The sequence below is a fragment of the Buteo buteo genome, chromosome 4, assembly GCF_964188355.1.
Source record: "Buteo buteo chromosome 4, bButBut1.hap1.1, whole genome shotgun sequence".
In the NCBI taxonomy this organism is placed as follows: Eukaryota; Metazoa; Chordata; class Aves; order Accipitriformes; family Accipitridae; genus Buteo; species Buteo buteo.
This window is the reverse complement of record NC_134174.1, coordinates 48713534-48856121: the sequence shown is the minus strand read 5'-3', so window position 1 is coordinate 48856121 and position 142588 is coordinate 48713534. Positions and strand designations below refer to the sequence as shown.

The 142588-nt window shown below is 43.6% G+C and overlaps 4 protein-coding genes across 7 annotated transcripts in view; 3 read left to right on the top strand and 1 right to left on the bottom strand.

The window, feature by feature from the left end:
* Positions 1–7500, top strand: part of RBP3 (retinol binding protein 3) — a 15993-nt gene extending 8493 nt beyond the window's left edge. Inside the window, exons 2-4 of the mRNA XM_075026923.1 lie at positions 2115–2305; positions 5167–5309; positions 7172–7500. Coding sequence (XP_074883024.1) covers positions 2115–2305; positions 5167–5309; positions 7172–7500 — 663 coding nt within the window. The remainder of the gene's footprint in view (positions 1–2114; positions 2306–5166; positions 5310–7171) is intronic.
* Positions 7501–14599: 7099 nt separating this feature from the next.
* On the bottom strand, positions 14600–22689 carry ZNF488 (zinc finger protein 488). Its single transcript, XM_075026922.1, has 3 exons — positions 22471–22689; positions 17847–18075; positions 14600–16001 (listed from the first exon to the last, which is right to left on the bottom strand). The coding sequence occupies exons 1-3, from the start codon at positions 22687–22689 to the stop codon at positions 14833–14835; spliced, it is 1617 nt and encodes a 538-aa protein (XP_074883023.1). The 3' UTR covers positions 14600–14832.
* An 18265-nt stretch (positions 22690–40954) lies between these two features.
* ANTXRL (ANTXR like) lies at positions 40955–106962 on the top strand. Of its 3 annotated transcripts, XR_012650117.1 has the most exons (19): positions 40957–41504; positions 53673–53744; positions 53880–53951; positions 56094–56175; positions 56283–56316; positions 58293–58372; positions 58483–58551; positions 58755–58835; positions 58938–58998; positions 65807–65905; positions 68192–68261; positions 69386–69464; positions 73746–73841; positions 74552–74590; positions 77781–77879; positions 79589–79756; positions 80941–81021; positions 99035–99823; positions 106899–106962. XR_012650117.1 is itself a non-coding variant. In XM_075025965.1 (18 exons), the coding sequence occupies exons 1-18, from the start codon at positions 41344–41346 to the stop codon at positions 99263–99265; spliced, it is 1674 nt and encodes a 557-aa protein (XP_074882066.1). In that variant the 5' UTR covers positions 40957–41343; the 3' UTR covers positions 99266–104301. The 3 variants fall into 3 exon arrangements, 2 of the variants coding, with proteins under 2 accessions (XP_074882067.1, XP_074882066.1); XM_075025965.1 differs by lacking the exon at positions 106899–106962 and having other exon boundaries at positions 99035–104301; XM_075025966.1 differs by lacking the exons at positions 53880–53951; positions 106899–106962 and having other exon boundaries at positions 40955–41504; positions 99035–104301.
* Positions 106963–112816: 5854 nt separating this feature from the next.
* On the top strand, positions 112817–131523 carry LOC142030195 (annexin A8-like). Of its 2 annotated transcripts, none has more exons than XM_075025963.1 (13): positions 112817–112966; positions 118026–118072; positions 122080–122170; positions 122434–122528; positions 123673–123786; positions 124627–124717; positions 125349–125428; positions 126050–126109; positions 126639–126732; positions 128490–128585; positions 128832–128890; positions 129713–129835; positions 131236–131523. In XM_075025963.1, the coding sequence occupies exons 2-13, from the start codon at positions 118052–118054 to the stop codon at positions 131290–131292; spliced, it is 981 nt and encodes a 326-aa protein (XP_074882064.1). In that variant the 5' UTR covers positions 112817–112966; positions 118026–118051; the 3' UTR covers positions 131293–131523. The 2 variants fall into 2 exon arrangements, with proteins under 2 accessions (XP_074882064.1, XP_074882063.1); XM_075025962.1 differs by lacking the exon at positions 112817–112966 and adding an exon at positions 117734–117923.
* The last annotated feature ends 11065 nt before the right edge of the window (positions 131524–142588 follow it).

Sequence of the window (142588 nt, the reverse complement as noted above, 5' to 3'; positions counted from 1 at the left end):
CTGTCCATCCCAGCCTCCTTCCCTCATTTGCTTAAAAAATAGGAGGCTTGCCCCACCCCCACCCCCAAATTACATTCTGAATGCTTTTCATCCAACTTCTGGTCTTAGAGCCTTTAGAATAGATATACTTTCATACCTTTTCCTGCAGCCATGAAGGTGAAGAAGAGTTGAAATCCTTGTACATACATTTTACCCCATGAGACCTGAGGTTTTAAGAGCAACCTGCCCACCTTCAAATCTGTAATGAATTTCCAAGAGTTAGCAACACTGCTAGCAAGTACTGAAGTCCTCAGTTAACAAAGATGTGATGCAGCACAGTAAAAGAACAAGTAGAAAAAAATTTACCAGACATAGACAGAGAGGTTGTACTTAATCAACATGCTTATAGGTATGCATCTAGCAATTATTGTTGGAGACAGAGCTAAGAAATCTGTGTGTTCAGTTAAAATATCATTAGTAAGTGGCTGTGAGTAACACATCAATTTTATTTGTAGATGTTACCAATGAATGATGACTTGTTTCTCCTGGGGGGACCAGTACCTCTGAACTAGATATAAGCTCTGTCAGAACAATGCAATGCATGCTGGATATATTCTTCAAAACTGTGATTTGTTAATCAAAGTACAGTGGGCAGATCAAGTAGCATTGCTGTCACTGGGAAGTGGATTGGAAATGACAAACTCAGTAGTGCTGGACTGATATTTTTACAGTCCAGAGACAATGGTTATTTACACAAGGTACAGTGAGAAAGAAGGGTACAGAAAAGGACTCAGTAGAGTTTGTTTTACCGTCAGATCAACAACTACTGGCCAACAGGGCTTTTTAATGGTTGAAATTTCGGCATACAGAAGGCACTGAATGATGAAGCAGTCCAGGGTAGCCAGAAGTGTGATTTGGTGGGTAATTTTCCCCCAGGTAAAGGTAAAGTGTTTGAGCTGTGTCAAATACAGCTGCTTTCACACACATTGGAAACTCTCTTTCTGCTGTGGCAGACCTGCTTTTGGCAGGAGCGCAACCCCAGGCCAGAGCACTACATGTAGGACAGAAGATTGCCTGACTCCTCTACAGTTGCAGAAAGCCCAAATACCTCCCAAATCCTGTGGCATATTGCAGGCTGGGAGAGCACCTTTTAGCAGAAGACTCATTGCTGACTCCTTGTACTTTTGAGTGTAAAAGTATGGATTGTCTGGGGCTGAGCTATGGCAGAGGGCAACTGGTTTAAAAGCAAGTATAAAATAATTTTCACAGCAACCCAGAGGAGAAAGGCCAAATGGCTGAAGGTCACATAAGCCTCATATATCCCAAAGCCTTATCTCCTTAAACTGAAGGAGAGTCTTCCATTTTCATATGCATGCATGGAAAACAGAAGTTTGGCAATAGGAGCAGGCTATGTCTCAATGCATGTAGGGGTTACTAGGATAACTTTATTAGTTGACTACACATTGCTATTAAAAAAATGTCTACCATTTAATAACATAAGCTAACCAAAATGAAATTAATCACAGCCTAACATGTGAGACTCCAGGCACATGGCCACCATATAAGAGATTTAACACGTCTGCCTCATGAGTATCCTAGCACATGCCCAACATCAGGTTCCTCACTGTCACAGGGGCTGGCTCATTAAGAGTAGCTGGGGCCAACCTCACCTGTAGCCAGCCACAGTTTGTCAGCTGAGGCCAATCAAGAGATTATAGAAGTCCCAAGTGCCTTATTTAGAAAGAACTGCTAAAGGAAACAAGGGGGCTTGGGTGGCATGCCTGGGATAGTGGCCTATGCTGCAGGCTGGTTCTTATAGCCTTCTCAGCCTCTTTGGTCCAAGGAAATTCCTGTATTTTTGGAAAATAAACTGAGCCTTGACAAATAGGTGCCTGATACAGATTCTGGGTATGCTATTGATGCACTCTATACTGGGCAAACAATGCAGCAGCCAATGCTAACCTATGTTTAATATGCAAAAATCTTAATATCATTCATTATGTTCTTCAAACTTGGTCATATTCCTCACATATGTCCCACCTGGACTAAAATTGACCCACGTAACTCTTTTTAAATCTTGTGCCAAGCTATCAGTGCCAGAAAATGATTTGTTTTGTTTTTCCAAACTCTTTCAGATCCCTCCCCCAGAAGTATTCGAAGATCTGATTAAATTTTCATTCCACACAAATGTATTTGAAAACAACATTGGCTATCTGAGATTCGATATGTTTGGAGACTGTGAACTTCTAACCCAGGTGTCCGACCTACTGGTAGAGCATGTTTGGAAGAAAATTGTTCACACAGATGCATTAATCATAGACATGAGGTAAACCTTTGAATGGCAAATAACCAAAGCTCTTTCAAAACAGCATTTTATTTGTAACAGCGAATTAGCTTTACATGGCTTACTGTCCTGTTTACAGGCTAACATTGCTGCAATTAAATGAGAAAAGGAAAACAGCCAAGGAAAACAATAACAGTCTGGAAGTATATCTCAAGATAAATTGTACCATCACTTGAGATGTTTAGAACTAAATGGGCAAATTTAAGGAATATGTTGCAGAACACGATCCTGGATGTCACATCTGTTTTCTTTCTCTGTTTTCTTTCTAATCTAACTCCGCATGTGCCTTGTATTAATTGTATATATATATGGCTTAATTAAATCTTTTACTGCGGGCAGTGGTCAAGTGATTGAACAGTCAAAAAAACAGCCCATGCATAAGGTTATGTTACAACATCTAGTTTGCCATATTTGCAGTGCTAAATTATCCTGGGCAACCAGCCCTGTACAGAATGACTCTTGTGCACAGAGCACAAAGGTGGCTTAAAGGTACTGTATCACTCCTAGACCCTGCTGCAGCAAGCTACAACATCATATGCATGCTTTCAGCTTAGAATTCTGTTGGACACGCCAGCGTGTCAACAATGCTCCAAATCTTATGAGCCAGAAAATGGATCTATTTGTTGCCATCTACCAAAGCAGATGAATATGACAAATATACATTTCCCATACAATATTTAGGTAAGCCATTCCCTTGTTTTGGTCAAGAGGTAATGTTTGTGAGCCCAGAACATTAAAAATATCAACTAAAGAAAAGAAGGCCTTTGTAAGAACTCATTTTTAATGCTAGAACCACTTATGTCCATTGTCAACATGGGCCTTTCAATATTTGGTAATCTTCTTAATATTATTCTGGGATCTGCAGCATGTGCAAGAAAAGATAAGCATGGCTATGAGAGCAGAGAGAGAGATCTCACTGTGTAAGCACAGAGGAGGCAGGGCAGCAACCAGAAAAACACACCCATGACTGAGTTCAAATTCAGTAAAGGCACCACTCTCTTCCAATAGACTTGAGATAGCACTGGAACTTTCATCTTTCTTGCCCCAGTTTTCTCCCAGGCTAAAACTCATATCAGGGCCAGGGTCAAAAAAAAAGCAAAGGTGAAATCATGTCCCAGGTACCAAATGGTCTTATTATAGTTTTTTTCTTGTGTTTCTTTGAGCTTTTTTATATTTAATATATTTTCAGCCCTTTGAGTGCACAGAAAAGACCCAGTCTCTGAAGGCATGTAAAAGAGAACCCCAAATATTATAACCTTTGAAATTGTCCCTAAACCAATCTTGTGATTTTAAGGCAAGGCTGATAATTTCAATTTTGCATGGGATTAACCATAATGAATAATGTTTCTCATCTTACAAGTTTCCCTCCCTGGAACAGCTGGGCCACTCATGAACTTCATATTTTCATCATTTCAGTTTTGCATGGGATTAACCATAATGCATGTCTCTCACCCTAATAGTTCCCCTTCATGGAACAGCTGTGCCACTCATGAACTTCATATTTTTAGCCTTCACAGTATTGAGAAGAGACACTGCTAAACTAAATGGCTTCCCTAATGTCACACAAGAAGTCTGTAATGAAGTACTTGGCTCCAAAAGTTAAGCTAAAACTCTTCAACTGCTCAGTCATTATTACTGACTAAAGTTTCTACAGTTTCACTGTCTGCAAGAGAGTCCCAGGAAGAGCTCTCCAGCATTGCCTCTAGCAACCTGCTTGCCACTGACTTCAGCCATGATGGCAGCTGTGGGAAACTGGGCTCTGCTGGGTCTAGCTGCCTCCTGGGTTGTGCAGCAGCATCAGGACCTCCTGGCAGCACAGCACTATCTGGGACACACTGAAGAGGCTTATTTCAGTTCTAGCCAGTCACAGTGTGAATCCAGCATACAGCTCCCAAATGCTGCAGAATAAAGAGGTAGCTTCACTCTTTGGGACAGAGGCCTTCTGGATTGTCTAATCCTTTTCTGGAGGTGAAAAAAATTTAGTTATGGACTGAACTGAACAAAACTCATTTTCTAGCAGGTTTTTGCTGGAATGTCTGTGCCAGGCACTCCTTACATCACCTACAGGAAAGCACTGTATCTATCTTGTATTAGTGGGCAAATTACAAACATTTCCAGTGCTGTATGTGCTCTAGTATTAGTGAAAAGTGACAGACAAAAAATAATTTGGTATTCCATTGTGTGTATTCATAGCAGGGGTTCTCCAATGACACTTAGGCTCTTCAGTGAATTTAATCTTCAGAGACTGGTATGACATTAAACTACAACCACAGTTTTCAAACATGACTGTCCTAAATGAAGCAGCTAACACAATCTTTAGGCACAAAAAGAAATGGCCTGATCTTATAAGGTGCCAAACACCAAGTATTCTCATTGTGTGCAGCAGGAAATAAGAAGACAACAGTTCTACAAACATATATTGCTTAAATTGGGTTCTACATTTATATTTTAGGGTTTAGGTATTTACTCATGCTGCCTATGTCAGGAACAGCATGTGTTACTCAGAGTAGAAGAATAACAAGAATCTGATGTTTCTCTGCAGATTAAGAGTCTTTGCTTACTTTCTGAATTTTTTCCAGGTTGAATCAAGAAAAAATAGATCATTCAGTTTTATGTTTGCCTTTTGAAGTCAGTTGTGGGCAATAACAGTCCGAGACTCTTAGACAAGATTTTGTTTCTCTGATAAATGTGCAAATGCCGATAGGGGAGAATGAATGTAAATGTGCCAAAATGTAGCCATAAGCCCTTTCAATACTGATGTTAAGGAACAATACTTGGAAGGGAGAGTTACTGTCTGCCACAAATTTTCAGCTGTTTCCTTAATATTTTTAATTTTTGAAAAGGTACAATATTGGAGGGTCCACCACTTCCATAGCAATCCTATGTTCATACTTCTTTGATGAAGGACACCAAATTCTCTTGGACAAAGTTTACGACAGACCCAGTGACTCAGTAAAGGAAATATGGACCCAGACACAGCTCAAAGGTAAAATGACTATTTCTTTTTAGAGTAGCTTTTCATTTCAGATGTCCCTCCTTGTGTATTTTCAAGTGAGCCATTAAGCACCATAACTCATTTGGTGAAAAAACCTGTCACGATTAGCTCCAGCTGTGCGGAGGATGTAAAAATAAAAATGTTCATTTCAGCCATGTCCCTCAATGCCATCTGTAAGTAACAGTTTATCACTCCTAGGAATGGGGTATGTTAGGCACAGAGGTTTGTAAACTGGTCCCCAGGAGTTTAGCTGAATACTGTGTACAGCACTTGTGACTTGTTGCTTTGAAAAGTTGCCAAAGTTAAAAATAACTCCTGTGTTGCCTAGACCTCTAGTAATATCTCTTCCAATACTCACACCTAGTTTTATATGTAGCTCTTGACTTTCTACCTGTGTAATCCACTATTTCAGTAGATGAAAACACCCACAATAGCCCAGTTTGTCCAGAGAATGCAAGAGAGCAAGAAAAGCTCTAAATTTTGCACATCTGAGTGAGTATGGAGCATATGGCAATGTATCACCCCTCCCCCCCACACACACCACTCCCTGCCTTGCTGTTCGTGGAAGTTGAAAGGATGCTGCAACATGCAGAAACAGAGCTCTTCAGTGCTCATAAAGTGCAGTTAGAGTGCTAAGAAGCCTGAAAGATTGGTTTTAATTATTTACCCCTTTAAAGCTAAGACAGTACCAAAAAAGGTGTCACAATGGTGTCTGCAATTATTGGCTTGGAGCATGCTAAAGTGGTTAAACTTTGTCACAGGCTGCAGGGCCCATCTATTTTCCCAGGCAGTCAGAGGTGGGCTGTGCTAAGGGATATGATTACTATGGACACATTCCAGTGCCCATCAAAGAGAACAGGCAGACTCACACTAACTTCAAAGGAGCTGGATCTGGTCCTGTATTATATATATCTTCTATGAAAAGGGTCTTCTAATGGTTATTACGTCTATAGTGAAATAAGAAGAGCAAAGATGGTGTGAAAATTAATTACCATGCTACTGGCCCCTCTCTTAGTTTAGTGTGAGAATTATATGTCATACTGTAACTTACTTAAAGAATTACATTTTTAGAGCACTTCAGAGTAGTTTTCAAGTTATCAGGTCCCAGTTATGACAGACTGGCCACTTTTTCAAAGGAACTAAGCTCTCAAAAAGTATCTAGTGTGTTCAGATATATTGAAAATAAGGTGCAAAAAACCTCCTACTCCTGTCAGCTGGTTTATGTAAGAAAATGAGATAACTTGGCTCAGATCCTAATAATAAAGGAGTATTTGTTGAAGGGTTTGGGACAAAGGCCATGCAACAGCTTCCATTTATAGACTATAAAAAGCCTGTGGGAAACCACTATAACTGTAATTTCATAAAACGCCACCTGCATAGTTTGCAGGCCAAGCTCTATGACAGGCATGTTCCTACAGCAGGAATGAGAGTGAAACTGAAGATGCTGCTGGCTGAGCTTTGAGTATTCCTGCTGGAGCAGTGGAAAATGTCACTTTCCTCACCTGCCTATCCCACTCCTCTGATGGGATCTAGAACTCCTGTAAAAGTCAAAGCCACAGAAGAGCCAGCAGTAGTAACCATGAGCTGGCCTCCCTGCTGCTGGAGCTCATAACCAGAAACTGATGGCACAAGAGCACCACATAGTATGACAGGTGTTTTTTACAGTATAGAGGCTGGGCTAGTGTAAAAAGTTCTTTAATACTATCATAGGTACAAAGCAAATTTCCAAGCTTCTTTGGTTTTTAATAGCAGGTAGGGAATGAAGTGTGTTTTATCTTGGCTTCTCTTGCTCCTTTATGCAAATAAATCTCAGAAAATTGATGCATTTCTGATGCTTTTTGTCCACCTGGCAGGGGAGAGGTATGGCTCTCAGAAGGGGCTAATAATCCTCACCAGTGCTGTGACATCTGGGGCTGCTGAAGAGTTTGTATACATAATGAAGAGACTGGGCAGAGCTCTTACCATTGGGGAACAGACCAGTGGTGGCTGCCATTCCCCACAGACATATCAAGTAGATGATACCAACTTCTACATCATCATCCCCACGTCCAGATCAGTCATCTCTGCAGAGAGCACTTCTTGGGAAGGGAAAGGAGTGCCTCCTCACATGGAAACACCAGCTGAAACAGCACTCATCAAAGCTAAGGAGATGCTCAGTGCTCACCTGCACAGCTCTAGATAGCCCAGTGGGGGAACATGCCCCTAGTGCTTAGGGAAAGAAAACTACCTCCCCAAATGTAAACCCTAGAAAGGAGTGGGAGCTTCATTTCAACCTCTATGGTCAGTGATTGGTTCCCTGTACATAGCTCAAAGTGACTCCTTTTTCAACATGCTGACTTTTTTACCCCGTTCTGTGGAACCCAACTCTTTCTGGCCATGGTGGAGATACTTGGATAATACACTGGGGTTTCTGGATTCCTCTCCTGTGGTAAATGTTAGTTGTTGCAGTGTCCGTTTTGTAAGATTTAGCTCCAAATCACAGATTTCCTTTGGTCCCTTAGAAAAATCCCAGCTGTTAGTATTGAAAGTATGTGAACCAGCTCAAAGCATTTATGCAAAGATAGAAAAGGCACCTCTGCTCCTTTGGAAATTGTGTATATTCTTATTTACACATCTTAAAGAATTAACAGTAGTTGGGAGAGTCTGTTTTCCAAACTGCAAGAGCTAAATTAATCCTCTTCTCTATTTCATCATTTAGATGTACCAAAAATAACCATTCCCAGTCTGTCAGGGTTGCCCAGGCTCCTGGTATTTCTTAGGTACATGCCTGCTTCTCCCCTAGTACTTGGCAGAGGGATGGGGAATGAGCAGGAGAAAGGCAGTACATTGACTCCGACTCTTTCACCCAGTGCTCAGATCAACAGGCTCAGGGAGAAGAGTCCCATGTTTTTCCTTAAGGCTAAAAACAGATGGCTGTGTGTCCTGCCCCAAAGACAAGAAGAAAGCAGAGAAATATCCTTTGCACCCTGCTACCAAGCTACTTATTAAGTAATGGTGTATTCCAGGGCAACTAACAGAATTTTTGACATGAGCTTAATCAATGCACAACATTCCTTGTCTTTCTTACAATTCTTGTCTAACCATCTGTCTTTGTAATTATTTAGAAATACATGTAGCTCTAATCTAGATCTCAAAATTTCTCATCTCTACAAAATGCCAGCTGTAAGGTAATTAATTTAGGAAAATGGTCCCCCGAAATTTAGTCAGTCTGTAGTAGTTACACATTGTTGTTTGCTTGCTCATTTTTAAGTTACTGCTGTTTTTTTTATAAACTGTGTTTAAACATCTGACTGCAGAGAATCTCTTTCAGTATTTACAGGAAAATAATTTTAACAACCAAATAGACTTTCCAAATTTTTTACTACTTGTTTGTCTTACCAACTATGCTCAGTGCAATTGCTAACATGGACACTTTTGAGTCATTTCTATGTTCTGATTTTTATGTACTAGCTAGTTGTTGAACTTCTCAGTGTTGTGGAAAATATTTAAATGAATTAAAACTCATACAGAATTTTGTGTAAAGTGATATATGTGTGAAGAATATTAAAGATTCTTAACACAGAAAAGACTGGAGTAGTCAATGAATGAGTAAACAACACTAATGTATTTCTTCTAATTCTTTTAAGCCTCTTTAATATTTAAATGATCCAGATATACTGCTTTGTTTTCCTAAACACAATCAGTTGTGCTGTCATGTACAAACAATGCTAGTTGTTAAACCCAACATTTAAAAACTTTAGCCATCCATTCAAGGACCAAAAGCTATACCATATGGGCACAAATAGCAAATAATTTCTTCCCGTAGTAATATGGTAAGTACTTATGAATAATAAATATGACTAGAAATTGGCATCCAGCTGGGAAAGCAAACAATGAAGATGCACTTGCTGGTGAGTCCATTTGAAATCAATAGTGCTGTTAGTTCACTGAAGTAATCTATTTAACTGGAAAATTAATGTGCAACCTTCACAAATTGTATTAATTCACAAAATATTTACTATTTCATAGGTCATCTACTGGCTAACTGGCATTGAAACTATCAGGCTTAATAAAGGCCAGTGTGTTAAAAAACAATTTTTTCCTGTCTTCACAAACTGCTATGTCATGTTTATTCCCATCTCAATAAGCTTAGAACCTGAACATGATGTAGTGCAAATTGTGTTAAGATTATACTTTTTGCTCAAGGTAGGATCACAGGAAACACCTTGTTTGAAGACACCAAGAAGACCAGCTTTCTTATCTCAGAGTAGAGAGATAACAAGCAGGATAGATGAACTATATCCTATCCTATCTCACTTTAATACAGTGAAGTTGAAAGGAGGTCAATTCAGAACTGACAAAAAGGAAATACATGTAAAGGCAGAGCCTGCAGGACTCACTGAGGCAAGTGGCACTGAACCTAGTGAGATTGTACTGTTTAGAGTACCAAGCACCTCTAGAACATCTGGAATTATGATAGGTAACAGAACTTTCCCTGAAACCTAAACCTGCACTTTGAGAACTAAAGCAGATGGCTATCATCTATGTGGTCAAGAAGGGGTTTTTTTTCCCCATAGTTGCTTTCTGTATCGACCTTCCACCTTCTTCTACAGTGTCAAGGAAGACATAAATCCTGAGCTGTTGGGCCCACTTCGTACATATGTCCCCCAGGTTTGCCTCCACCTGGCATTTTTGATGCTTCTAGTGACCACTAAAACTATGAGCTCAAACCAAACCATGACCACAGCACAGTGTTATCAACAGACCTCACAAAACTACAGACACTAGTTGTATAGAAAATTAGACTGCATTGAAAGGTTTGAACATCACAAAACTATGAATGAAAATTAGTTATGGAAAATCCATGGTTTGTGATTTAAATGAGAAAGAAGTTTTCTTAGGGAGGGACAAGAATTTCAGAAGTGCCCTTCCACAACACAACAGGAAACATGCTGAAACTGTCATCCTTCTCTCTTCTGGTTCCAGAGCTGACATGGACATTCAACATTTTATAGCACCATTTCCTTATCATCCCACCTAGAGTAACTTCCTGAAGTTTCCTCCTAATCATGTTCCTTTTAAAGGCAGGAAGAAAGGAGTTGGTATATCAGGCCTCCTAGCAGTATGATCTTTCTCCTTTTAGCATTCACAGAACCCTGACCAAGAAATGGCAGTGAGCTTATTCATTTTTTTGCTACAAAATGATGCATTCTTGCTCTCTGGAGAGTGCTTCTAATGTAGTCTTCCCTGATCATACCACAAAAGCTGCCTTAGTCCAGTGATTTTCAAACTGTGCTCTCTAGACCAATGGGAGCCCACAGACTGCATCAACTAATGAAAAATTACCCCCCAAAAAGCAAGTAAGCATATAGTCTCTAAAAACGTATTTAAGTGCTGTTTTGATGGAGAAACACTTCTTCATTGGAAAAAGTTCAGGGATCAATGAGTGAACAAATATCCTAATCCGGCATTCCCTACCAGTAAACTTACAACCCACTGCAGATACACAGCCTGAACAGCTAAGCTTGACAGCATTGTGTTATGTCCCTTTTCACTGACCCAGACACAGATGTTGTGAGAAACAGTGGTTTGATCAAAATGACACAGGCAGTTGCTAGCAAAGACAGGAAAAGAACCAGTCAGCTGACTTCAGATTGTCTCCTCCCGTTTCAGAAAACAAAATCCTTTTTTTTTTTTAATTCCAAGCATTTCTACTTGTAGAAAAGACACAGATCCCTGCTGTAAAATCACAGTATTGCACTGGGACAGAATGCAGTCCTTCATGAATTCCTGAAGTCCCTTCATTTCTTCATGACCCCCCTGCTCTAGTGGAGTGCCTTTCCTCCAGCAGGATTTCCTTTCATCTGCACCAATGTAAATGTTCAGACTTCTCGACATAAGGTAAAAAAAGCTTCCAGCATGACTCAATTATAGGAAGTTTGTTTTTCTTTGTCTCGTTAGGCTTCCTTCTGCCTGTGCAATATTTGGTTCACTCACGTTTAATAGAATACTTTCATTTAAAGAAATAAAATCTGCAAAAATTTTGGATAAGCCCCCTGGTTTATGTAACCCAGCTTAGATGAGACACTCAGTTAAACTTGAGACACATAAAAGATATTCCCTCTGCCTGCACAAGGGGCTTTACACAAGAGCTCGTTTTACACATAGGGAATCAAGTTCTGGTTCTGTTGGCATCTATGTTTTGCTCTGATGTCAGCACAGGTATAGCAGGCAACAAGATGTCATATTGGTCAGTTGGGTGTGTAAACAAGTCTTAGTTCACAAAACGTTTTAGTAGAGTATAAGAAGCAATTTGTTCACTCAATTTTTATGCCAGTGGCCACCTGCAAAGGAGCAAGGGCAGTATTGCACACATTTGCCTGCAGTTCCATGTTGCAAGAGGAAAATCCCCAATCTTTACATGCTAGGACCAAACTGCACTGCCCCTGCAGCTAGAGGACGTGAGGACAGTACCAGAAATAAAGCTGATTAAAAACCTCTCCTCTTCATTTTTACATTTTGAATCAGGTCTGCCACTTTTCATAACTGGTTCTCTTGCCGTTCTGTGCACAGAAGGCATTTATACATTGCTTGTCATCACAGTATGTAAGTTGCTGTGGCTGAGATATGCCCACAAAGAAACTGGGTAAGAGTTCTTACATTTTTTTTTCCCCAGAGAAAACAACTTCATGACATAAAGGAAATCTCTCTCTCCCTCTAGCCTTGCTGCTTGCTTAAGCCTCATACTATAAGCAGACTGAAGAAGTTTGATTACTGGTGAGATCTCTAAGGATGTAGATCTAACACACCATTGGAAGAGGTTTTGAGATTCAGCAGCTGTTTTCAGTGGCTGGTTTTCCACACTTTCTCAAGCTCACTTACACCAACACAAAATCAGAGAAAACACGTAACCGGTTAGATTTGGTACTGCTTCATTCTGATCTAAATGATATGCCAGGTGTAGCGTGCTTGAAAAACAGGCCTTTGGAGCAGGGTAATGTTGAAGCGATGTGCCAGCATAATACTGGGGAGCATTACACAGCTGGCCCTGTCTTTTTCCAGAAGAAATCTGAAGCTAGGTTTCTAACCATAAAACTGTTAAGAAAACATGGCATCTTTCAGTAAGTACAGGAGAGAACATTTTGCAGCAATGGTACCAAAAAATCTTTAGTCCTATTTATACTGGGCCAGGCTGATCTTAAAATAATTGATGTAAATCAGGAGTAGCAACAGGGAATTATTCTGGATTTGCACTGGAATAAATGAGATCACAATCTGGCCTAAGCTGCTGATGGGAACTATAACCCTAGCCACATATGAATGCAGTTACACCATGGAGTCCTTCATTACACTTTATGGACACTGACTTCACAGTAAACTGGCTGCCACCCAGATAAAACCAGATGGAGTGAAATTTGGCCCATTAAACCTTGCCATAAATATATTCCTTACACAGTAAATATTATTGGACACAAAATAGAGATGGAAAGATTAGAAGGAAACCACATCATCCCCTGCTCAATGCAAGGTTGTTCCCTGTGCTCCATATTTCAAAGTTTTTGTTCATTTTGGTATTTAATGACTCCAGTGGAAGAGCTTCCACCACTGACCTTGGAAAGCTGTGTTACAATCCAACCAGACCTCCAGTCTCAATTTATGTCTTCTGAACTCAAAGGCATAATGTAACAGTTTAATCACTTTATGTTGGGAAAATAAAGCTGGGGTGCACAGCCAGTGGTTGGCCTGCAGTAAGTCAAATGTTTATGTTAATAGGAAACAGCCACGTATTAATGTTCAACGGCAATATATTGGGAAGAATACAGTCTCCTGACTTACAGAAATCTCCCAAGAGATGACAATGAGTGTAATATGTTGATCTCAACTGACAGCCTAAGACCCTCAGGCTGTCTTTTATCACCAAGATGTGTTTACTTGCTCATACTTGCATTATCAGCCTAGGCATCACCATGGAACTCAAAGAAAACTTCTGTCCAGTGTGCAGCAGACAAACACTGGACTATATCATCAGTATGGTGGAAAATAATAAGGAGCATATTGCAATGTCCTTTACTCTTAGCTGGGAAATGAGTGGCTTCTGATAATTCCCTCTCTGAAAGGAAGAGATAGCAGATGAGGCTCAGAGGCAGGCCACAAAAAAACATCAGACAACCTGAAAAAGTACTATACAAGAGAGAGATAAATGCTCACTTGAAGAACACGTTGTCATAAGCTATGAAGAGCAAGCCTCTAAATGGATTTTAAAAGTAATGAAAGGCTAATTAAATGAGCTGCAGTAACAATAGACAGGATTGTTGCTTCCACACACTCACAGAGCAGCATGAACTCATCTGCTTTTCAGACTAAGCAGAGCTCAAACCAACGTAGGTAAGAGAAAAATGTCTCATATGGACAGGCTATAGAGAGAATTTGGCACTTTCTTTTAAAAAAAGCTGGAATTGGCCCATGTAGAAACCAGAGGATAGACAAGCTGGTCTAACACAATGCAATTCACGTATGCCTGTGTGATTTTGTGAAGGACGTTCTTCTTCTAGCTGTTAGCAGAACAGAGCCTATCATCCACAATTAAAGTGTGCAGATTCTATCTATCAGTAGCTAATAGTAACTCAAATCCTCTAGTTGCTTCCTTTAGGATACCCAAAACCTGAAAGCCACAGGCCAAACTCTAGCCCCACCGGATCTGTATGCCTACTAAAGTCACACCGATCTTGCAAGCACACATTAGAGCAGAATTTGTGCTCTCTGTCTACACAATAACATTGACAACAGGTCACATTCTGATACAGATACAGGTTGATTTGACTTTGTAAAAGGTATTTCAAAAGTGGCAGATCCTAGAACAGAACTCAGATATACTGATCTACAAGTCACATCCTCTTTAGAGGTATACTGGTCAGTTGTTGATGATCACAAATTTCAGACAGAGTCTTAACTTCAAATCCCTTTCAAAGCCAAGGAGACAGTGACATATAAGTTTTTTACTCAGATTCACAAATCTGATAAGAGAACTTATTCAGCTAACATAAAGGAGTAAGAGTCCACCAAAGCTGCTAGAAACAGTAACTGCTTTTTTTTTAGCATATAAGCTCTGATATTTTTTTTTTTTGCTTAAAGATTCCTTCTTCAATGAGGTGGTTGTTACTTCTGTATTTACATTGTACTGCACAGACACCAGCAAATCAAATACAAGCAAAGAAAACTCTGATTGCAAAACAATGATTTTGATCCCAACTCTTTCCAAATTAATACTGCATGTGCATTCATTTCACTATTTTATTTCCTCAAAAATAGATTGACAAGGGCTAGGTTGAGTTTTCAAAACTTACAACCCACTCAGACTCTTGTAAACATTTTATATTTTTTTGCAAAGCATCTATTATAAATTATTGTAAACATTGATTTCCTGTAAGAAATTAATGTAAACTCAAAAAGAAATGGATACAAGTGAACTACATTTCCCTTCTTTACCCCTTTACCCAACCTGCCCAGTCCCTTGGTGAGATCTGTCTGCACAGCTCTAATTATGAGAAGTCATGTGCCGGGATAAATGATGGCGTTCTCGGAAGTACTCGTGACAAATGGGACATGTTAGCTTCTCCTCTCGTCTCCTCTTGCACTGGGATTCAGTTGAGGAGTATTCTTTTTTGTGATGTGACCGCATGTGGAAGACTAAATCAGATGTCATGCGAAAGGACAGGTTGCATTTGGCACACCAGTTCTGGGCAGCCACTCCAAAGGACGTGAAAGTAGGGGGAAGAAGAGTCAAGGAAGAGGAGGAGGAGGAAGAAGAAGTGGTGGTTGTGTTTTGTAACTGCCCTCCTGCTTGTTTGGGCCACGGTTCTGAGGTATATGGGAAAACATTGCTCTGAGTGATGCTCGTCTGCAGCATCTGAGCATTACACAAATCACTGACAAAGAACTTGGAATTGAGAAGCGTGCTGCAGTACATGATGTCTGTGGTGGCAATGAAGCCAGACAGCTCCCCCAGGCTCTTTGGTGACTCACTCATGGGATGAGAAGAATTTATTGCAGCTCTTTCTGTTAGACATTTACTGGGTTTGCTGAAAGCACTCTTCTGTTCTCCTGGGGCTCTGGTGGGCCACACAAAGGAGAATGCACTACCGGAGGAGTTCAGCAACACTTCCTTTGATACCTGCTTTTTACCAAGTGGGTCCATGCCATCCTCCTCTTCTGACTCCTTCGGTCTCTCATTCCTCAGCTTCTCCTTCATCCTCCTGACCTCAGTGAAAGCACTCTGCTTCTGCTCTAAAGCATCCTTCCTAGCTGACTGCTTCCCTGAACTAAGTTTCCAGAAAGACCCAGCCAATGCATGCTCTCCCCCAACCTCTTCCTTGCCCCCATAGTTATGTTCCTCACTTAGATTATTGGTTTTCTCCAACAACACTGTTTTCCTGCTCCTGTTGTTCTCAGCCTCTTCAGATTTTGCTTTCCTTTCTCCTGTGAGACCATGGGCATCATCTTTACAAGCTGCCATTTTGACCTCTAGATCCCTTGCCAGGCTGTGGAAATTCGTGGTCTGCTCAGCTAAGTTGTTCTTTTCAGTCTTAGGGTTCTGGAAGTTTCTCCATAACAGGGCGCTCTTCTCTGGGACACATAGGAAGCGGACATGGGAGAGATAGGAATGCTCACATTTAAAGATTCGGTTGCATTCTTGGCATCTCAACTCTGCAGAAACAGACAACAGATGATGAGTTTTGCAAAGGTGGAATCCTGGATGGATGCAGATCCCGACCCTGCCATTGACACAAACAAAAAACCAGAAACATCTCTTGTGTCATACAAGATTACAAACAGTAAAGGTAATGCCAGTGCAGAATCAGGTCCCTTGCTGCTATGGAAAATGGTTCACTCATATTTGCCTCCATGCATTACTCGCAGAAATGCTTTCATTTAGACTTTCAAGCCAAGTTTGTATTATGTAAAATGGCCAGAACACAATGGTCTAGATAAAAGCATATGGACTTTATGACAATTTGAAATCTGAACCCAGATTTGTGTCTATATTTCCTAAGTCACTGGCTTTAATACAGGCTGAATGTTAAATTCTATATACCCAAGTAATAATGTGTTTTAGACCTGGACTCAAAAGATTTTGACACGAGCCTCTGTTTTCTGCATAGGACACTCTGGAAGTTTAACACCTTTCACAAATCATCTGACAATAATGCCTGAAGCCCTTACTCATGCTCATTTGGCAATCTGCTATGTGCCTTAAGGCACAGATGCCTGTGGCACAGAAAATAATGTTCAAAGTGAAACAATGCCAGTGATGGGCAAGAGGAATGGGGAACGCTGTTTTCTTCTGGCCTTCAGAGGGACCACATCTCTGGTTCATTGGGACTATTGATTGTCCATGAATTGACGGTATATAATTCAGTGACCAAGACACATATGGCACATCTTAACCTTTGTAAACAGTATCCATGCTACGTTATTTCACAACACACGGCAGGTTTTAAATGCAAATAATGCCACACAGCACCTGAGGCCCAGGATACATAGGAAAGTTCATACATTGGTTGTGTAGAACTACAAACCCCTAATTTGTAGGCTCAGCACAGCTTAGATCACTTCCCAAACTACAGAACTGAACTTTTTACAAGAAAACAAAGCTGCTCATTGGGGTGGAACAGTGTGTGTCTACACAGAAGCTAACAGAATACACTGAAATCAGTTAAAATGATTTAGTGGGTTCCTGCTATGAATGTGTCTATGTTAATTTAATATTAATTTACAGGCAAATACATTACCATATAAATTTACCAACTCATACCTTTACCAACCTACACCTTTACTAATCAACCTATATAAGCTGTGTTTAAATCAACCAAAGGGAATGTAGAAAGAGTTTTGTTCCAGTCTAACTAGATCAAAGTTTGGAGCAAATGACAGCTGGAGCCAACCTTGGCATGGACCTGACAGTGATTTGCTTGGTCTCTCTGTATTCTAGATTTTAATTTTTTCAACAATTGCCAAGTCAATTTATATTAGAGCAATAAATTTCTAGCAACATCTCAGAATTAAAATCATGCCCTTTTCCCACTGTGTCCCACGCTAAATAGGCAGACTGTGCTATATGCAGTACTGTTTGGACTGATACGGAATTTTATAGCCCTGCTCATTTACAAGATTATAGCTGAACACTAGCCTATACCTGATTCCTCAATGAGCTAAAAAAGGCATATTTCCAGGTGATATTTTAGGCTTCTAGGATTCCAAGGTGGTCAGGTGCATAGACTTCCATTACACAGCTCAAAAATTTCAGCATTAATCCCTAGCACACCATCCTCTGCTGGAAAGTAGCAATGAAAATGGCATTGAGAACTGCAAATCTCTTCTTGCTCTATGCCTCCAGCTCAACTGCCAAAGCAGAAGGTCTTTTTTCTTAGCTGACTGGCTAAGGATTTAGACAGGTTTTATTTCCTGTATTACAAGATCACCATGTACTAAAGAAGTTGCAGACTCACTTCAGTCCTCAGTGACCCTTGCAGTCAGCAGTTTGGTACTTACCATTCTGTAGACTCTGTGCTTTTATCTCATTGAAACCCAAGAGGCAGGAAAGCTCCTCATCATACCAGACAAGCAGCTCCTCATTTTTGTTGATCTTCCTGGTAGAGCGATAATATAACTGACTGTTTTCTAAGTAAGCTTCCAAGTTCTGCTCCTTGCTATTGGCAGCTGCTTGTACAAGTCTCATCCAAGGCAGTCCTGTGGGACTGTGCACAGACGTAACGTCTACCTGTGAGACAGGACACAAAAAAGGGAAGTTTCAGGTCTTGGGACCCAAAATAGGTTTCCATCAAATTCAAGAATAAAGCCTAATCAAGCCCAGTATGCCAAAGCTGTGAGCCCAATTTATATGCCAGTGTCACCAAATGCAAAGCCATCACAGCGGGAAGGCTTCCCTGGTGTGAGTGCTGAGAGCTCTGGGACTACAGCTGCATCAGAGGGAGAAGGAGACACCGATGTTCACGTGTAACCTCTCATGGTAATACCAGGGCTGGTACGTTGGTCAATCTCTAGCCCACTCATGGCAAGGATGATGTCCTCTGTCTGATGCAGGTTGTCCCATGGGACTGTGTCAGGTGTGGATCACAGAGGTACAGAAGGTGTGCTCCTCTGTAAGCTGGGGGTCTCAAACCCAAGGGAAAAAGGGATATGAGTCAGGAGAGGTGCGAGTGCTGTGGTCTGGGGGGTGTGAGATGTGCAGAGTCCTGGATCGGTGCAGTGTGAGCCCAGAAATGAACACAGTTGCATGTGGAGTTTTTCAATGATGTAAGAGGATATGGATCAGGAGCTGTAAGAATAATCTCGGTTATTTGATTCAACACCCCATGGAGACAACATCTGCATATATAACTGTTTGGCTAGATTACATAAAAATTAGATTTGAATAAATACAACTAAGAAGCACTTATATGCTTTCCTTTTCCACTTATATGCTTTTGCCACTTATATGCTCTTTCCTTTTTCAGAAGTAAAATTATATATTCCTATTCCTGCCTTTGATAAATCAATTAAATTCATTTCAAGGTATCTGAACAGATAAAAACTCATCAGATTAATATTTTTTATTAAATTATTTCTGACAGTTGCGAGGGGTTGATTTACTTTTAGTATGCGTGCATTCAGAAATACCAAACAGATTAAGTTAAAACATGTTGCTCAGGTTGCAAGGTCAGGCACTCAGAAGTTAAAAAAATAATATTAAGTCTACTGCCCAAATTAAATTTCCCTTCTGTGTATATATTACAGCATTGTCCACAGTCACATACACTCCTTTATCCATAGGACTCCCGAGTCATTTAGTCACAGGTTGACCATGCTCTGGGAATAACATAACTATAAAACATTTGGCTCTGTCTTCCTCATTCAGTGTGTGGCTCCCATCTTAGTTACTTTATTGCATTTGCTCTGAATAGGGAATGATTTATTTCTTTATAGGTTTTTCCTTGGTGTTTACCACAGCACATCTATGTCCTCTGCAGTATTTGAAACATGGGGAAGATTTTCATAGCTTGAAGGCTGAAACACAGGGCGTTCAAGGGCAACATTTACATGCATAAAAAGCCTCAACTAATTTTTGAAGGACTAAGTCATTGTTTAGAAAGGAAGTTTGGAAATGAAAAATGTCTAATGACAAGTATGATCTAAATTTCACCCCAAGCAATGTATAGCTCTTTGTTTCCCGCTAATTGCAGGGCAGCCATTCATTGGTGTTTGGTATCAGAAACAGTATTTGGGGTATTTCTTTCTCTGTTTTTAACTCTCCCTGACTATTACCTACCATGAAAAGCATGACCACATTAGTAGCTTGAAAACAAGAATGAACCATTAAGGGACCATTAGGATAAGAGTTAATTAGTATAAGGGAGAAAATATATTAGCATGCCCTGTAACTGGTTCTCTCTAAACGCCATGGTAATTAACAATGATTGAGAAATACAAAAGTCTGACAGCGACACAAGCACACCCACCCACACACAGTGGTTGTAACTAATAGCTATGACAGAGGCTGTCATTTATTAGTTTCTGTGTTTCAGAAACACTGAGCATCCACCCAGCTCTCTAAGCAAAGTCAAAGGGAACACAGCTCCTCCAGGAACCAGGACTCCAGGGAAAGAGCTGAGAGAGCTTAAAGAAGGTGGGGAGGAGTGAAGGACAGCACATAAGATCTGGGTGCCATCAACTAGAAGCATGCACCAGCTTTAGTTTTTCCATGTGTTTAGACACACTACAAACCCTACAAGTCCACCCTCTTCTGGTGATGGCAATCCCTCAGATGAATCCTTTGCACCCATGTAAGAGGTAAAGGCTTCACATCTGGGCTTCCTTGATGTGGCTTCCTTGATAGAGGCTGGAGGAGAAGGGAGAGAATAAGAGTCTTCCTTGGAACCCACAAGAAGCTGTAAGGGGCGGAGGAACTCAGTGGGACATACAGCTTTATAAGGGGTCGGTTTGCTTTGCTGGAGTAAATGGCTGGCTGGAAAGAACCACCAGTGCCAATGGTTGCCAAGGCATTTTCTTTGCCCAAGCATACAAATTGGCCCAAGGAGCTCAAGTTAGGGTCTCCAAGAGGATGACAGAAAAAACATAGAGCTCCCTTTTGGACTAAACATAAAAGCCCAAGACGAGGAAACCTGTAGGGGTCGGCGTTCGGAAGATCGCGCGATGTCACGGAAAGTTAGAGGGTTAGTCGCAGCCTTGTGATGTACCTGTAACCCCACCTCCCCTTGTTAGTATAAAAGGAATTAACTGCGCAATAAAAGGCGGAAGTTGGCGCTCACACTGCGTGTGTTATCTGTCTCTTTCCCTGGTCCAGGCCGACCAGTGATCGAAGCGTGGCACCTTGATATGTAGCGAACGCTACAGAAACCCTTGTTAGAAATAATATTCTCCAAAGTCTTGCAGGAGTGCTGCCGAGCTATGATGATCATGAACCTCAGCTGCGAAGAATCCACCTTGCCAAATTATTCCTGCCTGTAATTCTGTTTGTACCATAGCCAGCATAACAAAATCCATTTCTTCTTTTGCACCTCAGTGCCTTGATAACAATATAGTATCATGATTGAATTGTTAATTAATTGTCTACACACAGTGCTGGGAGCTTAACAATAGTTCCTGATTTCTGGAAGGCTTACTTTTAATTATGAGTAGCTAACAGGATATGGGACCACCAATTGCATCTGAAACAGCTACTTGCACAGAATTTGAGGTATTTACTGTCAAAAGACAGAGATCCGAGCCAACTCAGGCATCCAATTTCATGGCTGCATAACAATGACTTAGCTCAAACATAGCAAAACACTAAAGCCATCCCTTCGGAGGGCTCTTCCAATGTAGAAACCCCTTGAGGCTCTTTCTTGAGCCTACATTCATTCCAAAACTCCCAGGAGAAATACAGAAATATTCCATAAATAAAGCCTCGTTTCAGGAGAGGTCTTTCTCCAAAGAGCTTGTAGTTCTCCTGGAGTACTAATAACACTGTCCAAGCATGCAAACTTGTGCCAGAGACTCAAACAAATAGTCAGAAAAACCCTAAAGCCTCTTCTTCTCTTTCTTAATTTGTTTAAAGCAAAAGTGTCAAACAGGTATCTGCCAACAGCTGCATCTTGCATATTACACACACTCCCTGGGATTTGTCTCCTCCAGAGCACAGAAATCTTAGGAGAACCTGGATCTCTCCCAAATCCATCCATGCCATAGCATGTGGTAAATTCACTTGCCTCACATTGTAAAACACTACCTCGCTGTCTTCATCTAGACCAATGGTGATTAAAATGCACTCCAAGACCCAGAAAGCCAAAGTATGAGGCCAGCATGAGAAATATGCATTGTCCAAATGAAAATCTTATGATAAACAGTAGCTAGGGAACAAAAAAGTTCCAACTAGAGCTGAAGACTTAACAATCCATCACAGTCCTGGGGTTTCTGACTTGCCCTACATGACAGTTCCTTTTGTTTCACAGACATATCTCTGTGGCTTCTCTATAGTGACTGAAAAGTGCAGCTGTAACACAGACAGACATATCTAAGGTAACTTCAGGAGGTCCATGTACTAATAGCAATAAGTTGTGGTTGCCTGAAGATTGTGCAGACTAATTGCCTGACTGATATCTTCTACAGTTGATAGAGCCTGTGCTGAGACCACTGCTATTGTGATTTTACTTTTATGGATAACTGGGCAAACTGAGTTAACGCTTGCTCAGATCTGTCAATAAATGCTGTGAATGTACCACCTACATCAATCAGTGCAATGCCACAGTCTTCCCTCTCTGCTCTCACAGGGCTGTCACACCTCCTGATAAGCCTCCTTTGTAAGGATGAAACCTGAGCATGAAGATTCTAAACTATTTGTCCCTCCTTCCTCCTATCTCCAGTCAGTGCTGAAGCAGGTCATCCATCATCAGCCTAGAAGTGGGACTTTGTACTCCTCCTGCAAAGGAAACAGTTTTCACTGAGGTCCCTCCAGTCTACAGCTCGTAAATCAGAAATGCACTGGCTACTTCTCCCCTTTGAAGGAGCTGTTAGTTGTGCTGAACAAAACAAAAATCTACCCCTTGGCAAAGTTACCTTCTCAGCGATGGTGTAACCCTTTTTGATATGACTGACATTAAATGCTGCTTCCTCCTACCTTGAAGACATAGTGGATGTTCCGTCTATCAGAACACTTCAGAGCAATAAAAGCTACAGTGTCCAGCAGGGTGTTCTGGAGCATGCATGGTCCAAAAACAACTTCTTCGGGAATGTCTTGTGTGGTATGAACAGTCGCCAATATGTCCGGAAAATGGTGATGCAGAAGTTTGTTGTCAGTTGTCCAAAGGAATTTAGGCAAAGATGTAAGTTCCATCATAAACCTGGAAAATAAACAAACAAGAAATTGCATTTGGAATAGAGATGGAAATGGAAGGGGGCATTGCTACTTACAACATAAAGGCTTCCAGGAGCTGCAGGTGAATTGTAAGAGCATGTCAGCACATTGCTGGTTACAGAGTTTACAGCTTTATTAACCTCCAGTTCAGAAAGATAAAAATGATTTTGCGAAATCTTAGATTTGTAAAGAAGTGAGTTACTCTTTTCTGGAATAGGCAGACACTCTAAGAGTTCAACTCCTGCTACACTGCTACTCTCTACAGCCAGGAATAAGAAGCTCTGGGAACAGTAAGGAAAATTTTCAGTGAGCGGAACTCAGCATATTCTTGTTCAGCATATTCTCGTTCAGCATATTCTCAGATACCCTTCTTATTTATTAGTAGTAGTTTGTCCAAGTGTGAAGAAAGGTAGAGAAGGAGAACAACAACAAAAGCAAGCACTTTCTGAAATGCATTTTGAAAAAGCTGTGCTTTTTCATTTGGGAGTGCAACATCAGCCTAGTTTCTGGTTAAGCCGGTTCAAAACCAGAAATAACCTGAATCCCAAGTCTATCCAACTGGAATGCACAAATTCTGTGGAGATTGACAGAAGGACTATTTTCATCCCATCTCAAAATATATATGGTGTAGCGTTCGCTACATATCAAGGTGCCACGCTTAGATCACTGGTCGGCCCGGACCAGGGAAAGAGACAGGTAACACACACAGTGTGAGCGCCAACTTCCGCCTTTTATTGCGCAGTTAATTCCTTTTATACTAACAAGGGGAGGTGGGGTTACAGGTACATCACAAGGCTGTGACTAACCCTCTAACTTTCCCTGACATCGCGAGATCTTCCGAACGCCGACCCCTACAATATGGGATCTTACTTATCTGCTATTGTCGGGAAAATCGAATCAGATTATGAATCTTTGCATGGTGATAGTCTTAGCATAATGTTAGTAGAGATAGCTGTCTTTAGAGGATGAATTTTCCTACGCTGAATGTAGAATATTACATTTTTCAAAGCAGAGGTGATTTCTGCAATGTGAGCCACAATCTGAGAACTCTGTATGCAGTAAGGAGGCAGGTTTGAGTTATTTGTCATTTGAAGCTTCTCTAGGTTTTTAATAAAGATATTGCCACCCCCAGCTCCCAGCTGGAGGTCATAGAAAAACCCTCATTTATGCCATCAAGAGCTGGATCAGGTCCATTAGGCAGAGAAAATTAAAGAGAACAGCAACAAGCCCTGAAGAGGCCTTAGCCTAATAAATACTGAGATAGAAGGGCTGAAGATCCAGTCTAATCTTTCTCACTCTCTGCCAACAGAATTGATTTGTTACTCACTGACTCATGACTTAAACTGAAGTGATATAAAGTGCTCAGGAGAGTTGCACTGATTTAACTAAGTCAATTTCTAAATCAGTGTAGCTAATTCAGTATAATTTCCTCCTGGTTGGCAAGGTCTAAGGCCCTACCCTGAAAATATTAAAATACACGGTTACATATGCAGTAAGTAGTAAAAATCTAAAGGATGAAGGCCTAAACCAGACAACCAAGGCAAACAGTGGGACGTAAAAGGCAAAAAAAAAGGTCAGATGGCTAACCAGAAATTAGTTGCTAACAGAAGGATAGACTGGGTTTCTGCTTTCTGTTAATGATGAGTTTCATGGCCTGGTTTCCCAATAATCTCCTAAAGTTACTATTGGTGTGAGACCAGAATGATGGGATCTATGTGTACAGTTGTATAATATATAGAAACTACCAAAATAAATACAACATATTCACATGTCTGTGTGTGTTTCCACTTAAACTATAGCAATTTTTAATAAATGGAAACAGTCAAGGCATATTTATTTTAAATAATACCAAAAATAGAAGTTCCAAACCAATCAGAAAGTAAATTTGAGATCTAAAATGCTTAAAAGTCTCTCTAAATAAGAAAAAGTTTAGAAATCAATTGCAACTTTAGCCAGTTGTTTTCTAAAGAATTCACATTCAGGAAATTCCTAATCTCTTCTGACATTATTTTACTTATCCACTTATCCACTAGAAGACAACTCCTAAGATTTCCCTTTCTGTGAAATTCATCTGAATTTCTCCATGTAAACTGAGAATGCCGTGCCTTGGCACACTGCTGTCACTCCAGAGGAAAGAGAAATCCAGGGCCCTCAAACCTGAGTTTTCAGTCGGGAAGGATGCTGGATTTGAGCATACACACTTCTAAGAAGAGGGTGGGTGCTACCTGTGTGCAGTCAGTCTCTTCCTCCAGAAATCTGAGCCCAAGCACAGACACGAGGGTCTGAAGAAGCTACACTGCTCCCAGCTAGCTACTGCTGCCTGCTACTTTTCTCTGTTTCAGCGGCTTTTCAAAGAGGTACCGTAAACCCAACCCTAACAAGAACCACTTCTCCAGAGCCTGAAAGTGTACGAATACCAAGAAAAAGTGTGATATCGGCACCACCTAGTGATTGCTGCCCTAATATGCGTCCCAAAGAAAGACTCCCAGAGGAGCAGGACGCACTTCAGCACTGTTACCTGCAAGAGGGGTCTGCAAACCATCAGCTCCCAGAGCACACCCACAGCCCACACGTCCAACCCAGACAGCTCTTCTGAGCCCCCTGCTGAAGGTGTCAACAGTTCCAGGCAACGTCTGTGCTGCTTATTGTGCTGCCTACTCCTGTGCCCCAAATCCTGAACACAGAAGGGCTTCCATACACCCAAAGGGAAGGGCAGGAGCTAATCCCCTGGACATAGGAGTCTCTGCCTGTTATGCACTGTCCCACAAGCCTGCCTGCAGGCTAATCCTCCCTTCTGAGGAGAAGAAGGGAAGTCATCACTCCTCATTAGAATCGCTGCCCTATGGCAAAGGTATCTGGCTATGGGGCAAATAAATCAATATTTATTCTCCAGCATATAAATCAATATGTGCACATCTTCAGTTCCATTTAATTCACCTAGACTGATGGGATATGGGACATGCAGGTTAATAAGGAATACCAGATATTTTCTAACAGATCTTTCTTCTATCCAAACTCAAGCATCTCTCAAACTCAATATGCCATTACAGTTTGCTTGTTTTTAAGTGACTTGTGAATTAGCCAAAGATCTGTGATGGGCAAAAAAAATCCCCCAAACCTACAGGCATAAATGCCAAAGTCTCAAGTGCTGTCTTGGCAGCCGTGGTTGTATTCAACTCTTGCACAGAAGGGTCAACTTCGTGAAAAGTTATGAAAGGATGTACTGTGCGTACACAGCAAATGAGCTTGTTACGGTCAGCCTTGCGCCTCAAAAGGTTTTGGCATGGGAAGATCAGTCTCTTCAAATAATTTGTAGAATGCACCATCTAGTGCTACATCTCAGTATAACAGTGTCCCAAAACAAAGTGACAGCAAGACATCCCTGAGTCCCTGGTGCATCACCACAGCTTCTGAGCACCCTGTCAGGCATCAATTGCTTCTCTCATGAGTAGGTCATTCTCTCTTCCACCCTCTGCTCAAACAGGAGGTTAGGTGCCTCCAAAGGTACTGCGTTTTATAGGGTCTGATCAGGGTTATGTCAGGTATGGACCGTAATTTAAATTTACAGAGTTCTCTTTTTGAAACAGAGAAGGTAGGCTGAAGATGTGCTGCTAAGTACTCCGAGTGGAGAGTGGTGATACTCTGCAACATCTTTAGCAGAAAAAGGGTGAATCTTTTTTCTACAGTCTCCAAATAGCACGAGAAAGCTCTTCCCTCTGCTTTCAGCCTGTCTTACAGAGGCAACTTCATCAGCTGAGGGGTAACAGCAAGCAAGCATGACTGTACTGCTTTCAAAAATGAGCTGCAAAGGGATGTGCTGCACCCTGTGGGCTTTCCGACCTGGGCCAGCAGTCACTCAGAGGTCTCCTGGCAAAGCGCAGATTCATCCACAAGACAGTACTGGAACAAGTTCTCCCTCCTGCACAGGTGAGGGGTGATAAGGGGGTTCTCTGGTAGCTTCAGCCCTTATCTTGGATAACTGAAATACTGAGCTCCTCAAAAGTAAAGACTGAGTCTTGAAACATGACTTGAGAGAGAGAAATTTAATTTATTTACGTTTTGAACACTCTGGTGGAGCAAAGGAAACACAACAGATGAACTGAAGGGAGATAAAAGGACCATGGACAACAGGAGTAAGAGGAGAAGGGGAGCTAAGTATTTACAAAAGCTTTACAGGCATCACTGCAATATTATGGCTGGATTGTGCAACTCAGCAGCTGCAGCATAAAACAGGGTACACACACACGCAGACAACCTAGGCAATGTATTTCTGCATTGCAGACTTTTTAAAATGGCCTTTTAATGATTGTTGCTGTTAAAGAAACTTATCAGGCTGCATGGCACTTTTTCAGAAAGTTTACTAACAGAGACTTTACCTTCATCCCATGAATTTGAGGCTGGTAGTGTCTGGAAAATGCACACAGAGGTGCCTTTTCAGCAAAGCTCAGGAAAGTTTAGCAGTATCCCAAGCCTAAATCCGCCCACTGCTCTTCCCCTAGTAAGTCCAGTAAAATATTCATTGACACTTTACAGGAGTAAATCTCAACAGGGTTCGGACATGAGATTGCCCGGGGCCCTAATCAGCTCTGCTCTTTTCAGTCTTGCCACCACTCATTGCAAACCCAGAGACAGCCGAGGAATGACTGTGTGCAAGGTCAGGTTAAACTGCTGCCAGAAGGGCATCTGCTGGATTCTCCAAGGGGGTCAGCAGGTGTGTGACTACACTATGGCAGCATGCAGTGCAGAAGGCTTGCTGCATAATAGTCAATGCAACCTCATAGCTTGAAAGCACCAGCAGATAGCTTAGCATTGCTGGAATATAGCAGCACTGCCTGCAGTGCTTAAAACACATGACAGAAATGAGCTAGAACAAAGTAAGATCACATGTAAGTAGGCCAGAATATAAATCTGATATACCTCTCAATTTCAATGGAAGTTTGATTTGGATTGAGACTGACCTCTACATGTTTTTCATTTAGTTATAATCTAAAGCCAAAACTTCAGCCACAACCAAGAATGCTTTTTTTTTTTGCAAAACTTTCCTCAGTTTTCAGGAACCTCAGACTTGAACCTGAATGAAAATTCTACACCAATTCATGAACCCAGTACTTGAGCTCTTGTTTAATTCTAAATCCAGTCTTCATAGTCTAAGGAAAGTCATACTTATTAAGAATCTACAAATGGAGTCATAAGGAGAAATGGAGAAGGTATACTAGAGTGCCTGGCATTTTTCTTCAACAGGCTGAGGTAGGTGAATTGCTCACATTCTTCATAGTGAGCGAAGGACAGAGAAAATGATAATAACAGAGAATTCTCCACAACTTCAACTAACCAATTACCCTTGTCTTATGCTATTGATTTCCACATTTTGGCTACCTCCTTTAAGAAGTGATAATTCTGCTGTGCTCTCATTTCTTAAAGGTTCACTAGTTGTACATCTGACTACTTCACTCTTTTTCTACTATATACCAAAGTTTACAGAACTCTGTCATAAGCCTCTTTGTGAAGGTCATATCTTCAGCTCTGTATCATGCAGGCAATGATATGCTTGCCTCAAACTGCCAATGCTGGGAGTGCCATTGCCTCCCAGAGACATGATCCCTCTCACGCAACATAATCCTGCTGGTTTCGCTCATGTTCTGCATAAGAAATTCCTATCCCTCTGGGCTCACCCACACACATGACTCTGAAAGGGTGAAATAAAATTAATATTTATAGTGTTTTAGTAGCACATTAGAGTCAGATCACCTGTTAGACGATGGGTACTCTCCATATTCTATCTGTCACAGATGCAAATTCTTCATATGGATGAGTTTACGGACTTGCTGTTTAATGGACTCTTCATCCCCCAGAGAGTATCTGATACACATATACCATGTCCCTGAGTGATGGATTTTGCATCTTGATTTCTGAGAAGTGTGACAGATCTGTCAAACAACAAGTACCTATGGGCAGGCAACTCCCTATGGATTATGCAACTGCGGATGTTCCATCAAAAAGCACATGAAATAGATGGTGCTCACAGCAACTGCTCCCAGCTTGCTTGCTTCCAGAAACAGCACACAAATTGCTAGTCATCTTTCGGTTTCCTGAATGCTCTTCCAAGCTGGAACCCTGCAGATAGCCTTCTCCTCCTCTCTCACCACTTCCTAGCACCTGCATATCATCCCATTAACCAACTAGGGTTACAACTTCTCCCTTCCTGAAAAATTTTTACGTAGCTCCCTCACCTCATGAGAAAAATAGTTTCTAGAGAGGGGAAGTGAGAGAAGGGCATAGGGACAATTCTGAGCTAATTTTCAGATCCCTGATTTTCTACTCTATGGCCTTCAGATGTCACTGCAAGCTCTCCCAAGAAATGCCTGGAAATGCCCAAATGTAGAAAGACCAATTTGAGCAAGGACTCCCCTGCCTCCTATTTTCATAGGACTTGGCCCGATTCTCCTTACCACAGTGACAATGTTGAACTGTGGCATCACTTGGAGTTTCTTGGTGGTCATAAAAGCACTGATAGCCTTGCTTAATATTATGATCAACTCTGCAAGTGTGAAGGAAACAAATTAATCACCTTTGCAAGAGGGGAACCTTTTCAGCCAGAACTTAATTAGCGATATCACTTTCAAAGCAATTACCCTAGTTGGAAAAAAAAATACAGCACAGAAGTTACTCGTAAAAACTAATGCAAGTATTTGATCCTGGAAAGCATCATCCCACAGCCTCCCCAACCATTTTTACATCTACTCCAGACTTTCTCCAGAGCAGGGATTAACATAAACTGTATAGCTCTGCATTTGCCATGTCAACAAAACTGAAAGAAAAAAAAAAAAAAAGAAATATTAAATACCAGAACTATCATTTCCTTCACCTTTTAACTTACTCCTCTCTACTCAAAAGTGCAACGGCATTTTCCCTGAAGTGCATAACCTGTGACTTCATGCCAATGCACTCCTGTGGCCGCTGCCAAAACTGCCTTTGATTTCAATAGGAGGTCTGTGTGAGAGACTGAAAGAGTTAATGTCTCTAACATTGTGGTGGGGCAAGTTCTGCTTAAAGACAAACCCTGCACAGCAAGGAGCCAAGGTAAAAAGCCCATCAGCTCAGACATCAGCAACAGGAGGGGGAGGGCATGCTGGAGGGTGCGCAGCTCCCTGTTCTGATAAGCTGTTCTGATACAAAGATCAAACAAAGGCAAGGAAGGAGAAGTTACTCCACAAATGACCCCCAAAAACAAAGGCTCACAAACTGTTCACTAACCTGAGGAGTTCAGGTGCCCACCCAAAGGAGGGGCAAGGATGATAAAAGGACACAAACTGAAGCCCACCAGGACTGGACCCCTCAGCTGACTGGACCCCTTGGCTGACTGAACCAATGCTGGACCCAGGACTGGTGAAATCTTTCTCTCTTCCTTTTTCTCTCTCTGTCTTCTTCTCTCTTTCCTTTTCCTTTTCTACAATCCCTACACCTCATCCGTTTCAAGATATAAACCGTTGACCAAGTCTGAGACTAAGAGTAGATCCAGCCACCCCTAGACCCTTCTCTGAGGAGCAGTCTGGAAAGCAAGGGGGTCTGCTCTGAACCTCGTGACTCAATAGGAGGGATCTCCTTATTCCGTGAACCAATGCATATGGTTACCACAAGTTACCTGGTTTCAAGACATAAACCATTGACCAAGTCTGAGACTAAGAGTGGATCCAGCCGCCCCTAGACCTTTCTCTGAGGAGGAGTCTAGAAAGCAAGGGGGTCTGCTCTGAACCTCATGACTCAACGGGAGGGATCTCCTTATTCCCTGAATCGATGTATATGGTTACCCTGGGTGACACAGTTTACAGAAGTAGTCTTATGCCAATTCCTGTTGCGAGAAACCCTGCCACCTACTACCACGCCTCCCCAGTTCAGTTTGCTTCTGTCATGAATAAAATCTTTAACCGATCATTTGGTGTCGTTTCACCTTAATTTAGCCCAAGGGAATTTCAAATTAAACACAACTCCCTGGTCTGTCCAGTCTGGGTTGTGATAGTCTGTCGGTCTGAGGAATCCATGATCAGACACGCAATGTCGCACACAATAAACTACAGACATTAAAGGAATTGAGCTGATGCAGACAGAGTGCTTCTGTCTGCAGCATTTATTATTCTCTGTTGTTATAAGGAACTGAAGATTCTTAACACATGAAGGGAATTCCAAGGGAATCAGAGAAGGAAAAGTGAAAAAAATCCACTTCTTGGGTTTTATACATTTGCTTTCCTTCTGTGCAAGGTTTTCTTCTCTTTTTATTCAAGTTGTGAACTGCAAAGGAGAAGAATGAAAACTAAAGCTGAGGGAAACAGGCAGGAAATCAAAGAAAGAAATGGAGAAATCTTGTTTTAAAAGATAAAATAAGTAATTCCAGAACCCACAAAATAAATCCTGAAAGATACTGCAACCTGTTTCCTCCATCTATTAATTACAAGCTGAGAAGGTCCTTTTAAAGCATGAAAAGTCTGAACAAGTAATTTCTTTCAGCTCACTGCTGCTGCAAGACAGAGCTTCTGTGCTTCAGCCTGGGTACAGATCTGGGAGCTGTTTCCTTTTGGGCATGAAGTGGTTCCTTCATAGCTTTACTGCTGAAAAGCTTGTGTACATGAAGAAAATTGTATCAGGGTACATGGAAAGAACAGGCAGATATAGCTATGTGCTGCCATTCCCAACCTGATTGGGATGAACAAAGCTAGCTGTGGGTTTGTTACCCCTCAGAGAGCCATTTTATCCCAAGCACAGTAGACAAAAGTCTTTGATTACCTTAGAAAGAAAAAATTGCTGTTGTTTTTAAGAAAGAAAACTAGTCATGTGTCACTTATTTCTAAGTCTCAAGGTTAGCAACCTGTCCATCTTTGAGAAACAGCTCATAGACAATATTCCTTGAATTTCTGAGCTCTGAGTATGCTCTTTCACCCTCCCATTTTTACTGGAGGCAAATTTGGATCCCAGCAATGATTCTGCATAGAAGCAAGAGGGCAGCTGATCCAAAGAGGGCCCTTTCCTGCCAGTGAGCCACTCCCCATCTATGCGTTAAGAACTGCCCAATTAGCACTTATAAAGTAATGGAGATAATGATAATAAAACCTGTGGAGACTGGAATTTTTTTGCTGTCCAGGGCTATAACTGGGGTATTCTGTGGGTACCTCTCTTCTCAGTTCCTCATAGCCCTTGATGTACTGCTGCTCTGAACATATCCCCTGTACTCCTGGGATGACTCAGTCCCTGCAGATTGCCTGAGCTAGGCATCTAGGAAGAAGCAGAAGGAAACACAACTATGCACCAAGGAGGAATTTGCTGGCTGCAGAGATGAACTGAATCTAAAGAGAGTGGAATAAAATTGGGACTGAACTAGCTTGATGCATGAAAATGCTTTTCCCTTGGCATTCCAGGCATCCCCAGCTTTCTTTCCTCATACCTTCCTGTACAGCAGCTGCACAACTCTCACCTGACAAGCCCCCAAAATAGTGGGTAGAAACAGGGAAACTCACTGCCTAGCATCCCCTGAAAGGATCGTAAGGCAGCTCAGAGTGAAGAGCCTGATGTCTACTTTGAGCTTCCAGAAACTGGCCCCTTCTGGAATGTGAGTTCAGTTTGGAGGTTTTATGGTTAAACAGAGACCTCCAAGCTTATGGGGTGCTCACAATTTTGTTGTTGTATCATCATGATATCTGCAGGGAGCAGTTCTCCAATTCTTACTATTTTAAGGCTCTATGGTCTTCAGACTGTCTTCCATCACCTGAAATCCCCAGTACATGCAATGTAAGCTGACAGCTCTTGATGAACCATCATTATATCTTGGCTGGATACCCAGCCTAGTGAATCATGAAGCTGCCAAATCTTTTCATTATGAACAATCTCTCAAACTTCAGTGGGAATAATGAAGAAGACAGAACTAAAATCCCTGCTTGGAAATGAGTAAATACATTTGCTTTAAGCAAGTCTTGTGACATACAGGAGCCATTTGGAAGTGCAGATTAAAAGAAAAGCTTCCAAATTTCTTCTTATCTTCTCTGAGGATAGGGAAAGTTGAAGTGGGCTCTCTCCTGATGCATGGTAGCTGCCCCACAGACATGTAGAGCTGCCTCTCCAAAGTAGATGCAGATTGAATCACTTCTCCAAAACCACCATAAGGATGCAATTTCCACTCTTTACCTAAAGCGCAGGAACAAAATGCCTGAGAATGAGCATCAGATCTAGCCTGATGAGAAAATAACTGAGATTTGAACAAGTGCCAGTAGGGTCATGTACCCTAGCCCCACTGACTTTCAAATGGTGGCTCAGCACCAAACTTCCCTATGTTCTTAGGAAATTTACACACTGAACCCCTATTTCTATTGCCACCATCTTGCCTGGCTGGTAGGCAGGCGAGGAATGGACTATCCCACATAGCAGGAAAGACTGATTAATACTGATTTGCTGGGATATGTGATGCAACAGTATCTGCATAGGTCCACGTGAAACCTTCTTTGCTTTAGCAGACCTTGTAGTAAACTGGAGGTTTTCAATCTGGTGGAACACGAGCTACAGAGTTACGGAGGTCTCTGTTCCACACCTCCCAGCGTCTGAATACAAGAAATGCAGCACAAGCACTAGGGGCTTTCTTGATGTTTCAAGCTGGACAATGAGCAACAGTCATTCCATGCTGCCCTAATTAGAAAGGATGAAATAGGTTTATTTTCTGCTAGCCCAGTGGTTCAGACAGACTGGGTCTAGGAATTTGGCTCCACAATGCATAAAATGTCAATACTCCTTTCCAGCTGGGTTGGCCCAGGGGCAGAATTTGTGCTTCTGTCTGGCACTGCATCTGATCCAATGGACCCTGGTGGATGGTACTGGCTTGTACAAGTCATTCATAAGTCAGACAATCCACCTGTGGATAAAGAGGAGTTGACTACAGCTCTGTAGTCTGCTGGCTTTGAAAGACTTAATTTTCATGTGCAGGGCACAGTACTGAAGAGCTGATTCTTCACTGGACTAGAGCTGTTCTGTCTAATGGAAGCATTACCTTTAACCTCCCCTTTGCTCTTGTGGTTTCAAGGCCTAAAACCTAAAAAACAGGGCTCCTGTAGGATAAAGGGAGCATGTTTTAACTCTTCAGCCAGGATTAAGGATTACGAGACTGTAAATGTTATCAATTAACATAATTTCAACTGCATAGTACATGCAGAACACTGTATGGATATATTTCAGTTCAGAACACACAGTATTTCATATTCCAGACCTGAACTGTGCTAGTGGTCACCTCAGAGACTTGGTCTGGTTTCTGCTCCTGCTGCTCTGACATTGTTCACCATTCAGCAAGAGACATAACGCCCCAAAATGTCACAGGAGTTTCAAATTTTACAGGGGACAACCAGGAAGGGAGAGAAAGCAGTCGTGCCTCTACTTTTCACACACATAAAAAAGCGTACAACAAACGCGCATTTTAAAGCAACAAAGTTATTCCACGGGAGGGGGAACAGAGAAGGCAACTATTCATCTGTCAACATAGTGCGAGGAAGTCACCTGTCACACAAATGTGTGTATCCACTTTCAGCACGATCATTGTTTGATTCACATAAATAGCAGCCCTGACCATGGCAATTTGTGCTAACGCATTTGTTCTCACACAGTTTTGTGCATATGCTCCTTCACCTAGACAAAACCACCACTCCCTACATGTAGTCACAGAAAATGGAAAAACCACCAACCCAATCCAAACACAACCAGACTGAACCAAACACAGACAGACTGAGCCAAAATGTGTAACTTGTGAAAACAGTCACAAATCATTTTTCCTCTCTCTTCATACAGTTCACATTCATGTCTCCTTTTCACAAATTAAAAGAAATTATGTTATCTGATTGATGTTCAAGACATATAAGGTAATATATAAGCTGCTTTCTTGTTTAACAGTCCTGCTGTTTATTTCTGGTAGCTCTCGATTTAAAAAAAAAAAATGTTGTATCTCTTCAAATGTTTCTTTCTGACAGGAAACTAGTATACTGGTGTGTAAGCATATACATATATATATGTACACATAGGTGTACACACACATACATGCATTCACAACTATACATATAGCTATAAAATCTTTAGCGATTTTGCATGTTCATCATCTGTATTTGAAGAGAAATATTTTCAAACTGAGAGCAGTCACTTTCACATGGTTAATACTAGAGATTTCTTCAACAGTACTAAGTAACAATAACTTACATTAATCTTATTTACATTAATGCTAAACTTACGACATAATGTCAACTCCAATAACAGCAAGTAACTGAGCTGAAGAACACTATGTAATGTGAAATTGTGGGGAACAACATAAACAACTTATTTTACACTACAATGAAGCAAAGAAACCTTTTAATGGAAAGTGAATTTTGCAAATTAAAATAGGTCTGACCTAAAATTATTTGTTTCCCAACAAAATACTTTGTTCTTTGACCTGGTGCTTATTAATAGCATTTGCAAGTAAAATATGACCGTGCTGTAGGAAAACTATATTCACAGATTCACAGACATGGAAATATCCACATATAACATACTAGGATTTAGCCAAGTAATTTCTTCTGTAAAATCTTCTGTACAATCTATAATTCTTTACACAGAATTTATGTTTGTACTTTCTCATCTGATTATATTATGTTCAGATAATAGAAGCTAAAGTAATATTTTTACTTTAGATTAAAATTTCTATGGCTATAAAGCTATTTTCTTCTATAAGATGATATCCCTATAGAGTTCTATAAGGCAGCTCTCCTTTGCTTTGAAATACTGGAAGATGCTTAAATACAGAATAAATTTGCTTTCTCAAAGAGCAGCTTACGCTTTGGTGTAGTTTTACACATTTAAAGGAATAAATCCCGAATTTAATCTCCCAATCTTCCTATTGCCTAAAAAAATCCCTCTCTCTAGTACCAATTATATTTAATAAATGGTAACAATAGCTGTCAAGCACTAAATTTAGCATTTTTAAAAGCCAAAAATAAGGGATAGCTCCCCAGCAATAATGAATTATTAGATTCCGAATTTCATGCATGCTTTTTATTTAAGAGCAACTATATTAAAATAGAAAACTATTTAAAAACCATGTCTTCCATCAAGTTTTTACTGGTATTTCTTCCAACTAGTACCTGTCAGATCACACAATAAAGTCATTAAAATGCTTCAAACATTTCTAGTGGACTGAATCCCTACAGAAACCTTTTCATGGAAGGATTTGCAAATGTCAAGACCAATGTCACATTTTAAAGTGACAATAGCAGCTTCTAACTTACTTAAGCAGTAGGAAATTTCTGCTAAGGAGCATGGATATCCTTGTATTAGATACAAACAGAGAATAACAATGTGAGCTATTCCAAAGACAGTTCATCGATTTCTTAAAAGCAATTAGACCCTAAGTAAGTACCTAAAGCCGCCGCGATGCTCTGATCACCTGTCGAAGTTGGAAGGCTGAGGAGAACTGTAACCGAGAAAAACGGCAACTGATGCTCGAGAGGTCTCGGCGAGAGAAGAGAAGCCGAGAGGGAAGAAAAGGGCTACGACCGCCGGGGTTGCCGGGGGGGGGGCCGCCTTCCCCCCCGCCCCGAGCCGCCTCCGCATCGCCCCCCGGCAGCCCAGGGACGGCACCCGCCGCGCGGGGGACTCTCCTGGGGGCCCCTCGCCGCCGCGCTGAAGCGGGCGGTAACAAGGTGGAGGTTAAGCACTCGCAACCGAGGGGCAGCCCCGCGCCCTCGCCTGCTCCCCGGCAAAGCCCCCCGGGGCAGCCCGGCCCCGGGCACGGCAGGTCCCGGCGCCGCGGCAGCGCCCGGGCTGGTCGGGGACCCCCTCGGGCCGCCCCGCCGCCCCCTCGGAGCGCACCGGCCGCCGCCGCGGCCCCTGGCCGCCGCCCTTACCGGCTCCGGCGGGGGGGGGGGGTAGCGCAGCGCTCCGCGGCCGCGCAGCGGGGGCGGGAGGGACGGCGCGGCGCTGCCCGCGCTCTGCTGGCGGCAGGGCGGCCGCCCCGCATCGGACCGCCCCGCCGGCCCCCCTCCCCCCCCGCCCGCCGGGCCCGCCCCCCGGGCCACCGCGGCCCCCTCTGCCCCGGCCCCGCTCACCTGGGGGTCCCGCTGCTGGCTCTCCGCGGACGGGGGCTCTCCGGCACCGGCGTCCCCGCCGTGCCCCCTTCCCGGCGCGCCTCTCCCAGGATCCCGCTACGGCCGCGTCCCCGCGGAGCCCTCACCCCACCGTCGGGGCCGCCCGGCCCCCCACGAGCTGCGCCGGTAGCCCCCCCCCCGGCCCCGCCGCCTCACCGCCCCGGCACGGCGGCATCCTCCTCCCCCGCGACGGCTCCCCGCCCAGAGCAGACCCCGGGAAACGCCTACCCCAGCGCCGGCCCCCCGGCCCCCCCGCCGGCCCCGAGTCGTCCCCCTCCCCCGGGACCCGCTGCTACCCCCGCCGGCGGGGGCGCGGAGCTCTTCCCGAGGCGGAAGGCATCCCGGGAGCGGCTGCGAATGCAGCGCAGGCTGGGAAGCGGGGGCGCTCAGAGGGTGGGCGGGATTCCCCCTTGTAACGGTACTTTTAAAAGAGGAGCTTCTTTTAAAATTGGGAGGGGGGGAACCCCCAACCAAGCAAAAACAACTCCAAAGCCTTCTTGCCAGTTGTCCTTTAGAGCATCTGACAACACTTTTGAATATAAGGCTGTTCTGGGAGCTGCAGGTATTGACAAGAATGGCTCAAAAGGAAAATTACTGCTTCATAGAAAGTACTCGCAGGATACAAAATTAGGTATTTGTTTGAGGTATGAAACGATTTGTGGCACAGCTGGTATGTAAAATAAAACCATCAAACGTCTTGTCATAATCCAATATTCCCTAAATCTGGACTAGCGACATTGCTTTTGAAAGATGTCGTTCCATATAAATGCCTTTAACGCCTGGTAGGAAATTCTTATGAACATGTTGACAAATGAAATAACCCGGGTTATTTGATTAGTGTCCATGTAATCTGAATATTGGCTTGTATTGGGAAAAGAAACGTCAACACTTTAATGCTTTTGAAAGGACGGATTTTCGCCGCAATTAAAGCGTAATCTTATACCAATAAAGAAAGTGAATCACGCTCTACGTGTTCTGTGCTACTGGGATTAAAGTAGATGAAGTAAAGGGTTTGGGTTTTCTTTTAAAATGCAGCTCGGGCAGAACGAACAAAGTTACAGAGCATAGCGGGGGCTTGGCAGCTGACCCACCGCGGTGGGAAGCCCTGCATCCTGCCCCCCTCTCAGGGACGGGTTTGTGGGCCGGTGGCACCTCTCAACACTCTTCGGAAACACTTTCTGATGTGGGGTGCAGGGGTCAGGAAACCGAGATGAACAGTTCCCACTGCACTTCCTAGCGCAAGAGTTCCTATTGTTGCAGCCTTTACGCAAGTAGCTACAAAAGGCGTAGGAAGGGACCGTTAGACGTTGACGCCTGCCTTACGGAGCTTGAATCGCTGTGGGATAGTACGCTGAGGTAACCTGTGTCCCCGGGTAAGATCCGCATCTTACGGTCAGCTCAGCTGATGGTTGGTTTGGTTTTCCTTCGAGCAATACCCGAGCAAATGAGTCCGGGCGCCCGGGGCACCGGCAGTCCCGGGGCTGCGACCCCAGCCCGGCCCGGCCCGGCCTGCCTCCCCGCCCTTGGACAAAAGCACTACCCCCCCCACCTCCGGTTCCGGACCTGTCAGGCTTGCCCGATGTATGTGACAGCCACTGGAGGGGCTTGGATCAGAAAACCTGGTTTGGGAGAACAGGAGGCTGTGGCGGCGGGGGGCGGCTCTGCAGAGACACCCGCAAGGCCCCCGCGGTGCCCGACCCTCCTCGCAGGGGCTGGCCGAGGAGGGAAGGGGAGCTAGCAGGGCGCTAACCCCACGTTCCCCAGTACTGTTGTTGTTGTTGTTCAGCACTAACGGTGGCAGTCGCTAGCCAGCGCTAATCGCGGTGGCATCACTGCTTTTAGCCTTAAAACATGCCCCCCTCGCTGGGACCGCATACGCTTCGGAGAAGGCAGGTCAGGCAGCCTGTTCTCTTCGCAGAGTAAGATGATTTATGGGTGATCAGAGAAGGGCAACGCACACCGTCAGAAAATTGTTATACCCGATTTTTTCTTTGTAGTGCCTTACTCTGCTTTGGCGACTCCCTTGAAGCCTGCCGCGTTATTTTACGAAAACAATCCCATATTCAGGAAGCACCGAGGGAATCTGAAGCTATTAGCACTTTCATTCCGTTTTGGAAGGCCACGGTGGCTGCGGGGGAGGACGGCTGCTTGGGGCAGGGGGTAGGGAGGGCGGCCGCGACGCGGTGCCGGGGCTGCGGCTCCCGGCGCCCGTGCGGACTGCGGACGCTAGTGGGCACCGGCGAGGCCGAAGCCCGGCGGAGCAGGAGGAAGGGGGATTCCTGCTGCCCGGCAGCCGCTTGCTCATTTTTTGTGAATGTCACCAAGGAGGATGTGGGTTTCTTGTATTTCTCCATGATCTAAGTAATCGCTGGGTCTCAACTGGCTAGTGCACAAAAACCTTTAAAGTGGTCAGCTCAAGCAGCGCATTCAACTTCTAGCTGTGCGTAGTTAAAACTGGGCGAGCGGCTGAAAACCGGTGGTCCCTCTAATCTTTGCTTGATAAGTCCCCGCCGCGGTTGGATGTGTCTGAACTCGGTCCAGCCACAGAAACAGGGAACTGAAACCGAGATACTTTGCCCGCCGCGCAAACTTTATTTCAGACTTGCGGGCGGCAACCTACACCGCACAAAACACGCAAAGGGCTGCTGGAGGGGGCACGGGGTCCCACGGGGAAGGAGCTCTGCGCGGCGGGGGCAGGCGCGCCGCGTCCACGCGTGTCCTCGTCGGGCGCCGAGAAAAAGGGCTCGCCAGCTGCGTGGGAGCACCCCCGCCGTACACCTACCGCGGAGCCGGCAGGGCCCAGGACAGAGCTGCCGTGTGTTGCGGAGAAACGGCCCCCAGGACAGAGCTGCCGTGTGCTGCGGGGAAACGGCCCCCACGCCGCAGCCCGTCCAGGGCTTCCCCGCAGGGCAGCGGGCTGAGCCCCGCCCGGGGGGGCCGTGCGCCCCTTCGGGTACCAGCTTTGTCGCGGGGAGGAGGCGTCACTTTTTGCTGTTGGCACATAGAAGCGGCTCCTGGCCGGAACGTTATCGCTCGGCTTCCCGGGTGAAGAGGCCCCAGCGAAGCGATAGGTGTTTGGGGGGCTTACTGCCCGATGGGGCTGCGTGCCAACACCCCACAGGGGATGGATTGCCTCGACCTTGACTCGCGTTCAGAAGCCTCCCCCCAAGAGAGAAACGTCTAGTCCCAACTCTGTCATGCAAAGTGACTCTGCTCGCATCCCTCCCGGTGGCTCTTTTCATTAATTAGAGGCTGCAAAGCGTCGGGGGGAGGGGGAAGCGGCTAGAAGCCACTGATTATTCAAACTTTGGAGACAGCATCCAGATGAGCTGGGTCAGCTCTTCAGGGCAGTGCTTTGTAACCTGTGTGTATCCGGAGGGGGAGTGATTATGCTACTGTGCAAAGCCTCCATTAAGAGATTTCGTTTCATCATTACTCACTGCCTGCAGGATGTGTGCAGGCTCCAGTGTGAGTAAACTTAAGGTTTTTTACCACGGAAGAGAAACAATTTGCTGGAGCATGGGAGAGTGGCGAAAACGTGGCCTTACCCCCGCCCCCAGGCAATAATCTTTTTAATTGCACTGAATTCCTGCAACTAAGTTTTTTTCGTAAGTGCCCCCCTCGCATCGCTCTCCCCACCCCCACTTTGTCACAGGTTTTTGCAATGACGCCCATCTCCTACAGCAACTTCTTTCCGCCTCGGCAGCTAACGCCCTTCAGCCCCAGTCACCTCGGGACCCCCTCCCGCTCCATACGGGCGAGACGCAGGGCAGGACACGCAGCGATGGCCCGGAGCGCAGCCGGGCTGCCCCTGCCCTCGGCCGGGCTGCCCTCCCGCCCCTTTCCCGGCTGCCCTGTCCCGAGGGCAGCCGGCGCGGAGCCCCCTCCGTGGGGCAGCGCGAAGGGCCGGCGGGGGCGGCTGCGCTCCCTTCCCGGCTGCGGCTGCCAAGCGCCCCGCGGGCAGCCCGGGAGGGAGGGAAAGAAGGAGGGAGGGAGGGAGGGATGCCCGCCCGCCCGCGGGGGGCGGCGGGGCTGGGGCGCAGCGGTCCCTAACCTCGGTCCCCCGCTCGCAGCAGCCGTTCCCACCTCGCTATCCCGGAACAGGAAAGTCCCGGTTCAGCTTTCCCCCATAAGATCCTGTCTTCCTCCCCCCGCTCCCCTCCCTCTGCCCCTTCCTGCCTCTGGCCCGTGCGAGAGGAGCCGCTTCTCTCTGTGCGGGACAGGGCCGAGGCGCTCGGGGCAGCCGCCGAGGCGGCGGGGCATGGGGACGGGGCTCTGGGGACCATCCGGCCGGGCTCAGCCCCCAGCCCTGAGCCAGCAGTCCGGTGCCCGACGGGCAGGGCTGCCTTGAGCCTGCAGGGTTGAGCTGGGATCCTGAAGTTAGTGATTTTTTTTTTCTTCTTCTTTTTTTTTTTTCTCTGCCCTCGGTGCTTCCGAAAAAGCCCGTAAGGTCTACAGAGAGAGAGTGTGGGGGAGGAGGAAGAATTAAGGAAGGGAAAAGATGGCGAGTTGCAGGAGCAGCGTGGAGAAAGCAGCATTTTTGTGCTGCTGCTTGCTGGCGATGGGGAGCCTAACCTCCTGCGCCCGGCCGGAGGAGGAGGAAGAGCAAGAAGAGCAGCGCTCCTGTCACGGTGCCTTTGATCTCTACTTCGTCCTGGATAAGTAAGTGACAGCTGCATTTAAAAACGTTTATTTACCCTTCACTGCCTCCTCGCAGCAGCAGGGACGTTGTTTTCCCCGTCTCCCCGGGTGCCTTCCCCCACCTCCCCTGGTGCCAAACACGATGTGTGGGGCAGGGTCCTTATTTTTGCTCCCCAAAACTTTCACGTTTCCCTAGTGCAGCACCGTACTTTATCCTGGGTTAGTTGCATATGTAAACCCGGGAAATCAGGTCGCCTTCAGGTTGTAGCGTGTGGTGTGTGGGCTGTGAGCATTGGATTTGAGGGGATGTTGGTCAGTGTCCCCAGCACTCCTGGACTTTGGTGTCAAGACTCAGGCTAAGCGCTGAGGTGTCACCTGTGGGATGTAGCAGCACCAGGGCTGTGCAGACCTACCTAAAGTTAAGACTAGACTGCGTGTATGTCATGGTTGTTTATTTACAGACTCACTGTAAGGTTTTATAAAACTTGTTTCTGCTCAACTTCTTTGGAATTGTCTAAACCTGTGTTTGAGTTACATCTATTAATTAAAATAGGTTAGCAAACACTTTAATCTTAGCCCAATTTAGGTATGGCCAGAGGGTATGGTTAAGCTCACATTTATAGGCATGTTATAGCAAGCACGAGCAAAGTGAGTGGTAAAATGGTGCACCCACCGGTGTTTTAAAGAAGTCACAAATTTCTGTTTCTCCTGGTGCAGTGCTCTGGCTTGACAGCCAAGGGTTCAACTCAAGGACTAAAATGTTAGTCTCCCACATATACTCAGTGTGATGGTTGTGTTATGTAATATATCCTGGGTTACATATGTGAGATGGTATTAAGAGAGACTGAAGCCTTTTCTTCATGATTCTTGCCCACAAGCCAAGTAGGAAGTCTGCATTGTGCTGTTTCCCGGTTGGGAGAACTGTTCAGCCCATCAAGCCTTCTGCACAGCCTGCATGATGCAAAAAGCCACCATCACTCAGGAGCCAGTATATTCCCATATTCGAGAAGATGATAAAAAGTATCATTAAGTAGTGAATCTGTTTTTAGAGCAAAAGGATCTGAAAACCAAAGGCATTCTGCCTTTCTAAAAGATGCACTAACACACCGTGCGGTCATTGTTTTGTTTTCTTTCACTAAGAGCTTGTTCCTGAAGTAACCTTTGTGTCTAGAAAGAGCTCTGTGGGGGGCTAGTTTTAGTTCTCAAATTAATTCTCACCAGGTTTTCAAGAAGTGACTAGTACTGTTGTTATGCTTGCTTGCCATATTGAATTCTCTGTAACAATAAATGTTGGTGACTGCAATATGGGTTCTCTCTATGACGTCATACGTGTCTTCCACAGTGCAATTTCCTTGTTTACAATGGCATTGCATACCCCTAGCAATCAACACACTGTGCTTATATGCAACTTTTCATCTGTAGATCAGAAAGCGCTTTACTGGGGTGGTTGCTGTTATCACTCATGTTGTATTTGGGTAAATCAAGGCAGAGAAGAGAGTGATTTGCTCAGCATTACTGATACGTTAAACAATAGGAAGTTGACTGCATAAGGAAGTTCCTCTTCAGTGTTGTGGACGTGAAATCATACATTTTCTTTTATCAGGCTACAGGTCTTGTATCTTGGCTCAGGTGCTATCCACTCAGTAGAGTGGTCTACTGGAGATCGGACCTGATTATGGTTGAAGTACAAGTCATGCACTTAGGTTCCAGTGGGAAAATTCTCTTTGGCTTTGGTTGCAAACTGAGTCTTTATAAACTTGAGAGTTATACCAAAGAGTTCCTCTTTGGTAAAAAGCTGTTGTGAATGTTTCTGGGCCCCTCATTAGAATCCATCCCTGCTCTTACCAAGTCTGTGACAACATGGTGGCAAAGCTGCTTTTGGCCTCAATGATATTGCATTAGAATCCATATGGGTAATATTAGAGTGCCAGATCTTAGGAGCCATAGGTCCCATGCTGGCTGAGGGTGTATTTAGTCCCAGCTGTATTCTGTGACATCTGGCACAGCACAAGGAGCTTTGTGGAGGCAGGGAGGATTGACTGAATGGATAGACTCTGGATCTTGGGACAGTTCACCAGGAAGGTGCTAGATAGTCCATTAGTGTTGAAGAGGGTCAGGGTATTCCTGGTAGGAAGAAGGCAGGAGGCCAGTCAGAAGCAGCTGGTCAAATCTGAAAATGCAGTGGATGCATTTTTTTAGAATTGGATCCATGCTGATACATATTTGGGAAGAATTCTGGCTCTAATTTCTAATGGGAGAATCCCCAGAAAAGCCCAGCCCTAAACACCACAGAGTATCCCCACGTGGCCTGGGGATTGCCTCCCTTCATGGGCGCCTTGCCAGTCTGGAGTTAGATGCATTCAGTCTTAATTAGCGGTCTAACAATGGGATTGAAGCACTGGCTCTGTGAAAACTCCAGGCTTTAATCCTGTGACCCTGTAGCATGCTCTTTAACTGAATGACAGGCCTTGTCTCTAGAGTCAACCTGGGTGAACCAAAATGACTTTAAATCTGCTTTGCTTTGCTTCCCCATAGAAAGATGTAATCTCACATCAGTAGGAGGCAAATTGGAAGAAGACAACAAACCTTTCTCCCTATGCATGTAAGCACTGTGCGTTACTGCAATGACTTTATTGGGACGTGATTTTTTCCTTTTCATTCTGCCAGGCAAAGTCTGTGGGGATTTAATCCTGCAGGCAACAACCATCAGATGGAAAAGATCATCTGCTGGTGAAGTTATTGGTATAATATATATCCTGCCAATTAGAAAAAGAAACTCGCCGATTTCTTACCGGTTTTCTCTGCCTGAAGTTGATTGCAGCCCTTAATGTTAACGCCATGGGATAGGCAAGATCAGAGCAGTGGAACTAAGCCTTGGATGCCCAAGAAGCTGGCATGGTGAAAGGGAGAAGCAGCATGTGTGGAAGGGAGACCTGCCACCACCCTCCTTAGGACTGTCTGACCGTGCCAGAACCACATTAGGACTGCCTTTGTCCCTGGGGATGCTTAAATGAGCAAATTTCTTGAAGCTAGGAGAACTGGACATTTGCTGGCTACAGAGGCAGCTGCCTGGAGTGTGCAATCTTGTGCTGTCTGTATGTCATACTTGACAAGTTATGCAGGTTTGAGCTCATTTGGAGCTTTAAAGTATACTGAAGCAGGAGAAATTTTTCTGTTTGCAGCGAAATCACTCCCTCTGCATAAGGTAAGGCAGCAGTATACAGTGCAGCTGGCATACCCATCTCTTCTATGGTATGTGGTAAAATCAAGTCACGTGATATCAAAGTTCCCGTGTTTACCTTTAAACAAGCATAGCTCTTAAGCCCAACATAATGGATAGCTGAGTAGGTGTCACTTGCTTTGGTTACTTCATTTGCTTTGGTTATTTAGGTGAATGAAGGATGTGTTTCAGTCCCATCCCCAGCTGCCAAGGACAGGTCCTCGCAGGGGTTTGATTGCTTGATTGTCAGGTCTTGTAGTGACATCCTTGTGCTTGAGTATGTAAATAACTCCCTTTCATCCCTTCCTTGCTGTTAACATCCAGATGTTGTTTGTAATCATATTGAAATGCACTTGCACAGCAGAAAGGATGACTGACCTCTAGTGTTTCTAATTATAACAGTGCCTGGTAGCATTGTTATGATTGTTTATTAGTGCAACAAATAGAAACCCTTTTAAAGTAAGGACTTATAACTGCCCTAAATATCTGCTGCTGGCGATGCTTGACATGACACATCTGAGCTGCAGAGCTGTCTGTATTTTATAGTTACCAAATATGAAGAAATTTCTTTGATTATTTTTTGACTGTAGGACAGGATAGGAGATGGGGGTGGAGGGGAAGAATGTGAGATAGTCAAAAGTATTTTCTCATTTTTCCTGCTGGGATGTTTGCTAAGAAATTGTTTGGATTTTGAGGAAAATGGAGCTGCACAGCCTTGGGAAAATGTTTTCTTTTTCCACAGCACACACCACGGCAGCGGAGATGTCTTGAGTAAGGCCCTGGCTGTTTTTCTTTTAGAGCAGTGATTATAACTCTTTTTTGGGGGGCGAGGCTGGCCTAACTACCCTTTCTGCACTCCTCATCTTCCCCCTGAACTTCTGGATAGTCCCTCTTCATGGTACTCCCATCTCTTGGTCCTACAACAATACTGTGCTCCCAAGAGCATCCATGTCAACAGCGATTTTGGTAAAGACATCAGTATACAATGTGGCCAGCATCTCACTTGTAATCCATTTTCCAGCTGCCTCTCTTTAAACTTGGTAAGCCTTGCTCCAGAGGTGAGTGTTGCTGGTGGGGAAGAGCACAACCTCCAATTAGATGGGAAATTAGCTACTCTGTCCCATCTCCTTCCTGGTTTTGGGTTTTGGGTCTGTGTCCCCTTCCCCAATTTCCCCTTGAAAAGCCAGGTTTGGGGGGGAGGGAGGTGTCGGGAGGGAAACAGGTTGATACTTCCTAATTCACTTCAGACAAGCCGAAAAGGCATCAGGACAAAAGGCATTTCAGGAGCTGCTATTCTGGGCCAGCCTTTATCATTTTAAGGCAACTGTAGTGAATTGCTGATATCCACATACCTTGTTATTTTCACAATATGCTATATTTAAAGCAAATGCAGAGAGTCTGGTAAACACATTTTGTCATGTGTCGTCCCCCTCGGTACCCCCCCCCCCCCGCCCCCCGATGATTTCCTTGCCAATGATTTGAATGAATTTAGCACTCATGAATTACAAGTACTAGTGAGAACAAGTATATTTGGCCTTAGGCTCTCCCTGTAGCCCTCTGCCTCTCTTCCCCTGCCCACGTAGTAGCTCAAGAGTGTTAGGACGGAGCTGGACCTGTGGGAACTTCTGCAGCTTCTCTCTCCACGCTGTCTCAGTCCGATGCTGTGTGGTGTGCTGGTTTTATGCAGTGCGTGAGGAGGGGAAGAGTGTGGCTGACAACATTGTTGTGGTTGGATATAAGACTGATGGCAAAGATAGGTGCCTGAACACATGTTCTGTCACCTAACTTAATTGCACTTGAAAATCTTGTATTGACTCACTTAAACCACTGCTGAACTCCCTTTTCTGTAAGCAAGAACATCTACCTACTGCAGCCAGACTTCATTTCATCGTAAGATATAGGACCTGATGCAGGTCAGCTGCCTATTGAGACTGAGAGGAGTTGCTGTCTGAACAAAAGTATCAGCTTTGTTCCTTAGATGGCACTGATTACTATGCATGTATATTTAAAAATGGTGTGTGTCTGTCTGTCTTTCTCCTTTGCTGTCTCTTTTCCCTCTTGTAATGTAACCACATCATTTACATGATACCTCTCATACTCTCCAGCTGCCCGTAAGCAATATTCTTTATTGTTTTCAAAACATAATCTGTTGGTATTTTCCCTTTGCATCTTTCTTTGTTGTGGTTATATCACAGCCAGTGCTGTGATTTTCTTACAACCAGGTATAATTGCTTGGAATGTTCCAAAGCAAATTTTTATTCAGCTTCAGACATACCTATGTTATTGGGACCAGGTTTTATTTGTTTGTATTTTGTCTGATATTATTCTGCCACATTTGCCTTTTGGCATAAAAAAATATTCAGGAAAAACGATTCTCCTTCCTTCTGCCCCAAGAAAAAATTTCTTTGTAAAACACAAGGCAAAGCTAATGGGTGGTGGTTATTTGACATAAAATGTGTACAGTTAACAGGAAGAAAAAGCCATGGCAGCTTGTCATTTGCAGTCTATTTATGCATGTAACTAAATCTGATTTATTTAGGGCTTGAGCCAAGGAAGTAAACCGTAAGATTCCCACTGACCTAGGATTTTTGTTTGTGTGCACTGAGTGATTGAGAATGTCATTACTTTTGTCTGAGCTTGCAGGCCAAACACTAGTGTGAATTTTGAGTCTGTATGAGGCGTAGTAGGACTGAGCCTTTTCATCTCAAATGCAGGAAAGATGAATTGATGCCTGTGAGTTATTCACAGCTCAAGAGCTGTATCTCCCTGCTCCTGGATATCATTTGCACCTTGTTAAAAGTGTTGCAATGTGACTGGGATTGAGCATGCTGCTTTGCTCCCTGTGTTGTGCTGAAGAGGACTGGGATGCTGAGAGCGGGTTTTCCAGCCCTGCCGCTGCTCAGAGCAGCTCTGGAGCTTTACAGGGAGATTTGAAGTCATTGGATGCAGTATGAGCGTGGCTTCTGAATTGTACTTTGTGCTTTTTTTGTTGGCTGGGAATGTAGCAAGAGCTATAGCACCTGGCGGACAGGACTTGTGGATTAGATGGATTACTGTAGGAACAAAGGGCAATGTTTTGAGGCATGATTTACAGAAGTCTGTAATGTTGCTGCAGACTTTGTCAGTGGTTTTATAGGAGTAAAGCTATCTATAAAATTAGTGGATTTGATCATGAAACATTTTGGATTCAAGTACTTTGGGTCCTGTGCTTGGGGTGCTGGCCTAGGACTAAAATCTGCTTTCCAGTCACTTCTCTGCATCTTCCCTTCCCCATTCCAGCCTTTGTCTTGTCTGTTAATGTTACAAGTATTCTGAAGCAAGGACTGTCTTGGAATGGCTGTCTCTGCCAGTGTTTCTAATTGCCTCTGAAGCAGATAATATAAACTAGTCCGTCCTTGCCTGGATGAATCACCCAGTCAAGGTCCCTTCCATGCTTGCAAGAAGCATTGTTTGGGAGAGGACGATCCTTGTCACTTTGAATGCTCTGCTGGCTCAGAAGGGAGCAGAGGGGTGGAAGAACACGCGCGTGCGTGTCTGAAGCCACAACAAACTAGATGCCCCAGGGTTTGCTTTTATTGCGGAGCCCTTATTAGCCATGTGCAAGAATTCTGTTGTCTACGATGTGGTTGTGGCCACAAAGAGCTCTCCAAGTAACAGCAACAAAGTGCCACGTTTCTGAGCAATGGGCCATATACAGGGCCACCGTTAGCTCAAAGGGTTAGAGACTTACAGGGACCTGCAAACTCAATGGGTGTTGAACTCCCCTGACACCATACTCAAACTGAATCCAGCATCAGTAATAACAGATCTGTTTCTTGCTACAGGATCTGTGGAATTGCTGCCTTCAGCTAATTTGTAACGGAGGCAAATGTGCATGGGAGTCAGGAATAGGACAAGGAGCAGCTCTGTATCTTCAAAGGGTTTCACTTTCTCACTTTCAGCAGGGAGGAAAGGCTTTGGGTCCCACTGCCTTCTCTCTGTGTACATGTGATGATAAAAATATTTACTGTTTCGGTAGTGCTGGGGTTTTAACTTTCACTGCTAAGCTGCATGTCTGATGTATATTGCACTAGGTTGATCTGTATAGGCTCTTGACGGTGAGTTGAGCTGTAACTGTGAATCACATATGCCCTAGGACAGACACCTTACAACTGACCCTCCTGGTTTTTGCCTGCTGACGTAACTGGGCTGAGAGCAGCAGCTCATATGCCAGGACTGTGCTGCTTGATTTCTCTGGGCTCCAGCTTCCACCGCCTCTGGGAGCCTGTTAGGAAAGAAGAGGTTTCTGGCCCATCGTGCACTTTGTTGTCTTCACAAACAGCAAGTGAAATACCTCAGATTGGGGTAGGCATGACTCTAACATGCTGGCTGTTTTTATACCGACATAGAGCTCCACTAAGCTGGAAGGAGTCACTCCAAAGTAAGCAGGAGCAGAATCAAGCCTTGCAATCACATCACTTCCTTCCACCCCCAGAAATACTCACTGACCTCCTCTTTTCCCCTCCCATCAAGTGGTAGCAATGTGAAATTCAGGAAAACAGCAGCAGCAGGAGCTGCAGCAGCAGCTGCTCCTCCAAGCTGAGTCCCGATGAGGCCGGGAGCACATTCTTTCCTATGTTGTGGTTTGCTGACTCTTCTCTTTGTCTCGTGTGTAATGGGAACAGAGCTCATGGAGCGGGGAGCATGCTTGCAACAAATGGCTCCTGTGGGTTTTTTCACTTTGCTTGCACCTTATTCTGATCCCAGTTGCATAGGTATGAACCTGGGGAAATTCTGCTATTTCTCTGGACTTGCTCCAGGTTCACTCCAGCAGAACAGGCAGCAGAAACAGGCCTTGAAATACTTTCTGTGATGCTCTGGCTGCCCACAGCAGCTGTTTATTGCTTTGCATTTTCCTTTGCTGTCAGAGTTATGTAATGTCCAAGGGCTGAAGCGTCACCATCCCGTTTGGCTCTGAAAGGCATACGAACTGCTTGTAAGCTGTGGGTGCTATCCACAAAGGTTTTTGGCTTGTGGGCCTTGGGCCATTTTGATTAATGTGAGGCATTGAACCAGGTAGCCGATGACTGAGAGCAGGAAATCTCTAAGGTATGCATCAACAAGATAGGTCTGGCTGTAACATAGTCTTTCTTTGCAGACAGCCACAGGGCTGGCTTGGTGGATCTGTTGATACAAACCTCCACAGCAGGATACATAGGGTTCCTTGGCTGCGCCACTTCCCCATGGCTTCTCCTAGTTACTGGTGAGGGTGGGCGAGCGTGTGTCACGTGCCCAGTGCTTTTTCTGCACAGCACTGATCTTTTCCATGCTTCATTTATTCTTTCCTCATTATTCAGAAGTCTTCACAGTTCCTCTTAAATCTTACAGGAGTGTATCATTTGGTGGCCAAACAGGCTACACAAGATATCTCTTTGTGGTTATTTACTGGTGGCACTTTGGGACAACATGCCAACTCTGTCCAAGGCTCCTATTAGCACAGGTATGCTGATTAACAGGAGTTTGTTCATAGTTACGGTAAGGTTCTAAGAGAAACAACAAAAGCACTGAAACTGCTGCAAAAATCATGCTGTGTGAATGTCCAAGAATAACCTGTAGCATAGAGCATCACTGAAGGATCCAGTGCTTTCTCTGGGCTTGGTAACTGTGGAGTTAAAAATGAGTATAGTTTTCAAGCATTGGCCATGGTCAGAAAGAAGCTTAGAGTATGCTTGGAGCCTCCCACTTGCCATGGGAAACCAAGGCAAAAACCTCCTAGTCTGATCAAGCTGTGAAGGGCAGCAAGTAAGTTTATGCTGCCAGCAAAAGTGATTCTGTGGTGTGAAAGATCCCAAAAGCAGTGAAATGCCTCGGTATTCTTCATAGCGTTGGGCAATTTCTGTTTGTCAGTGTTGGGACTAATATTTGACAGCATTTGGCAACTTAGTATATTGTTTAGCAAGCATTTTAATGTTGTAATTTTTTGTTTAATTTGCCATTAAAACTGCCATTGCTGGTGGTATGGGGACAGGTCTCTGGGACAAACAAAGGAAACTATCAGTACAAACCCCAGAAGCCTCCAAAACATATATATATGAAACAGCAAATAAAAATACTTTACAAACAGGGATGTTTAGAGGCCAGCTTGGGTAGGAGGGAGGGGAAATCAGGTTCTTCTATAAGCCAGGCCACCCCCACTGGTGTTCGTGAGGGTTTTGACATGACTGGCATTGGTGGCATTTGAGCATCATTTGCAGTGGGAATTGACACACCTGGGCTTGGAGGCATGTGGTGGGAAAGTGATTAAGTGCTGACCACTTCACTGGTACTCTTTATATGGGATTTTGAAACAGTAATGTTTTCTGGCTAGTACTTCTATTTGGCTTTGACACTTCCCATTTGATAGGTTGGGACACTTTGACACTTCCTAGCTGATAAGCAACATGTGGGTGCAGAATTTCTCCTAGGGGAGGAGGAGACCCACTGCCATGCTGAAGTACCCCTGCTCAACAGGGTTGTAGCTCGGTCATGCAGAGTTGGCACTCTGAGAGCACAGTATGCTTCCTGTGAAGACTATCCTGTGACAGAGACCTCCCTAGCTTTTCAGAGGTGGGCATCTATAGATTTATTACAACTAACTCTTAGTCTCACTGGCTGTACCCTTTCCAAGAAGGGGTGTTTCATTATAGTCAGAGTACATGAAAGTGCATAGTATTAGGGTTATTGTGCATTTTCACTTTAAAAGTCTTCATGTTTTTTCCACCATTAGTGGCTTATGATTTTCTTGAATTTTCAGTGTCCAGGCTGTTTTACCAAGCTGTTTTTTGCATGAGGGGTAGATAAAAAAAAAAGGGGTGTGTGTGTGTAATTCTGACAGTCCTAAGAAGGTACTGGACATTATGATTTGTTGCTGTTACAAAGAAAATTCATTGCTACTTTCTTTTTTGGATTGCATCAGTGCCTCTGCAGCTGGCAGTAGAAATTTGATACCTCATCCAAAATAGGTCAGTCTTTTCCAAGTAAGAACTGTAGCTATTCTATGTAGGGAAGTGACTCCGTTGGAAACTGCAGGAATTGGATTTAAGTGGGATGGCAAGTTCAGAATGAAACTGAAAAAGTCAACTCCGGGGGGTGGGGGGGTGGGTGGGGTTAAAAATAAATAAATAAATTGGGAGCTGTAAATGCATCTTGCATAGATTCAAGGAAAATCTCTTTGAGTTCATCATGTTTAGAGATTTAGCCTGGGACTTTCAGAATAATCCTGGAGAATTATAGGTGTTGAACTGCCTCAGATCCCTTTTGGAAAAGCAGTCTTTGTTGAACTGCCTCAGATCCCTTTTGGAAAAGCAGTCTTTAAAGTACATACCTCACATCAGTATGGATTAGTTTTTAATGATGAGAAAAGGGGTCATTTGCTAATAGCGCCAGCACCTTTCATTGGTGCTGTTCACAAATATATAAACATGTCATTGCGTAGCACAAATAAATCAGAGACTGCAGAGGATCCAGACCCTTGGGTTGAGCAGTCCCCAGTGCTTTGTTGCCTTCCCTCAGTGCCTGGAAATTTCTTCATTCTTTGATACCCAGTTTGTTCTGTGAATGAATCACCAGTTCTCCGGAAGAGCAGTGTGAAAGCACAGGATTACATGAGCAACCATATTCTAGCTTATGTACTTCAGGGGTCTCCTTTTTGTCCTTGTCCCTTTATCTTTGCTCTTCTCCTCCACTCCACCAGCACTGTTGCAGAGCAGGCACTACCATATTATATTGCACACATGGGCTTCTGTAAGCTGATCTGTACCTGACATACAGGGGCAGGAGTGACTGGCATAGGGTCGCTTGGAAAGCCCATAGTAGAGCTGAGAATTGTAATACGGGATAATTTTCTCACCTTTTTTATACATTTACACAGAAAAAATGTCTAACAGCAGTTAGAAGAAACCTACTGCTTTACAGTAGTTAAATTTCAGAATTTTTTTAGTTCTGCGTCTAAGCCTCTGTGATCCTTCTGTATGTGCTGCCTTTTATTTTTCTTTCTGCCTAAGACACCTGATACATGAGTTTGCCTAGCAAGGAAAGCAAACAAGCCATTCTTTCTTAAACACCACAGTCCTAGGGAGGGCTTTTAAAACCATTGACTTCTCATGATTCTTAGTCTTTTTAATGGCTTGAAAGTGTATGGCATAGATGCACATGGTAGAAATCACTGTCATTTACTGTAGAGTTGCTGCGTGCAAGGCTCTGTTTGAGGTCTGAGTCCCACTGGACTGTGGGGGTCCCTGAGAATGTAAGACTAAGCAGAAAAAAGCCAGGGAGTGCCAGTAATGCAGTTTTATATATTAGGAATGGCAGCATGAATGTGTAAATTCGTGCATGTAACTAAGTTGCCCAAGTTTTCACAAGAAATCTGTAACAGAGCCAGGGATTGACTGTCCAGAATGCTAGTCTAGCGAATTAGCTACAAGTACTGCCTTTCCCTTCTGAATTACTTCAAAAGCTTTCTCTTTTGAAACAAACAGTAATTCATGCAAACATTCTCCCACGCATTCTAGGAGAATAGAATATCAGTCAAGAATTTCTGTGTGGCTGCAAGGGCAGAGCTGTGCTCTAGGAAAGTAAATAATCTGCTAGCAGATGATTTAGTGAAGTCAAGTAAAATTAATTAAACTAGAAGAAAATATTTATATTTTATGTTATAAAAGGAATAAAAACAGATAGAAGTTACTGATCTTGTTTCAAAATTGTATGGTAAACCATTTCAGACCTATTTCTACTTCCCTTTGAGTCAGTGGGTTTTGTCACGATGGTTCCTGTTACAGCTTCCAGCACAACTGCTGTAGAAGCCTCAACAGAATTAGCTGCCTAGACTGTAGACCTCTATGTAATTTGTGTCCCTAACCACCTTCGGAGAAGCCCAAGCTTAAAATTCAGAGTGAAACAAGGAATTTCACTGTGAAATAAGATTAGCGTAATCAATTATGTTTTGTACGCAGGTCTGGAAGTGTCAGAAATCATTGGACTGAGATTTACTCTTTTGTGGAAAGCCTAGCTGAGAAGTTCATAAGGTAAAGTTTTCTTAAGATGATATTTTAATTTGTTATATATATATAATTTATTTCTTCCTTCACTGCTTCTTAGCAAATGAAAATCTGAAGTAATGTGTGTGTGTGACGTGGATCTGACTTGTTCTTCTGTTTCAGTCCAATGTTGCGGATGTCTTTCATAGTTTTTTCTTCACGAGGCACTACAGTCATGAAACTAACAGAAAACAGGCAAGTACTCCCCACAGCTTTCATCCAGAAATTCTCTCCCTCCCTCCTCTCAAGCAGCAAGTGGCCCCAAAACCAGAATTTGGAGGTCTGTCTTGGTCCTTGGTGTGGCACCAACTCAGGCACCAAATGAAATCCTTTCCACCAGTTCCAACTGGAAGAGAGCTTAGAATGCCTTTGGGTCTCCCATTACCATTTTGTTTTCAGCCTTATGAGAGAAAGGCAGCACTGGGCGGTCTGGTTTTTATCGCAGCATTTCGGGGAGAAACTGCATTTCCAGTCAAGGATTCATGTACATCCTCACTATCCCCAGCTATCCAAATAAGGGCAGGTTTTGTGTAAGAGATCTCAGACCCTGAGCTGATGAGCAAAAGACTGTATGAAAGTCTCACAGTGCCCTTCGAAGTGACCAAAGCCTGGCCAGCAGCCGGTCATACCCAGTGCTGGAGCACTACCTCACCAGACTGTCGCACCCCTCTCCTGGGCTGCCTTCAGACAGCACCTGTGCCAGAGGTGGTTTGCAAAGCCAAGCAACAGGCTTCTTAAGAAAAAGAGAGTCTGAGGCTGGAGCAAAATTCTTGTTGCCACCTTCACAACCAAATCCTCTTTTTTTAAAAAAAAAACAAAACAAAACCCCAAAGCCCCCGCCCCCCCCCAAAAAAACCCCAACCCAAACCAAAAAGAACAGGACAAAAACCCCAAATAATTTTGGATTTAATTTGCCTCGTGCACAGAAATCACTGTCATGGAGGTGTTTCTAAGTATTTTCTTTCATTTCAGCTTGAAGCCCTTGCTTTTGCTACTGCTTCTGTCTGTGTGAGAGGGCCTCAGTACTATGGTGTACCCTATAAATAAAGGGAGCTCTGGAGCAGTCTTGAAAGAACAACCCCCTCTCCATTTTGTACTCCAGGGCCTCATCCAAAGCCAGAAACCCCGCAGGGGTCTTGTATTTCTGTTGGCTCCACTGAGTTTTGGCTCAGGTCTCCATCTTGTACCTTGGTGACAGAGCTCAAACTTGCTTACTTCTCCCAGGCATGCTCTTTGCAAAGTGGAAAGTAGACAGGAACCCTGTGGCAATATGCTGAATATGGTATTAGAATGTTCCCTCTCCAAAACTCCTGTTCTCTGCATGGATCACCATGTGTGTATTTTCAGCTCATTTTATATCTTGAAAGGGTAAAAACGTGCTTTTTTTGCCCTAAGGACATCCCCAGTCCCAGCTCCTGATTTTTACCTTCATCCCACATAGACTCCTGTTTGCTCTGTAATTGGGGCTGTGCCGCCTAAAATGCCCAGTTGCAAAATGGAGATTAGAGAGGTTCTCACTATCCTTTTAAAAAAAGGATGCCCCATAGCATCTAGGGCTGGTGTGTGGACTGCCTACATCTTGCCTGTTGAATATTTGTGCCTTATTTGCCTTATTTTGAAAATTGCCTTATTATGAAAACTTTGCCAAGGATTAGGGTCTTTTAGTGATCAGTGATCAATTAAATGATTAATTTGCCTGAGCGATCCTCTTGGTTAACAAGTATTTGTGGAGTAAGAAGCTATGCAACAGGGGTCATGGAATCAAAGTCCCTTTCTTACCAGGGAGCAATCTGTGCCCCAGGAAGGTTGGTCAGTTCCTGGTCTAGGATAGGAAATTCTCATCATTCCTATCCTGTTCTCTTGTCTTTTGGCCTCTGTCTTTATAATGGAAAAGTCCTAATCTCAACTGTCCTGATGATTGATTGAATACGGAGTTTTTATTTGTCCTGTTTTCATGACAGGGTGATAAGCTTTTAAATTCTCATTCTGTCTGCAGTTTGTCAGACTTTAATATCTGGCATTTGCTTTAATTCAATCTTATGCTGACTGACAGTATACCAGAATGAGGGAGCAGGGACAGAACTGCACCCTTAAAATGTGTTAACCCTAACATTGTATCCTATGTCCAGTTTTGTGCTCCCATGGGTGTTTGGCTGAAAACTGTGGTTTTTGAAAAATCTTGGTTTTACCAGTGTTTTAGCTGATGTGTATGCACTCTGTTTAATGTATTGACAGGGTGGATAATCTAGCTGTGGCACAGGAATATCTCAAAAAAAGAAAAAAACCTTTTATTACAATCCCCCCCCCCCTTTTTTTTTGTTTTTTTTTAATCCAAAGGGAAGCCATAAGACGAGGGCTCGACATTCTTCAGTATGAAGTGCCTGGAGGAGACACGTTCATGCATGAAGGATTTAAAAGGGTACACGTCACAGTACCTCCTTTCTTTGATTTATATATATAAACTTTGCTTTGCTTGCTGTGAGTGTACTCAAGAGCTAACTAACAATGTTCTACACTTTGTTGCAGGCAAATGAGCAGATTTACCATGAAACCTATGGAGGTATGTGTCGTATATCACTCATGTTATAGATCTGCATCGAAAGGGCAGGGATGATAGTTCTTTATGTGACCTGCAGTAAACCCGCCAAAAGAAGAGTTGGAGAAGGAATTGGTGTTACACAATCACTACATTCCGTTTTGACTACAGCCTTACTTTTAAATGCATGATTCATGGTTTATTAAGACCAGAGGAGACCAGTATGATCACAGATATGACCCAGTGCAGAATACAAACCAAAGCATTACAGCCAGAACTGCCAGTCCTGCACCCAGGGGACAGGAACACCCAGATTTTCCTGTGCCCTTCTGTCCTGATGCACTCAGCTCTGTCTGCCTCGTGTGCCCAAGTCCTTGTTCTCATTCGCATAGGTATGAGTGCAAGCAGCTGAGATTTTTGCATCAGTGTGAATGATTTGGGATCAGATTCCGAGTTCCTAAAATGTAAATTTTCACTAAATTTCGAGAGGGAAATGTATTTGTGTTTTTTGTCTGTGCCAAAAGAAGGCCTAATTAGTTAAACTGAACACTTCTTGCCTGGTTTGTACCCTGGTGTGAGGTTGTTCTCGTTTGTGGGCTGATGGTCTCTTTGGAAGATGGAGAAATGGGTCAGTGCCTTTTTAATGAAATAGGCTGTGAGAGTAGAGTCTTCAGCAGCAACTCTGCATGGCTTCTCAGGCACTTCTGCCAGTGAAATCAAGAGTCCTGAGGAGTCCAACTGAAAACTATTTTACCTCTTCATAACATGTAACTAAGAACTAATCAACTATTCCGTAAGTTGATTAGGAAGGAAAAAGTAGTAGATGAAATCTGGATTTATAAGCTAAAATATTGGGGAAGAAATAAGTGTTCAAAAGAAAACAAAATAAGATCTCCAATTTTTCAGCCTTTTTCAAGCATGCTGGGCAGAAAAAAGAAATGAGGAATACAGGAATCCAAGCTATTTCCCCCCACTAAGTTGCAGGTCATTTTTTTAAGATTTATGTCTGTGTCTGACATGACATGGGAAGGACCGCATGGCATAAGAAACCTGTCAGAACTAATCAGTCTTTGATTTCAGACAGTATGGGGAAAGACACTTGAAATTGTAACAGATTATTTTGCAAAAATAACAAATACTTCCCTGAAAGTAACATGTGTGTGTATTAGTTACTTTGCTTAAGAACTATTGAAACAGAATGGTTTATTGAACCATAGGATGCATATTAATTTGGTTTAATTTTGTTAACATGTTGTATTTTTCTAGGTAGTATTGTATTCTATACTGGATTACATATATAGCTATCCTAAGTCTATGCAACCTTTTCACTTAAGTTTAGGTGGGATATGAAATGTCTTATCACAAGGCATGAATTTTCTGCAATGGACCCAATTTTAAGGTTTTCACATGCGTAGTATTTCTATGAACTTCACTGACAGCTCTTGTTGCTCAAGAAGTGTAGGACTGAAACCCTCTATAGAAGCACATTTCATGCCATGTTCTGTGGGGTTGTTCCTTGAAAGTCTGCTGGAGGGGAAGGTAGGATGGCAGGAAAGCTCCTTTTGCAGAGGTATCTCCTACCAGAATCTCTGGGCAAGGTTTGTATAGAGACATGTTTGTCAAGAGAAGAGAGACAACGTCTCCTTCTCCACAGGTGCATTTTACCACTTCTCCACACAAAGGGTCTAGATGTAATCTTGGTAAGTGCTATATTTTACTCAGAACAGAGAAATTTGCGCAGGGACCTTGTTAGAGCAGTGTTTCTCCCTTTAGTGATGCTTGTGATATGAAGGTGCACACGTTTTGGCTTACTGAATGCTGTTATGCGTCTGACCTTCAGCTGGTATATTTCCAGTAAAGTCCATACAAATCAGACTGAGAGTCTGGCCTTATGCCTTTGCGTTTATTTGTCAGCAAAAAAGGAATGCCTCACTTCAAACTTTTGTTTCTTTGCTGAATCTTGTCATACGTATGCAATCTGTTAACTATCCTCCATGTAGGAGTTCGGACCGCTAGCGTGATTATTGCTCTGACGGATGGAGAATTGCAAGATGTTCAGTTTTATTATGCAGAACAAGAAGTAAGTCACCTTCACGTTTACCCAGACTAGATTATGTCAAACCTGTAGGCATTTACTGCTGGCTCCACTGATTATATGGCTTTGCACTTAATGGCAATTTTTTTTTTTAGGCCAACAGAGCCAGAAGCTTTGGAGCTATTGTTTATTGTGTTGGAGTGAAAGATTTCAATGAAACTCAGGTAACTTTGCTTGCTTTCTTCTTGGTTTGTTTTTCTGTTATAGTAGTGCACGAGTAACAGCATCCGATGAAGGCATTTATTTAATTACTTGAGGCATAAATCATTTTGTGTCAGTATGATGTCTTTTAGCAAGTATGAAAGGGCCCAGTTTTGTTCACTGTAATTTTGTTTTCCTCATGATTTATGATTGTCTTTCTTTGCAGCTGTCAACAATTGCTGACAGCATCGATCATGTTTTTCCAGTTACGGGAGGCTTTTATGCCCTGAGAGGAACAATTGATTCAGTAAGTTGGGTATTCTGAAACCCAGAAAAGGGCACCCCTTCCTGTATTAATAAAGCATACATAAAAATGTTTGCCAAAAATGCCATTATCTAAATCTTTTAGATTCTCAAGAAATCTTGCATTGAGATCCTAGCGGCTGAACCATCGAGTGTTTGTGCAGGAGGTAAGTTTCCACAAGAGCCACGTGATAAGGCAAATGAATGACAATGATGAAATGTCAGTAACTACCTAAGGTGGTATTGGAGCTGAAGCCCGTGGATGTGTTAGAGCATCCCCTCAGGCCGTGGCTAAGGCCCAGTGTGTTCCTTCTCACTTGAGGAAAAAAAATTGTGCTGATAAACATGTAGCTGCTGCTGCTGAATGCCAGCTTGGAGAGTTGAGTGAGGTAGCACTCAGGGAATTGAGGATACTGCTTTTTAAAATATCTGAGAGAAGGAGGAGACAGAAGTGATGTAAAGCCAGACTGCCAGAGGTGCTTCAGGGTCTAGAAGTGATGTCTCACAAATTTCTGGAAAGACTGCATTCCTGGGGTCTGCTAGGACTTGTTAGAACAAGATTTTGCGAAACATTCACAGAAATTTCATGTTTATTGAACCAGATACAACTAAATGCATAGGCCAAGGTACCTGATGTGTTTTCCAAAGTACTAATGTTTTACTTATTTGCAATGAAAGAACCATTAGTGTAGATGGTAAACGTGAAGAATCCCCAGAGGAGCTGTTGATAATTTCATGCCTTTCATGTCTAGCATATTTAACTTGGATTTGTTCTGGTTTACGTTAGCAGTTCGCTTGCTGTGTTTTTGTCTACTTAAGAGGCTATTGCAGCAGAGTAAGAGTGACACCATAAGTTTGCTGGAAGGTACAGTTTACAGCATGGTTATTTAGATCTGATGTTTACTGTCTTGTGTTCATTTCCTTATACACTGTAAAAATGAGCATATAAAAATAAAATAGCAATGATGCATGAAAGCTGACCTTGAAAACAGATAAAAATAGGAAACTCGGGGAAAAAAATCTAATAAATATCACAGAGAAGAGAAATTGTTCACTCTTCTTTTCCACATGTCAATCACAATATGATCTTGCCCTGAGTATTTCAATTTAAAATGAAATATCCTTGTATCTTTTGAACTATTCCTAAATATATAATTGTGGACTAGATGTTTGTGATAAAATCTGTGGAAAAATTAAAAAAAGGAATTATTTTGCTTTTAAAAAGCTCCTTGGAGTTGATAAAAAACAATTTTAAGGCTTTAACATTTCAAAGCTTTTTTATTTCATAGTGATAAATTCTGGGGTTTTTTGCTTGCTTATTGTATACCAGGCAATTTTTTGTGCAACAGCTTATTGCGAGTGTTCCTGTTCACCAAAAATTGCATGTAGCTACATGAAAATGTAAGTTTTCCAATAGGATGGATATCAGTAGTATTCTTGTGATTGTTTGGAACAATGTTAAGAATAATGGAAAGTTGAATTTTAAACCATTTTTTCAGATGAAAATTTGAAAATATTTTTCTAAAGTATTTGAGAAAATAAATTTTCAAGAAACGCTTTGATTTTCAGAAATGTATATATTTCAGCAAAAAGTAAAATTTCTCTTTTTCAAAAGGAATCAGTTTGATTCCAGATTCATGAGTTCAAACCACTTCATTTTTTGCCAAGCTTTTTAGGTAACTAGTTTATCACAAATGTGATTAAAAATACACAGGTACACTTAAAAATAGTTTGCCCTCCTTTAAAAAAAAAATTGTTACATTACTTTCATCTGTAGAAGTTTTTCAATGTCTTTGTGGCTTTCAAATCAGACAGAACCTGTTTCTGTGTATTGCTGCTGATTCAGCAAAATACCAGCACTTGTTTCACTTAAATTCTGAGGTTTGTTCTGTCCCTGTTGACAAAGACACCCAGCAAAGGCAGGCACACTGTGGTGCTGAATCACCAGGGCATGAAGACTTGGATCTCGCGTGCTTGAAGCTTTGCATGTAGCAGCAGGAAGCTTGAAAGTAGGAGGAAGCCAAAACTGCAGCTCCGAATGGTGCATACTGTTGCTGTGGGTTAAATGGTCTCCAGCACCAATAATCAGGCCTTTAATAACTTTTGAGTCTAGTCCTGCAAATCTTACCTGAAATGAACCCCTGCAAGAGGTTTTGCAGTGTGAGGCTGCAAATATTTGCACTTGTGCTTGGCTTTATTATCCTTTATTATCCCACTTACTTCAACATAGCCAGAGGTTCATCTTTATAGCTGTGTGCACCACTGTCTCCTGGAAGGAATCTCCTGGGATTGAAGAACTTTTTTTCATGGTAGTGTGAATCCAGATCCTGAATCCAGTTCCCTGGACAGTCAGATGTAGTTCTACTCTATATGTAATGTGATTTATTTTTTTTAGTGTACTTTATTTGGACTTTAACGTAAAAAAAATACCGAAGCCTATGAAGTCATCTCAGAATTTTTATGCATTTTAAATGTGGGTAATTACTAATATCGTTTACTGATAATGTGTAGGTAAGATATATAGCCATTTGAATCCTATATAAAAATATAAATACACCTGCATTTAGAATGGGCTGAAAATTAGAACATAAGATTTTCTAGAAATGCAATATTCCTTCCTCTTTTTTGCGAACTTAGGAATTATGTTTTGGGTTTTTTAAATGCATAATTTAAATCTGAATTTCAAAATTTTGATCATAAAGTAGTAGATCTTTTGAAAGAGCGCAATGTATTATCACATTCTCCAGCAATGAAGCTTGCTTGTTTACAGCCTTGAAATGTGGCTCTGTCCATGGTTTTTGTATGAAACTTATCTGAGTGAGGAGGTGATTCTTGGTTTGGCTTTTATTCAGCGTTATTACTAATTTTTAGAATCTAATATGAGATCCTGAGGGCTTTGTGTTGCTCAGTGGAAGCCAGTTGTGGCTTAGAGCAGATTGACCCACTCCTTGTAACTGTTCTTGCAACTCGTAATTACCACTGTGCTGGTGATTACTGGTGATCTCGGCTTCATTTTTGACTTGCCAGAGGTTTAGTAAAATGCTGATGAAATGATTTCCACGTGGTGACAATTCCAGTTGGGACTCTGGCTCTCTGTGACGAAGCTATCTGGCAAGTCCATTTACAAATTGATCTCGTCACTTCGTGACAGCTATCTGATGCTTAATGCTTTTTGACCCTGCAAATTCATTGTCCCCAATGTGGAGCAATGTAGTTGGGTCCTTCCTGTTCCCTCTGATTTAAAGCGACCAAGACATGCAGCCTGTAAACAGGCTATCAGTGCAGAATCAGAGGTGCTTCATATCCTGTTTGACAGCATCATTGCTTTGATTATGCTTACGGTACGCAGATGTGATTGAAAGGTTTTGCTGGATGTGGCATCCTACTGGCCACATCAACTACCAGGTGTGGATGCAAGCCGTCAGCTTCTCATCAGAGTCACAGAAGCGAAGCCGACAGCGCAGCCAGCGCACACCAGCTTCAACCTACCATCTCGCTGCCAGCGCCGCCCGGTTATTTCAGTGCTGACCTTTTTCCCTTCGCTGTCTTGTCAAAAGCTACAATCTACGATCTGACAGTAACTAAGGAAGAAAAGGACGCAGCCAGAGCCAAGGCGCAAAATTAAATGGAATTAGCCATTTCAACAGACCATCATCCAGAATACGTTAATGCTCCGGAGCATCCGAAGGGGCAGGCTTCTTAACAGCAGCAACCAAGTCCACTACCAGCTGTTTACATTTCCATGCAAGTCTGGTATTGAAACTATATTGTCAGCTTGTGTTGGTAGACAGGTTACTACCCAGTCAGTTGTTCACGACTGACTGTGCAGAGTGGCAGTGACGGTGAAAAGAAGGGCAGGAGAGGTAAAGTGTCTTGACAAGACTAAACTTCTAGATGTAGCTTTCACCTTCGACGTTTTGTGTTGAAAGTCTCTTACTTGCTGTATGTTTTTAAAGCCACTGAAATAGCTATCAGCAAAGCCTTTGTGGTTGCTGCCTTTTAAGACCATTAGTTCAGGATTGGGGAAAAAAAAAAACCCTAAGTGCAATTTTATTTCAGCAAGCTGCCTTTATAATATAAAATTGGGGGGGGGGGCGGCGGGGAAGAAATTATCATCTTAGCTGGATGTTCAAGTCACTGTGTAGTGGGCTGCCTACAAGCAAGTCTGGGGTAATGTGTGGTCCCAGGCAGGTAGTTCTGGCATGTGGGCAGAGACACAGTTGCGCTTGGGGCTGGCCATGACTCTCAGCTCTGGCAAAAAAAGGGATGCTCATCAAGAATAACTCTCCCCATATCAGCTGGGCTAGATGTGGAATGGCTCAAGGCATGAATCAGACCTAGAGTAACTCCAGATTCTTACTGGAGTAAGCAGCAGCTGAACCTGCCCTACAGTCCATTTTTATTTAATTTAAATAGTGCCGTCCACTCCCAGTGGGAACCAGGAGTTATAACCCTTCTCTTAAAAAAAGAGGCCAAATTCTGATGCTGGCTTTGTGTGTTTGGTTCTTGATGTGCTCAGTGAGGTCTCAAATTTGATCATCTTTCTTCAGCAAAGTGCCAAAGCATGTTTCACTTTAAAATGTGCTCCAGTAGATATTTTCTTTTTCCCTTCCTAAAATATCTACTCCAATTCCCATGTTCCTTATAGCCTGTGTCAGTTCAGAGCACTGCTCTAAGGGAAGGTTATCATGAGGAAAACCAGAGTGTGTGTTTCCAGTGTTTGACCATAACTGGTGCATGCCCTTGTCCAATTCACCTGGAGTTGCAATAGACATCAGTGTAGTGAGAATGTGTTTTTGGCAAGAACAAGCTGTTTGTATGGAAAAGTTAAAGCACTCCACATCCTCATGCTAACTTGCCTTGCAGTAACTTGATAGTGAAGAGCAGGCAGACTAAGCTGAATATGTATTTCAGCCACCTTTGGGCCTCACATAGTGTAATCCAATAACAAGTCCTTCCTCCAAAGCATACAAATAACATGGCAGTGCATCATATGAAATGTTATCAAAAGCCAGATCTCACATCACTAAAAACTAGGTATAGCTCCCCTCAATCCTATCAACGTTGTTTTCCTCTCATTTTTAATATGTTGGTCAAAATATAATTGCTAATGCGTGTGGACTTGTTCAGTTTTACTTGCTGCTAGTGGAGAACTTCTGTGCAGTTTATTCTTATTTTTCTATGCATACCTTGAAGATTAATTAGTCCTGTGTTGTGCTGGTATTCCCCTGGTACTGGGCTGGTCTCAAACTCAAATGCTGCTCAGTGGCTGGTATAAGTGAGCTCTGTGGAGCATTTAGCTAAAGCAGGAGATTTATGTGTGAAGGTGCAACTTCTGTGCTTTCACTTCTGCGTGCCACGGATCTCTGCTGTCAGCTGGCTTGTTGCATGTAGCATCAAAGGGAGTTTCAAAAAAAACATTTGGCACAGGACAAATTTGTAATGTCTCTCCACCTCCCTGTGCTAAGGATGTTATCTCTGTGGACAGTGTAGCAGCTGCAATGCATTTTGTGACCTAGAGGGAGGTTTCCCTTACCACTTCCCCTCCTGGTGCATCTTGTGCCTGCCTTGGCAATTCGGGCTGGCCCCAAGAGGAAGGAGACACTGGCTCTATGTCAGGTTCCACCTGTGTAAAGTAAAAGGGAAGGAAGAGCAGCAAACTGTTGTGTTGTGCTGTTACCAGAGCTCCGAGAAATGTTACCGTATAGGTTACTAAGAAGTAATTTTAAAAGCTTGCTGTGGAGAAGCTGAGAAACCAAACCGGGCTTCTTTAATACTTTCTTCCTCAAATTACCCTTCCTGTTTCTAACTGTCCTGGGTACACTGACTCTAGGGGGTTTCATGATAGACATGAACTCACCTGATGCTACCATGACTTGTCTCTGTCCCTTCCCTTCTGCACATTTCTATTCCCAGCAGATGCTCAACCAGGCAGATCATCTTACTGATCTCTCTGGCAACAAACAGAGGGTTATTTTTCAGGTGTGTGAGCAAGCTCAGTGCACTGCAACATAATCAGTGGTACCAACAGTGGAGGGCATGCACAGTTGGGATCTCACTTCTGACAGCAGCCTTCCTAGGTTGGCTTTACTCAGATGTGAAACTGCTCTATCAGTGAAAAGACCATTGAAAGGTTGGCTGAAAAAACTGACAATGCTCTTCCTGTTTGAATGAACAAATCACAGTTGCTTATCACACTAATGATAAAAATCACAGGTGTCCCCCCTGCCCCCATCAGGACTGAAGCAAGAGAAGTTGAGAGCAGCTGAAGGGCAGTTTTAGGAGCACTTGCTGTGGCCAGCAGACAGTGTGTCTGATGTGGCAGGTCTCTTATGCCACTGGTGGTTTCTGCTGCTGGGGCAGGGGTGTGGGGGAAGAGCACAAAGAAAATCACAGCACCTGGGTCTTTAATTATTCCCATGCACAGCAGATGTGAAGGGGGCTGTGCACAGGCTCAGTTCTTGTAGGGACTGAAAGATTGTATTTTTCCAGGGCTTGTAACAGATGCAAAGCTTCCTCTCTGATTCACAGAGGGGTTATGAGGCGAGTCCTGTTTGTCTGCATCTGTCTGAACAGAGCTGCTGCTGAAAGCCAAGTGCCATCTGCTGTGGAGATAGGAGGAAGGACTGGTGCTTATGGTTAGCAAAGGTATCTGGCCAAAAAGCCATGGAGGCACCATGAGATGACATCAGCCATGTCAGGCTCACAGTATTACTGTGGTACCTTTTAATTAAGGCATTGGTGGTCAATGGGATGCCTGCGGGCACAACCTTGAGACGAGTGTTGCTCTGTGAAGCACCAGTGCCATTACAGCACCTTGACCATTGCTGCTGAATATCGAAAGTGTCAGTGTGAATGTTTTGTTTCAGGCATAGGGCAGAGAACAGCCATTGTCATGTTGTAATTCAGATAGCTCTGGAAGGAAATGCAGTATTTGAGCTATTTTTCATTACTCTTCTGTATTTTTACCTACAGAATCATTTCAAGTTGTGGTAAGAGGCAACGGCTTTTATCATGCAAGAAACATCGACCAGGTACTCTGCAGCTTCAAGCTCAATGACAGCCTTACTATCAGTAAGTTTGCAGGCTGATGATTCCAGTGCCCCCTGTGGCTCTGTCACCTCATGAGTGATAGAGGTGACACAGCGCACCTCTCGTCCATGTTGGGGGAGTCCTTGCAGTGGATGTAGGGGGAGCTGGGTAGGGATCTGCACGTAACAGAAGCTTGAAATGCATCTTTACTCAGTTCTGCAACCTGTGGGCATTGTGTCGCGAGGGCTTACGTGGGGTGTGCTGCTGCACAATGAATTTCAGTGTCATTGTAATGGTGCACGTGGGTGATGCATATGGCTAGTGAGGACTGGGTATCAGGTTTTAAGAGGGAGAAATAAAATTGCTCCCTATTCCCTTGTTCATCACCAGTAAAACCAAATAATGCTATCTTGATCCCTTAGTTGTGTCTTCAGGCTCTTTATTCACCAATTCAGGAGACAGGCCTGCTTGATTCGTCTCTGACGCCGGTTGCTGGTCTCGTCGCAGCGAGCATGTAATGCAGAAACTCCCTGTCATCGCTGTGCTAAAACAAGGTCTTTTGTTTGCTGTCTCAGCAGCCAGGCAAAGGACTGAATGGCCAAAAAAGATTGAGTGTCCAGTTTCTCAGCAGTCCTCTCTTATTCCTGAGAAACCATGTATGTCTGGCAGGGTGAAGCATGGCATGGGGAGGGGAACTTTGCTCCTTTTCTGTATATGCCGCCCTTGTTGGCTGAGCACAGTAGAGGCTTTCATATCCTGTCGCGGTCAGACTGGTGCCTTCCCTAGCAGTGAATTCACTTACAAGAGGGAGCACATGAATTGCTCCTTCATTTCCCATCCTAGTTGCCTACGTGGAGGCTGCATTAAATAAACTGTGGTGGTCTCACTCTCATTCCACTTACAGATGCTGTTTGCCAGGGGTTTATTTCTTGTCGTTTACCAGGTAGACAGACTTTTGGTTTTTTTCCTTCCTTGTCCCTAATGCACTGGCACCTTGACTGGACTTCACACAATGAGTGTGACCTGGGCCTGGAAGTACACAGGAGGAAAACTACCCTAATTCCACATCTCCTCCATGCTGTGTTCTCCTTAGGTTAGGTCTGCAACAGATGTTGTGTTGAGACACTGGTCTATGCTGGCTGGCTTTTTTCCCCTCAGACTGGCTTTAAAACATATCACTATAATTTCCATGGTCTCATCTCTGCCAAAACAGGAAAATGAGCTTTGTCTTCAGGTGTGCTTGGGGTGGGTGAAGCATGAAAGAACGACTCTCATATCTGTTGTTTCTCAAGTTAATTTTTCGTAGGTAGAAAGAGTAATCAAGCCTCTGAGGTTTAAATAATCTGGCAGCTTTTACCAGCCCCTAATTCACTTGGGTTGGACTTTTGTGAACCAGTCTTTCTCTGCACTAGCACCTTAGCTGCTTGGGGCCATTCGGAGCTAAGGTGTGGTGACTTGTCTGCTCTTGTGCCTCAGCTTATGCACTTTTAATGGAGTGGCATTGCAGGATTACTGCTGGACCTCCTCTCTGTGTTCATGGGACTTGGCTTTCTGGAAGTGGCTTTTGAAAGCAACAGGAGTAGCACTGCTAAGTCTTGGAGCAGCAGAGTGCTGGGAGGCAGGAAAACACCCATGGCCTTGCTTTTGATTCTGCCTGCACCAGACCCCTATAAACATGGGCTGTTTCTGGATGGTGCTGCCACAGAGGGGATGTTGGGGACAGGAAAAGCAGCAGCTACTGCAGGACAGGTCCTCACAGTAACATCAGTCATGGCCTCTCTCTGCCTGTCTCCTGTATATGACCAACCATGTTTTGTTTTGTTTTTTCCTTCTGGTGTCTGTCTGCTTCAGCTCCACCCAATCTCTGTTCTTCCTTTTCCCTGGGCTCAAACAGTGCAGCCTCAGCTTCTCCTCCTGTGTGTGTTTGGAAGTAGGTAGGCGAAACTGAACCCTATACTTTTGACCCCTTAAGTAACTTGTGGGATCAGAGTATTCAATATGAGTAGAGTTTGCATACACTTGTCAGATAGACAAGATGAATGTTGCTTAAAGCAGGCTTCAAAATGGCTCATCACTATTGTAAGGAACAGAAATATACTTCCATTTCTTAGCTGTGGTGTCTCTAGCCTGATAACATTATATTGTCATCAACAAGAATCGTCATCCTAGTACTTGGCTTTGTAATCAGTACCATTGGGGAATATTGGTACTGGCCTATATACTGAATTTGTCTGTGGCTCTCATTGGTGTCAACGCTTTTCCAGGGGGTGGCCTGCTTGGGACAGTTTCTTTTTTTCATCCCTGACAGTTATATTCATTTATTTTCAGATGAAAAGCCGACCCTTGTTCATGATACTTACTTACTTTGTCCTGCCCCAGTGATAGAAGATGCTGGACAGTAAGTATTGGTTTGCAGCACATGTCAAGAGAGAGGGGACTTCTGGATGAGGATGTCATTACTGAGCCAAGGGCTCAGAATTCTGCCCAAAGGGCCAAGCTAATAAATTTGTGTGTGTGTGTGGCAGGATTACCTCCACCCTCTTTGTGCCAAATCCTGCCAGCATAGCTCTATTCTTTGTTGAGTCTTTAGTACAGCTTAACCAAAGGCCTTGTTGGACCATGGTCCTGTATCACAGAATCACAGAATGGTGATTTCTCCTCTGTTCCTATATCCCAATTTTTCAAACCAAAGGGTAATTGAATTCAAGGCAAACTTTTCATTCTGATCAAAAAGAGATGCTTGATTTGAATTCCTTTGCTGCTGTTGTAGGTGTTGCTTCCTGTGTCTTGCCCTGCTCTGGCTAGTGTTGGTATTTTTCAGCTGTTGTAATCCTGCAGAGTCCTGGGAGACAAGGCACAAGGCCCTACCTTTCCCCTGGGTGATCTTGTGGGTGCTTAAATACTGTACTGGGGCTGAGGGTGAATGCCTCCCTCCCCTTTGCTATTTGTGGGTGAGAGAAAGTTGTTGGGTGTTTTATTTGTTTTTGTTGGTTGTTTTTTTTTTCCCCTCAGATACTTTCTTTGATATTGGAGAACAGCTAGAGCCAGGTTCTTTAATTTCACTGTCATTTCAGTGTTTTTACCCCTTGACCTCAGTGCAGGTATTCTGGATTTACTTGCATATAAAAGAAAACACATTCTGGCTCTTTAAGCTGCAGAAGGGGTTAAAAAAAAAAAAGCCTAAAAGTAAGTTTCTTGTCCTATCTAGGGTAGTATTGCAAATGTCTGAGACTTTATGTTATGACTCACTGTCCTAGTAGTGCCTTTTGCCCCAGGTGGGATTAAGGTTTTTTAATAAAGAGCATATGCCCCAACTCAATTAAGCCGACGTAAAAAGGATAGCTCCTGGGCAAGCAGAAAGACAAATGCAGGTAAGCACCTGAAGCCATGAAAATGCCTTGACTCAGCAGGACATTTTATCCATGTGTGTTTATGAGCCAATGGCTAAAACACAGCCAGAATAAAGGGAACAATGGGTATAAAGATGACACTAAAAATAAGTGTATCTGTTTTGTGCTTTAGGGTGGTTTTCCTACAAGTCAGCATGAACAACGGGCTAACGTTCATCTCCAGCTCTGTCAGCATCACCAGCACACACTGTGTAAGTAATTGCAATGGGGCTTGACAGAGAAACCATGAGATCTTGGAAAGCGACGGTGGCTCTTCAGGCAAAGCCTCCTTGAGTGAGCATGAGCCCTCTACAGCTTCTACATCATGGTTATTGACTGGATCCCAGCAGTTCTTTGAAAAATAATCAGGGCTAGTTACGATTAAATTGTTATTGATGACACATAGATCGTGATAGATTTACTGAATAAAAAATTACAGCAAAAGGCACCCTGCCTATTCCTGTCCCAGGAAAGAGAGATCCTCAAAGCTAGGATCTGACTAGAAGGGAATCTGGGAAAATGAGGGAAGGAGCATCAGGAAGCAACACCCTGTTGACCTTTGGGATCCCTTATGGGATCTGGCGTGAAAGGTACAACTGCCAGGACTTGAATCTGGAAGAGCCACAGCATGGAAGGTCCTCTAAATTTACATGGTTATTTTTTAGTTGGAGCTTACAGCATTTGTTCTTAGACCACCACAATTTGCCTTTACTAGTTCAGGATTTACTAAGGTGTTTTTACAGTTTTAGTGACAGGAGCTGGTTGCTTTTCTCTTGGCATCATGGGGGGGTGACCAGAAAGAGTTAGCAGCCTCAGATCCTGGGATGAGCACCTGGTAAAAGGCTGCTGCTCAGCCCAGCTGAGGGGGAATGTGCTTCTGCGGGACAGCAATGGCTGTGATATGAGCATCTCCTCATGAAAAAGACCACCTATCCCCAGGTGGACTGTCAGGGACCAGTAGCTAGAAGTAATTCTTTATCAAAATCTGATTTTTAGAGTCAAACAATCAAAATTAAGCTGACTACTAGATAAGCAGTCTGCTTCCTTGCCTTGGAGTAAAAATAGGCAATGCCCATAGCTGTTGCAAGCAAGTATGGTAGCTGAGGATTTGGCCTTGTGCTTCTGAACTAAACAAAGTTTGCTGAAGTACCTGATAGCAAACACTTTGTATCAAAGTTGAGTGTTATTGATACTAGTGTCAAAAGGACTTTTATAGCCTATGCAAAATGCTGTCATATTGGTTTGTAATCATTGTTGGCCTTCTTGACAGCTGCAGAACAGAAGGGCGGGAATGAAAATAGAGGCAGTGACTGGAACTTGCAAATCTGATTTTGTGATGTTTTCAGCAGGGAAGGTGGGAAATCTCACATCAGATTGCTGGAACGGTCTGGGGTGCAGGGACTCAGAATTTAGCAGAGATGTGTTTGCTGCTTCACCTGATTACTCTTATTTTTCCAAAACTTTCCTCCAACTTTTCTACACTGAAGACTAATATTTTCACATTTTATTCCTCTCTTATACCTTGGGTACAATAAAACCTTTTGAATCTGCAGTGAAACACAAGTGTTAACTGGTGCATTTAGTTACCCATATGTAGTTTATTTCTGATGAAGACTGAAGTCTTAGCCTTAGCTGGGCTTCCTACAGGTCAGAATGTGCACAGAGGAAGCTTTTCTCTCAGTAGCCTTAGGATAAAGAGAGGAATCCAATCTCCGGTCCTGTCAATCTGACAATTTTTGACCAGCCTCTTGCAGATTGAATGTGAAAGAGGCAGGGAGCCTGATTCTCAGCTGGTACAAAAAAAGACTGTCTCACTCTAGTTACATCCCATAAGTAGGGAGGTTGGCAGTTCAGTTTCCAACTTTGTCTAAATTTCATGCATTTCACTCCTCTCGTTTTAGAGACTCCCTCCGTTTCCTTTCCTCTTCTGTTTCCTTTTCTGTGGGTAGCAGTCAGCTGGCCTGCTCAGCTCTCCTCTCCAGCTGGCCCTTCTGTCCTTTCTGTACAGTAAGTATCTTCTCTTTCCTTTACTCCTAAAGCCTCTGTGTGATCCCTGTGCTTATTTCTGTTCAGCTGCATGAAGTCTGCTATTTCCTTTTCGAAGTCCAGCTTCACTACAATGCTTTGTATATTTAATCATTAAAAGAGGACTCTTTAGCTTCTTGCTGCCAGCAGCTCCTGAGCTGCTGCTGGCAAATGTCTTGGCGATTTATATGAGCACTTGGCATGGGAAAAGCAATGCCTGGGAACAAAGGCTACAAAACAAGGAGGTAATGTGTGTTTGGAGTAACAGTAGCAGTGGTATGTGCATCTGTGGCTCATGCACTGCATTGGTGCTGTGCTTGGATTTGTTTTTAAGGAGTGCAGCAATACCTCTAAAAGTTATGCTTGACTTTTATTCATCCTTTTCTCAGCAAACTGACTTCACTGGGAATTCATGTCTCTCAAGTGTCCGCTTTCCAGATGCGTTAGTGCTACATGGGGCCATAGGAAGGCCAGAGAGGAGGGCTACAGCACTGAACTGCAGCTGGGTAGTGTGTCTTCTAACAGGACTCCTTTGAGCAGGGGGTCTGGCACATGTCGCAGCACTCCACCTTGGCTTTCAGCTGCTCCCTGACCAAATGAATAAGGTGAGCTAAGTAGTGTATCCCAAAACAGGTTGACTTGTTGCATCTATAACAAAAAGCCACAGAACAGTGGAGGCATGGTGATGCTGTGACAGAGAGATATGGGATACTGGACTCCCTGCCTGAAAGTATGGAGTAGGAGCTGTGGTTGTGTTAGTCTGTCTTGAACATGTCAGTCCTGACAGCTCTAGGATTTGGTCTGAGAAAGAATTAGGTGCCACCCAAGTCAGCCACTCTGGATCAGACCTAGACTTTGCAAAGCTCTTACCAGCTGGTACTTTCTTTTCCACCCTCAGCCTTTTCATTGTCAAAAGGGAAAACAAACCCACTTAGAACAGTGAAGGGAACTTAGGTTGTAAGAAGGGGCTAAGCATCAGTTTCTGGTGTCATGGGAATTCAGCAAGTAGTTTCAGATTTAATAAGGTGAATCTCACGGACTTTATCCTCCATAAATCTTCTTTGGAATTTGCTTTCTTTCCATTTATCCTCCCACCTATCCTTTGAAAATATCTTACAGCTTCCTCTCTAGCTAGCTCCTATTCCCTCAGCCTGATTTGCAGACCTTTCTTCAAGCTCTTTTCACATCTTCCTAGTCCCAGGCTCTCCTCTAGTTTGCTGCCAGATTTTGCCTGTTCTTTGGTACCTCCATTGCTGGTGAATTGAACCTCTTCTCAAAATCAGAAAATCTACCACTGAAGAGGTTTCTTTTTGCAGTATAAAAGAAATGGCTGGAGCACTGCAGCTAATCTTAACCTCATCCCAGAGCCCAGTGCAGTCCAAGGAAGCAGCACGTCCCAGCATGTCACTGCCCATCTGCAACAAATGTTTAATTTCCAAAAAGCCATGTGTTCTGTATGTTCTGCAAGGGCCAAGCAGCATAAGACCACCTGCTTTCCTGTAGTCATCAGAGCAATACAGAGTTAATACCTCTTCTGAACACACTGACGTGAAATGCTCCGAGTGCAAAGAATCCATCAAGATTTACCCAGGAAAATCAGAGCTGTGATTCTCTTTGGTTGCCTGGCTGCTCCAAAAAGCTAATTTCAAGTGTTAACACTTGAAGTTTTATGGATTCTAGTAATTTTAAAGAAAATTTAACTTTGATTTTGAATGTAGACCCTTAGCTATCCAGCCCCAGAGTCGCGCTGTTCTCTGCAGAGAAATAGATGGAATACAAGAATCAGAAATGTTTAAGAGCATGGTTACAGCATCTCATTAAAAATAGTCAAACCAGCCCGAGGAAGCATACCAAGAACCAGCAGCTTTAAGGACTAGTCTGCATAATCACTCAGGCTGGGGTTGTGTGTGCAGTTTGAGGCAAGAGTCAATACAAGCAGGCTTGGGAGCTGATGAGGCTGAGCAAGTAACTTGTGCTCTGTTCCATAATGTTGACATGTCAACAGTTACCCATAAGCTCTTAGCTCCAATATTCCCATTCTTTGAATATCAGCATTTGCATATTGTGCATCTCTAGTGATGAAAGGTTACTCTGCACACCTAAGAGTCTGTGGTCATGTAGTTTGCAATGCTTCTCTGACAGTATTAAGGGACTTGTCAGCACAGATTTGGGAATGGTTTGTATACAAGTTTAACACCCTTGAATCTAGTGGGCTATAAACATACCATAAATTTATGCATAAATTATACATACCACAAACAGGAAGTGCTTCCCTGAATCATGACTTCAAATACAGATTTGTGACAGATGTGATCCTAATGATAATTGTGATTGACTGCACAATCTACCTGAGACCTCATAGTGAGGGAAACCTGGCTCACTTTGCCTAGTCTTAATGTGTAACTTCAGGGCTCCTGCCTTGTTTGTGACATGCACAGGTAACTCAGAAGTAATCATCTTGTTTGCAGCTGACTGGGACCATCCTTTTCATTGCTCTCCTGATTCTCTTTCTGCTGCTGGCTCTGGCTCTTCTGTGGTGGTTCTGGCCCCTTTGCTGCACGGTGGTAAGTACAGGTTTTTATTCTTTTGACTTGTTTCATCTCTTCTCTGTGAAAGCAGTGTTGGAGTGGGTGGTTAACTTTGTTTAAGAAAAATACTGCCAGGTTTGTAAGGCCCTGATTCAATAAATTGCATAAAGTGCTTGTTGAAGTCACTCTGGTCTGGGTTTTTGAACGTTGCAAGGCCTATGTGATTTTGATGTTGAATGAGAAGTTTAAGTGAGCTCGTGGACATGTCCAAAGTTTCTGTAGGGATCAAGACCTCCTTAGAGCAAGATTTGAAACCTGCTGCAGAAAAGTGTAATGGAACCGATTTACTAATATATGCATAAGATGTTACAGTCCTTTTTAAAGACAAGAGTTAGGCTTTCTTTTTTATTTAGAGGAGGTGCAGATTCTGAGTGAGTATTTTGCACTAGCTTGGTAATTATATGACATTTTTAAGGCAGGATTACCAGAATGTGGAGCTGTATTATGAGTTACTTAATAGGGCACTTCTTGACTAATCAGATAGTTTAATGTGATGGATTTAGCTTCTCATCTGCATTTATTTTATGCCCACTGAAAAGCAGTGGGGCTAATGAGAGGCCTGAATATGGGGGAATGGAGCTGGGCAACCCATCTGTGATACGAGCAAGAAAGCAGAGAGGACATAGCATTGAGATGGATGAAGCCTACCATTATCTCAGATTTTTCCCATTGTTTATATATTCCAGGTGATCAAAGAGCCACCGCCACCAACACCTCCAGAGCCTGTAAGTATGCTATTTTTGAGCTGTTGCACTGTCTGCAGCCACTGTAGTGTATCGTGCTGCTCAGGAACTTCAGCCCTGTAGGTGTCTTAATGACACCTTGAAGGCTGTGAGAGGAAGTCTCTTGGGTCAGGACAGTTATTTCTGCCTTCTGGCCTCTTTATATAGATACAGCAAGATTATTTCCATCCACAGAGAAAGTAGTTGCATAACTCAGAAGTCCACAGAGCAACAGTTCCTATGGTATTTTGTTCTTTCTGCTGCACATCAAACAGGCGTGTAGGCAAATCTTCACTTCTCAAGCTGTGCTGAAAGCTGTCCCTCCTCCAGTAAAGCTGCCGTTGTTCTCAGCAGGAGTTTGGCCCAGATTGGCAGTAAGGAACAAAGTCTGGCAGCTGAAAGAAAGGACAGTGAAGGCCACATTTTTGTGGCTTTGCTACAGGAGAGGGAGACAAGAGCCTGCCCTGGCTGTGGCTCTGATGCAGAGTGACCTTTGGAAGGACATTTAGCCTTTCTCCATTTAGATTGTGAGCTGTTTGAGGCAGGGTTGTATTTAGCTTTTTTTGGGACAGTAACACACTGACCCTTACCTCACTGATCCTGACCTCAGCTTAGTTTCACTGTACTAATTTCCTGAAAATAATAGTAATAAATAAAAGTACCTCCAGAGACAACTAATGCCTGCCTTTATTTCTTTCCTAGGCATAGACAGTTAAATGGTGGAAAAATACTTGCCTAACCCACAAGAGAAGCTTACAGTTTGCTGCTAACTTGCTGTAATTTGGCATGAATATCAGGAGGCAACCACAGCTGCTGTTTTGAGGTTGCCAGAGGCCACTATTACTGTGTATGTGATCTTGTTGCTTGTCCTGGGCAGCAGCACTGTGACAATTTAACTTTAGCATAAGCACCAAAAATCATGCTGGTTTTAGGGTGATTAGTGTTGTCATGAAGCATGCAATTGCAGCCATGCTGTGTTTGAAGGAGATTGCGGAGATCATCGCACCCCTGCAGCAGAGTTCCAGATGCTTTGTGATTATTCTAATCAGCAGAGATTTTAACTGCAGTCAAAGAGACTGTGAGCTGACGTAAGAGTCCAGGAATAACACAGAATACAGATGTTATCTATCCCTTTACTTGGCCTTGTCTTTATCCAGTACAGATTGTTGGTTTGTTATACTTAGCACTAGCCTCCCTAGGTATGGTGACCTGCTCTTTAGTTGATGTAGTCTGGTATTGCTGCTATTAAACTGAATATAGTTATCTAAAACCTGTTCAAAACCACAAGCATTAGATTTGCATTACTTTTCAAAAGGTATGTGGTAGTTCTTGGTGTTGCTTTGTTATGTGTTCAGTGTAGGGAATACTTGGTGAAGTTCTTTATCAGCTGGAGTAGTGTCAGCCATCACTGTGTCCTGCTACTGTCAGGCTTGCCAGCAATAAGGACTGTTAGACATGAAGACTTGAAATCTGTGTTACATCCCATGGAAGAGGCAGGATATTTCATATAGTACTCAAGTTCACAATGAAATCAAATATAAATGAATTAAAACTGCTCATGTAGTTCACTGGGTAGTGTTTTAGATGTGGTACAAAATGGGATAAAATTTGTTTGTGTATTTGTTATAGTCTTAAAAAAAAAAAAAAAAAAAAAAAACACAAAAAAACCCAAAACAAAACAACAACAAAACCCAACACCAAACCACAGTACCTTCCTTGTATATTTATTTCCCTAACTTAGGGTAAAAACAAAACAACAACAAAAAAACCAACCAAAAAACCAAAACAAACAAACAAAAAAACCCAAATCCAAACACCCTTACTAGTTAAGGGAAATGCCAACTCTAGTCTTGCCTGACCATACTAAAGAATTTGTTGGAGGAACTGATCCATGAACTATAGCTGAGAGATCAGATGTCACTGAATAACTGATGGGAATACATTTCTCCAAGGCATAACCCAAGATTTAAATATGAACAAACAAAAATTAAAGCATGTTTTCTAAAAGCCATTATTGGCTTTTGGACTCTCAATTCCTTTTACATTCCAATAGCAACATGTAGGGCAATTTTGAGAAAATGTTACCTAGTAATCTGACAACAATTTGTGTCCTTCTCTAGCATTGGGATTTCACTTAATTTTTACTAAAAAAAATAAAAATAAAAAAAATCAATTCCAGGTAGTGTTTCTAGAAACATACTTGTACTGACAAAAATTAGCAGAGAGCACTGTGCATGGCCAGTCCAAGAGCAGTATGCACATCTGCATATCAGCATGAGACGTAGTTATTTGTCTTTAATAAAGAGTGTGAGGAATGAAGATGGTATTGTAGGAGCTTGTTGGGCTCTTTCCTCATTTACGTGTGTACTTAGATAGTGTCACAGTGTGACTTCCAGCTGCCTTGACTCAGCGTAATAGTAGGGAATCTGAGAAATCCCAGTGACTTTTATCGGCTCAAGATGATAGAGCTGGAGATTTGTTCCCAGGGTTGTCGAACTAGAAACATTTGCCAGCTTTTAGTTAAGCAAGAACAGAACAATGAACCTGAAGTAAAACCCTGATTCAGACTCTCCCACGTTCCAGAAAAAGAATCTGTAGTCTTTATAACCGCAGGTCAAAAACTCTGGATCTGAGTTTCCTGACAATTTGGAGGTGCTCCAATCTGAGTCCTGGTTCCAAACTGTACAGTTTGAGCCAGACTCTACAAAGAATCAAGCAGCATAGAATAACTGGTTACAGCTGCCATGAGAAAAGGGTCTGATGCACATGTTAGAAAACTCACAGTGGTAGCTTTTTTCCCCTGTTAGGTGACATTAAGTTCTAAAAGCTCAATTAATACATGATTTCTTTGGGCTAACTGATTGCTGCATTTTCTGCATAGCATAGTGGTAAGCCAGTATAATGTACAATTCATCTCCACTTTGCCTTCCCTTACAAGTCAGTTGTGATTTTGAAGCTCAGTGCATGTTTGACTAAATAAAAGCTGTCTGGAGAGAGGAATAGGCAATCCTCTTTGGCTCCTCTAGTTAAAATTGCAGCTGCAGAGACAAGAGACTTTTGTTTTTTGTCAGCAAGTAAGTATAACACACAAAGCGAGATACCCAAGGATTGGACCATAGGATGTTCAGTTGTTTTCCATAGTTTATGCTGTTTATGTGAGAACAGCAGTAATATCTCCCTGTCTTTCCCATAGGAATCAGATGATGAAGATGGATTGCCAAAGAAAAAGTGGCCAACTGTGGACGCATCTTATTATGGAGGTCGAGGTGTTGGTGGGATTAAGAGGATGGAGGTATTTGGCTTGTTCTTTAGTATTGTAAAAATCAATTCATTTAATTTTAAGTTGTAGCAATATGTTTTTCTTTGCTTTTTAAAAAGCTATCTTGATGGACTAGAGACTGGGATTTAATTAGGGCTTGTCCACCTGATTGCATCTGCTGTCCAAGTAACAGACGTCAAGCTGCCATCATTTGCATGAATAATTAAATGAATCTAGCATTATGAGCCATAGAAAATTTGCACGTTAAGAGATGGGATAAGCACCGAAAGAAGTTTTAATATACTGAATCAAACCCTTCGGTGCAGTTGGGTCCAGTTCTTTTGTCTCTGGCAGAGTTACGCTGGTTTTGAGTATTTGAGGGTGCCATCAACACTGTGCCTGGCTGGCTGGAAGCAGTTTGTTTGGGGAATTTAAACCAGCAATTTTTCTCTCTTTTCCTCTTTTGTTCTTTTATTTTCTTTTTCTTTTGGGTCTGTTGGCTTGATTTTTGGTTTTGGTGGGATTTACTTGTTTGGTTGGTTTTTTTCAGTTAAGCATTAACTCCTAATGCACAAAACCACATCTATGTTGAAATTGGCCAATGAATTAAATCCTGCCCTGGCATTCATGCACAAGCCAGTCTTGATGTGTAAAGTGAGGTGTTACTATGAAAGAAATTTGCCTTGTGCTGTCCTATGGCATGTACATTCCAGGGAGTCAGTGGATAATGCTGTGATCAGCTACAAACTCCTGTAAATAACCATGTTAGTGAAATGAATTCAATATTCCTAACCACAGATAATATAAGGCAGGGAATTGTCATTCATCTGTATCAGCTGAGGGCCTAATGATTACTTTTAGGGATGTCACACCAGAAACTCGCACTAGATTTAACTGGTAGCTGAGGGAGGTGGGCTAATGTAAGCCATCCAAGGATATGGACCAAACTATGGCTAACAGAATGAAAGCAATGGCTTCTCAGCAAGTCCCTGCAACTCTGCAGTTGAATTATTGCATCTTAATATCCTTAAGCATTTTCTTCAGGAGAATTTTATCCTTGATGCTGAGTAACCCCATGGATCATATATTGCCCTTAAATGCAGGGTAACATTTCTCTTTGAGGTAAGTCAGACAAGAAAATCAGAATTTCAGCTTGAAATAAGTAGTGTATGGTATGTGAAGATAAAGTTACTGACCTCTCTTGTGATTGTGCAAGGTCATCTTTGGAAGAGCTGTTTTTAGTAGTAGCTACGCAAGTTTGAGGGCCGATGTTCTTAAACCGTTCACAAACTTGTCCACTGACCCTTTTTTCACTTTTGAGCTGAACAACACTAGCTGCTTAGGGCTAGCTGTAAGGACCGCCTGCCTTCAGCTGGTGCTGCTGCCTGCTCTTTGCGTGAGGCAATGGGAGGTGTATTACATCTGTGTCCTAGCAGAGCTGGGCAAAGTGCTTCAGGTTTCACTTGGAAATGGGTTAATCTGCCCTGGATGCTGTGACTTCCCGCATCACATTAGGTTACTGGAAGGTGTAAAGGCTAGTAGTTCAAGCAGCTTTTGAATGAGACTATTTGACTCTTAAATGTGTATTTCTGATTACAGTAGGAGTTTGGTGTCTTCATAAATTTGGCTTCATGTCTGGTGGCATTGGGTCATCTGATGGGAACTAGATTAATGTCTGTGAAAACCACTTGCTGGTGGGGACTACTGAAGTGTCTCTACTTAGTGTGCTCTCTTGACTTCAGGTGCGGTGGGGAGACAAGGGGTCAACAGAGGAAGGAGCAAAATTAGAGAAGCCCAAAAATGCTATTATTAAGTTGCCAGAACAGGAGTATGAGCCATGGGAACCCAAACCGAAAAAGCCCCATGTAAGAAAACCACCTTCCCAGCGGAAATGGTACACTCCTATCAAGGTAATGTGTCTGCCTCTCAGTTTTACCAAGTCTTCTTATGTCATGCATGTTACTACATCCCGGTTCCATAGCACAGCCTTTCTTATGGCAGAGCTAGGAGACCCTATTTAGAAAAATTGCCAGTTACCCTCAACTTTGCCCATTTCTTGGAACGTGCATTTCAGCTGGCACTGTGTTGCCATAGTTTTTGAGGAAGAGCAGAAGGTGTTGGAGGGCATGAGCAGAGATCTTCCCTCCCTTGGCTCATGCCTTCTTTTCAGGTACTTTTGCACAGCCTGGATTGCAACAGCAGGTATCTCAACTCTTAGGGAGGGTGGATGCTGTTTTGTGCCATTTCAAGGCAGCATGCAAAGAGTATCAGATCAAGTGCACCATCCTTGCTTTGATTGCACTGTGGCTAAGGCCCTGGGTTGGGATTCAGCTCTGTTCCTCTCTAGTTCAGCCACAAGATGTAATATTTGATTTTGGGCAAGTTGTTCAGTCTCTCCACACTTTCATCCCCATTTCTCCAGTGTCATTATAGTATCTGGTGTCTCCCTGTCTTTTAATGTATGTATCCTCACATAACCCTTGAGGCAGGGCAGGGCTATTATCTCCACTTACAGAGAAGGAAGCTGGAGGGCTAGGACAGGCCAAGGGAGCAGCAAACAATGCTCATCCCAGACAGCTGTGGCCATGTCCCAAACCAGTGTTTTGTGGGATTGGGTCCCCCCTCCCCACCATGCTTACAGATCAGTTTAACAGCGCTTGAATTTATTGTCTGGAAAGTACCTCTGAATTTTAAAGCCTGCCTAGGTAGGTAGTCCTGGGGCTGTTTATCCATGCTCCAACTCGCCTCCCATCAGTACAGTACTTGTGTTGTTCTGCCTTTTGTTAACATAACAAAAATTGTGCCTCTTAGAGGAGTTGTTCATGTTAAACTACAGTCATTCTCAGTGAGTTTCAAGCAGGTTGCATATTGGGTGCATGATACCCTGTTGAGGTCTCTTTTCTGGCTGTCCAGGTAAGCAGTATACAGAGGGCAAGGGCACAGGAGTAACATTTGTGCAGATAGTTTAATACAGAAAGGCTGGATCAACTCACCTGTAATTTAATCAGTTTAATCTCGTGCTGTTTTCCCCAAATTCTTGGTCATGTCTCTTTTTTTTTTCTCTTTCTTCTTTTTAATTTTTTTTTTATTCCAGGGCAAACTTGATGCACTGTGGGCTTTGGTTCGACGAGGTTATGATCAAGTCTCTCTTATGAGACCGCAACCAGGGGATAAGGTAAGGTGTCACAAACATACTGGCATGTCACTTTTCTGTTAACAGCAACAATGCTCTTCCCTCCCAACCACCCCATCTTTTTTTTTTTTCTCTTTTATTTTTTTGCAAGCTTGTCTCTTTTCACATTACCCTAAGGCTAAAAATTTGTCACAAGAACGAGAGATTTCAAAATGAGCTAAAATGTTTGCTGTGGCATCTGTTTAAAAGTATTGCCCCAAAAGGTCAACAGCAATGTCTCCACTGTGATGATTTGAGCAGACTGAGGAAGAAGCTGGCCGGCCACAGTAGTATATGAGACCTTTTTCAGCCATATACATTCTTAGCCTTTTTTTTTCTGGGTACATGTGTTAAAGTCAAAGGTTGGGTTCTTTGTGGGTTCTGGGGGACTGCTCATTTTGAATTTAACACGCAGTAGTTGTTCTACAACAGAAATTATCCTTCCTACTCCATAAAAATGCTTCTCAGATTTAAAGTGATTAATGAGAGAAATCATGAAATGTGCAGGTGATGAAGAAACAAATTATAGCAAAGTTAATGGAGAATAAAGTTTCTGTAGGATTCTGCGCAAAGACAACATTTCTTGGTCGACACATTTCTTGGTCATATCCTATATGTAGGCAGAGAGTATCTCCTGCCTTGACCAAACATAGGTCAGGAGTAGATTCCTCTTGGGAGGAAACAGGGAGTTTATGCCTTTCAGAGCCCCAGAGATGTCTATGTGCTGCCCCATGGTCACTTGCAATAGCTTAGTTCAGAGCTCTTAAAATTTCCCCATGAGACCCTGGCACCATTATGGTTGTCTCTATCTTGTTATTCTGGGGGGACGACTCCATAAGAATTGAGTGCTGCTGCTTTGGGCTGTTGCACCTCCAGATCTGGCTTTCTGCAGTGGGACTTTGAAACATGAGGGCTGAGCAGAGATGACAGCATCTTTCTCCCCTCTGTGGCCCTTCTCTGGCCAGAGTCCATACATTTATATCACCTTTGTTCTCAGGGGAAGGTGTTGTAGAGTTACAGCAGTAGGGGCCATAAAGTGCTTTTCTGGGGTAGGAATGGTGCAGAGGCCCTTATGCTGGGCTTGTTTGCCTGGGTGACTTTCACACCTAATAACAGACTTTAAAAGTAGCCCTAATTTGCATACTCTAGGCAAATAAGTTGCATCGCTCTGGCTTTTGGCAAAATACCATTATGGCATTTGTCTAGTTATTGACTAAACATACAGCTTCAGTATTTAAAGTTTAGTCTTTTCCATTTTTCTTTCAGTGCATAAGGAAACCAAGAGAACAAACTCAGCTTCCTATGCTACTTTGTAAAGTGGCCTTAACTGTTTCACTAAGCTGCATTTTCAAGGCAGCTGTGCTTGAGACACCTTATTTACTTTTTAAGCACGATCTAGAGCTTCTGAATAGGCTCTTTAGGCCCAGCTGTATTTTGATAGCACTAACATTGTATAATATAAATCTATCCACTCGGTTGGTACGTTTCTATGGGTGCAGAGCACAACAGAGCTCCTGTTAGCCTGCACAGTCAAGAAACAGGCAGGGGGCTGGCTCTGAACAGGGATCCTCAGTTCCTTGCCTTCCAGCTCTGCTTGCAGGGAGGATGGGGGGCTCAAAAGAGGCAATGTAAAACAGAGCGAGCTGAAGGATTATTGTATCGGGGAGAACATTAGAAAAATCAAATGTACATCTGGGAAATAGGGTGGAAAGAATCCTATTGAGCCAGATTCAGTGGAAGAATAGGATCATCTCTGTTCCCTGGCCTGTGAAATTAACTAAAGCTGAAGAATATTGAAGGCGAAACAAGAAAATGACTAGACATCCTTCTGCTGTTTAAAAAAAAAAAAAAATTAATAAAATAAAGGAGATCACAGGCCTGTATTTCATGGAGAAAGCTAGCACAGAAAAGAACAAGGTTATCTATTGTTTGGTTGACTTTTCCAGTAGCAAACCCTTGGTGGAGAATTGGCTCCTGGTGAGTTAGGCTTTTGGTGGGGAGGAAGTGTATAAATATACATGTGTGTACATATAAGTATATAGGAGCCTACACACACATGCACACACTTACTTTGTGGCTGAAGAATGGGGAGATCGAGTCAGTGCTAGCTAGGAGTGACTGGCAGCATGGAGAGCCTGGAGCTCTGGCTGTGCAGAGCTGGAGGAGCCCGGCAGTCCCAGGAGCAAGCCCACAGCTCCGATCGACCCAGCCCAGGCAGGTTCAAGGTGACTCCTGTACAGGTGTGCTGACAGCAGTAGCAGTCAATGGATTTTGGTTTACTGTTGGGTAGACATGAAAGTGCAGCCTGATATGCCTCAGTGCATGGTGTTCTTCCAGTCTGCCATCCAGAGCCCAGTGACTGTGTGGTGATCTTGGAGGGAGGCATTGCTTTGCTTTGTAGGGTTTTGAGGGATTGGGCGGGGGCAGGGGGAAGAGTTCTTTGGGTTTTTAAGTTTGCCTTTTTTTCTTTGATTTTAAGGTAATTTCAGAGCAGTGTTGGCTGTTCAGGAAAACTTAGAGTTCAGAAAGCGAAAAGAACACAATTTAACTCTGTTTTGGGAATGGCATTTGGATTCATAACTCAGGAAATTCCTATCTTTGAATTACCCAGAATCAGTCAAATTGTTAACTTTACATTCTCAGGGATTACCAGAGATATAGGTTGTTTCCCACTGGAACAAGATAACTCACTGAAGTTACATTTTCCAAATTTCTGTTTCACAGTTTACCTCCATTGGGGAAAAAAAAAAGTTTTCATTTTCCATTTTTATTGCTTCACTTGGGCATACGTTCGCTTTTTGCAGCTATTGGGAGAAATTATAGCAAAACACTTTTTTCTGCATAATGAAAATAATAATTACAGAGAACATCCACAGTACAGGGAGAAAAATATTTTTCACAAGACTTTTGGGACAGGGGGAAGATGATAAAGGAGAATTTTTTGGCATTAAAACATTCTTTAAAAGCTCTTTTAAATTTAAAAGTACAATTTCTTTTATCATTTGAAAATAAGTACTGTGGTTTGGGAGCTTTTCTCCCCCAAAAATCTGAAAAATACTGGTAGAAAAACTCTTTGTGATAGTTTTGGTGGAAAACAAAATATGCTAATGTTTTTGGTATATTCACCAATGTATCTGGTTTTGTCACAGAGAAGCAAAAGTCTGTTAGACATTTTTCAGAGCTGTTCAGCATCTTCCTGCACAACACAGCCCTCTTTCTTGGCTCTGCAAACCATACAGTGGAGGCAGTATTGCTACGTCAGGTTTTCAGAGCTGAACTTCTCCCCCACTCCAATCACAAAGTGAAGTTAAAAATGGCACTGTTTGTATTTTTTTGAGTCTTCATGTGGTAAAGCCCATTCCAGAGTGCGTGTGAGAGCCTTGCAGTGGAAATTCAGGCTGAAGCATGTGTGCAGGAATACAGGGCTGAGTGCTGCAAGGGACTTTGTTGTCCTTTGCTCTGGGTGGCCAGGGCTGCTGTCCAACCATCCTCATTTCTTCCTTCATCATGATCCTGTTGCCTTTCCCAAACCACCTGGTGTTTTTTCTTACCTGTGCTGCCCTTGGACTCCTCCCCTAGACATTCCCTTCCATTTCCTTTTGTGGCTTCTTCCTTTCCTTGTGCTCTCAGTCTGTGTTTCCCTGCACCTCCCCTTGCTGAGACAGACTGGTGCTCTGCAGTCCTGCCCTCTGGGAGCAACAGGCTGGTGACCAGCCTCCTTCCTCTGTTCCTTGGGTGCTGCAGGAACTGAGCTGCTGGTAGCAGCATGCCCTGGGTTATGGCCTCGCTGCAGAGCTGGCTGAGGCTCCTGAGAGCTCCCTTGCCCTGGCTTATGCCTTCCATGGACTTATCAAGAAAAGGATCTCGGGATGGATGACCCATCAGTATTAGGCAGGATTGTATTAATAGGACTGGCTGTGAAAATCACAGGCGCTTTTCGGAACTGCTTATTTAAAGAAAATCAGCCAAGCACAAGCTCTGATCCCCCTTCTCCTGGGAGCTGTGCCCACGGTGTTTGGCTTGGCTCTGCAGACAGCTCCTCCTGTTGGTCTCCGTTAAATGTCATGTCACAGCAGCACTGCTGAAATTGGTTATTAGTTTGCCAAGTACCTCAGTGAAGGGTCACAGGACCCCACTCACTTGACTTCTCCAGGTCACTGCTAGCAGGAGCTTCTGTTGCACCAGAATGGGACAGCAAGGGATAAACACGCGTAGCTCTACCCCATCATTAGCAGATAGGCTGCTATTTGTGGGATGGCTTTTTGCTGAGCTCTCGGCATCAGCAGAGGAACAAAGCGATGAAAAAGGGCTAGCGGCTCTGCTGCTGATTGCTGGGCTTTTCTCCTCACAGTAATGTACAAAGGTGAAGCCTTCGTAGGCATTTGTGCTACTGCTGCAGTGATGGATCCCTTAGAGCTAGACTGCTATTCTTCCCTTCCTTCCCTGGAAATTTGGGGCTTAGAGGACCAGCAGTCACTCTTTTGGCCCAAGAAAGGGCTTGACAGCTCTGAGGCAGAGACACTGCTCATCCAGCAACAAGGAGCATGTCAGAGTGGCCACATGGCCTGGTGAGCTATGTATTGCTCAAGATATTCGGACTGCCTTGAGGACTTACCCACTGCTGTTGGTGTCCTCCTGAGCTTGGTTCTGAGCTTGCAGAGGGCTGCTATGAACATTAGAGTTTGGGAAATATTAATGTCTGGCTATCTTGAAGTATCTCATAGAAACCACAGTAGCTGGTGGGGCAGGTTGTCAGCAGTCTCTGCAAAAGGGAACTTTCAAGCTTTTCCCCCTGGCCTCATGGATCAAAAGTGGGGCTGTTACCAAGGCCAGCAAGTAAACATTAAAAGCCCCAATATGTGCAGAGGGGAAGGTGAGATGCTGCTTTCAAATGGTGTGCTTAGTTGCTGCTTTCAGCAAATCCATTCCTTTCTGCATTTCAGCACATACTGTCACAGGAAATTCTCAGAGGCTCGGTTTACCGAAAACCTCAACTGAAAAAAAGACGACATTTTTCCCCCCAGGCAGAATTGCTCCTGTTTACTTTAAAGCTTGAGAAAGTGATCTCATTTTTGTCACTGGAAATTACCTGCACTAGAGAGTGAGAGTGTACACTGGATTTTGCTGTCACCATCACCCTTGCATACTCACAGGACTTGACTTAGAAAAAAGCAGTGCTTTAGTAGTACTACCCTGTGGTTTGCACATGCAAAGCCCATTCCAGGGGAAAGGGACTAGAAACAGGCTGTTGTACAAAAACCTGAAAGCCTTTTTTCCTTCTTCCTTCCGTAAAACTGAAGGTAAAAAGGCTGCTGTGCAGCCAAAAATTTCACAAACTATGAGCTGCTGGTCATTTTGGAAGCCAGGAGTTCTGGGTCCTTTCACGTTCTCACCATTGAGTTACTATGTGACTTTGGGCAAGGCACAGCAGCTGGTATTTTAAACACCAGCCTCTGAAATAAGAACAGGAGTATTTGTGTTCCTTATTCTGTGTATCCCTTCCTAAGTGATCACTCTTAAGCTGATAGGCTTGTTAAAGCTCAGAAGGTCTGACTACACTCAAATTTTGAGTGATTCCTTGTAATGCTGACCATGACATCTATGTGCCTTAGTTTTCCCAACCGCAAAATAATCATGAGAGCACAGTATTTACCTTCGTTACAGCTGTGAGGTTTAGTTAAGTCTTGCCAGGCACTTGGGACTCCTCAGATGAATGGTGGGACACCAAACCTATGGATTATTGATTACTAATAATTACTTTCTGGCTGCTACCTATAGGTGGTCAGCAGTTTGAATGCAGCCCATGGGGATGGCAGTGCCTGCCTGTCACGCCATGCTAGCTGCCCAAGTACCAGTGCGAGTTGGAGCTCATTCTAATTACTTCTTTTCAAGACTGAGTAATGGCCTTTAGTAGGCTTCCCTGACACTTGCTTGGAGAGGTGTTGTAATTGCCCAAGTAGTAATTAGCAGAGCTACAGGGAGTGATGGAAAAGCAGCACTGAGCTCCTTCAGACTGTATTCATCAGTGACTGCTGGCTGGTTCTGGGGTTTTTCTCCCTTTGCTTAACGTGTCTGGACCCAATTACCTTCATAAGGCTCTGAAAAGTTAAAGAGACAGGGACACCGCTTGCCACAGTAGGTGATCTCACTTTGTCACTTTCAGTGAAAATGTTACACATGTAGCTCCTGTTTTACTACTTTTTTTCCTTTTTGCAAAGAACACGAGCATCTGTAAGGCTCATTCCTGCTGTAGCAGGCATGGCACGGGGAGGGGAGGGAAACCTCCCTGGCGTGGGACCAATGTCCTAATGCACAGTTCCCAGGATGTGCTGAGCACTGCAGCTGGAAACATGTAATCAGTGACTAATGAATTTCCTGTCCTGCAAGAAGCCCACGTACTGGCATGACCTCTCACTTGTGCCAGGATCATGTTATTTCTGATGTGGAAGAAGAATTCACAAATAAGCTTTGGGGATAGATGCTGCCTGTCTGTCCCTGGGTGTAACTAGCCATCTGTCCACATCTTTGGGAGCCAGAGGCACGCTCAGTAACGACAACCACAAGAGGCTTTTCTGAAGGATGGGTACAAATTCCAGGGCTGGTGCCACTTAGCACACAACAGGATGGAAAAGGATTGGCCTTGTGGTTAAGACACTGAGAGCTGACTTCAGAGACCCTGGATGTAGCTGATATAAGTTACTTCACTTCTGTTGTGCTGTAGTTCCGCAGTGATTAATGAGATGAACAGTACATTTTAGGAGGGTGAGACCATGTTCCTAACAGCACTTTGAGCACTTCATAAATTGACTCTGTTACGTAGACAGGGGGACTCTTCTGCTACTTTTACAGTATGTGTACCACTTTGATATTTCTTTGATATTTATGGTAAAGGTTCATCAGGTCTGATTCTCAGTTTTTTATAGGGAACATGACTTTGGGATAAGAACTGCTGACTTAGTCCCTTTTTATCTGCAACTCTGACATGTCTGCCTTGGGGGGAATAGTCTCTTGTGTGTCATTATCACATTTTTCCAGGCAGCACTTCATTGATGCTCCACAATCCTACTTGGAGTACAGTGTGTCTAAGCTATGCATGCCTGGCTTGGAGTCAGGTGACTATCCCAGGGCTTAGGAGGAAGCCTACAACTGAAGGTACATATTTTTTGAGAAGACAAGTACACAGATGCACATGCAGTTTCTTACTAGGACTACATGTACAGATCCACGATTTGCACATGCAGATGAACAGATATGCTGCGGCCAATATGTTTATTTGTTTCTTGGCAGCACCCCTGGATCAATGCTGAACCCCATGTTACCTTGTTTCAGTTGGATTTCTAGGAGCCGTGCATCCCTCATTGTCTTCTGAGTTGGGTAACAGTTCAGAAATTACCTAGCCTTCCTTAGCCCTCTGCTTACATACTTCTAGTAACTGTAGGAATCCATTTCCCCATATGCAGAATGAGTAATGCTGTGACCTTCCTCTGAAGGTGTTTGAGCTCTAGAAATAGAAAACGCTGTGTAAGATAATGTATTAATACTATTATTCATACTAAAGTTATTGTACAGAGGGATAACTAAAAATCAAAAGGTATTGCATCATTACTTTGTACAGAGAAGCTGTAGTTCTGGATGCTTCTGTTCTTGTTTAAACTACTGTGGTTCATGTTGTGGTACCAGAAGAAAACCCAAATCACTGTGTCTGCTGTTGTACAAGTAACACAAAGATACTACACAACCTGAAGAGCTTATGGGCTATGTCTGTTAAGACTTAATCTTAAACTTAATCTTGCTTTGAACATAATAAAATCCTCCAGTTTCATATACCAGTTTTAGTCTCAGATAGGAATTGTTCCTGGAACAGCAAGACTGCAAACACTTAGCGCTCTTTGCAGCAACACTGGTGTTTTCTGCAGCTTTTTAAGATCTTTCTGCCTTTTTTTTTTTTTTTTGCATGTGAACATATCCCTTCTTTTCCCCTCCTTATTGGGTTTCTCCTAGAGAACGTAATTACCCAAGTAGACGCCTCAGTCTTCACTGGCTGATAACTCTTAAGGAGTGGGATATACAGAAACTTTGAAGCAAAGCATACCAAGAGCAGTGTCCCTTCTTGCAATGCTAAAGGCCAGGCACTGAGTGGAGCAGAGCTTTGAAAAATGAGAGGTGCACCTGGGTTTTTTGGGGGGGACAGGCCACTGTCTCTGGTAAGTTGAGACCAGGGTGTATAACAGAGTTTGTATGAGAAAGGTGGCAATGGGATGCTCATGGAAAAGAGCAACTTCAAAATGCAGCGCTGGTACCTAATAGACTGGTCAAGCTGCATAGGGGGAACTTGGCAGGCATATTTTTGCATAGAGTGTTAGGTCTCTATAGCATACCTGAAATGGGAAGGAGAGTTTCGTGTCAGGACTTTGGTACTTGAGTTGCTTCCCTGGTGTGTTCATTCCTAGAAATAATAAGGTGATTGTGTCCCAAGTTGATCTTCCATCCAACTTAACATAGGAGCTTTTGGGGAAGGAGAGGTTTCCTGTGCTTTGGAAATATGCCAGCATTGACAATGAACTGTATGAGTCTCATCCCAGGAGAAGAAAATCCTTATGAACTAAGCACAGAGGACCTGGGAGCTGTGGGTTTACCATCCACTTGCTTTAGGTAGCAGCAAAGCCATTTAAGGGCCAGTTACCCAGAGATGGATTGGGAATACTTGTATCTTTTTCCAGACTGTAAACAAAGAGGCAGCCTGTCTGTGTGGTGGGCCAGGATTTTACATTTTTTGGCTGAGGCAAGGAAAAATAATAACCATTTTTACCAGAAATGTCTCTGAGTCTCCAGCATTATCCTATACCCTAGGTGGGTAAAGCACATTGTGCTCTTCCTGTGTGCATGCCATAATCCCAGCTTGCTCCTGAAGAGACAATCAAATAATTCACCCTGGAAAGCACAATGACACTTAATTACAGTTTGAGCAAGACCAGTTACGGTCTTTTGGGGCCTAATTTGCTCCTCCCAGAAAGCCACCAATACCTCAAGGTTGAGCCTGTTGCACCCAGCAAATGTGTGTTGCTCATGTTGCTATGCTCCAAAGCCCTCCCCATTCTAGGTGATGGACAAATGCAATCTCCTTTTCCCTGAAAATGCCAAAGGAAAAAGAAAAATCTTTTGCAAACCACCCACTGTTTGGTTTTTGTTTTTTTTTTTTTCCTGAACCACATTCTAGTCTGGTCAGCATTCAAGTGTGGAAATGTGTGGTGCTGTGGTTAAAACAAGGGATGTGAGTCATGAGTCCTGAACTTGTAAATGCTTTTTTTTCCTCTTTTTTTTTTTTTTTTTCTTCCCCCTGAAGCTGCTGCATAACCTTGGGTAGATGACATGACCTGACAGTGGCTCTCCTCACTTCCTCCACTCTGGGAACCTCATCCATAAAAGCTGTCAGAAAAGAGGAAGGCAGTAAATTGTATGTTGTGAGTGCAGTTTCAGGTTAAGATATTTATCTCACGTTTGGGTGGGATTTGGTCTGGTGTGACTGTACTTTGAGATCGGTACTGAATACAAATTATGCCGGATAGACCTTAACTTTGATTCTGCCCAGTGTTATCCATTTCTGTTCCCTTTGCCACTTCAGCTTTTTTTAGGGCTCGGAATCAATAGGCTTTGTTGTGGATCTGCACTGTGCGTTACTTCAGCCACAACCTCATCAAGGTCCAAGACATGTGATGTTTTGTGCATTCCTGCAAGATATCTTGTGACTCTGGCCATTCTTTCAGGAGGCGGCTGTAGCCCATTGCTGCATTTTCCTGCTAAGGCAGGGCTGGAAACAACAGCAGCTCTCTGCTGAATGGAGTGTGATGCAAATTATTTTAATATCCCTGTCTTCAGTACTGGCATGGGCTCTCCATGTCCCCTACTCCATGTCTCCATGTTGCTTTTCTTGTGTGCCTAAGCTGGAAAAGTGGTATCAGGCATGTGAGAGCTGGATGGTGGGGATGTGTTCAGCACAAAGTTTATTTTGCTGAGGGGTCCTGGTCCTAGCTTAAAAGGCCAGTTTCCCTGGCTGAGCCATTCCTTCCTCACATTCCTCATTATTGGCTGGTTTCTCCAGGGTAAATTGGAAGTAGCCCACTTCTCTTCAGTGTATTCCTGCACTGGTCTTCAAACTAACTGAATAGGCTGCTCCCAGAGGACCCGTCCCTAGTTTCAAGCAGTGCCATGCACAGTTGGGACTGTGAACTGGGGAGCAGTGTCTGCCAACATGTGTGTCTTGGGAACCTATCAGTACATGATTGTATTCCAACTCTCAATACTCTGATTAACGAACTTACAGTAGCCTGGGATACTGCAGCTATTAATCTTAATACAAAACAGTTCCTATCTTAATCCCCTAGTAGATCTGGACGCCATTTTCCACATGACTCTCTTTGTTTTGGCTAAAAACTGCTTCTTTAGATGGTCTATAAATATCTTTGCATGTTAGTGGAATTAGCTGAAGTGGAAAAAATACCCTTGAAAAAGTCTTAATGTTTTCAGTTTTTGTTTTGAAACACCTTTTTGTCCAAAACTCAAAGAAAAGATGTTCTGAATTGGACAACATATGTGTTTCAAGCCCAAGCGAAACTTATTTTGATATATTTATTTTACCTGAAAAATGAAGACTTTTGGTTGTTGTCAACTTTTCTCTTGGCCACAAAGTGGACCGAAAGATGACTTTCATTGCCACTGTTACGTGCAGTGCATGCCATGGCCCTGTTTGTGAGTTTGTTCTGGCAACCTACCCCCTCGGCCCCCTGGACGGGGCTATCTCACACTTGGTGTCAAAAGAAGAGCTCCTGGGCTCTCTCCTCCCATCCCTGCCCCCTAAATCCTACTTTCTCAGCTATTTGGCTCCCATAGCCAGGGTGTCTGAGGGCGTACTGGGCTTCTGAAAGATTTCTTCTCCCAGCCCCTTTAGAAAGAAAGGCTGGTCCCCCTTTGCCCCTGTGAGAGGGGCTCGGGCAGCTCGGCTCTCGTCTCGGCTTTCTGGGCAGCAGTGTGGGCCATGCCTCAGCTAAGCCAACAGCTTTTACTCTGAATGTGTCAGCAGCCCAAGGCATTGCTTACCTGTGTCTCACTGTCACTGTGTGCTCTGGTCCTGGCCCATATGCAGCTATCTTCTCATTTGTGACTCGGGCATCAGTTTCTGAAGCAGGGATTAACTTTCTGTGCTGTGTCTCCCTGGTGCTGCCCCAGTGAGCCAGTGACTGGGGCTTGTGGTTGGTTTAGTTTGGTTGCTAAAAAGTAAGAGAAAAGGCACAAAAGTGGCTTATAAATGTCTTTGTGGACTGCATGAAGGATCTACATGTGCCTCGACTGCTTGTAAATATCACTGCCCCTTCCTGGGTCAGGACATGTGTCCTGTTCAAAGTTGTGTTACCTCCCACATCTTAAAGCTCAGTCTAATTCCTTCTGCGGTGTGAAGCACATTGAGTGACCCCAGGAGGTTACACCTCTTGGCAGCACTACCTTGCTCATGCTGTGCTGTGAACAGAGTTTGCTGCTGCTGCTTGGGTCATCCTTGCACATTTGCATTCATCATTTTGTAATTTTTGATTTGAATTTATCTGATGTACCAAAGGCCGTTATAGGGTCCTCACTGTTAGAATATGAGGGATTCACAATCCACAATGCAGTGATTTCCCTCCCCTCCAATAACTCCATCATAGAAGGAGAGAGCAGAAGTGATACGAGTTTACTTATAAAGAGGCCAGATAATACATTGGATACAGAATGGGCTGAACTGATTCTCCTTTTTAAAAGCAGCACTAAAGAAAATAATAATTATATTCTCATTGTTGGATACTGCCACTTTACTGGACCTTACTTTTAAAATCCTCCTCTCTTCAGTCAACCCCATTTTCTCTTATGTCTTCATAGTTTTGTATTACCATCATTTTAGGCATCAGTGCTGAGTTGCCAAATAGATCCCCAGAAAATTGTTACTGACAAGAGAGGACTTATTAAACTGGAAGATATTTAAAGAGTCAGATTCTCATGTAAACAAGTATTATATGTTGATGATATTTAATGTTTTGATTTTAGACCTAGTAACTTAAAGTGGCTATATGTAAAAATTAATTACAAGTTAATAAATTAATTGTTAATGGTTAATGCAATAACCACAGTACAATTAATGGTGATGATTAAAATTTAATTGTTAAATAATATAATTAGAAAATAATTATAAATTGCATATTTATTGATCTGAAAGCATGATCAGCTACCAAACTGCTGATATGGAAATCTCTGACATTTCCAATACTTTATTTTTCAACATGAAAACAGTATCTGAGTCCCAAATGTAAGAGTAGGAGTTAGTAAAAGTTATGTGAATATGCCTGAAAACCAGGCAGGCTTAGGTTTTAAGTGACAAACTGTTTCAGTGGCTCACTAATTTCTAGCCTGTATGCTGCAGGGTAATCAGTGCAATTCCCAGGAAATCCATGAATGTTTTAATGAGCTGTGACATGTTCAGCACACAGGCAGCATGAAGAGTGCAGTGTGAGGAAGCTTTTGGCAAAGGCTGATGCACATAGATCCTGGCTCCTGAGGAGGCAGCTGCTAATCCTGACACTTGCCCAGGGAACTTGAATAGTGGGAACTCTGTACCACCTCGGTTCAGCTCTTTATAAAATTATTGTATGCATAACCTACCTCATTCATAAATACATTTGCTAAGCAAGTTTCCCATACTGTTGCTTTTTTATGATACTCGGTGTAGGTGTTTCTGCTAGAACACTTCTGTTCTTTATTAGAGGACAGGGATTACCTTGTCCTCTAATTTTTTCAAGATTCAGATTTTGCAAAAGTCACTTACCTTAAAGGTATATATCCCATTGGTTTCTGGGTGTGTGGATCAAAACCTTTATTATGCTAAAGTGATTCTGACTTTTTGTAGATGCTCGCTTTTGGGGTTTTGTTGGTAGCATAAAACCTGAATCTATTCTTCCGAGTTTTAGAGCTCCACTTTTACACTGAACTACAGATAGATATTTAGGAAGTGAATCTGCCTGCTGATGAGCCACATCCATAGCAAGCTGGTAGAGTCATCCCAGTAACATCTGTAAACAAAACTGGGGAGAAGGGTGACTACTCATTTGAGTCCAAGGAAATTATGTTCATTTCAGGTTTCAGCATCCTAAATGTAACACTTTTGACTGGGAACTACTTTTTTTTTTTTTTTTTTTTTTAAATTTGGTGGTCCAGTGTTTTAGATTGCTGGGCTCAAACTTGAAAGGAATGATTTTATTTTAACCCATTCTAAAATGTAAAGGCAAGTATCATATTCTTATGAAGTCAAAGACCAAGAAATTTCAGTAAACAATTAAGTGAAGTCAACTCTTCCTCAGTCAGGTACCCTCCTCTGCTAGTCAGAATTGCAGCACTGAGACTCCATGAGCAAAACCAAGAGTTAATGAAAACTCAAGCAAAATTTGTAACAGGAAGAGTATCTTTTATTAGGTCAACTAATGCAGCTAAAAATAAGAAACAGACATACTTTTGTGTATGCAAACACTCTGGCATGCACAGAGATTAAACTAGATTTTATTTTTGTTAAATAAACACCAATGCATGTATTAAAATGGACAGAGAAAAGGGGTGGCTATTGGCAGATGGGGCAGGTTTTTTAAATTCTTTTTGCTGAAGTGCTCTTAGTATCATGGGTGAAGAGACTTGCCTATGGCACTCTTTGAATTGCCTGGATCCTTTTAACAGTTGTTCCGTTCTGTTGAAAACTGGCTGAGTAGTAGCTAAAGATTTTGGGGGAACAAGCACTGAGGAATGATGTACTGAGCACTATGATGAAAGTAGCATAGAAACAAGATGCAGTGGCTTTCAAGAGGTTCCTCTCTTCCTTCCCTCCCTTAAACCACACACAAAAACACATCCTAGGTGGTCGAGGAGGCATTGCCTAGAAGTACAAAGTGCCTGAATTGCACATGTGATTGTTACACTGGGATAAAAGCTGGAGTCGGGACAAGGGCAGATCCCGCTGCTTCAGTATTTGTACTTTTTGAAAAGCCAATTTGGCAAGCAGCATAACAAGAGCCTAACAAGTGGATGGACATATGGGGAGGCAAAATAATTGTGCATTAGGAAGACTGTGCAGATGTGAGCTGAAGTAAGGGCGTAACTCCATATGGCGCATTGCTGACCTTCAGTTGGTGCCTGAATGACAGTATGCGGTGCAGGTCGCACCATCTGAGGGATGCTGTACTGGGAGCAGGGCTGAAACCAGACAGAACTGGATTTATGCAGATCATCTGCTTCCTAGAAAACAATAAAACAGCTACCAGCAGCTGTTGTGCCTGAGATCATCATGGTGTTACTGCACCTTGCAACTCTGACACCTTCCCTAAAACACTTAGTGTATACCATGCTTCTGGAAGAAAAATACTGTTATCACTACTAAAGTGTTGGTGGCCCTTAACCCCTGTTAATCCCTGTGCAGGGAGAGCATAGGTGACTGTGCAGGATGCCTGATTTCTGTCTGTGTTCTCTGTGGTTTAAAAGCCTTTATATGCCTTTGGAGAGGAAATTACTTAATCCTTTCAAACACGGAATATTAAAAACCCTGTGGTTAGCATGTTTATTTGAGAAACATCATGGATTTTTTTCTAAACTAACCCCAGATGGATGTGCATGTTGGGTAGAATAGCTGTGACACTCTGTCATTAGGAAAGTGTGATGAGTGGAGGGCTTAATTCTTCAACCTAGAAATCCTTTGATGAAATACACTTGATAAGTCCAAACTATGATTTGTGATTTATTATCATTTGTTCCTCCCTCTCCCTTTTGGCTGTTAATCCTAACACTGGCTAAGAGTAACAGTTCAGCTTCATTTTGTCAGTGGCTTCTTGAAGTGCTCAGGAGGATTTGCTCCAGTATTCACCAGAAGTCTTTGATATATGAAATTGTAGACTAACACTGATAATCTTTTGTGAGGAAGTGTCACAATACATACATCGATCATCCAAGCCTCTGTCTGTCAGACTCTCCCAATCCAACCGTATTTTTCATGACACAATGCAGCGCATGGCCTTTAAATTACCCATCTGTCTGACAAATCAGTGAGTGTGGCAGAAACTGGCAGCAGTTTGATGTCGTCTATCACTTTAACTGAAGTGAAAGTAATGCAAACAGATTTATGGGATCCCCTTTGATTATAGACTATGAATATATTTGGAATTGATGTTTGGGAGGGAGATAACAGAGAGGCAGGAAAGGCTTGTAGGCAAAAGCACTAGTGTTGGGTTTGCAGCTTTGCATTTACTATGAGGGAGATTGTTCAGTTCTTAATTTTTTCCCTACCCATATGGTGCATCTCATCTGAATACCTCTGACTTTTTTTTTTTCCTTTTTTTTTTTTTTGTCCTGGGTGATTATTTAGCTGTTCTAAATTCATAACTTAACAAATACCAAGGTTGAGTTTTCTTAAATGTATTTGCAGTACAGCTGTTAAATATATCTGTAACATTCATTGCATGGCAGTAAATATTGCTGAATTTCCAAGTGTGCTCTGAATATAGTGGAGCACAGCAGAAGACAAATAGCTGACAAGGATGGCTGCTCACTGCAATGCTGGTGGGGACTTGAGTTCTGTGATGGAGTAAAGCATCGACTTGGTTTTTTTGATCCAAAAGTTTATCTTTGTTGCAGAAGTAACCAAGACCTTGGCTTTTGGCCTTTGCCTCCATGCAAAGGCTCTGGCCCCAGTGTAGTATTGCCTTGAACCTGTTCATAACCAAAGTCTGCTGTAACAAGCCTGGATTTTTAGAAAGGGGATTTTGTCCTACTTATTGATGCTGTTGTTTAAGTGTAGTGGTGAATTGTGATGGTGAAAGCTGGGACTGAGAACTACTGAGTATGTCTCACGTACAGGCAACAACACGCCCATTCAAACAACTCCTGGCTGCAGCTGAGCTCTTGAAGCTATCCAATCCAAGTAAGTGGTAGGGTGGTACTCTTTGGGTGTTAGCACATTTGTTGAATCATTTTCTGAGCTCTCTGGAGCTTATACAAGCTTATCTTGATACGCTGCTTGCCCTTCCTTAGAGAAGCCATAGACTTATGAACAAAGGTGCAGGCATTGGAAGTCACTTGACAAATCAGGTAGTTGTGATTCGGCTGCGATGGCTTTTGCTTGGATTCCAGGGGAAATTGTGTTTTTTGGAGTTGCCACAGAAACTCAGCCCATTCCCTAAACACCTTCAGAGTTTCCAGGCAGCACTGAGGTAGCAGTGAGCTGTCACTGGTGTGGCTTCTTGTATTCCTCTGTTGTCACAGCCATTGGTAGCTGTGGGGTTCATGATCTACAGCTACTTAGCTCTGAGATAAGCTCTTCTAAATCTCGAGTCCTTCTGAATTGTGCTTGGGGGATGTTGGCATAACCTTGAGCTGAATTTGGTTTGTTGATTCTAGCATGCAACCTAAACCTCTGGTTGTCATCAGCATCGTGGCTCTGCGGGTCTTTCAAAACAATGGAGGGAAGATGCCTTCTAGGACAGATATTTTCTAAACAAACAGAACAGTTTTTTTCCTTTCCCCTCAGCTAGTCTTTGCCTTGAAAAGAGAGAAACAGGTAGCATTCTCCTCTGTGCTAAACTATAGAGGCTGTTTTCATTAGGCTGATTGCTACATGGAACAAAACAAGCCCGCTGTGTAAAGGAAAAGGTGCTGGGAAATGGAGTTCATCACTGATGGGATGGGTACTTTCCAGCCCACAGTTACTTATTTGGAAACCACATCCCAGCTCCTGTAAATGGGCTGTTGGCAGTGTCACTCCTGCGTTTTCAGGCAGTCTTCATCTCCAGCCTTAGTACATGATGATGAGAGGCCTTTTTGACTTCCAGGTACAGGCTTCTGCCAAGCTTGTGGCAGCTGGGTTCTTGCATAAGCATCTTCTCCCACCTCCCTAGGTGAGGAGGTGGAGAGAGCAATGCCAAGTGTTGCATCTCCTCACACAAGGTTGTGTCTGCAGGTTTTCATGAGGCCTTCGCAGAAATAGTGGTGCAGTTTGTAAAAAAGTTTAGGGGTTGTGGGGAGGAACAAGTACAGCAGACAGCAGAGATCTTGGTGTCTGACTGAGATTGCCTTGTAGGTTTTGAAGTGCCCAGGAGACTCTGGGTGCTCTCCACAGGAAAGGCTAGGTGGTCTTTGGGGTCTGTCTGTCTCTCCATCTGGAAATTCGTTAGTGGGAACCTATACAAAGCTTTGTTTTGGCTAAAGGAAACCCTGATGCATTTGCATTTAGCCCCTAGTTGACTAGGACATCCCCAGTGCTTGCTGTTTTTTCAAACTCCAGCTACTCCCATTTTAAAATCTCCATCCACAGTTGTCCCATCAGGTGCTGCCTGCCTGCATCCCACATGCTTTCTGAAAACACACTCATTGGAGAGCCCTCTGTGCAAGTCCCACACCTTGTTGGTGTTTGTGAGGGCAGCCACATCTACACTGGAGCACAGAAGACAGATGTACTATCCCAGTGTAGTGTTCAAAGCATGGACGCCAGCTAGGCTAGTATCACTGTGAAAAGGAAAGCTCCAGGTGGTGTCTTTGCTAAGGTTGTTCCTCTGATATAATCCTGTCTCTGCTGAGTTTTTTTCAAGCACAGCTTTGTCAGTCAGGGATCTCACCAAGGCAGGCATGACTTTGGTGGAACTGTGACTTTAGGCATGTTCTGCATGTCTCTAGTAGCAGAGCAGAGGGCACGTGTAGCAAAGTCACACTGGGGTCCCTTTTGGTTTAAAACAGTCTTAGGCTATTCTCTGTAGGCAGGAGCTCTGAAACCCAAGGAAAACATTGGTTTGTAGTGCTGACCTTTAGTACAGCATGGTCTGAACGTCATGTTGAGGACCCAGTGAATGGTACTGGATGAAGATCTCTTAAGTGCAGTCTGGCCCCTCTGCTTATAGTCCCTTTGACTAGCTGCTGATGAGTTAAAACACCTGCTTTTTGTGAATAACAATTTTTTCTGTACCTCTAGGGAAGATGCATAAACTTCACTCGGGTGAAATCAGATGGATCCTCTGCCCCTTACAGCCCACCACCGAAGCTGCCACGGCGCAACGATGTTCCTCTCAACAATGCTCCAAGGAATCCTTCTCCTCCTGTGTCTCTGCAGCCCCCTTCCAGACAGCCACCTCCTGGACCACCCCCATCCCGAGCCCCTCCTGGACCTCCTCCTTCACGCCCACCCCCGCAGCCCATGGCTTAAAGTGCAGCAAAAGCCTGATCAACAAAACATGTCTCTTTGCTGAACACGGCATATTTATTGAGTATTGGTTTACAGTTAAAGATATCAGAATTTGTTGCTGGTCAGCAAAAAAAGAAGAAAGGAAAAAAAAAAAAAAAGAAAAATTGCCAAGTGTCAATTTTAGTGTATGAATATATTTATACCACACGTGCTGCGTAAACATTCAGTGGATAGATTCAGAGCTATGGGGTATAGAAACAAACCAAAATGATCATCTAGATACAGTATCAGCTTTTGTATGTATACATTTGAAGATCTATTTACATATGACATTTGTCTGACTTGGTATGTCAGATCATTCATTAATAACTTTAGCCGGTACACATGCATCAGTTGTTTTGATAGCTGCCACCTGCAAGTTGGTTAAACATAGTTCATTGAGGAATTTGCTTTCTTTTCCCCAACAGTACTGCATCCAGATGTTAATATGGAACAATAATTGCAAAGATAACTTTCTGCCTTTGGTTCTGCAGGTGGAATTTCCATGAAAGTTTATAAGAAGGCTATAACAATAATGAGGTAAGATGAGACTATGTGCCAATAATCTAGCAGCAGTATTATCTTTTTCTCCTGAGAAAATCCGTTTTGAGCCTGCCATCTCTGCATATGTTTAGACTTGGTTGCATAGGATAGCCACTGAAGGCCAGATACTGGTTCTAGAAATCCAAACCTTGAATAAGACCTGGGTTCAGATTTGTCCAAAGTTCAGAGGAATTTTGAGGAAAACATTTTGGCTAGGTGTTTAGTTTTCATTTACAGAAAACATGGTCCAGATGGAGCAAATGTACATGCAATTTGAGCATGAATGCTGTAATATGCAAACAGCATGTGTTATTTATATCAGCAGCATTGAAGGACTGATTCCATTGCTACTTAATTAGATAAATTTCCTTTTGGTCTTACTGCCAAGCAGAACTAGCCTCTTGTGAATGAAACATGAATTCCTCTATGAGTAGCTCTTTCTATAGACAGCCCAGATCCTACTAAGACATAACCTTGCAGTCTACCTGTGGTTGAGAGGCATGGTATGAAGTGTCAGTATGAGCTTTTATCCCTGTTTTAAATAATGTTTGGCTACAGGATTTCTCAAACATTGTGACTGCTTGCCCATGACCTCGGTACTGTCTGTCATCAAAGTGATGTGAGCACCCACACAGAGGTGGGAATTTATGACGCGGGACTGCGGGACAGCCCATGAATAGCGTTCACTAAGCAATACCTGAGTGGGTTGTGCCCAGATCATTCCCTAGTGAATCAAAATAACACCTGAGCTTGCTTTTTCTCCACAACTATCATATTATATTGGAGAGGGTGGCTACAAATCCCTATGCTGGTTCTCTTTGGCACTGGCTGTGTTATTAGAATAGTTGTAGAAATGATGTTTATGTTGCATTATGACACAGCATATACCTATCTCGCCATTTGTGCGTAGGTGTGGGTGTGTAGCACATCACAGTAGTTATTGGCACATAAGTCCAAGATAAAACACTAATTTTGTTGTGTGGTTACTCCAGATGTAAGGCTTCTTTGTGCAGTTGTTACAGGCATATAAAAGTTGCACTGGTACAAGTAGAAATCAGGCTTACTATTTCCAGTGGAAGTCCCACTTGCAGAACACCATACCAAGCTCTCATCGGTCTGTGCCGATCACTGTGATGTGCTGTGTGTACGCAGCTGAGGCTGTCAAAGAAACTCAGAAGAACCACAGAGCCTCTTTCTCCTCTTGCACTGTTCTGCTCTCTTGAGTTATGCTCTTACCTCATGTATATTGGTGCAGGTAGTGGAATCACAGTTGTGGGTGCCAGCTGGCCTTGGAGCTGTTCCTAATTTAGGCCTGAGCCAGCAAAGCACTTCTGCATGCATTAAAATGTCCTGCAAGTCAAGAGGAACATCCTTATGCCCAAGTACTTTGCCGACCTGTGACTTCATTGTGATCAGAAAGGAGAAGTGGGATGCACTCAACCCTATCCTCATTCTTTTTAGTCACTTGAATAGGGTCTGCATAATTTGGTCCATAAGAATGGATTTCTGTTTGGAGGAGAGAGAAGCGTGCATGTATGTGCGTGCGTGTGTTTGTGTGTGGGAACTGTGTAGGTTTTTGTTTGGTTTCTCTTCCTTTACAAAAATTGCTTGGAGAGTAGCACTCCTATAAAAGGAAAGGCCTTTTGGAGCCAGTGCGACACACAGTCATCGCTTACCTATCTCCATTTCATTCAGTTGAAAGATGAAACTAAAACATGTCCGATTTTCCACTGCAGTTCTGGTGAAGCTCCACTTTTGACACCAGTGAAAGGAACTGGATGACTGCAGTGACGGGGTGGGGACCTGGATGTGGGGGAAGGTGCTTTACAAGCAGAGACCATTGGCTGACATATGGAAACCTATGTGAAATAAACTTGTTGGGTCTAAGACCAGTTGTAATGTGTACGTACAGTTGAACCTAACAGCCTCTCATGTTGGCTGTGTAAGAATAATTAACCAACAAATGCTAACCAGGAGTTGAAATGGCAGAGCGTAATAAAACCGATTCCCCTGCCAGGACAAAACATGCTGTTTGAGGTTTAGCTGCTTGTGGGAGTGGGGTGGACCTCTGCTCTGTAGATGCCAAGTCTCTTATCGGCAGGCAGTGATGAGATTGAAGCAATGGTGGAGCTCACAAATGATGTAATAATAAAAGGGAAAACTTGCTTACAGAATTAATATCTGCTAATAGAGTTGAATTTGATGTGTCAGGATTACACTTTAGCTAATGAAAAAGCCCGGGAGCCAGATTTTGTATTGTCTTGTACCTGTACAGATCTTGAGAGGGGTCAGTAGAGTTGTTGCAGATTTGCATTGATGTTATTGTTGGTAGAATTTGGCTCACTTCCAGTGAGAATGGAGGTGTTGGCTTAGGGAGGACTTCTCACAATCGCACATCCAACATACCTGTTGTTTGCAGTTGAGGGGAATATTCTTTGCTGGAATAGCCAGTCTTGTGGAAATAACAGATACTAACAATTTCTGCATAACTTGCAAGTGCAGCAAGGACAGGAATGGTTTGGGCTTCCAGGTGATCAGATTCATATATGATAAAGCATGAAGCACCATGAATTTGAAAATTAGATTCAGCATAAATGGAGTTCCCAGCGTTTTCACTACATAATATTAAGCATTTGGTGTGTAACTCAACTTTTGGCTGCAGCTTCTGTGATAGGAGCACTGCAGGTTTAGTTTGCTGGTAAAGCAGGAAGAAGAGAAAGGGAACCTGAACTGAATTGCCTTTGCAAAGGTAGGGGCAGTGAATATGCTGCACTGGCTACAGAAAGGCCTTTTGGTTGTGTAGAAATGTAACTGTTTGCAGGGATCTCAGGCACTATTAACAATGCAGTAGGAGAAACTGGTTGCTATTTTACCATCTGTTGAGCTTCATCCTTACCTGGTGTAAATCAACATAGGCCAACTGAAATCAAGGCAGTAATACTACTGTCTATCGGCTGAGAGCTGGCTCAAAACAAATGAAGGGACAAAATTCCTCTGACTGGCTTGGTATTTCAATGTTTTGGTAGGCTTGTATGTCAGTTGAGGTTACAGTAGTTACACTGCTAAGAAATGTTCTCATGTGGGATGATTCCCCTGTATTTTCCAGCGTATAGCATCATCTGAAACTTGCAAAAAGTGAGTATCTAATGCTTCCCCAAATCCAAGAGAAAAAGTGTGGATTCGGGGGACCTTTGGCTCACACTTAGCACAGATGTGAAATGACACAAGGTGCAAAGCAGCAGGGAGGGAAACCCCATATGTTTAAAGCTGATACAGAACCACATTGATCAAAGCATATTTATGGTCATCTTTCAACCTCAGTGCATGTATTGCCATCTGTGGGAGTAGCCTGCAGAGCAGACGGTCCTAAATATAAAAAGGAAAATAAAGAAAGGAAAAGAATCAGCTCCTCATCTGAATGAGCGAGCATAACAATGAATGACATTATTTCATGAACTGTACCAGTTCAAATGCATGTGCACCTGGTGCTCCTAATGCTTTTTACTCCTGTTGGTCTTTAGACCACATGATCAGTAATATGCTTTCTCTCTTAATAGTTTGCTGGTTTTATTGTTGTTATTTTGTTTTGTTTTTTAAAAAAACACATTTCACTGAGAAAACAGCCCTACTTCTGTAAATATAGAGTTTAATTTGGAGGAAACAGCACACTTCTGGATGTTACTGCTGGACAGTTATTTATTAAAAGGGGCTTAAGGTGAATAAATACAGGTGGCTCAGGATACATGCATGCAAGTGTGATAATGCAGTATAGCATTTTCAGTTCTCTGTAGTTTGGGGGGAAGGGGAATTTGGGGGTCATCCTAGTTTGTTTAGAAGTTTGTTACTGATCTGATACTTTTGAATAATGCAATAGAGATTCCTAACATATAATAGTGCTTGAACAGATGTGTAGATTATGATAGATTTTTCACTGGGGGGGAGGGGGTAGTGAAGGAGAAATGTTTTAGTTTTTAAGGGAAAAAATGTACTGTACTAAACTTTTTTTAGAAAAAGATGTGTGTTTTCAGAAACAGTGGGGATGTGGGCTGATAGACAGCCGAGCCATGGAGATGAGGGACAGAGGAACCAGTTGGATTTTTGAGGGACAAAGAAGTTTTACATGGGGGTGTGGGTTTGTTACTGGTACATGTGGTACAAATTTCTGTAACTGACATGCTGCTTCCATGTTATAATCATATAACCTTTATGCATTTTATGCGCCTGCTCCATTTTTCTGAGAAAACCTTGCAAATGTAATGCCTGCATGCAAATGTGGGAGATGTAGCCAAAGTCTTATAATCCAACATAATGTAGTCTTAATGGATTCAAAATCAACAATAAAAGTGCTTACTGGTTAAACACTACAGCGAATTTCATTGCAGGGTCATTTTAAGAGGGGATAAGCTTGACTGTACATGCTTTCTAATCAGCTCAGCCATCTAATGGTCAGGAGGAGAACATGGGGTTGGGCTGTCAGAATTCCCATCTCCAAGTTGCTACTGATTCATTATTTGACTAGAGAAAAGGGTACGTTCTGTGCCTCAATTTCCTATTTCTAGCCTGAAAATTTCAATCTTTGCCTAATTCAAAGCTAAGCCATTGTTTGCTGGAAACCCTTTTAGATCTCAGTTAGCAGGGTAAAAATGCTGAGTAAATTCCACTGGAGTCAATTCTCAAGCATCGATTAACACATGGGGCAAGATCTGAACTTTTTGCTGCTATCTTGAAGAGAAGTCATCTAATGCACAGAAACAAAGTAAAAGCCATGCAAGTTAAGAGGCTAGAGTTCAAGACTTCAGCAAAGAGAAATTCTATGGCAAATCCTACACCTGTGAAAACACTTGTTTGAAGTCACCAGGCTTCTAACACAGCTACTGATTTTTTAGGAGTCTTGCCTGAAGGATGCAGGACTGGATCATAAAACCCCTTCTTTCTCACTGTCTCTGAAACCAATTTTTTTCTTCCCTCCCTGCTTCTAATGCTTCCTCTGTATCTCTTCAAGACTCAGTGAGGACTCGGGGTGGGGGGTGGACTGGTAGAAACATAAGACAGGCAAGAAGGTCAACAGGGTTGGGCCACAAAAATCTCTAACCCCAGCAGGCTGCAATTATGGGTAATCAAGGCTGCTGCAAAGCTGCTGAGCTGTCCTACGCACTCAGTCTGCCCAGCATGGCAGCCACAGCCCTTGTGAGCAATGGGAAGGGAAGCTGGTCCTTGCACACGGGCAGTGCCCTGAGCCCACATGAGCCTCATCTGCAAAAACAGAGGGCACTGATTTTTGAGAGTCTGGTAGCCACCTGAAGTCATCATGGTAAAGCATCATGGTGCCTGAGCTGGGCACCCTCCTCCCTCTTGGCAGCTCCAACTGGCTGTGCTGCTAATGTGAGCCAAAATCCTTTGCCTGGAGCTGTGCTCCTCCCTTGTGGAGTCAGGGGTTCTGACAAAGAGCCCAGCTTGCTCTCACTCTGCTCCCCAAGCTGACAAGACAATACTCACCCAGAATGGTTTTGTGGCCTTCGCTCTTTTTTGTTCCTCCATCTGCTTCTTACGCAAAAAGCAGGCTCCGGCTCTCGAAAGAGATCAGATAAACAAAAGCGGTCCTGGAGCCAAGGCTCTGGGCATTTTTGTTCTGCATTAACAAAAACCCAACACTGGCTGCAGCTGTGGCTGGTTAGGTTTATGCATGCCTGAGACAACAAAATTCATATTTGACCTGAACTTCCCCAGAGACCGGGAATGTGCAGATCCAGGGCTTTGGTTACAGACTTGCCTATAAATAGCCTCTAGTGCTGATTTTGCATCTTTCATCAAACATACTTCACAGTCTCAGGAGTGGCATTTACATGTGAACATACACCAGCATACCCTGTTTGGCTGCACGGAAGTCAGCAGCAAGAATTTTACTGGCTTCAGCAATATGAGCCAGGAACTGAAAAAATGCCCTTTCACCCTATCCTCCCATTCCATAAGAAACCACAGGCAGAGAGCACGTTGCCTATGCTGGAAGTTGTCTGATCTCTACTCTGTGAACATGCTTTGCCCTTTGCATTAGGACTAATCTCAAGCTTCATCGGTTTCTGCAGCAAAGTTCCCCTTTCCCTGCACATTGAGGACCCCCCTTTTCACTGCAAGGGAGGGTACAGTGGAAGTTTCCTACCTGGGTATTACTCTGATTTCTGACTGCAGCTCAGGAGAATTGTGAGACGATGAGATGAGATGAGATGAAAGAGTTCCCTGAAAGAAAGGGAACACCCCGCTGAAAGGTTTTGCCTGTGACATAGATTGAGAAATGTTTCCTTTTAAGCTTTCAGAGATGCAGAATTGTTGTGCGTAGATAATACTTCACCGAAGGTCCTTAGATAACTCCGTCTGTGTCTTTGCCACAGAGTTCACTGAAGTCAGCTCTCCTCATGCCAGCCTATCACTGCCAGGTAGCAGCTGAATTACCTTTCATCCATGCCAGTGTCCTGCATCCTGCTGAGCCTCTGGCCCATGTCTCTTGGGTGCAGACTGTTTCTTCATGGTAGAAATAGGGGCCCTGCAGAAATGTCCTAGGTCCTGTGACCCAGAACACCTCACACTGGAGGTGTACACTTTTCCCTCTGATGGCAGAGGGATATAGATATAGAGCATGAGTCTTCCCAGAGGGCACAGGGGAACACAGCAATCAAGACATATCCACATGTAAGAAACACGCATGCATTTGACACAGGTTACTGAATAAAGCAACTCTTTCCTTATTGATCATGGCTCATGCACTGTTAGGGCAAAATACTAAGTGCCCTCAAATGTTTTCTAGTCTCCATTTTTTTTCAGTACATAAGAAGATGTTTTGAGCTGAAAACAGGAGTCCTAAGATTCCCCTTCATCATCAAAGGCATATTTGGCCAACCAAAACCAATGGGAAAATATGGCAAGCATATGTGGCAGCTCATCCTCTTCAAAACACAACTGTGGCTGCTTTGTGCTTCTCTTTCCTTGTGCATCAGGAATAGCTTAGTTAAAAGTGAACATGCCTAGAAGTAGCAGTTAGTCCTGGTCTGCTTTAAGGTTTTTTTCTATTGTTTTCCAGATTTCTGATCCACCTATGTAAGGTGTGGGGGATCTTTGATGACAAGGGGATGCCAATGCAGCAGAGAGGCTGTTGGGCCTGGTTCCAACTGGGAAATGCTGCAACATCCTCAGAAGACAGGTGCCTTCAGAAGGTAGCTAACAACCCTTACAAGCCATCGTCATCATGATGGTAGACTTGGGTCTACCATGGGTCACGAGGACCCACCTGCTCCAGGAATGCACACAGCCCGTGTCTGAGATGCCACGAGTGACAGCCCGTCCACCAGGACAGTCACAGAGACCCTGCTGCGGTCTGTCTCTTCCCAAGCTAGCAGGTACAGCCTGGTACTACTTGGTGCCTTGCAGCACTTCTCCTTCTCTAGGGGAAAAAGTGGGCAGGGAGAAACTGTAGCTCTCTGCAGGTTCTGGAGTTTCCCAGTCCTCTGTCTATTTTTGCCAATACTAATGGTTTGCATTACTGAAGTGACTCACAGGTCAAAATAGGAAATAGCTCGTTTGCCTCCTGGCCACGCACAGGAGCGAAGGAGCAGGTCTGCCTCTAACCCAGGCCAGCTGAACCCAGCACTGCCCTGGGAAAAGCAGGCGGGATGCTTCCCAGGTGGCCTCAGGCAGCAGCTCTGCCATGGTCTCCAGGAAGATATATCCGGAGGGTGAGTTTTCTGCATCCCTCACGAATCCTGTAGTCTTTTCCTGTGCCATGCACAGGCGGTGGTTGTCTGCTCCCCGGGGGCACAAGCTGCAGCCTGCTGGTGCCAAGAGGGGCTCTGAGGAGTTGGCAGAGCACCCCTGGGTTCACCAACTCTGCAGAGTCGTTCATTAAGCCTTTCCTTCCCTCCTGTGATGCTACTGCAGGCAAGTCAGGCTATGGCTGTTTCCCTGCCCTCTGTTTTGTGCCTCAGTTTCCCTTGCTGTGTAAGGACAGAGCCCATGTCTGGCTGTTTGAACTGTACAGCTCAGCACTCCTGGCCGGGCAGTTTCTGCAGCTGTAGCAATGATGGCTCCTCTCAGACCCAGCAGCCACCAGCTTTCCTTTCTGGGTACCTTTGCAGCTCCCCCTGGGGCAGAGGGAAGAGGCAGGAGAGGCTCCTGGTGCTGGCCATGCACATGACTCATATCTGGCATTCCAGTATTTTTGGTAGTTCAGCAGCAGCCCCAAGTCAACAGCAGGAAGTAAGTGTAAAAATAGCCTGTCGGTGTGTTTGCAGCCAAGCAAAGTGCATGATGTCTCTCTGCCAGGATCTGTCCCCAGCAGCCCCTTTCCTAACTGGCTCTTGGAGAGCTGCATGCAGAGGATGAGCTGTGGAGAAGCACTTGCCTCCGCAGGTCCGCTGCTGCTCAGACAGCAGGCTGCGTGCAAATGTCAGCCCCCAGAGCCTGTTGGCTTGTTACTGTAAGGTTTATCCAGTGAAGGCTGACAGAGCCTTTCCCAGCATGGGTGCTGTGAGACCCAAATTGAAGCCAGCCAGGAGATGCTCCTTGGCAGGGCTGTCACCTGCGGAAGGGAGGCCACTGCACACAGGTGCAGGGCCATTATGGCACCTGGTACCACCCCAGAGTGGCCATTTGGGCTGCAGCCCCCTGACAGCGCTCGGTGCTCTGGTAAGGTCAGTGCAGGGCTCTCTGGGGCTGAGGAGGAGGATGGCAGCCATGGTGGTCAGGGAGGCAGGCCTGGCCAGACTGCTGCTGGAGGGCAGGACTCGATAGCCTATTTCCCACAGCGGAGCAGCCCACTCAGACTTCTCCAGAGCAGAGTGGGAAATCGGCATTGCTTTAAAACAACAAAAAAAATCTGTTTCAGGCTGGTTTTGCTGTGGAAACCCTGCTTAACCCAGCAGTTCCAGCTCTAGCAACAGCTTCTTCTACTGGCCACAAAGTGCACGTGCTGTCTGGGTGCCCTCTGTTCGTCTGTCCTGCCAAGGAGTAACTCCCTGGCTGCAAAACCTGTAGGCCACATCGCTGCCATTCTCTCGTTGATCCTCCTCACCTTCACCACTGACCAGCATCTGTCTGAGCCACCGCAAGCATGAGGTCCACGTGCTCAGCTGGGGCTTGCACAGTTACTAGGCAGGGAGCCGCTTGCTGCTGGAAATATGTGCTTGCCCTGGTAGATCAGGTTGCTTTTGTGCATAGTGCTGCACGCCTGTAATCTTAGAAGGGAATTTATGTAGATACGTATCTATGTGATTGAACTGCTTCATGTAGACACACACGTGCGCACACTCACATCAGGAGAGAGAACTGCCTTTTGATAGAAATAGAAATTGGAAATGTGAATCGTAGAAGTCCCTTGGGATAAGAGTTTTAATTTGTTTCCATTGACTTGAGATGCAATGCAGTCCATTTGTTGCTCATATAGGAATTGCCTAAGTCTCTGCTGAGATTCCCAAAAGCTCCTAGGACCAGAACTGGCCATGCTGACCTAACAAAAGCAATCCTCCAGACATCACACAGCTTCTGCAGCAATGTGATGCTTTCCTTAATGTCCAGCATTGGAGAGGATGACTGTCTCCCAAGCCAACAGCATCTATTGTTATGCATCTTGTACCAGACTAGCTCCCTGCAGTTAAAAATGGTCTGATGGCTAAAAGCTCCCACTCAGGTTCAGTTCTTGGACCAGGAAGGGTTCAGCATTTCTAGGCCATTCAATAGCAGAGCCACAGCTAGATAACTGTAGCCCGGTAACCCCACTGCTCAGTGCTCTCTGTTTCCACTGCAGACTGACCCACAACGGAACCTTGGGATAGGCCTTGGGGCTGTCACCTTTCCTCCTTTGAGCACTCCTAGACCTCTGCCACAACTGGTCCTGCCTCAGCTCCTTCCATGGTCAGTCTCTCTTTCCAGGCTCTTTCCTTCACCTTCCCTCAGAGCCACTCCTTCCTTGGCCATGCCCCTGCCCTTGCAGCCTCCATGCAGAGCCAAGCTGGTAAGCGGCAGCGTGCATGAGCCCATGCTGTGTTTTCTACACTGCACTTCACACAGGCACTCTCACTGGTGAGCTGTGACCTGGTTGCTGTATCACTATCAAAGAGACACAGATCAACCCTGAAATGTGCTGAGTAAAATCCTCCAGGCAAACAAGCCCTGACTACCAGTCCTCTTCTGTTCTTGCACCTAACTGAGCCGATGACAATGATTCCATGTCTGAAATGTTCAGTCCTCATTTATAACCTTTGTGACAAAAATTGGCGCTGAAAATAACCCACAGTTTGGGACACAAGGTAGTCTGTTGAGGCATGAATGAATACTTCGTGCCATTCTGTATGTGAGACACTGTGGCGCTGTGAGTCTGGCTCTTGAGAGAGCTTGTTTTGATTTCTTGCTCTTTCCATGACCCTCAATACATCCTCCCTGGTTTGACCCAGTGGATTCTAATCACCTTGCTGTGACAGAGGGGCTGGTCTTAGATCACCCACCCATATCTGGCAGAGGTCTCCAAGAAAAAACCTGAACACTTGAAAGATTTTCAACTAACACAACTAGACCAGAGCCCTCAGCTTAAGGAGAGCTGGCTGTTTTAGCAGCACTATTGCTTTTTTTAGTGCCTTTAATGCAAAAGTCTTCTCTGTTACAAGGTTATTTGCCCTGTTTTCTGTTCTTGTTACTACAAAAACAATTTGTGAAATATGTTGGTTTCTCTTAGAAAGCAACAGCTGTTGTGTAAGCACACAACAAAATACAAAACCAAACTATTCCCCCTCACACATTCCCCATAGCTGTGAATTCTTCAATGAGTCCTAGAAGCTGGCATCCGGGTGAGGAGGAGAATGTGTAAGTGTCCACATTGTTGTGAGATCTGGCTCAGCGACCTGTCTATACCTTGAATGACAAATTGTCACAGGCAGACCCATTTATCAAAGCCTTGCTCCTGCCCCTGAGAGCAAGCAAGTGCTCATATAAAGTGTCCCCAGTGGTCTGCTTAGGTGATGAAGATCATAGGTACTTGAGTAGAGACTGAATGCTATGTCCCCAAGAGAGGAAAGCAATAATTCATGTCTCTTTGCCTCTGTTTTCCTTTGTCAAGATTTTGAGACACAAATGCCTTTGCTGTGTCCACCAAGACATCTGAATGTACACAAATAGAGGTCTGGATACCGACTGCAGCGTTACTTGTGTAACTGGCACGGCCACACTGACTCCAGTAGTGTCACTGCAGTTCTGCAGGGGTGGGAGGGGAAACAAAGTCAACCAAAAGGCCATGTGTCTGGTTCAGTGCTCACTGAAATAATTGGGAGCCTTTCCACTGGTTTTACAGGTGACAGAGGAACACAGAGAAACATCTGCACCTGATGGAAAAGTTCTTCCTAATGTATCAATCCTATACCTGTTTCTTTTGATGACAATGTCATGATAACATCATGCCCTCATAGTCTGTGAGCTCTTTAAACCAGCGATTGCTCTTTGGCTCCCTACTTCTTCAAACGCAACAAGGACATGATCTGAAGTGTTTTAGGCCCTTGGTACTAGCACCCAGACACAGTACTACTATGCTGTGTTCTCAGACTGTGCCACTGAGCAATTACAAGCCATCATTCCAAGCTTAGCCGAACTAGTTGCATCTCATGGAGCGTGCTCAAGGATGCTGTCTGCAGTGTAGCCAGCTGTAGGCTGGAATATGGCCACTTCAAAGCTCAAGGCAAATCTAGCTGTAGAGAAGGACATGAAAAATAACACTAAATGCAATCAAAATGAGATATATAAGCAGACAAGGAGCCAATGCCAAAGCTGGATGTTCCATGAAGCACTAGTATTACCTCTAATTTTACCAGAAAATCAGAAGCGACACCATGTTCCCTTGGTTTTTAACCTTAACCTCCTTCAGCACAGATCACTCCACAGTGCTTGAACTCTGTGTGGATCTCCAGTCATCCAGACGCAGCTGCTACTTTTGGGGCAGTACTTCATGATCACCATCAAGGTGAGCCTGTGATGGGGGCTGCTGACTCAGTTCCAGCTGTGGAGTGAAGCAAGTCAGCAGGGGCTACAGAGGATGGCATCAGGTGGTAGCCCCTGGTGCCAGCTGTGTCCAGCCTACCCCAGCCCTCACCAGAAGAGCAGGATTTCTGTAGAGTTATAATCGTCTCCTGTCCCTAACCAAAGGCTTCCCTCTCCTCTCCGAGCTAGGTATTGTGTGATTGTGGCTCTTGGCCATATAATGACATTGGTAGATACCTGGGCTGGTCAAGAAGACTGGACACCTACATTGTACACCATGCTAGCAGTGTAACAAGCCTGCTATTCTTCTACCCTTGGTAAAAGTAATTTATGTCTCCATCACTACTAATAAGTGTGTAAAAGCTGGAGAAAAGCGTATCTTACCAAGAAAGGCTGTCCGACACACCAGTCAATGCAAGCAGTAAAGGGTATGTTGCTGCCTTGATACAAACAGCGGGCCTTCAGACACATCCAGGGACTTTTTCTCTCCTCCTTTAGGCTGCTCTGTACCAGTCTGTCTCCATCACAGGGTCATTTCAAGCAGCAGGACTGTGTTTAATTGTGTACAGGCACCCATACTTATTCCGTCAAAGACTACACAAAAAACAATCCCCATAGAGGTAGGTGGGGACATGCACAAAATATTTCACAAACAAGGATCCAAAGGCTTCCCAAATGCTGCCTGCCACCCACTGCTGGCATGTGAACTCCTGGCATCCGTTATGTCCCCATCAGATCCAAGTGAGCTGCCTTTGCCCATTTTTGATTCAGAGGGTGCTTTCTTTGTTGCCCTTTGGGGTTAAACAAAAGCAGCAATTCCCTGCTTTGTGTGGGGAACGGTTGTTAGGGCGACTGGGAGGAATTCCTTGGCAGGAAAGAAAGGAACGAGCAGAAAAATGCTCCGCTGGAGTCAGAAGCAGAGCAGAGGAAGAGCAAGCCAAGGGATTGTGCTCTGCTGTGTTTGTGTTAGTGCCTCACCCTGGCTCTACCACCGGCAGCAGAGGGGCCCTGTGCAGCAAAGGTGCTCTGGAAAGGCAAAGTCAACACACCCTTCGCTAACCTCTGCAAAACCTCTGCGCAGAATCCCCTGCAGCACTGGCTGTCCCTGCTGACCCCGGGGCTCGTCCTCCTGAGGTACGAAGGTGCTGGGGGGAGTCAGCCCTGAGTTTTTACTCTATTGCTGCTTCTGTGATTGAACACCACCACCACCAGCCCCCAACATATAGACATGAATTTTCTCTTATGATACTTGGCACGAAGCTGCTTGCAGTTATAAAGGAAACTTGGAAAATTAAGCTGTGCTAGGGATTTTCAAATGGAAGTAATCCTATTTTGGGGTCATTTTCACTGTGGAAGATGGTTCAAAGGCACAAGAGGAAAGGGCAGGGTGAGCGGTGAGCTGCCAGGTAGGGAAGTCCAATTTTTTTAGGCTTTAGCAACTCTATGTTTGCATTACAGATGCTCTCCTTGCTCAAAACTGCTGCCTTCCCCATCTGCTCGTTTTCCTCAGCTCACACCTCTCTCATAAACAGACAATAACTTTTTGTTTGGATTGGCTTGCTAGCAAATTTACACAGCTCTCTCATATAATGATCTGATTTCAGGTGATGGTGAGCTGATTAGTAGATGTAAGGGCATTTGCTCTTAAGAACTGTGAGGGCATTCAGCTGCTCATATCCATTTAAGTAGTGATAAACAGGAAAGAGAGGGGAAAAAAAAAGGGGGGGGGGGAAGTAACAGCAGCAGCAGCAGCAGCAGCAGAAGAAGAAGAAGAAGAAGAAGGTAGTGCCTGGTCTCTGGAGTTGTTTATATAGTGGCTTAAAATCTGTAGGATGAAACTAGTTGTCCTGGTTTCAGCTGGGATAGAGTTAACTGTCTTCCTAGTAGCTGGTGCAGTGCTATGTTTTGAGTTCAGTATGTGAAGAATGTTGATAACACTGATGTTTGCAGTTGTTGCTCAGTAGTGTTTAGACTATAGTCAAGGATTTTTCAGCTTCTCATGCCCAGCCAGGGCACCTGACCCAAACTGGCCAACAGTGTATTCCATACCATGTGACATCCCATCTAGTTTAGGAACTGGGAAGTGGGGGGGGGGGCAGGGATTCGCTGCTGGGGAACTGGCTGGGTGTCGGTCAGTGGGTGGTGAGCAATTGCCCTGCACATCATTTGTACATTCCAATCCTTTTATTACTACTGTTGTCATTTTATTAGTGTTATCATTATCATTATTAGTTTCTTCTTTTCTGTTCTATTAAACCATTCTTATCTCAACCCACGAGTTTTGCTTCTTTTCCTGGTTTTCTCCCCCATCCCACTGGATGGGGGGGAGTAAGTGAGCGGCTGCGTGGTGCTTAGTTGCTGGCTGGGGTTAAACCACGACACTAGTGCAGTTTGCATAGTGAGAGAGTGCAATCCTGTCTGCAAACGTAGCAGCTGCTGCGGCAGGAGACTGCTGTGAGTCACTGGAAGGTAGGGCAAGGTGTTAATAATGGGTGTTGAGCTAAAAGGCTTGTAAGTAAGGGCGTAATGTCCAGACCTGAAAAACATAGTACTGCATGAGTTTGGTGATTTCTTTTATGCATAAAAAAAGAATCCTGCAGTTTGCTGAATTGGGTCCTCATCAGAGCTACAGTTCTACATGGTATTGCTTACAGACTGGATTGGAGAAAGTTAGCTAATTTTTAGCCTTGTAGCAGAATACCTCTCTCCTGTTTGGTCTGAGGAGTATGCTCTAATTTCCTCAGGTTTAAGTAGTTATGTTATATGATTACCAGATTATTGATGTGCACAAAAGTATCTGTGTTTGGTCTGTTGTTTCCATAATGATTCCACTTGATTTCCAAGTTCCTGGCTGAAAAAAACCAAACAAATACAAACTTTGGGGTGAAATTCCCAATGGGCTGTACTGTTCTTGTTAGGCTTGAAAAAGTTCTATTAGAGGTGAAAGCCATGGAGTAAGTGAAATTGCTGAGCAGTTGAGAACCTGGTTTCCATGTGTTCATGTTCCAAAGCAGTCAGCTCCTGGCCTGAAACTTTCCAGGCATAGGGCCAGATTTTACAAACTTACAGATGGGATTGGGGAAAAGGGGGTTGCCTCTGCACCCTAGAAGACTTTAGTCATCCTCAGTCTAAATTAGAGCATCCTTTAGACTGCTGTCATTCAACCTAAAAGAGAACAGCCAGAGCTTAATGGGTGGTAAAAGCTTCTTGAAGTAATGCCAGTAATGTACTTTTCTAAGGCTCCCAGCACCTTTTTGTTATGCCTTAAATGTTTTGGGTGTTGGAAAAAGGTTGAGCAAAATCCTGCTTGTGACTTTTTATAACTTTCCTTATGCTAACTGAATATGGAGCTGTCCTGATACAATGTCACTGATTCAAGCTTGGAAAGTCCCAAGGGCTGGGTCAAGAAAAGCTAAGTACATAGGTAGCATCTTCATTTTGTCTAGCTGAAAATTGATTTGGACCAAATGGCTTAAAAATGCACAAACCAAACCTGATCATGGTGCATGTTCCTCTTATGCTGGAGGTTTCTGCCCACTGTTGCTGGCCAATGGCTGTGCTGGGTGTATCAGCAGGAGCAGGGACTCCTTGAAAGCCTAGAGGAGGCCTGTGGATGAGGCTGGAGAAAGGTTTACTGTGCAGACACTCTACAGGTGTCTGTATCCACAGCACAATTGAGCCACTGCCCAGGTATTTCTCCTGCATATTGCTGAGAGATGACCGTATTTTGTGGAGGTACCACAGTACAGTACCCTACAGTACAAGCAAACAGGATTGTTGTCCAAGCCCAGTTCTAACCACCTTAATATGATGTTGGGCAGTGTTTCTGTTGACAGTCTTGTTAGTGCGTTTGGAGTTCGCTTTCCAAAAAGGAGTATTACCTGAGATGCAAAAATGGCCCCGAGGCGGGGGGAGTGAGACGGTGAGTCTTGGGAGAACCTGTGCATCATCTTCTGCCCCTTTTCTGAAGTTTTACATGTTCCTGAGGGTAATCACTGAGCTGTATGTGAGGTTGTGACTTGCATAGCTTACTGATGCCGTAAAAGATGTGTGTGTGTCTCTGGTACACAGTATGAAAGTGCGGGAACTAGGGATAAGCTTACTCACATACGCAGCATGTGTGCTGAGGGACGGACGAGAAGTGCAGTAAAGATGAGTCTGTTCATTTTTTAAACCTACTCAGTTCAACAGCATCTGTGCAATGAAAAGGGATATTGGACTGTAGTGTCTTCCTCCTGCTCCACTGGCCTGCGAGTGCCGACTGCTCTGGTCTGTATTACAGCTGTGCAGCGCTGCTCTGAGCCTTGCTGCAGGGTTCAGGTTCTCCAGACTTTTCCTAGACCATCCATATTGATTTCTTAAATTCTGGTCAGTGTTTCTCTGCATTAAAATCCCCTGTTCTGTCCGTGCACAGCCTTTTTAGTTCCTGCTGGTAAGAACAACCACTTGGGCTTTTTCCTATTTTCTGTCTGGTTTGGTCTCTGCTCCCCTCTGTGACCTACAGCTGTTCGCTGTAACTCTGCCATTTTCTGTCTAGAAGGGCTTCTTTGTCCTTGGAGTCCTCAAGAAAGCTGACCTCCATGGCAAGCTGACCCAATTAAATCCTAACACAGGGAAAAGGCACACGTAGCCAGCCACGCACAGCCTTGGGATCCAGCAGAAGCAAATCCACCCTGCTTGTGAATCCGCCTTACCCCCAGGAGGAGGAGGAATGAAGGCCCACTCATGAGCTCTCATTGCTGTGTGCTGTTCATGAACCTGCCTCTCAAACGTGGCTAGAAACCAAGCCAGGGCAGACCCTAGCAGCATGCTTATCATGTCAAGGGCAATGCCTCCTCCTTCACAACTTGCGCTAGCCATGATGGATGTGTTTGAGGCAGGAGCAGCTGGCACAGCTTGTTCTCTTGGGAATAGCTGGGGCAGCTTCCCAGGCCATCGGGGACCCCACTGGGTTAAGTGAAATAGCAGTGTGTGGGAAGGAAATAAGAGAGGCCCATAGGTTGGTGTTTACCCAGCATCCCAGGAGGGTCTGTAAATGTGAGAGGGGACAAAGCTCCTATATAGCAAGTGTCAAGATATAGTTGGTGGAAACATTTCCATCAGGGCAGCTTTCCATTTAAAATAAATAAATAAATGCTGGCATGGGTGGATTCTGACAGAAGTCTAGACAGGAAAATATTGCTATGACCATAACATATTTCAGCTGATTTCACAGAAACATTTCTCCAAATTCAGGCATTACGAGCTGTTCAGCTCTTTTTAAATCAAACACAAAAAGGAAAAAAAAAAAAAATTTCACACACTACTCCTAAGCCTTAACATGTCACAGCAGCTAGTGCAAGCCCTATGACACGTTAGCTGGGGTTGGCATTACTGAAAGTTATTAGCCTTAAACGTGCTGGTCCTATGTTAGCCTAGAAATGCTTCTTGACACATGCCATGTAAGACTAGGTATGGGATGGGGGAACCTCCCAAGTCTCTGTACAGTCTGCTGCTTTATTGAGCTTTACTGTAAAGTGTAGGATGTGTATGGTGTGGGGTCTGGCTGTGTTTGTGGCGTGTTTTGGGGTTTTGGGTTTGGTTTGGTTTGGTTTTTTTGAAATACGCTTTTTGTAGGAAGGGAGGTAGAGGAGGGTTTATCAAGTTTCTCAAGTCCTATTTTGCTGTGTTCCAGATCGGTAGAGCTAGAAAGAGTCCATAATAGTGAGTGGCTTATTCTGTTATAGCAGAATTCATCGAGTCTCAGTGGAGTTTTACGCTGAGAAATTACCTGGTTGTGCCAGAGGCCACAATGTTAACAGGGAAGGGTGTGTATGGGGAGAAGCAGTGGAAATATTACAATGAGCTTTAGTCAACAAGGTTGAATGTAGGGCTTCTCACAAGGGAAGCCTTGTTTATTAAGCAACTTGATCTCTCCCTGTGAGATCATATGTGAAAAACAGGTTGAGCCATGTTTGAGGGCGTTGCCTCGTGGAATCTGTAGATAAGGATGGTTTATACCTAGTGTTCCCAGCACAGAGGCCAGTTACATTCTGCAGCTTCCAGAGGGAATAAGCCTCCTGAGGAGTACAGTTATTCAGGTTTTCTTGTGGTAAGTTTATTGAAAAGAACTTTTGTTTCTTCCTCTTCTCCCTCTACCCCCTTCAAATCTCTGACCATGAGGTGTGATGTGTGTGGTTTTCTTCTCCAACAGACCCAGGTATCACTACTGAGACTGCAATGGCATGGTGGAAGGCCTGGGTAAGTAGAGGAAATATTGAAGTAAGACACCCTGATTTTTTTGGCACCATAATAAGGTAACTGATGAGTTGCATCAGGCACTGTGTGGGAATGAGATGTTTCCCTTTAAAAATCAACGAGACCTATTTATTGGTTTTCTGACTATAAAATAGCATTCAGCACTTCAAAACCTTGATTGAGGAAGGTTGTTAACATGATTGCTGACTTTAAGAAGAAGAGCAGACTCTCTCTGGTCCTTCAGTTGAGAGTGGTGCAGGGGGCTGTTTGTGTGCCTGTGTACATGGGGAGGTGATACCGGGCAACAGCAAATTTACCCAGCTGAGGTCTGCAAGCTGTGGCTCCTTGTCCACTCCCTTCTCTTGTGGCAGTAAGTTCAGGGCACAGACCTGTCCCCATTTTGGTCCCCAGTTGTGCTGGCAGGCTGTGGTCACAGAGGGAGATGTGGTCAAGCCACAGTGTCTTTTTAATATTGCAATGACAATGTGGACTTGAGCACCCTGTCTGTCTGCTAGGAGCCAGAAATGCTGTGTATGTTCTCTTTTAAAATCTTGTGGCTTTGGGAGGAATGTGGCAGGATGGGGGGGATGCTCATGGGGTGCACTGAGGCAGCCTCCGGGGTACGGCTGAGGCCAGGCGGCAGGCAGATCTGGTGATGAACGCAGCTCTGCTGCCATCCACGGCAGCTCTCCCATTAGCCTCTGTGGAAGGCCGGGTTTACTCCCAGACTTTATCTCCAGATAACTATAAGCCAAAGCCTAGAAGAGACCTGCTGGAGACATGTGATGGAGCAGTACTGGTAGAGAAGACTTCTTTCCCAGCCCTGTCCCCTGCCCAGCACCACTGCCAGTAGTGCACAGGCTTTCTCTGCGCTGCTTTTGTCTTGTTTGTGGAAAGATTTGTCCCAGAGTCCCCCCACTTGTTGTTTCAGCAGCCTGTGCAAGGGGTGAGCCTGCACCGAGGCTCAAGGGCTGTTGCTTGTCTCCCACCTGGGGCACTGGTGGTCCTGGCATGGGTGGTTGAGCAGGGGACAAGGGGCCTCTGCTGCCACATGCCAGCAGAGGTACCTGGGAAGCATAGGAGAGAGCTGCCTTGTAGTGTATTCTATTACCTCAGGTGCAATACGTCATCAAGGAGTGAGAAACCACTTTGCATGGATATGACCATTTTTCAGGTTCTCAGTTACAATTTTGCAACCAAGGGGTGGGAACTAGAGAAAAAAGCAAAGCAAAACCTAACTAAAATGCCTTGTGGGGTGGTGAATACCAAGCTAATTCCTACTTTCCTTCAGTAAGCTTCAGATAGGAAACTTTCCTGATATCAAAATATATCATGATCTTTTTTTTTTTTTTCCCAGAAAGGTTAAAATTGTAATCTTCATTTCTGCTGATTTCCCTCTGCCTCCTTATTTCCTCTTGGAAGTTTAGTATAGTAAAATGAATTTTTTTTTTTCCCAAAGCTTGGAGTAGCTCTCACTTTAATTTTTCCCTTTCTGCTGATCTGTTCCCCACTACCGCACAAGGTGGAAATCATCTGAAAACTTACTGTGAGAAAAGGAGAAAAGCTCTTGAAAGCTCCAGCAATCTCTTACCTGTTAGAGTGGTAGGGGGTTAGGGTATGAGTAGGAGATGAGAGGGCAAAGGAAGGATGGTAAAAAATTGTTTTGGTTTTCTAAACCCTTCATTAAAAATAGAGTTTAAAAGTAAAAAGAATGAAAAAATGTGAAACGTTTTCAGAAACTTTCCACTGAAAAAAAAAAGAAGCCAGTAACCCCACCTGTCCTCAAATTCCAGCTTTTCAAACCTAAACAGTAGTTTATTGAAAATATTTTGGTAGGAAAACTTTTAATCCCCCTCACTTTCATTTATAGGTAAAATGTCTCAGAACATCAGCTGTAAGGTATGCTGATTCCGTTGCTTTTGTGCCAATTACTTATCTTCACATGAGTTACAAAGATGCCTCCAGTAGTTTCAGTTAGGTAACTGTAGAATCAATTCATCTGAGAAACAGCTCCAAACTGAACAGGGTTTCTCTGGAAACCTGTTGTGATTGTACCTGTGCTGGAACAATTACATACACAGAGAGTGAGGTGTATGAGTGAGTCATGAGTGTGCTACTTAAGCCAGGATGGGCTGTAAATGTTTATTGGAATTAGTACCAAAAAGGGCCATTGTTTAATTTGTTTCCCCTGCCTCCAAATGAAAGCTCAGCTTTGCACTCCCTCTTTCACTCTGACTGTCCTTGCCTGCAGCTAGAGAGCATTGTCCATCTTTTTCAGAGCAAAATCAGATGGATGAGCGTAACCTGCTTTCCAGGGCAGTTGTGGTGGTGCTGGCTGACTTCACAGAGGACCAGAAAAGGAACACTTGCAATGGTCCTGCCAACTAAGCCAAACTGTTCCAGGCTGATGACAAACTGTTGGGGGTGGCAATGCTTTAGTCTGTTACTGCTCTTTCTGCAGTGACGGCTTCACCAGAGCCTTAAAGTTGCTGCTCAGTAATCACTGGGATTCAAAGCTGCATCTATTGAGAAGTTTCCTGTTAACACCATCTGCTTCACAGCTGCTCTTTCTGCTGGGAGCAAGGTGTGGTAGCACAGGAGTCTGTCTCTGTGCTGGCTGTAGAGCAAACTTCTCCAGATCTTGCTGACTGATGACCATAATTGCCTTACGGTTGCTTGTCACTGCTCCGAGAGCTCGGCTGGCAAAAGGGCTGGCCTGCAAACGTGTGCCAGATATATCTACTGGTAAAGCACTCAACAAGGACACCTGAGCTGGTTTGCCCACAGCCACCCTGAGGACAACTTGGATGACCTAGAAGGACTCTAAGAGAAGAGGGGGTAGACCCCTCTTTCACACAAGAAATAAGAACAGAAGGGATTTGCATCATAGCAGGAGGCTGGTAGGTGGCACTTGGTGGTCCATGTTATGCAAGTCAGATAACTATAGTGATTCCTTCTGGTCTGTAAGCTCTCATTTGAAGGTGCTTTTTATCTGACTGTGAAAGCCATCCCCTTTGAAAAATCCATCAGGTCATGCTGATTTCATTAGTTCAATATTAACCTATCCCTGCAAGTAAATTTATGAGAATATAGTCATTTCCTGGGGCAACTTAAATCTCTCTGCTGCTAAGAAAGAGAAAATTGTGTCCATTATTGGAATAAAGTGGTGACGACTCTTTATGCCTAACCACTCTTGTGATCCCGTTGATAGGACCTTATTGTTAGAGATGTGTCAACGTATTCAAGCCAATCCCTTGACTAACAGCTTTTGTTAAATTGAAGCTCTTAAGCCTGGGTTCTGATTGATGGCCCTACTACCTTGTGATGACTGAATAAGTTTGTGTGTCTTTCTGCCCTGGGACTCTCACACTGGCAGTGCCTTAGGGGTCTGTCTGGAGGATACCTGTGTAGTTGGCCCTTGGTTCAGAGGAGAACGTCAAACCTGCACTCCTCCAGATGGATCTCTTTCTTCAAAGTAGTTTCTTGGCCCAAATCCTTCTAGTGGAAATGTGTCCTTGAAACCTGCTGTGCAGAAGCACAGCAGCAGAATAAAGCTGCTGCTTAGAAAAATGGTATGTGAGAGCATGACTATTCCATGGAATCGAAAAACTACACGTAAAAACTACCCTGCACCAAACCACTGGGAAATGCAATATGATACGATAGCATAGATGCTGTGACACATTGTATTTAAGGGGTGAATAGAAAAGTCTAGCCTACTCAGCTTTTTCTGCCAGACCGCCTGCACCTAATGACTGTTGCAGCAGTGTCAGTCATGCTTTGCACTTCACGTTTCTGCCAGGAGCCAAAGGCTGGTACAGACAGGTGGAGTCAGGAAACTTGTGTTCTCTTTGGAGCTCTGCTCTGCTGAGAGACTTTGAACCAATCCCCCCACTTTTCTGTGCCTTCCCCATGTGTAGGCAATGAATAATCTTAATGTAGTTTCAAAATACTTTTTCTTCAGCTAATGAAAAGCAGTGGTGAAAAGTCCTGTATTTTTCTTCTTTCAGAGCGAAGCAGAGGGCAGGTCCGTGACAGGTGCTTTAAACTTTGACCCTGCACCTGATGCTCAAACTCTGTACAAGGCCATGAAAGGGCTTGGTGAGTTGACTCCAACCACATGTAATTCTATGTTCTGCTTATAACTGCCAAGTTGAAAGGCATTCCTTAAGAAAGTTGCAGCCAGATATATCACTTTTTTTTAATGTAAAAAATTAAAAATTAAAGTTTCCTCAGTACATACTTAAACTTCTACATGAAGGCAATGAACCATGGAAGGTTGTCTGAATATTTGAATTGGGATTTTGGGCTAGTCTCAACTTATTCTATGCACTGTGTTTATGGCTTATTGTTGCTCTCCACAGGGACTGATGAACAAGCTATAATTGATGTCCTAACCAAAAGGAGCAATATGCAGCGTCAACAGATTGCCAAATCCTTCAAAGGACAGTTTGGAAAGGTTCTTCCAAAACAAAGTCATAATCAGTCACTGTTTCACTGCATGCAGGATGTAGTAAATGGGTGTACAGTTCATACTGCAAGCATGATGCAAACAATATGCAGGTCTTTTGCAAACAAGTAGATTAATATTTATTTATAAGGCCTGGGCTGAATGTGTGAAATTAATTTTTGGTCAGAAAAAAATGGTTTTCCCCCAAAGATTGTAATTTTTTTTTTTTGTAAAATGCATTTTGACCAGAAATATTTTTTTAAAATCTATTTTAACTTAAAATGTAACTTCATATTGTTTTCAAAGCTGTAACAAAACCCGAATCTTTCAGAGTGGCATTTTGAGTAAAATATTGGTTTGGGGCCCTTTTAAATGCCAAAGAAATTTCAATTTAAAGACTTATTTAATTACATTTGGAAATTCTGAAAATGAAAACAAACTGCGGTTATTGACAACCATGTTTTCCTGTGGCTATCTTTCTGTCTTTGATAAAAATCTTACTTTTATTGGGAAAACTTTTCCACCAGAAAACTCTGCCACCAGCCCTACTCTGGAGTCTCCAACAACCCTTGCTGGAAAGGGGACTGCCATGCAAGGACCTTGGAAAGGGAAGCAAATGGGGGGGAGGGCAAGTATGGGACAATGAATAGAGTGCTTGCATCCCACTAAAACAGGGTGAGTCATAACCTAAAAAAACCTGCCTTATAGTAAAAGGAAAGTTTGAAATCTGTCTTCAAACAGACCGCATGCCTGATTCTGCAAAAGTCCTGGGTGCATGTTTATATGCAGACTTTGGGAATCAGCTCGGTCTGAAGCTACATCCCTTGCTCAATTCAAGGCCTTCAGCTGCCTGGTTCTGCTCACACAGTAAAGCAGGGTGGAGGAAGATTTTAACCTTACCTACTCTGCTGCAGAATTAATTAGTACCTGGGAGAAGCTTGAGTATTGGGACAACAGGGAATGTGGAAGGACCTAGACAAATCCCCTTTTGGATTTATGTGCCTTTTTCAGTCCCAGGACCTTTTCTAATAAACTATCGATGCAATACTGTCATTCAGCTTCATTGTTGTAAGCCATGGAGATGGAAACAGCACTGGGCATTAAAAACACCCTGTGAGGCTTTTTATGTAACCGTGTGATGCATGTTTAACAGGATCTGATTGAAAGCCTGAAGTCTGAACTGAGTGGCAACTTTGAGAGGCTCATTGTAGCTCTCATGTACTCCCCATTCAAGTATGATGCCAAGGAGCTCTATGATGCCATGAAGGTAAGTGAATTGCATGCTAATACTTAAGTAGTAGTAGCACAGATACAGTGCTAATTTCCTGTAACTGTGCTTATTAATGCAAGTGGTAATAACTGGACTGTTACATGTTTAAGTTTGTTATTAGCAGTAGCCTTTGAGAAATAGCCAATTGTACTATTAATGCAAATTCTGGGGGGAAATGCTGCTTTAATATTTAGGACTGTATGAGAGTTTCTGCAAATATGTGTCTCATAGAGCCTGGGGAAGGCAACAGCAAAACTAAATTCAGCTTTGGCAAGGAATGAACATCCACAGATTACGGTCTTCAGTTAAACACCTCTTTGCTGCTTTCTGCAGTGCCTCTCCTGAATGGAGCTCAATGACACAAAGCTACTGCCCTGACACCTCACCTGAGATGTGAAACCTTTAAGACATCAAGAAGTGGTGGTGCGTGGGCCAGGCTGAGTTTGGCTGGGATCCTACCTATTGATAGAGTATCTTTTCAAGTTTCAGATGCAGAGAAGTCTATTAAAACAGTACAAAGATGGACTGACTAGACAAGCATTGGTCTCCCTGTATCCCTCTAACACTGTCTGTCACCAAAGAGCCGAATCCAGAAATGTATTCCAGAAGTGCAGGGTTACATAAAATCATCCTTTACAAATGAGGCACCTCAGTAAAAGAAACCGTGTTCAACCCAAATGTGCTTTCATCATGACAGTTTCTCACAGCTCAGCACATAGCCTAACACTTTGCTGCCATCAGACTCCTCTCTTGACCATACTTCTCTAGCAATAAATTATACTCCATGACTAGATTCCTTTCTCCACCTTTATTTCTCCACTATGTTTTCTATTAAAGGGTGTGGGAACCAGTGAAGGTGTTATCATAGAGATCCTGGCATCCCGGACAAAAGCACAGATCAAAGAGATAATCAAGGCTTACAAAGAAGGTAAAGTGCCTGGGGCTCTGATTTGTGTGGTCAGAGCAATGTGTGACTGCCTGATTGCACAGCAGGAATGGTGTTACCAACTAGCACTGTCAGCAGGAAAATGGGGTTCTTAAAAGCAAGAAGGTGTAACCTAACTCTGCTTTCAGCCTGGCAAACAGAACATAGCTATGCTGAGAAAATTTTAAAATCCCTTTCTAGGTCTCCATCCAGCTACAGGAAAAGGTCAGCAAATCACAAATTTGATTCAGTTTGGCCACACTGGCTATTGTCAGAATGCAAACAAAACTATAGCTGTGTGCTTGGCTTTTTCTCCCCATTAAATACATTCTAGATTGGAATTTACCAAATATGTATTTGAAAATATTTGATATCTTTTTGGTCCCTTAAACTATGTCTGCAACATTAGCTGTATGTTTATGCCTTGGACATCAGTGGAGCTAGTGACTCAGTCGGATGCAAATGCTGACCTGGGTATCACTGAGGGTGTGAGCTGATCTCAGCCCTGTTTATTTCCCTAGTGACCTTCTTGACTAGTGTCAGGCTATTGTGTGTCCCTGGGTGACTGGTAATATCCTGACTGTATAACCCAAATAATAAATCTTTCCCTTGTCCTTCTCTTTCCCTTGGGTAGAATATGGTTCTGATCTGGAAGAAGACATAAAATCGGAAACAAGTGGCTACTTTGAACAGATTCTGGTTTGCCTTCTTCAGGTAAAGCTACAGAAGAGAAATGAGGGTATAAAGATCTTTGCATTTTTCTCTTCCTTTTTGGAGCAGACGTGCAATAGAAGAGGCAATACAGTCATGATCACCAGATAAACTGCAGAGACAAACATGTTACTTGGACTGGATCTGTGTTTCGGCTTCAGTGTGACTGAAGCAGTGAACCCTCCCTCCCTTAGCAGCAGTGAGAGAGCTGGGAACTTAGCTCTGCTGCAGGGAGACACCTCACTTTTACATATGTGTAAAGCCATTGCACTCTACAAGGGTCTTAGAAAACAATGCCCCTCAACTATGATTCACCGCTCTTCCAGGGTCTGTGCCCTCAATGCTGAGTGCATTTGGATGCATTTATCCTATCATGTTTTCTGAATTTTCCTGCCTAGCAGCAGAATAACTTAGCAATTTTTTGACTCCACTTTATATGACTGATTTCAGTGCCTTTCAGTGAAGGAGTTAGCACTTGTGCTGTCTGAAACATTACTGCTTGCGTACTCTGCAGAAATAGATAGCTGAGAAGGATAATGATTTTTGCCCAGAATGTACACTGCAATCCTTATATGGAAGAATCTTCATAAGACAAAATGGTTACCTTTCCTTTTCTTCTCATAGGGTGAGAGGGACAATGCCACTCTCTATGTGGACACAACACTGGCTCTTCAGGATGCAGAGGTACTGTCAAATGCCTGTGATCAGTGATATGCCTGCCTCGCACTTGTCTTGAACTTCAGAGTGCTTCAGTGGGCAGCAAAGTCCTGGTCAGCAGAGGGTTGGAGGCATGATAGCTTGTGGAGGGGTGGTCTTCAAGCAGAAGCAACTTGGGGTTCTTCAATTTTGCCTGCATTGCTGAGCCTTACTGTTCCAAAGAGTGATGAGAGCTGGGCTTGGGCTCAGCTGCTTTTGATATGTGAAAGTATGAGGGTATGGTGGAGTGGGACAGCAAAGAATAGGGAAGAGACCTCAAGAGTATTGTTGGCTGCTTCAGCTGCTGCAGGAGGGATGGAAAGGGTGGAGATAGTGGCTGCTACAATTTGACTAGAAGACATAGTCAAGGTTTTTCATAGTCAACCATTCCAAGACAACAGTCTAGTTTGTGCAGTATTTTAGGTTACTTCAAACCCCTTTACACTGAGCCAAACTCTGTTCCTTTACCAGCTGCACACACAGAACATCTCTCTAACAATTGTGTGTTAAATTACAGACTCTTTATGCTGCTGGGGAGAAGATACAGGGCACTGATGAGATGCAGTTCATCACCATCTTGTGCACAAGGAGTGCCACACACTTGCTGAAAGGTATGGAGCAGAGCCCATACTCCCAAGCCTCTGAAATGAGAAGCCTCTTTAGCCAAGAAGAGGCAGGGCTATAGATAGGAGAGATGGGTGGTCAGAAATAAGTATCTGAGTCTGTCTCCTAATCCTTGGTCTCTCAGTGACCAAAAGCTGCCAGCAGCTTTCATGAAAACTTACAAAGACAGTGCTGCTGAGAATCAAGTGGCTTATCTAGGAGTCCTTATACAGTGGTGATGGCTGGATAGTATAGCTGTTTTTGTGAACCCAAGGAGAGAGAGTGAGTCCCTTTCTAACTAGGTAGGAGCATGCAGCAGACAGACCTGTGACCACTTGGATGTGGGTTCCTCTAGGAAAAAAAAATCACTGAAAATGTAGCTGGTTATTCAGTGCTGGAGAATCACAGGGTGCACCCTCCATTTCTGCCCCAGGTTCTTCTGAGGGCATCAGAGGCTGCTGGGATGGAAGCTACTAACCCAGCTCCAGCTAAGAGAGCCCTCAGCTCCCCACTGCCCTGTGCAGCAGAGACCTGGCTTTGTCATCTCACAAATGTTGAGGCAATCCAAGGCTCTGACTAACAGATTTTGTTATTTTGGCTGAATCTAAGCATATCAAGTACTGTGTAAATCAGCTGGACCTAAACTGATAAATTTAGCTGGTGACAAATTAGGTATGCCTGAGTGTTTTTTCAAGCTGACGTCTTCAGAGACTGTTTTCTAGGCCCTGGAGGCCAGCTCCCCCTTGTGTTTCAAATTTATTCTCCCAGCATCACTTAGAAAACAACAAAAAAAGGTGGTCTGCCTTTAAGAACTGAATTTCAACCAGTTGTTGTCAGGATGCAACCTACTTTGGGATCTACTGTATCACCAAGAAAGTAATTTCCTCTGTAACTGTTTATCTTTAAAACTTGAATGTAATTGTTGCAGCTATTTTTTTTATATATACATGGAAAGTAGGCCTAAGTTGAGAAGGTTGTATCCATCTGCCTATTCTGTGGTATTGCCTTTCCCCGAAGCATCCGAGTGTTAATGTTAGGTATCTGATCTTGAATGCTGAGCAAACTTCATTAAGATGTCCATTGCCTTACATGGCAGTTTTCCTTCTTTCCTTGTCTGAAATCTAGGAATCAAAACTGAGATCTGTAATTCTGTACCCTGGAGTATCCAGAGTGTATAAGGTGAACAACAACCCCATTGCTGAGCTTTTGTTAATGTGGGAGTTTAAATACCTTGGAATCTGCACCTGTGTTTTGCTCATCTTTCCTGAGTTGTTTTTTTAAAATTGTGGTTGAAATAGTAAGTTTTCCCAAACTTTTGTCATCATTTAAAAGTCCAAGGACTGTGAGCAGTATAGTCCTAGATTTAATTTGATTTTATGTTGGCTTCTGAAGCTAGTGACATCAACAAAGACCGAATGACAGAGTTGTGCCTAACCTTCTGTTGTCTGCTTCATTTCTGTGGTTAAAGACAATCATGAAGGGCCAGATTTCCAAATGAATATGAGGTGACTGAACTTGCGTTTTCAAATGAAGGCAGGGAATTAAGACACATGGATGGATTGGCTTTTTGTGAACGTTGCCATCTATTTTTTGTAGCTGATTTCTGGGCTTGACTAATGTCTCCTGAAGTTGGTGCAAATGGGGCCATTGCTTTAGCGGGATCTGTGTTTTCATATCACCACACAAGCAATACCTGTAAATATTGGGCACAAAATGCCTGAGCAGTTGCTTAGTAAAAAACTGAAGTTCTTTGTGTTTCAAACAGTGTTTGAAGAATACCAGAAACTGGCTGGTAAGAGCATAGAAGACTCTATCAAGAGTGAAACCCGTGGTTCACTTGAGGATGCCATGCTGGCTATTGGTAAGAGCGGCTACATTTCCCTTTCTTTTGTCTGAATCTGCTGCCTTTTCTCCTGCAGCAGTTGACTGTTATGGGATGGATCTACTTTATAAAGGTATCTAGTAGGAAGGAAAGGGTATTTCTTTGATAAGATAAACTCAGATCCCAGGGGCACACTGAACTAGTGGAAAGCATGTTGAATCTCTGTTACCTGCTGCCCTGGACTGGAATTACCATTGATTCTTCCTGAATCTTTTTGTATGTCAGTGAAATGCACCAGGAACGTCCATTGCTACTTTGCAGAGAGGCTGTACCATGCTTTAAAGGTAAGACTCTTCATTGTAACATACTTGTTTTCATAATGGACTTAATTTGTAACCTGACTTCTACCAATTCAAATTAGAAGAGCCAAGGTTTTGGTGAAATCCAAACACCTTGGGAAGAAAAGTACCCTTTATGCTTGAAATACAAAGGGAGTCTGGCTTTTCTGACTTAAGAGTCTGCAAGGACCCCAGTCCCACCTTCTGGAACATGTACAAAACTTCTGGAAGAGGCTTTTCTAGGAGGTTGATCATGGTGGAGTTTTGCCCATAGTGTTAGCTTAATAGACTGGACCACAATATTTTTTTTTTTTTAGGAAGCAATTCAATGGCAGCATAAAATGAAAGAGTTCCAAATGGGGACACATAAGGCATCTGCAGACTGTGCCCCTGTAAATCTTAACTGATACGTAAAAGATGTCAGCTCTCCCAACTTCATGGAAAACTGAGATGACTGATTATTTTTATCAATGTGATCTTAATTTTCCTGTGAGTGATTAAACAATATTGGTTGAAGCCAAGTGTTGCATGGGTGATGCTGCAGAAGGACAACATGTATTCAGTGCTGACTTCCAACTCTGTAGCATGTTTGCTTTTGCATTTGACATGTGCCATGAATTACAGTACACTTCCATGGTGGGCTTGTGGTAGTGAGAGTGGCCCCGGGGGGGGTGGGGGGGGTGGCCCTCCAGAAAGAGAAGCAGATGTGCTGCAGAACATGTGCCAAGCAATGTTTGAAAGCTGACTCCTCCTGTCCTGGACCAGTTTGCAACAGCTTATCCCTTGAACGCCTGCTAACATCACAGACTGATATATCTGTTATTCCAGGGAGCTGGCACCCACGATGGGACTCTTATAAGGGTGATTGTTTCTCGAAGTGAAGTTGACTTAAATCTTATAAAGGCTGAATTCAAGCGTATTGCAGGAAAGTCTCTCTCCAGTATGATTCTGGTAAGCAAGATTTGATATGATGGTTCTTAGCCATCACATACATTCCTAACCTGTCCAGCACTGCAGGATGCTTCCATGGTTGTTTTTGGTAAAAATGTCATTTCTGCTAAGATCATAGCTCTCCTTCGTTAGGCCTACTAACAGTCATCTCCTTGAGAGACATACGTGCCTGAAAGGTGAGTCAGACTGTATGCTCTGCAAGTGACTTGGGCAAAGCCAAACCCAAAGAGAGACTGCTCCAGGTTTTTCATGGACCAGACTCTGTGTCTGTGCACCTCGTTCTCCTAGATAAATCTAGATTCATTTAATCCTCCCTGTTATACCCTTCCAACACTGGTGTGCCATTTTCTCATCTCTCTCTGCTGTCCTTAACTACCTCAAGCCAGTGCCATATAAGTCAAAACAGTGCTGGGGTTTTTTGTTTTCTTTTCTTTTTCTTTGTGGTGGTTTTGTTCTTTGTGGGTTTTGGGGGGGTTTGCTGCTGCTGCTGTTGTTTTGGGGGTTGGGTTTTTTTTTAGCTGACTTAATCCCAGATGAAGGCCTGGTCTATACTGTGGTGAGATAGGTTTAGATACTGAACCTTGTCAAAGCTCATTATAGCTTTTGAGGTTTGAGTCTCAGCTCTGAGTGAATGGCCCTCCCCTATTAGGGCTGAAATGTTGGGTTTTACCATTTGTCCTAAGGACTCTGAGACATTCCTCTCCCCCAGTGCAAATGGCACAGAAACCCTATCCTTAGCAGTCCCCATGGGAAGTCTGGTTCTGTAATGAAGGCCGATTCTTCTAATTGACACTGTCAGTGTCTGTCATGTTGATTAATGATCAGTCTTCAAGGGTCTTTATGGAATATTCATTCCTTCTGAGAAGTAGAACTGGCTTTACACCTGTCGTAACAAAATATTCAAAGTGAGCAAATATTTTATCTAGTGATATTCTCTGTAATGCTTCTCTAGACCTAAATGGTCGTATTTGTGGCTTTTTTAAAAAATGTCATGTGTCAGGGCTAACTATACTGCCCTCTCTCTTCCTGTAGGGGAGAGACATTACACAAATACCCAGGGACATAAAATCTGAACACAACAGGCTTGATCGCTCTCATTCATGTTGACTTTGTGCTGCTCTGTGGGATGGAGCCCTGATCAATTGCTCACCTGGATTCCAAAGGAAAGAATTGGACTTGATAAATGTTATTTCAGGTGGCAGCTACAAGCCTCATTTCTCTGTTCACTTTTGGTGGTGTGTCAGCTGGCAGTAACTCTGCTGAAGTCTGGCTTGCTCTTTCCAAAGTCCTTTTCCTGTGTGAGCATATTCCATGGACTAACAAAGTCAGCACTCAGAGTGTGCACAGGAACTTCCACATTCACCTTTTTTATTTATTTATTTTTAATTTTTTCTCCACAGGATGACACCAGTGGTGATTACAAGACAGCCTTGCTGAATCTCTGTGGCAGTGACTGACGAAATCTAGGAGGAAGATGTTGAAATGAATCCAGCGAAAAAATTAACAGTGAACAAGGGTCTGAAAATGTACATGCAGAAAACCTTCCCATTGATCCAAGCGGGGAGAAAAAGAAGATCAAATTAATGGTCGAGACTTCCAAAACTTTCTGAAGGATGTGGATGCTCATTACACATTAAAAACTATTCACTTCCCCAACACTTTTTCAAACACAAGTGAGAGTGTTCCTTTTTTGTTTCCATTTTGTTCTGTGCAATTTCCCTTCTTTTTTAATGCACTGTGAAGGATGGCACTTGGATGTGAAATTGAACGCTTTTTTTTTAAACCCTCTGTAGGTGTTTCACAAGTCTGAGCAATCCTACAAAGCTTGGCTGTCCTGAAGCCTTGCTAACTTCACTAGGACAAGCTGGTACAGCATTGACCATTTCTTTGGTGCTAGCAGGGTGGGCCTGGAAGGAGTCCCAGACATTAATGAGGCTTTAGGGCATGGGTCAGAATGGAGAATTCAGTCCTAGGGGCCTGGTTTAGCAGCCTTATCTGCATAACTTCAGTGGCAGCTCCCCAAGGAGCAGGGAATGGCAGAGCTAAACTGGCTGTAAGCATGTGAAAGTTGAAAGCTGTGTGCATGTTTTCCTTCTTGCTTGTGTGAGTGTCTCCAGGGGTAGACTGACAAGTTCAGGGTGTGACATCAATGTCAGACTGTGGGGAAATCAAAACTGGGGTGGATGATTTGGTTTTGGTGAATATAGGATATCCTGCTCTTGGGAGCAGACCTGTTTCTGCTCCTGGTTTCACAGTAACTTCTCAGAAGTCAGTGGCCTCCCTTGGAAGTTCCCCACCATGTCTATGACTGCACCTACTGCTTGCTAAGTGAGGCCCCCAATTTGGACAGTGATACAGAGAACAAGATGAAATGCTTTGAGAAGCTTGGGTCTGCCTTGACCAATGATTCTCCACGCTTAAAGCAACTAATTTAAATGTGTAATTACCAAAAGCCATTGTGTTCTGAGAAGTAGCTTCTCTGATCAAAGTGGGTGAATTTTCTGGCAGAGGGGTGGTTCTTCCCTTGCCCTGCGGAAATAAGCAGGAACTGGTGCAGTAAAAGTAATGAGTTCAAATAGTCTTAGGGAGTCCAGGACCCAGACCTGGGGTCAGGGGCTCTGCATCCCTCAGATGAACACGAAGAGGAAGAGGTTTCAATCTCTGATCCTTTAAGCGCTTGTGTTTCCAGTGATATCCCTATTTCTCACCTGGACTAAAATGAGTTGGAGGCATGGCTCTAGACTGAGCATCAATGGGAGATTCTTCATTCAGATTTGGGGGGATGTGGGCCAGCTCCAGGCATCAAAGGACAGGGAATCACACGTCCCTTCTGCTGGCCAGAAGACCCGCTTGGTTTTTCGGAGAGCCACTTGTTCTCATTGGCACTGATGATCAGCCTTCCCCCCGGGTTTTCTGAAGAGCAGGTTCAGGCGCTAGTTTCCAGCGAGAGGCACGCCAGGACGGGGGATGGGATGCCGGCTGCGGAGAAAACCGTGCTTACACCACCATCTTGTGGGGGACAGCCCGTGTGCAGCCCGGCCGGCGGGACCGCGGCGGGACGCTGACGGACCCACGCGGGACGCCGAGACCTGCCGGCTGGAGAGGGCGGGTGAGCGAGCACCCTGGTCACCCCCCGGGTAGTGCCCACGGGCGGGACCCCAGCGGGAGAGATGCAGAGCAGGCATGGGGGGGCGAGGTTTGCTCCCTGTGAAACAGCGCATGCTCTCCCTCCCAGATGTTTTAACATCTGTAAAGAAGGGGCGCTTGGGCTGCCAGGGTCCCCTGCGTGACTCCAGTCTGGACTTTCTCACACTGCAGCCCCTTGGCTCTGGTATGGCTAAGAGGCTCTGCAGAAATTCTCTCCTCTGACCAGATCTGTGTGATGAGGTTTGGGTGAAAATACGAGCTGTTCCCCCTGTGCTTGGGGTATTATTTTGGAAAGGCCAAATGGCAATTTGTAACTGCCGAAGCAGGGAGCGTGAATGACTTAGACGGTTGTACCCACGACATTTGCGTTTCCTGAGGTCGGACAGGCAGCAAGTGAGACGTAATCCCTGCTCTGAGGGACTTAAAATTGGACTAGGAAAGCTCAGCTCTTCAGATATATTTTAGTTCAGAGCTGTCTGTTGATTTCACCAAAACTTTTGCGCTTGTATCATCTGGGAGCTCCGGTTGTTATTATCAGGCTATTCAGGTCGGAGGTTGGCTTTCCTCGTTGGCCTGTGCTTAGCACAGTGGGTTAGGATTAGAACTGTTTCAGGGTGATTGTCGTCCTAATTTATTAATAACAGCTTGGGAGATGTAAGGCGAGTTGCCAATAGGCTCACAAGAGATCAGTAGTAAAGCTGGGAAGGAGGAACAACTGAGGGAACCCGATCCTATCACCATAATTGCTGGGAAACAAAACAATTGTAAAACATCAATAAAGATGTAATTATGTATTGATTGCTGCTAAAATTTTCCCTGGGTGAACAGGTGCTCTAATAAAGCAGAATCAATTCCTAAGCTGTTCCAACCAGTCTTTTCCAAATGCAAATATTGACTTAGGGCCTTTCAATTCATTCATAGTTTAATTAATGTGATTTTATTGCACAAAAATCAAGATAAAAGCTCAGCAAGGAAAAGGTAAGAGGGGCAATGTAAAAAATGCCCCAGACTGGTGCAGGCCTTCTGCTGCCTGTGTTACAGCCTTTTTCCATCTCCTGAGCTGCAGGAAGACCTGTGTGCAGGGGAGTCTCTGGGGACTGCACTAATGCCACCTTGCTGTCCCTCCCTGTGTGGCTGCTCTGTGTCCTCAGATGCAGTGCACACGTGGCAGGAGCTGTGCTAACTGGCAGCGTGGTGGGGTGTAAATATTTTAGCCCTCTGCTCAGCTCACACTCAGGTGTACATAGGAATAGTTCACTCCAACTACTAGCTCTGTTCCTGGGAAAACTATCAAAAATCTATTCCAGATATGATGCCAAGGCACATAAATCATGTTTAACCCCTGAAGGATCCCATTCCAGAGAAAGCTGACTTTATATAGTGTTGCTTAATTCTCCCAGCATCCCAGCGCAGATGTGGCCTGAAACCCAGAAGGCTGACCACAGGCTCCCAAGGCAGTGGCCAGCCACAGGCAAGCAAAGGCTCTGCTTAAGAGGGCTTTTGTAACTGTGACTTCTGGAGAAAAGAAGAAAAGATTGGATGGGTCTGGCTTTGCTTGCCTTTCTCTTTTGCAAGAGTTTGGACTAATTTTTGGATAAAATATATTTAAGCATTCAAACGGAGGTTAAAAAACCACATTTTTCCTGTCGGGAAGTGGAAGAAGAGAACAGCACTATCTTAGTTGGGCAAAGTGGGAGATCTCTTTCCCATCTCCCCGTGCTTAAGAATGTTTTTTTAAGGGGGAGGAAATCATCTGAGAAGGACGTTTAATCTTCCTGGTTCCCCCTATGGTTTCCCCAACAGTGCACAGAGGCACCCCTGGGTGGTGTAGGCTGTTGAGGTGGGGCAGGGAAAGAGCCTTGCCCTGAGGCACCAGAGCTGGCACTGCGCCACCTGCGAGGCAGCCCGGACAGCACTTCTTCTCTTCAGAGCGGAGGGTGGATTTGCCAAAACACAGGACAGCATAGCGTGTGACCTGGGGGGAAGGGGAGGTGGGTTGTGCTAGCATGGATGGCCCCATCAGTTGCTGTGGGGTGGGCTGAAGGGAGGCTTGAGGGGAGAGCATCCTCATTGCTGGGCAGATGGGAGCCTTTCTGAATGGAAACTGCTGATTATTTTTTATTCTTAAATTAATAAATTAATGGTATATTAGTGTTGATTTATTAATGTAATGTTCTGTGGTCAGGAAATGCTGCCTGCCACAGGCATCCAGATGGGGTAATGCAGTCTCCTAGTGTTGTGGCTTATTGCCTGGTTTTCTTGAATGACCTCGTTTTGCTGGCAAGGTGCCCATCTGATGAGAAAATTGTAGACATTTCTCGGGACCTATTGGATGGTATCTCTCTTGCAGGGAAGATAGTACCAATCTGTAAGATGCTAAGATGGGACTGCGCCAAAGACATAACAGGCTTTCCTTCAACTTCTGCCTTGAACCTGAATGCCCAAGCTGACTCCAAAGTGGTTGGGGTCAATAAGTGCAGCACATCCCCATGCCTGGGGTACCACAGCAGCACAAAGATGTTTTGTTTGACGCAGTGCAGTGAGCTCTTCTCCTCAGACCATATGTAAACAACAAGGTCGCTACAATTCTCCATTACTTCCATTGCTGCAAACAATACTGGCCTTGTAAGTAGTTGCTGTTCAGTCTTCTGGTGTCATCCATTTGAAGCCAAAGGACTCATCCCTGAGCTTCCAAGAAATTATCAATAGAGAATTTGTTGTTTACCTTAAAAGGTTAAAAACCTTATATTAGGCTGCAGGAAGAAATTCATACTTTAGATTTTATATCTGACTGTCCTCTCAGAAGGTGATAGAAACAGTCAGCCTTGGGGACCTGGGCTCCTGTCTGTTTGGATGAAAAGTATGATTTGTTCAAGTTGTGCTTCTGTTTTCCCAATATCCCTTCCTGTTCCAGATCTCAATAAGGAATGGTGCATCAGCGTCATGCCTTGGACTGCTCATGTCTGTTGGAGGCTTAGGACTGGCATTTCTGACCAAAAGCTGTACACCTAACACTTAAGGTGTCATTAGTATGGGAGTTCAAAGCTCCCAGGGACTTTATCCCATAATACTTAGTATTTCTTTGAAACTAGAATGCATATGGTGATATTTTTTTTATGATGGATAAATCACATGGATACCTCCAAGTGGTTTTATAGTCCTGAGAAACCTTTTCTGCATTACTGGCTAGATAAAAGTACTTATTATAAAAGAAATGCAGATGTCTGTAGGCTCTGTACTTGCAGGGATCTAACATTTGGAGAAATAAATAGCTCTGGATCACACAGAGGAACCAGTACTGTTCTCTCTGTGGTAATGAAGAACAGGATATGTTGTAGGCACAATATTATTAATAAATAGTGAGCAAAGCAACACAAATCTATAATTCAATTTAGGATTTCAGCTAAAATTGCTCTTTGGAGTTATAGATGACAGTGAGCTCTGAAATTGAGTTACAGTCCAGGCAGGAACTGAGTCATGTTTAGCAACGTTCTAGGGAAGCATAGAATCACAGTCAGCACTTGGCAAAATGTTGTTGAGAGTAGTATATTCACTGAAAGATGGCATTTGGTGGACATAAATGAAATTTAACTGAGCTTATAAAAGAATGTCAAGCGGAAAAAATGAACGTCAACATTTCCATGTATTGATTTTAAAATGTTATTTTATTTTATTATTTTATTTTAAAAAATGTTTCAAGCTGAAAAACAATTATTAAAAGGTTTCATTAATCTGAAGCTGAAACATGACATTTTGGAGGGGAGAAAGTTGAATATTTCACTTTGCCTCAGAATTTTTCTTTTTAAATTTTCTGAAATATTTCCTAAACTTCTATTTTAATTTAAGCCAAAGAACCACAGTTTCCCCTTCAGTTCCTTGCTTTAGCTACTGAGCTGAAAGGTGTCCTGTTATTCTAGCCATAATAAAGGCTGATGTTCTTCAAAAGGGAGGGAAGAGTCATTGCTTTAAATGTCACTAGCAATCTTCAACAGAAAAGATCAGTGTTGTGGGGGCTAAATTCTGAGTTTAAACAGATCCTGAAAGGTCTAGACAAGAAGAAATAGGAAGAGTACAGCTGATGTCAACTTCCAGCCTTGCCAGAACTTCCTGTTCAAAGCTTATGAAGAGTATCAGAATCATCCAACAGCTTTGCTACCTTCCTGTGATAGTCGCTTAGCCCTTCCTTCCCACAGTTTCCAGGGTTTCACCTTAACCTTACTTCATTACTTTGCTAGGAAGCGACTATGACATATGAATATGAAATATTTTTGTAAGGAATGCTAAGTCATGGTCAACTTTCTAGTTTGCAGCAGAAAAGTAGCAAAAGAAAGGTGCAAAGGTTTATTCACACTCTGTGCTGAACAATTCCAAACACAGCTTATTGTTCAGAAGTTTATTAGCTATTTAGAATTCTTTTTCCCTAACCTAAAATACTAGAATATTTATTCAATACTCTGGTATCCTACTCAAAAAAAGATGCCTTACTAAATATAAAAAAAGAGCTATTGCTTTCCCTAAGACCATATCAATCATTTGTATTAATTCAAGAAATTAGTGCTTAAATACAACAGGATCTCATGGTTATCTCCATGCAGTCACCATCTCAGCCTTAGCTCCCTCCTTGCAGGCAAGGCAGAAAAAGATTTCAGAGTCCATGCTACACACATGGAGTATTAAAGGCTGAGTCTAGGGCTGAAATGAAAAATGTCCCGCAGCCCTTGAAAATCATATAAATGAGAAGGCCCCAGGGAGATCTTATTGCGGCCTTTCCATACTTAAAGGGGGCTTATAAGAAAGATGGGGACAAACTTTTTAGTAGGGCCTGTTGTGATAGGACAAGGGGTAATGGTTTTAAACTAAAGGAGGGTAGGTTTAGACTAGATATAAGGAAGAAATTGTTTACAATGGGGGTGGTGAAACAGTGGAAGAGGTTGCCCTGAGAGGTGGTAGATGCCCCATCCCTGGAAACATTCAAGGTCAGGTTGGACAGGGCTCTGAGCAGCCTGACCTTGTTGAAGATGTCCCTGCTCATTGCAGGCGGGGTTGGACTAGATGATCTTTAAAGGTCCCTTCCAACCCAAACTATTCCGTGATAAATTCACTTATTCTTCACTGCTTCATGCTTTTGGGGCTGAAAGAAAATCCCTGCACAAGGCAGTTTTCTGCTCTGCAGACATGATAGCTCTGGATTTCTAAGCCAGAGCTGTGTTACGGTGGGTAATGTGCTAACTGTAAAAGCCAGATAGAGATAGATCTTTACTTCCCAGGACTGTCTGTAACAAGGCTAAATAGATTAATTTCAGGAGAGTGTTCAGATTGCATGATAGAAGCTGTTAAATAAATGGGATTTTCAAGCAGTGTCCTGGTTTTGGCTGGGATAGAGTTAATTTTTTTTCTAGTAGCTGGTATAGTGTTATTTATGTTCTGGGTTCAGTATGAGAAAAATGTTGATAACACACTGATGTTTTCAGTTGTTGCTGAGTAATGTTTAGGCTAAGTCAAGGATTGTTCAGCTTCTCATGCCCAGCTAGCAAGAAGGCTGGAGAGGCACAAGAAGTTGGGAGGGGACACAGCCAGGGCACCTGACCTAAACTGGCCAAAGGGATATTCCCTACCATGTGATGTCATGTCCAGTATATAAACTCGGGGGGGACTTGGCTTGGGGGGGGATCACTGCTCAGGAACTAACTCAGCATTGATCGGCGAGTGGTGAGCAATTGCATTGTGCATCACTTGTTTTGTATATTATAATCATTTTATTATTATTATAATTTTATTATTGTTATTATTATAATTATTAGTTTCTTCCTTTCTGTTCTATTAAACTGTTCTTATCTCAACCACGAGTTTTACTTTTTTCTCAATTCTCTCCCCCATCCCACTGTGGGGGGGGGGGAAGGTGAGCAAGCGGCTGCATGGTGCTTAGTAACTGGCTGGGGTTAAACCATGTCAAGCAGTAAAGCAAAAGATCGGTTTCTTCTGAAGCACCAGTTATTGTCCACATTTAAATTGGTGATCCAATATGATATACTTTGTAAGTACCACACTAAGCCTATAGTTCCTTTCACCTCCTCTTTCATCTAGATCATCCTGTAAGAAATCCACAGCCATCCTAATTACCTCTTTTCCTGCCAAGTATTCTGGAAAGGCCGGTCAGACAACATATGATACTGAAAACCAGGCTAAATTCAAAGAAGAGCTTGACAAGATCATCTGTCTTCACATACATAATCATTTGTCTAACAGCTGATTCCCAAATAAAACGATACCAGGCAAAAATTTGGAAGAACTGTTTGTTTGGGTTTTGGTGGAAGATAGGGAGACAAGGCTCTTCTTAAACTAGCCAAGTACCCAGTAGGCATTACGACTTTTTTCTGGTTTCCTGGTGAACTTTTCACATGGTTCTAAGGATAGATCATTACCACTTTCTTAAATGTTTCAATGACAGTAAACACAGCAAAAATAATTGTCTAGAATACATTGTGCCTTAAACCTCTCTCACTTGTTTAGGAAAATTGTGGTTAAAAACTGTGGCATTTGGATGACCTTCCTTTTGCTGTTCTTCCTGCTAATAGTAATACTCAATTCTAGTATAAATAAAGGCAAACATTAGTGATAATAAACTTTCAAACTTAGTCACTGACTTGTTTATAGCTACGTTGGTACTTGAGGGATCCAGTGCAATTTAAAAGGCAATAAATTGAAACAAACTCACTCCATTTTGGAGGCTGTTTATGAACTCTTTTAATTTGGTGTCATATTTATTTGGGGAGAATTAGATTATCCTATTCATTAGATGCAGTGGCCAGTGATGAATGGAACAACATTCCACATCAATGGCATTAATTGAATCCTCGCAAGCACAGATAATACCCTTGCAGGAAACAGGAGAAGATGGAAAAGTTCTCCAAAGTAGGTCTGCAAATACTGCAGTGAAGAGGGAGCACTACTGGATAGCCAGGATTGTTGGCAGCAAGTGAACACTTTTCATTTTCTTGTGGGACTGCTTAAAGAGTAGTTATGATCTCTAGGCATACAATTAAGATCAGATCCCCATAGTGCTAGGCATTGTACAAGTGCATCTTAAGGGGAAGCTCCTGATCTGAGGCTGAGTCTAAATAGAAAAATCACACAATGAATGGGACAGGTGGTAGATCTAGCCAAGGGGAAAGTAGGTGGTTTAGGATGTGATTTAATGATACAGGTTAGCTGCTGTGCTAGCTACCTGCTGCCCTAGCAGACCTCATATACTTCCTTTACTCTGGCACTTACCTGACTTGGTGATGAGCTGGTTCTGGGGACCAATCAGCACAGAACTTACCTCAACAGCTGTAGCCTGAGGCTGCAAATTTGTTCCGAGGGGTTGCCTGAACCAACTGAATGGCTCACTGATGGTGAAAGCAAGATGTTCCACTCCCCCTTCTCTGCTCCCAACCGCTTCTTTGCCTAGGAAGGGAATTGCATCAGTTTAGCCTGAGATCATAGCCAAGGCAAGGAAGAAATCCCCTTTGACAGACAGGGAGCTCTTACTTCAGCTCAGTGACAACAAACCTGTCTCCTTCCCTTCCTGCCGGCTCAGACCCCTGTCCTGGTCAGACCACTGGACTGCCTGTACCGCTACAGGGGAGACAGCGGAGTGGACAGAGGGGAGGGGAGGGGAAGGCCATGCCATGCCAGTCAGCCCACTGGATTGCCTTCCTTGGGTTTCGACATCACATCCGTACAGGTGCTTTTAAAAATGGGACTCCAGCTCAGCAGGCGTAGTCTTGTCCAGGATCACCCACAGTGTCTGAAGCAGGGCCAAGGAGAGAGTAAAGGTCTCCTGAGCTGCAGGCTAGTGCCATAACTAAATCCTTTGTCTCAGGGGAAATTTACATTATTTCAGAGGGAAGCCGTAATCAAAAAGACTGGCATACCTTCCAGCAAAACTGATTTAAACCTTGGGTTTGTAAGAAGACCCAGATGACTTTCTCCTAGCTCATGCTTGGGTCTGTTGAGGATTTCTCAGAAATGTATCATTCTTCCAGGGAGTGTGTCCTATTGATAGAGCCATAAGCCACTGCCAATTAATCAGGGCATAATGCAGTGTTCAAAAATGAGCATGAGTTTTTCATGCCAGTCCTCTTTGATTCATGCCTCCACTATGATTCATGCCTGTCCTCTTTCAGATGAGAAGCTGTTTGTTATGAGCAAATTACTTTATTATTAAAGAAAGGTGAAAACCAGCCCGAGACATTGATGGGCTTAGGTGCAAAGAGAGAAGGAATCCAAGCTTCATTGAATTCTGAGTTTCCTGGTTGCTTCCTATGGAAAAGACTCTGCTCTCGCACATCGCAGTGGCACAAAGCAGTGAACAGTGGCAAAGTGGGTTGAAGCAACTGTGCCCTGGATGTATGGGACACTCCTAGTGTCCATTGCTAGTGACCTGTGAAGCCCCTGTATTCCTGATGGATCCTTTCCATCATTGATGTGCTTCCAGCCTACATGCAAGGGGCAGGTGTCCTCAGCAGTGTGTGCACCAGGATGGTTCTCCTGGGGGAATTCAGAGGCAGTAGTTGGGAGTGTTTTTTCCTGAATGTTTTGAACATGTCCCAGACTCTCCTGATGAGTAAATGAGAGGGGTAGGGCAGCACATGTCAGGAACGATGATTACTCATGCAAAAAGGAGGTGCCAGAACTGGCCACTGGGAATGCTGATGACTCTGAGCTCTCCCATGGCATGTCCTCTGCCAGGGGCTGGAGGGCTGGAAGGGAGTAAGTAGCACTGTCCTCATTTTGCTGAGGCAGAAACAGAGGTGACTGGTTCAGGATCAGCAGTGGAGCAGGGTTTAGGACGCAGTTTGTCAGAGTCCCAGGCAAATCACCCACCTGGGGACTCCAACTCTTCTCTCTGCTGGTGCTGGGCTATGTTTCTTTCTGACCTGTGCTCTCAATATTGCAGTCCTGAGAAAGTGCTCTCAGCCAAGGTCTCAAAAAGGTTAAAGCAGTAATAGCCACAGAGGGAGCAACATGGACATCTATAAAACTAACCATTTCAGAGCACTAATTTAATCAGCAAGCTAATTGCGAATATTGTATCTAAGAACATTTCCAGCCATCTGCAGGAAGACAATGTCACAGTACTTGAAAGGCATCATGTATTTATGATTGTGTCTTGCTCATAAATAAATCTGGCACAGTGAGTTTTGGATGTCATGATGACAATCACGCAGAACAAATATCTCTTGCTGTTACTTGGAGGTATTTACACCATGCCTTTATTGTGGTATCTGAATACTTCCTTGTCTGTGTAAAGTCCTGTTACATTTCACCTCTGTTTTAGGGTATAGAACTGAGTGAATATGGGGACTGTTGCTACTCCCTACAGCAGGGCTTGACCGTATGTGTTGTCACACAGGAAACCTGTGATGCTGCAAGGAACAAAATCGCATCTTCCTGGGTCCAAGGCTGGAACTCTGCCAACTGTGTCTCCCCTTGTATTGTGGATCTAGGTAAATATTTGCAGTCTCTAAAAAACTTTCATCAGAATCAATCCTAAGGTGACATGAGTGTCAAAAGGACCAAGAAAAGGCAGGTCTGTATCCCATTCCCAGAGAAGAACAGCAG

What these genes read in the sequence shown, in the direction of transcription:
- ZNF488 (XM_075026922.1), bottom strand. Translation starts at nt 22,689, where the DNA reads ATGATGGAACTTACATCTTTGCCTAAATTCCTTTGGACAACTGACAAC. An exon ending in ACATCCACTATGTCTTCAAG is followed by an intron (nt 18,076 to 22,470) that starts GTAGGAGGAAGC and finishes CCTGTCTCACAG; the next exon opens with GTAGACGTTACGTCTGTGCA. An exon ending in AGCACAGAGTCTACAGAATG is followed by an intron (nt 16,002 to 17,846) that starts GTAAGTACCAAA and finishes CTGTTTCTGCAG; the next exon opens with AGTTGAGATGCCAAGAATGC.
- ANTXRL (XM_075025965.1), top strand. Translation starts at nt 41,344, where the DNA reads ATGGCGAGTTGCAGGAGCAGCGTGGAGAAAGCAGCATTTTTGTGCTGC. An exon ending in AAGATTTCAATGAAACTCAG is followed by an intron (nt 58,552 to 58,754) that starts GTAACTTTGCTT and finishes CTTTCTTTGCAG; the next exon opens with CTGTCAACAATTGCTGACAG. An exon ending in ATCGAGTGTTTGTGCAGGAG is followed by an intron (nt 58,999 to 65,806) that starts GTAAGTTTCCAC and finishes TTTTACCTACAG; the next exon opens with AATCATTTCAAGTTGTGGTA.
- LOC142030195 (XM_075025963.1), top strand. Translation starts at nt 118,052, where the DNA reads ATGGCATGGTGGAAGGCCTGG. An exon ending in AGCTCTATGATGCCATGAAG is followed by an intron (nt 123,787 to 124,626) that starts GTAAGTGAATTG and finishes TTTCTATTAAAG; the next exon opens with GGTGTGGGAACCAGTGAAGG. An exon ending in CTCTCTCCAGTATGATTCTG is followed by an intron (nt 129,836 to 131,235) that starts GTAAGCAAGATT and finishes TTTTCTCCACAG; the next exon opens with GATGACACCAGTGGTGATTA.